General features: G+C 36.4%; 3 protein-coding genes across 11 annotated transcripts in view; 1 reads left to right on the forward strand and 2 right to left on the reverse strand.

The window, feature by feature from the left end:
- GABPB1 (GA binding protein transcription factor subunit beta 1) overlaps nt 1–15599 on the reverse strand; it is a gene marked incomplete at its 3' end in the record, with an annotated part of 61491 nt that extends 45892 nt beyond the window's left edge. For 2 of the 7 annotated variants that reach the window (XM_081049890.1, XM_081049887.1), the window contains exon 1: nt 15081–15132. In XM_081049890.1, the coding sequence (XP_080906016.1) occupies nt 15081–15104 (24 nt within the window). In that variant the 5' untranslated portion in view covers nt 15105–15132. The other 5 variants (XM_081049891.1, XM_081049888.1, XM_081049893.1 and 2 more) reach the window with 5 other exon arrangements.
- A 25059-nt stretch (nt 15600–40658) lies between these two features.
- USP8 (ubiquitin specific peptidase 8) lies at nt 40659–92245 on the forward strand. 3 transcript variants are annotated; one of them, XM_081049897.1, is made up of 21 exons: nt 41014–41152; nt 45017–45088; nt 51963–52131; nt 54169–54313; nt 58010–58095; nt 58901–59063; nt 65738–65780; nt 67557–67701; nt 71309–71471; nt 73668–73812; nt 74120–74346; nt 77328–77909; nt 80036–80113; nt 81809–81886; nt 82277–82539; nt 84586–84798; nt 85208–85418; nt 86697–86933; nt 87652–87794; nt 89197–89329; nt 89499–92245. In XM_081049897.1, the coding sequence occupies exons 3-21, from the start codon at nt 52028–52030 to the stop codon at nt 89682–89684; spliced, it is 3345 nt and encodes a 1114-aa protein (XP_080906023.1). In that variant the 5' UTR covers nt 41014–41152; nt 45017–45088; nt 51963–52027; the 3' UTR covers nt 89685–92245. The 3 variants fall into 3 exon arrangements, with proteins under 3 accessions (XP_080906021.1, XP_080906023.1, XP_080906022.1); XM_081049896.1 differs by lacking the exon at nt 45017–45088 and adding an exon at nt 48092–48174 and having other exon boundaries at nt 41019–41152; XM_081049895.1 differs by lacking the exon at nt 45017–45088 and having other exon boundaries at nt 40659–41152.
- USP50 (ubiquitin specific peptidase 50) lies at nt 91268–118445 on the reverse strand (the record flags this gene model as incomplete). Its single annotated transcript, XM_081049898.1, has 7 exons — nt 91268–91459; nt 109163–109295; nt 112730–112872; nt 114176–114385; nt 115977–116172; nt 116445–116639; nt 118393–118445. 7 exons carry the CDS (start codon nt 118443–118445, stop codon nt 91268–91270), a joined length of 1122 nt encoding a protein of 373 aa, XP_080906024.1.
- Between the last annotated feature and the right edge of the window lie 6999 nt (nt 118446–125444).

The raw sequence follows: 125444 nt of genomic DNA on the forward strand, positions 1-125444 counted from the left end.
ATAAATTTCTTCTGCATAGAGACAAGACTTTCTGTTAGTGTCATTTGCACTCATAAGTACTTGAGAACAGTGCTGCACATATAGGTGGCATTCAAGTAACCAAGGCTTTCTCTGCCTCAGCACTACTGACATTTGGAGCCTGACAGTTCTCTGTTGTGGGAGATTGTTCTATGCACTGTAGGATATTTAGCAGCATCCTTGCTCTCTACCCATTAGATGCCAGTGGCATCCACCTCTTTCACATTTCATAAAAGTCTCCAGATATTGCTGAATGTCCCCTGGGGGCAAAATCACCCCTGATTGAGACCATTAATTAAACGCTACTTGAAGTAAAGTTAATTTCTATACACTATGTTATTACCATCCTTTCACTCAACTGGACACATCAAAGATACATAAGAGGTGAGAGAGTTCATCCAAGCCCAAACTGTAGCCCAGCCCAATCCAGTATTTCTCAATTTGTTTCCCAAAGCTCCAGAGGATAGCAGTCCTGAGAAAGGAAGCGAATAAAGAAGTATGCACAGGTTGGAGATGACCTAACAGTTTCGCCCTCACTTAAATAAGATCATCTCAAATTGTTACAGGATTCTCTATATACCATTATTTATAATTTTTAAATCATTAAAAAAAAAAAACCTATTGACAGTAAAACCTCTTCTCTTCAAATATAAAATGATTAAAATTGTAAATCTCAAGCAAGAATTACTTAACAGCTCTTTTCTATTGCTATTCCACACCCAAATTGTGATTAACATAAACCTAGAAAAGAATTAAATTCACTTGCAAGTCCTGACATGTATGTGCTTTAACTGTGCTCTCCTTTTACTTTTTTGACTCTAGCCAAATATAATCAGGTAAAGTCATGTGGATAAATTAAGACTTCAAAAGTCAGATTCTGAAATATAACTTATTCAAACAAATTTTAAACTCCAAATTATAGAGCAAAGGCTTATTTTAGGCAGCATCCATAGTGTTGTGATTCCTTTCCTCCATTAGGGTAAACCTTTCTTACATACGTAAGGTTACTCCCAAATGCACTATATAAAAAATATTTTTATGCTCTACTATAAACTTCCTTAAACCAGTTTTAATATTCTTTTAAATATTGCAATACAATCTCATGTATCCTAAAGATCACTTTCTTATTCAAAGCTATTTTTATTTCTTTGAATTACAGATGTAATTAAATTGGAACCATGCTGATAAATCAAGTTCCTACTTCCCACATAAACTGTGTATTCATCAGATGTACAGTCTCTATTTCTCTATCTACATTCTATGTGTGCATACCAAGTCCCCTTTTGGCTGTAAAATTTGACATCATTACAAAGCTGTTCTCCATAAAGCCTAGAATATAAATGTCTGTAAGGGTAAATATATATTGATGACTATTTAATATTCATGTTTAAGATAGGCTCAAGTTCCATATCTAAAACACATAAATCACACACATACAAACTAAAAAGGAGTAAGAATTCATCAATTAGCATGTCCAGAACTTCCCACGCACATGGCAAAACCTAATCTTCCTCCTGTACTTCCTGACGATGCTACCACCCTGTTTACCTCCCAAGTAAGAAAGCTAAGAGTAATCTTCAACTCCTTCCTCTCCGTCCTATAAGGGTCTGCTTCACATCCTTTTCTCTTAATTTCTTTCTTCACTAGGCAATCCTTTTGTATAGCTCAAAAATCCAAACACAGAAATGTATACATTGAAAAGTCTCAAGGAAGCATTACACTATTTCCACCCTCCTCCCAGCCACAAGTAACCACCTTTACTAGTTTCATGAGTATCCTTCCATTATTTCTATAATTACCAAAAGACAGCATTACTACATATTGTTCTGCACTTGCTTTCCTTACTTAATACATCCTGAAGTTCTTTTCTTATTAGTTCCTAGAGAGCATCCTCATTTTTTGTACAGCTGCTTAGTATGTTATTGTATGGCTAAGCCTTAGTTTATTACTGACGGACATTACTGCTATTATAAACACTGCAATTAATAACTTTGTAGCTGTATCACTTCATTTCATATAACTGTAGGATAAATTCCTTGAGGCAGGATAATTGGGAGAAATGTAAATACAATTGTAATTTTGACAGATACTGCCAAACTATCCTCACATCATTTTTAAATTAGTCCTTTTCTCACTATTCTCTTTGCTACTGCATTCTCATGCCTATATTAATGAAGTACCCCTTAAGTGGTTTCCCACGTTCCCCAACTGTTAACAATCCTCTTGTCAAACCGATCATTATTTTTAATGAATTTTTAAATATACACTATAATAGTGTTATTTTAAAATGTTAAAGATTACTGAAATGCTAAAGATTACTAAAGTTCCCTCTGATCATCCCCCTATCTCTACTCCCAAAACCCAATCCTCTATCCACCACCCATGAGTTAAACACTATTATCCACTTAGTACAGGTATTTATCTTACCAGACCATTTGCATTTGCATATACCATGTTTCCCCGAAAATAAGATCTAGCTGGACCATCAGCTCTAATGCGTCTTTTGAAGCAAAAATTAATATGAGACTCAGTCTTATTTTAATATAAGACTGGGTCTTATATTTAATGTTATATTTAATATATTAATCTTTGCTTCAAAAGACGCATTAGAGCTGATGGTCCAGCTAGGTCTTTTATTTGGGGAAACACGGTATATACATACATATACATACACACACACATACATATATACATACATATAGATGGACATCCCCCCTCCAAAATACAGTATTGGTCTGGGTTTTCTCATTTATATAAATGCTATTATACTATACATACTACTCTAAAATTTATCATGCAATAGTATATGTAATTTTTTCATTTTTAAATTTATTACGTTATTCCATAATATGCATATACCAATTTACTTGGTCATTTTCTTGCTTGTGACTAATATTGCTTATTTTTCCAGTTTTTTTTTACTATTATAAACAATGTTGCAATGAACATACTTGTACGTGCCTCCTTATGTACATACAGAACTGTTCCTCTAGTGTAAAAAATGGACAGATTTGTTGGGAATAGCATTTTAAATTAATAGATACTAGCAAACTACCCTCATTAATGTATACCCTCAAACTGGCTATATGACTTAACACTCCCAACAACAGTTTCTAATACTTATTTCCTTACAATATAGCCAATCTTAATATTACCAAACTGTCTGAAGTTTTGACTACATAATGGATAAAAAAAATTATGTTTTAAGATGTCTCTCAAATTACTAATGAGATTGGATATCTTGTCAAATGTTTATTGGCCACTTATGTTTCCTTTTCTGAAACTGCCTGTTCATGTTCTTTATTATTTGTCTGTGTCATTGTTTCTTTTCTAAGAGTGAATTACCGTATATTTCTAATTTATTATATACTTATGTTGCAAATATGCCTCCTAGTCTGTTTTAAATTTACATATTTTGAATATTGTCATAAAGTCTTAAACTGTGGTCACATTTATCAAAATATCTTTCTAAAATATAGATATAATCATGTGTTCCAATCACCTATAGAATACAATAGGATTTAACCACATGTATATTTAACTTGAAGTGAAAAATAATTTAAGTAGTTGGCCACCTACCATTCTACTTCATAAACGTAAGTCCCAGAATTAGCCTGAATTGTGACTCTCCCATCTCATCAGTAGGTTTCAGTTCTCAAATGCTTCTTATAGAATGAACTTCACATTGCAATGGGTGAAAGTTTAATGTTTAGAAAGACTCTTTTTTGGGTACAATATTGCCCATAAATGTAGGCCAACTTCCTATAGGGCACAATTGAGAAAACAGCACTGTATTTCATCACTAGAGGAAAAACTGGTTATATTGGACTTACTGAGAGACGATATCTATTTCCCATGCGGCAACTTCCTACAAGTAATTTTGACTACATAATTTTCACCTAATTGCAAAATCATTGAAAAAATGATGACTCCAATGCATTTCAGACCTTTAAGGATCTGGCCCATTACAGCCTCATCAATTCACCACTTCCCCCTTGGATTTATACTCCAACAGTACGTTACCTATAATAACCCCTACGTACTACTCATAATATCACTCCTTTGCTATTCTGCCTAAGAAGTCTTTTCCTATCCCAATTTACTACCTAACCAAGTACTCATTCTTCGTCCAAAACCCAGTTCAGATGTTATCTCCTCCAACAAGCTCCCCTTGACCTTCTCAGCAAAAAGAAATAATCATTTCTTTACTCTCTGTGCCCTGAACCTGTTTCCATTAATATATAGATTCCACCACATTATGAATGATTTGTTTATAAGCTGTCCTCTCCCATGAGCCTTAGGAAGTCAGGCAGGGTTTATCTTAGTCTTATGTGTCTTTTAATATCTAACAGTTTCAAGCATCTCACGCAATAGCTATCTGCTTAATTAAATAAACCCACTCTATTCAACACTAAACACTAAAAAACTACACACACAAAAATTGAAGTCATGATCTTTAACTGAAAATATTTTACAACCTGAAAGAATATATGGATTGCTAAAAAAAAAAAAAAAAAAAAAAAAAAAAAAAAAGTCTGTGGTTTAAAAGTTTTTAAGTAGGTGTACACCATAGATCAATGGTTTTCAAACTGTGGGTCATGACCCATTGACAGACTGTGAAATCATTTTAGTGGGTTAAAGACAACATTTAAAAAATATATCAGCACATATCAAATGGGGTAAAGATAAGTCATGTTGCATGAATTTATTCCAGTTCCACTCATGTACACACACATATAACACTGTGTATATACGCTAATGATGTAAAATAATTTCTTACTGTGGATTCCAACAAAAAAATAATTTGAAAACTACTTCCATAGTTGTTATATGGGTTCAGAAAAGCTTTAAATTCGCAAACAAAATGATGTAGTCAAGGAAGGCTTCTTCAATGAAAGACTTACCCATGTGAACTGTGCACTACCTACCATGTTTCCCCAAAAATAAGCCGGGTCTTATATTAATTTTTGCTCCAAAAGATGCATTAAGGCTTATATTCAGGGGTGTCATCCTAAAATACCATGCTAGAGCTTATTTTCTGGTTAGGTCTTCTTTTCCGGGAAACACAGTATTTAATCTCATCTATCACTCCCCCTTATTTTTCTGCTCTAGTGACACAAGTCTTAGTAATTATTCGAACAAGCCAAACATGTTCCCACCTTAGGGTCATGTTTCCTCTATCTAGAAAGCTCTTCACTTAAGTAACTGTATGGTTTGCTTCTTCAATCCAGGACGATCAGAGCTTTCCCTAAGCACCTAAAATAGAAACCATCTCCCACCATTCTATCCCAATCCAGTTTGATTCTTTTCTATTGCATTCATTACCACCTGATATTTGTTTTCAGTGCCCCTCCTCCTCCTCACCCAGAATGTCAGCTCCACGAACACAGAGACTTTCTCTTCTGTTTTGTTCATTGCTATAACACCAGAGATTAGAACAGTGCCTGGCACAGGGCAAACATTTCTGAATAGGCTTTGACAGGCAAGGAAAAGGAAAAGAACACATGGAGTTGTGGCCGAACATGGTATATTACAGAGGAAACACTAGCTTGATAATGTTAAGGAGTAAAGAATAAAGTTGAAGAATCAGAATATAATATGAACAGGTTTGAAAGCCAGAAAGTAGAGTTTGGACTTTATCCTGCAGACAACTGGGAGTCATTCAACATTTTAAGCAACGGGTGATCCATTCAAACATTTATTCAGCACAAGTTAATTCATTTTGCTTGGCACAACAGAGAGTGTAAAGGTCAACACCGCATGTTCTCTCCTTGGGCTGTTTAGGTTTAGTAGCAATGAGTTCAATAAAAGTCTTAGGAAAATTATCCTGGCTGCCATATACAGGATGAAGTTGGAGGAAGGATATTAAAGTTTAAAAGGGCAAATAATAGGTAATGCAGAATCCCAGGACAAACAGATCCAGTAAAGAGTAATCTAAAGAACTGTGCTGACTGATGGATATAAAAAATAAAGGAGAAACAGGTACCACAGACAAATTTAAGATTTAAGCATGATGATGATAAAACAAAGAAAAATGGACAGGTTGGAAGTTGGGTAGTATTATAATAAATCTAAAAGTGATGGAAACTCCTTGAGCCTCCCAATGGGAGGCTGACATACAGAACTTATGATTGCCATAGAGGAGAGGCTTGGGGGGATGGGTGAAAAAAGTGAAGGGGAATAAGAGGTATAAATTTACAGTTATAAAATAAGTAAGTCACGGGGATGTAATGTACAACATAGGAAATATGATCAGTAGTGTCATTATAACTTTGTATAATAAAAAATGGTTACTAGATTTATCGTGATCACTCCGTAATGTATATAAATGTTGAGTCACTATGTTACTCATAATATTGTATGTCAACTATACTTTAACAAAAAAATTACAATTAAACATTCTCCTCTGTTTGGATACATGGTAATTGCTGTAGACACAAAGAAGCACAAGAGTCAGAGGAGCTGAAAATCCTACAACTTTATCATGAGAGGAAGTGACAATTCCAATGTCCACTGGAGATACAAATCTGGGGACTACACGTTTAGGAGTCATCACCATATAAAACATCTATTTGGCAGAAGACAAAAACAGGAGCAGAGGATTAGCTACTGAGAGGAATAATGATAGTGGTTAGAGGATAAGGTATCAACATCAACAAAGCAAACAGAGAAGTCAGAAGGGGAAAACCAGAATGGCATACTAACATGAAGGGCAAGGAAAGAAAGAATGTTAAGAAGCCTAAGTGGAAATCAATACATTCATGCACTGCATAATGACATTTCAAAGGTCAACGACAGACCTCACCTACAAGTGGTCCCCTAAGATTATAGTAGAGCTGAAAACACTCTATCACCTGGTGCCAGCATAGCAGCCCTAACGTCACAGCACAACGCATTACTCACGTGTTTGTGGTGATGCTGTACACAAATGCACTGCGCTGCCAGTCGTGTAAAAGTACAGCACAGACAATTACATACAGTGCATAATACTTGGTAATGATAACCCACTATGTTACTGGCTTACGTATTTACTATAGTATACTTTTATCGTTATTTTAAATGTACTCCCTCTACTTATATAAGTTTGCTGTGAAGCAGTAAGCCATCTTACAGCAGCAGCAGCCTCAGCGCGGCTTTACCGTGTCTCTTGATTGCATCATTTTCTCTTGTGCTTGATTTAATCTCGAGTTGTTTTGTTCAGTAACGTGTACAGGCTTGTAGCCCAGGAGCAATAGGCTAAACCATGTAGCCTAGGTGTGTAGTCAGCTGTACATCTAGGTCTGTATAAGTGCACTCTGTGATGTTCACACAATGATGAAATCACCTAACGAATGGATCTCCTCCATTAAGTGGCACACGACTGTAGTAATACATACATACTGGCTGAATAAAATCAGGATGAAGCCAAAACCATGGGCAAGGATGTCTCTCGAAGTAACAGTCTGAATATGACATTACAAAATTGCAGCAAGTTAGGGAAGAAGTAGTAAAATAACTGAGGGCAGCAATTTTAACCAAGATCTTTAAAAAAATTGAAAGAGAAACAAGGGAGATAACTGGAAAGAACAGTAGCAATGCTTAATCAAAGATTTTTTTTTTCCTCCCCAGATATAGAAGTCTGTAAACACATGAAGGCAGGAAGGAATAACCATTGCAAATAATGATCAAAGTAGTCAGAAAGAGGAAAAGCATGGCGGCAAGATTTCTAGAAAAGCAAGAGATTCCACTTTAGTCAGTTTACAAAATAAGAGATTTGTCTTGGTGACAATGAAAAAAAAATGTGCAAGCTTGTAATCTATTTTCTTTTTCAATTAAGGAGAATTCAATGGAGTCTTTTGAGAGAGAGGAATAAGATATATGAGACAACAGAAAAATATGCATTCTTAAAATAATTGCCAAGAAGTAGCAAGGGCCCATTGGAATGTTAAGCATAAATTTACAGTGGCCAAAAAAAAAACTTCGTAATTACCCACCTTCATCCACAAATACACTACAACCAGTGAGGAAAAACAGAAAATAGATGGTAGAAAGATTTGACAACAGCAACGTTGTAAAATATGCAAGACATGGCTCATGTCAAGTTCAGGTTATATCTAATACATACAGGAATAAGCCAAGGGGGGAATTTGAAGGTCCCTATGAACAGACTAGAAAGGAACGCAGATGGAGTAATCACACAGGCAAAGATCAAAGAGTTTACACAAGCCAATTAGGATGCAAGGGAAATTTTTTTAGATCATTCACTTATACACCTACCGTTTGCTGTGGTCTGAATATTTGTCTCTCCCGGCCGCCGCTCAAATTTGTATGTTGAATTCCTAATGCCCAAAGTGATGGTATTAGAAGGCGGTGCCTTTGGGAGGTGATTAGGTCATGAAGGCAGATCATGAATGAGGTTAATGAGCCTACAAAGAGAAACCAGAGGACAACTCCCTTGCTCTTTCCACTATATATAATACAACAGAGAAGTCTGCAACTCGGAAGAGTTCTCACCAGAACCCAACCGTGATGGTACCTTGATCTTGGACCTCCCAACCTCCAGAACTGTGAGAAATAATTTCTGTTGTTTATAAGCTACCCTGTTTCTGATATTTTCTAATAGCAGTTCAAACTGACTAAAACACTCTTTAAGTTTGAAAAGATACACGCATCCCTACATTCACTGCAGCATTATTCACAATAACCAAAATATGAAAGCAACCTAAATGTCCATCGATGGATGAAGGGATGAAGATGTGGTATATATATACACAATAGAATATTACTCAGCCATAGAAAGGAATGAAATATTGCCATTTGGTTGAACCTAGAAATATCATGCTAAGTGAAATAAGACAAAGACAAGTACCTACCATATGATATCATTTATATGTGTAATCTAAAAAAACAAATGAACAAAGGCTCATATATACAAAACAAACTTATGATTGCCATAGGGGAGAGAGTTGGGAGACGGGTGAAAAAAGTGAAGGGGAATAAGAGGTACAAGTTTACAGTTATAAAATAAATAAGTCATGGGGATGTAATGTACAGTATAGGGAATATGATCAGTAGTGGCATAACTTTGTACAGTAAAAAATGATTACTAGATTTATCGTGATCACTTTGTAAGGTATATAAACGTTGAGTAACTATGTTGTGCACCTAAAACTCATAATATTGTATGTCAACTATACCTTAATAAAAAAATTACAATTAAACGTTTTCCTGTTTGGCTGTATGATAATCGCTGTAGACGCTTTCCAAGAGTCAGAGAGGCTGTACATCCAATAATTTATCATGAAAGGAAGTGATCATTTCAATGTCCAGTTCTGTATTATGAGCTAGGATAAACATCCACCTCAGTTTCCAAAGCTGCAGAAGAGGAGGTGCCGTGGTGGTCTCCACTCACCTCCTTTAAAGAATCACTGCTGTAGTTAACCTCCATAGTAGAAATGTCTTATCCCTTGTGTAATGAGACAGAATTATCATGGATTACAGTTATATAAAATGAAAAGGTATGTTTTAATATCAAAATAAAATAGGACTCAACATTGAGTAAATGTTCTACAAGTTCCTTAACTGAAATTCCAAAATCCAAAAAAGCTCTGAAACCCAAAAGAACATATTTGGCAGTAAAAACCTTACCTGAACATGAAGCTATTTATAGTCTTTACTTACCCCCATTTAGTGTAAATGTTCATGTTTTGCTGCAGAAATAGTAACATGTTTGAAGAAGGATATAGTTCTGCACTCTGTTCAAAGGTTACATAACGTTAACTTGCCTATATTCAAAAAAAGTCTTAATTCCAAAACCTATCAGACCTGAAAGGTTTTAGTGGGCTATGAACCTATAATAATAATTGCTAACATTTATTGAGTTAACTAGTATCCTGTTTCCCCGAAAATAATACCATCAGCTCTAACGCCTTGATATAAGACCTGGCATTATATTACATTATATTGTATTATATAAGACCCGGTCTTATTTTATTATAAGACCGGGTCTTATATTAATTTTTGCTCCAAAAGACACATTAGAGCTGATGGTCCGACTAGGTCTTATTTTCGGGGAAACACGGTACGTATGTGTCAGACGTTGTTCTGACCACTTTATATGCAGTAATTCATTTAATCTTCCCAACTACCACAAGGGAGGTATAATTATCCCCATTTTACAAAGAAGGAAACAGAGGCACAGAGTGATTTTAGTAAGTTGCCTAAAGTGACATAGGTAAAGAATGACTAAACTAGGACAAATACATTTAAAATATTATACATAATGGGACAACATGGATAGACTTAGGCTAAGTGAAATAAGTCAGACAAATACCATACGATCTCATTTATATGTAGAATCTAAAGAACAAAATAAACAAACTGAAAAACCCAGAAACAGACTCATACAGAAAACAAACTGATGGTTGCCAGATGGGAGAGGTGTTGCGGACTGGGTGAAAAAGGTGAAGGGATAAAGAAGTACAAATTGGTAGTTATAAAAGAGTCACGGGGATGTAAAGTACAGTATAGGAAAATTAGTCAATAATATTGTAGTAACTACGTATAGCGCCAGGTGGGTACTAATCAGGGATCACTTCATAAAGTCTACAAATGTCTAACCACTATGCTGTACACCTGAAACTAAAATAATACTTAATGTCAACTGTAACTGAAAAATAAAATAATAATACTACACGTAAGTTGAAGAAAACAACAGAGAAATGATTATGGTAGGGTGGTAGGAGTCAGTGATATTTTTCTTTATTCAATTAATGTATTACTTTTAGAATGGTAAGGAATAAAACTTAAAAAAATACAAAACACTTCATGTACTTACAAATTCTCATTTATGTGTAATTCTTAACTTGGGCAAGCTACCTCATTTCTCTATTGCTCAGTCTTCTCTTCTGAAAAATGGGGATATTACCTACTTCTTCAAAAGATTAATGTGGGGATCACGTGTTAATACACAGCTTTTATTATCAACAATGCTGCAATTGCTATGCTCACAGCTACCAATTTAGTAATTATCTTTATTATATCAAGATAAATTCCCTTAAATGGAAATTTCCACGTCAGAAGGCTTTTGAGTCTGTCAAATTATAGCTGGATTTAAAGCCCTCATCAAATAGTTCTCTCACAGAATCCTCATTTCTTTATGCAAGAAAATAAAAACCATGACTGATTCTGTTCAGCTAACCAGCTAGTTTCTTCCACTCAATTAGCTTATGCTCTTCCACTTTTGTACCTGCAAACCTAACCATATTTCGTAAAATCTCAGTCTGTAGGAAATATAAGGACACCAGGCCCAAATCGTCACTCTGCACGTCAATTCCTCTACCCTAACTTTAACACTGTCAGTGAGAAAGGACAGCCTGCCACCCAAAACAACCCATTGTATTTTCCCTGTTTTGAAAAAAGTTTTTTTTGGAAGAATGCTTAAATCTGCCTCCTTCTAACTTCTACCCCATTGATCCTAGTTCTTTCGGGAAAGATCAAACCTGATCTTTTTGTGACAGGCATCTAAATAGTCAAAGACGACTATCATTTCTTAGATGAGCTTCTCTTTTTTGGGCCAAACATCACATTTTTTTCAACCTTTTCTCCTTTCCATTTCCCCCATTGATCAAGGTCCTCTTGATATGCTCTATCGTTCAGTGGTTTTTAAACTTGAGTGTCTACCACCTGAAGAACTTGAGAAAAAGTGGCCTAGGTCCTATCCAACTTAACCTTGGGCCTGTGTGGATTTTTTAAATTAGCTCTCCAGGTGATTCTGATATAAAGTCAGAGAACTGGTATAAGGTCCCACTTATAATATGCTACCTCAAAAGCTGACAATGCCCCAGGTATAATTCAACCAGTACAAAGTAAAGGGACCAACAGCCTGCTCTTTCTATACGCAGATGCTGTTCTACCAACTTCAGAACGGCACTTACTCTTTTTAAAAAAGTATGCTAGTGTTTTCGTATTAAATGTACAATGGTTAAAGTAATCAAGTCTTCAACTTAATTTGTGCATTAGCATCTTGGGCCCTAACTGCCAGCCCTTACAATTATTCCCATTAAAAGGTAACAGTACTAGCGCTAAGAGTTATAGATTTCTATTTCTAAATGTATCAATGGCCCTGCATATGGATTTACTTTCAGTGGAGAAATTACTTCATTCTTAAGCCTCTACACCTCTGTCATGGACATACTTAGTGCAAATAAAGATGTATTAGCCCACCAAAGCATCTTCTCTGTACAGAGTAGTGTTGTCAAAACTGCGAGGAAACACAGGCCCTAGTACTAACAGATTAAATAGATTTTTCTTCTACAGAACATGATGGAACATCTTCAGAAAATTTAAGTATAATACTAATTATAGCTGTAGACACATTAGTGCTACAGAAACACATGATTACTACTTGGAAAGCTATGGGGCCAAAGAAACGATACTCATTAGAAAATTAAGTTGCCCTGAACTCTACAGTTTTGCTTCGACTTGTTTTTTAATGTTTGCAAAGAGAGAAAAGCAATGGAACCCATCAGTGAGTTCACCCACACTTAGGCTATTTGCAAACCGACACTGCACCCTCAAAAACGCACCCTCAAAATGAACTCATGATTCAAAATTTCATGACTTCTGAATTCTTATGACCTCTTCGCTTTCTTTACCTGTTACCATGTCCAACTCATGAGGTATTCAAAGGCCAAAATAAAAATGTCCATTCAATGGGAGATGAGGCCCATTATAAATACTTCTTAGAGATGAGAGGGGTGGGGGCAAACCAAGATCCAATCTGAAATTTATTTTCATTTGAATAGCAAACATCAAAAATATACCTGGTATTTTCTAACAATTACATCAAGAAGGACCAGATGCTTCCTGTTGATGAACAGTAGAGAACTACAGACTGACAGAATCAGGCTAGAGTTCACAGAAACAACTGGAAATGAATTTAGCTTCATTTCAACACCATTAAATCAAAATATGTATGGCCTTAAATTTTCTCACATTCACACAGTAATTGTCCCCAATCTAGAAAACCCAGATGGATTCAAAGAGAGAACTGTACTCTAAGTAACAGAGTTAACTCTAAGGGTAAATATATGCATTACAAAAAAGTATTGTTTCGTCAAAGGTTACGCTACAGGATTCCTTTTAAATCTGGAGCTCCTACAGTGCTTTGAAAAGTGAGTGTCCTATCTTCAAAAACTATATTTACACACACGTTTTCACAAGAACATCAAATAGGTAGTTCACGTTTTACATGTGTACATTGAAAATAAGTTGTGGAATTAAAAGTTACATTTAAACACTCAAAATATTTGCAAATGTCCCTGAGTCTCCAGGATCATATGCGGATTATGCAGTCTTTATGCGTAATGTTTTTTATGCATCTAAATCCCAAACTGAAGAGTTAGAGCCTAAGAAAAATAGAAATCAACCTACTTATCTACATTTTTTAAATGTCTGGCAATAACATCCTGACTTGACTTGCATGGTGAAAAAAAGGATAGAAATAACACATTTCTTAGCTTTAAAAAAAGACATGAGTATACCGTGGAGTTTTCCAGAGGTTACATGGTGACACTGCAATAGATTGAATGCAGTAGATTTAAGAATCTGTCTTCTACTCAACCAGACTTTAAAAAAAGACTTGTAGAAATTCAAAACAATGTCACTCGTCTAATATGTCACTTATGTTAACATCTAATGAATTTTTTTGTTATTTTTGGAAAAATACTTAAGAGGAAAATAAAAAGAAAGCCTATTGGGTTTCCTTAAATTCAAAGTCTGAGCCTGAAAGTGGAAGTGTCAACGTTGATGGTTACGTCAGTGAGAAATATAAATCAAACTGGGTGGGTCGCTACGTGACATAAACTGTATTTGCAAAAATAATTTCTGACCACCAACTTCTGCATCTTTAATTCTGAGATGGCAACTTACAAGGATCCTTGACTGACTACATCAAACCACTTTCCAGATAAAACCACTTTCCAGATAAACATCGTACTTCGGAAAGTAACTTGCCTGAATCGCGACAGCAAGTCAGCGTCCGGAGAGCACTTAAAATATTTCCACATTACCAAGCCCCCTTCAGAAGCACCGTGCTCTCTGGCCCTCCTTTGAACATCTGTCTGCTTGCCACAGTCCAATCAGGTTCAAAGCAAGAGTGTGTGTATTGCAAACAAGCTTAAAATGGGAAAACACACACAAAGCGGGCCTATCATTCCTTCGGTTTCAGTTTTCACGATGCACCCTGGAGGGTAGGCACGCTGCTTCAACGCGACAGAACTTCAACGCAACACACACTCAGTAACTGTGCCCAGGCAGAAATGGCCTGGCAAAAGGCTCAACTTGTTTCCCAAAGCTTTGCACACGCAGATCCCGGCGGTCAAGTCCCAAAATCAGAAGTCCCCAGCATCCAGAGAGGCCGGCTTCGTCCCCTTCCAACTCCAGTCCCCTCGCCGAGGCAGTCGCCGTGGCAGCCCCGCGCGGGACCGGACGGGCTCCCCGGTTAAGGCTGTCCCGACCCGCTGCTTCCGCCACCGCCCGAGCGCCTCCCGTCCCCGGGGCCCCCAGCACCGCGCGCCCGGGGCCGGCCTTCCTCGCCGCCCCTTCACCGCTTCAGCGAGCCTGGTGGGGCCGTAAGGCCGCCCAGACAAAGAGACCCACGGGTCCCGGGGCAGCGGGCGCCGCGGCCCGGCCGTGCCCGCCCGGCTCCCTCCCGCCCTGGCTCGTTCGTTCACCGCTCGTCTCCCGCCGCCCGCAAAGTCCCCGCCGCCAGGGCCCGACCCCGTCCTCGCCCCGAGGCCGCCGCTCCGGACCGCCCCGGCAGGGAGCGGCGGGGAGGCCGCGGCCCGCCCGGGCCGAGGAGGGGGCGGCGGCCGCCACCATGTCTGCCCGCCCCTCCCAGAAGCTGGGTGCCCGCGGACAATGCGCGGCGGCGGCGCGGGCGGAGCGGGCGCCCAGGCCGACCCCGCCGACCCCCGCGGAATAAGCGGGGCCAGGAGCCCCGGAAACCCGGCGCCTTAATGCAATAAACAGGAAATCGCGGGGATGATCTGGGTTCCGGGGGAAGTGGAATTATTTTTTACCAGCGAAGAGATCAACTTCCACATCCGGTGGTAACAGGGCCCTACACAGACCCGCACTGACCTGGAAAAGCTTCGGGAGCGGCGACGGGGGAGCAGCAGGAGGTGGTGCGGGGACCCGAGGAGCTTCGTACCCGGCCGGGCTGACGCGGCCCCGCTACACACAAAGCGCTTCAGCTGCACAGGGCGCTATTTTCCGAAAATGCCGCGTCTGGTCGGCGCCCAAAATCCCCACCGAAAAGTCCCCCGTGCTGCGCGCGGAGGGACACATGGTGTGCGAGTGAGTCAAAGCTCCCAGCATCCCTTCCGAACCCGGCCCTCGGCAATCCGGCATCTGAGCCTTTCCGCCCCGGCCCTCGTCAGCACTTCCCTCGCCCACCCACACCCTGACTCCATTCCGGAGGGAAGAAGGGGGGCGAGAGGGTCTGCTTTTTCTTTTTAACGGAGCGGAGGGAAATAGGCCATTTCTTAGAGCTCCGCCACACAAAGAAAGCGGCGGACTGATCCGCGCTCGGCAACCGCAAGTCCCGGCTCGCCCGGCGCCTGCGCGGCACGGGCTGGGAGCTGCGGCCGGCCATGTGCGCCGCGCAGCAGCCCGGCCGGCCGCCCAGCTTTCCCGCCTCTTCTTCAGGGGGTTAAGAGTTGGGAAACTAAAGTGCGTGTGCTGATCTTCGTATCTCTCCGGCATGACTGCAGAGGCATGAGGGAATTCGGACTCCTGCAAGATTATGCTGAGCCGCCTAGGAGCGTCCTGGGACATTGAGGGGCAGCCAGAATTTAACTTAAAAGTAACCCTAGATTCAACTAGGCAGACTGGAACAGGAGTCGCTGTTGAGGTACAAGGGGAGGAACGAAAGGCGGTCAGGTTTATGACGGAGACGCACATATTTCTGTAGCCTTTTTTTTTTTTTTTTTTTAGCATTCTGATGCTGTGTCATACTTCATACATGCTAATAGCTGCTCACTGAATTCCCTTGGATTGTTGTCACCGCACAGGTAGAGATGTGCTTTTTCGTGGCTGGAATGTCAAGATTTTTTGTTGTACTTTAATAAGAACGATGCAGAAGTTTATTTGGAGATGATGATTTGCAATTGCAAGCCTTAACTTACGTGGGCTGATTTGCTAAGAAACCTAACACACTGGTAGGTGTTTAATAGAGGAGCCTGGGAATGACTTTCCCACCTGGCTTTTCCAGCCTGCTATAACTGCAACCTTTGGCATCCTATATTTAGGAGCTGAGAATAATCTGAGACAAATCCAGGATAGCTGACAAGTTTAGTGAAATCCATATTGCCCACTGATTTTTGTGGCCTCGGATAAGTAATCTTTCAGGCTTACCCTTTTGTAATGTTGATGTCATAAAGATTTGTAAAGTCTTTGTACCTTCGTGAAGTGAAGCATTGTGCCTAAAATAGAAGCAAAGTAAATGGCACAGGAGCCATATTCTTGTTTTCTTTGATCTAATATTTCATTGCTTCAGTTGGTAAAAATCTGTCAAATTTTTGATGGCATGCTTTTCTTTAACGTTGAGTTTATTTGAATTTATTCAGCTAATTATTTCTCTAGAATCTTTGCCCTCATCGATCTAATGCTGTAGAATGCAGACAAGTAAATAGGCAGCCCAGTTGTATAATGAGGGTAAACTGCTGAATACTGTGAAATCTTACACAGCAGGGATCTCTTACCTTGGAAGGGAGGAATGGAATGGTACTGGAAAAGCAGTTACCGTTAATAAGGGGTTTGGGGAAGGACCTACCAGACAGGAAGCAAGAAGTGCAAAGGCTACGAGGCAAGCTCTGAAGAGACTGTTGGGTGAAGAAAGATAATGGTGTTTCAGGAGTGCCTGAGATGTTCCTAAAGAGGTCAGTCATGAAGGCCTGCAATACCATGTGCCAGAATTAGTTTTTGACTAAGAGAAAGTAGTTGAAACGTTTTAAATAGAAGCATCATAAGATTGGATTTAGACAAACGACAATTATCAAGCAAAAGTCAGAGGCATGGAAAACAATTTGGAGAAAACAATAATCTGTGAGAGACTAATGACTTGGTCTGAGATAGTGGCAAACAGGAGTGAAGAATACAACCAGTGGTCATTGAGAGCTTGGGGATTTAGTTGGATAAGGGGATGACTGAGGAAGATAGCAAGGAACACTTGACTCCCAAGTTTGTTAGGAGAGCAGCTGAGAGGATGGTAACATCTTCACCGAGATTAGAAACAAGGGAAGAGGAATACATGTTAGGGAAGGAAGAAGGTTCTATTTTGACCATGTAGAATTTGAAGTGATTGTGAACCAACCAACCAGATATGTCAGTATGTAAATAGATATTAATTTACATTGTTTCAAAAGCACCCATCTGTAACTGGCACTGTTGTACACTGGAATAGATTAAGCAGCAACAAGACCAACAAAGGTTCCTCCTCCTATTTCTAGTGGAGGAAACAGACTCTAATGAACAAGTTTTACAAAAACAGAGGAAAGAATATCCCATAATATGTTCCATGAAGAAAATTTAAAAAGAGTATTTGGATAAAGAGGGGGAGAGAGCAGGCAAAATTTGGGTTGCTCGTCAGGTATAGTCACTGAGAAGGTATTCTCTGAACTAAGACCTGAATGGTAATAAGGGTAGTATTTGAGACCAAAGGGAATAGAGAAAAATCCTAAAGTGAGAAAGAGTTTGTTGTGTTTAGCAAGGAGGCTACTGTGGCTGAAGTCTAGAAAGCAAAGAAAGGGATGGTAGAAGACGAAGTTCTGCATCGTTGGTAAGTTTAAGTGCTCTAGAAGCCATTGAAGAGTTTTAAGAAATAGAGTAACCTGGAGAGTAGCAGGAGATAAAGTGGATGGGTTGAAGATACATTTTGTTGGTAATAAATCAAACATGAGTGAGGAAAAGGGAGGAATCAAGAGTGATTCCAAGGTTTGGGCCAAGGTTGTCTAGGCCAGCACTGTCCAATATAAATATAACACAAGCCACACACGAAATTTGGTGGTTGCCACGTTAAAAAAGTAAAAAGGAGCAATTGAAATTAATTTTAATGTATTTTATTTAATCGAATATATCCAAAACAAAATAATATTTCATACGTAATCAGTACTGAAAAATACTAAATATTTTTAAATGTTTCACGTTCTTATTACTAAGTTTGAAATCGTGTGTATTTTACACTGACAGCACATTTCAAGTTGATTGCATAAGATTTACAGTTGAAAAAGTAGATTCACATACCCAAGTCGTTCCTAACATGCTTAAAAGTTTTGCAGTAATTGACTTATATATCAGATTTTTAAACATAATTTTAAAATTAAGATTTAAATTTCACTTTCTATATTAGGCGCATTTCAAGTGCTCAGTAGCCACTTGTGTGACTAGTTGCTGCTGTATTGGACAGTGGATTCTAGTGGTATAGACAGTGGTGTAAAATCAGATTTAAAAAGTTGTGTAGAACCAGCCTAGCAGACCTTGGATGCCATGTTAAAGGATTGGGATTTTACCATAAAGACAAGGGAAGAGTGGATGTTTTTTGAGCTAGGGAGTGACGATGTTGTGTTTGAGGCTATAAAAAGGCCACTAGGTAGCCAACTGGTGACTCAGGACTAAGAGCAACCCTTCTGTAGAGTCCCCACATTTCAGCCCCTGACCTCAGCCCTTCAGATTTTTGTTGGTTTTCTTGAGTGGTACCACTAAAAGTATGGTTCTCAGGCCAGTGCCAATCTACAAATCTTTTTGTTATTGGTCCATTATCAGGCATTTATGGAAATTGAGAGTAAGAATTTATAAACTTTTATAGCAATAGAACACTAATTTTGTCTGTATCTATAATAAAAATTTTGGTCTTGTGTATGTCTTTGTTTTCTTTTTTATTTCCTTTTTCTAGTTATTTTTATATTTTAAAAAATTGTCTATGACCTTTCAGTACAGGTAATATTTGAAGCATTGCTGTAGAGGTACTCAAGACGAAGGTAGTCAGAAGGACCAGGTTTTCGGAATACTTATCTAAATTCAAATGCCGTTTTTTACTTGATAGAATATAACAGCTAAGAGAGGAATGGACATCTGCTTAGTTTCTCCTTCCATATAGAAGTGGAAGGCTACATGGAAATAACCAAATTTGTAGTAGCTACCATTTAATGAATGTTTCCTGTGTGCTAGCCACTGTGAAAAACCTGTTACATATATTGTCTCATTTAATCCTCACAACAACTCTATAAAATAGCTATTATTAGCTTCATTTTTCCAACAAGGAAACAGGCTGAAATAGGTAAATGAGTTACCTAAGTCACCAAGCTAGTGAATGTTAGAGACAAGATTCCAATATAGGTCTCATTCCAAAGCTATTGTTCCTATTCACTTTATTTTTTCTTTTGCCATTAGATCCCTAGTAGCTAGGAAATTTCCTGGCACAACGATATTACATTGTTTTAGAGAGAACACATGAAGTTAACTACAAGCATACCTCATTTTATTTTACTTGACAAGTGTTGTGTATTTTACAAATTAAAGGCAAGACCCTCCACCAGCAAAAAACATTACAACTGGCTTTATTGGAATTCTTGCTTTATTGCAGTGGTATGGAAATGAACGTGCAGGAGCCTGTACATTGCTCCCACAGGATTCATTGATGAATTTGGGACCAAAGTAAGGGGAGTTAGTGGTGTTCTAATAGCATCAGACAAATGCATTCATTTTTTACAATAGAAATATGTCTGCTTTGCTCCTATCTAGAATTTATAAACTCCCAAAAATAAAAACCCAATGTAAAATGGATAAGAGACTTCACAAAAGAGGATATCTGAATGGCCAATAAACATGTAAAGATGCTCAACTTTTTGAATCATTCGGGAAATGCAAATTAAAACCACAATTTGGTCTGTCTGGTGGCTCAGGTGATTAGAGCTCCGTGCTCCTAACACCAAAATCTGCTGGTTGGATTCCCACATGGGCCAGTGCCACATGGCTCAGTTGGTTGGAGTGCAGGCTCTCAACTACAGGTTGCCAGTTTGACTCCTCAACTCCTGCAGGGGATGGTGGGCTCCACCTCCTGCAACTAAGATTGAACAGGGCACCTTGAGCTAAGCTGCCGCTGAGCTCCCGGATGGCTCAGTTGGAGCACATCCTCTCAACCACAAGGTTGCCACATCGACTCCTCAACTCTGGCAAGAAATGGTGGGCTGCACCCCCTGCAACTAACAATGGCAACTGGACCTGGATCCAGGCTTAGCTGCACACTCCACAACTAAGATTGAAAAGACAAGTTGGAAAAAGTCCCAGAAGTACACACTGTTCCCGAGTAAAGTCCTGTTCACCTTCCTCACCCCTCCCCCCAAAAAAAACTACAATGAGATACTGCTGCACACTCATAAAAATGACTAAAATGGAAAACGAAATGCCAAGTGCTGGCCAAGAACTGGAACAATTGAAATTACATTGCTGGTGGAACACATACTGGTATAGCCACTTTGAAAAATTCAAAGTTCAGAAAACAAGCAAAACCAAACTAGATTTAGGAATATATGTTTAGCTAGTGAAAAATTAAAAAGAAATGGTTAGCTTGGGGCGGAGCACGGAGTAATGCTTGGGGCTTCTGGGGTACTCCAATGTTCTGTTTCTTGACCTGAGTGGGAGTTACGTGGGTTCTTGTGATTCACTGAGCTGTAGGTTTGGGTTGTGGGTGTACTTTTCAGTATCTATATTATATCAAGGTTTAAAAAAATTTGCTGGAGTTAAGTTAGAAAAAAGTTTCCTGGGCAAACGTGGATACATGCTACCAACTGTCAACTTGCTCACTGAGCCAGTCTTTCTATGTATGCACTACAAATGAGAAAGATAAGGTATAACCTGAATTCTAGGGGTGGTCGTGGTGAAGGAGAGGAGAGACTTGCAAAAATTGCTGAATTTGAGGTGGTATGGAAGGTGAAAGAGCACCGCAGTTGGAGTGAAGAGCCTTAAATTTAAGGCTTAACTGGTTTTTAGTCTAGGTTCTAACCACTCTAGGCATATGACCTGGGCGTGTCTCCTAATTTGCCTTAATTTCATTTTTTTCACCTGTGGTGGGGTATTTAATAAAACGGACATATTTTTTCATTTGTAACCTTTTTAAGCTATTAAAATGGTATATAAAATTTTATTCATGTCTGATGCAATGTGATAGGAAAGAAGGAAGGAGTTAAGGATGGTTGAGATTTTGAGCCTGAGCGATGGAGGTGATAGCGATAGCATGAATAAAATGAGAAAACAGAGAAGGAGAAGTATATTTGGAGAAAGATGACATTCTATTTTCTACATGTTGAGTTTAAGATCATTCCAGAACATGAAGGAGGAATTATTAAACAGATACAGAATGTAAGGTTTGGTACTCTGAAAAAAAGCAAAATCAGTGATAGAAAATTAGAAGTTATCCATAATACAGGCAATAAAAAAGCCATGGGAGTGAATGAGATCATTGGGAGAGAATATAGAAAAATAGAGTACTGAGGACAGAGAAAAATAAAGGAATAAGGGGAAGAAATCTGCATTAATTGAACACCTATTCAATTGTGTGCCAGCTGCTCTACTTTTGTCACCTCGTTTCTTCCCCTTAAATTCCAAGGCAGCTAATTTTTAGGCTTATTTGGCTGACTGACTTGGTAGACTCACAGCAACACAGAGCTAGCATTTAAAACCAGCTTGACTTTGTATCACACCATTCCTAGAGAACCAGGTATCTCTTGCAGAAGCCCAGGGGAAGAATTGGAGTCGAGGAAAGATAAGCCCTGAGAAAAAAACATTGGATTTTTGTGATTTGTGAGCAGGAGTTCCTGGAATACGTGCAGCAGAGCCTGCACTCCTATTTGTTGTGATTGGATGAGTGTGGGTAACCCACAATAAACGTGTGTTCTAGACCTCTGGCAATAAGAAGTAAGTCAAGATGGCAACTGTACAAAATAGTGTAATGAAAACAAAGGCAGTTGTTAAAGCCTAACTAGGTACTCTTGCCAGCCATGTGCTTTGAATCTTGAAAGCTTGAAGAAAGGATTAATTCACTATATGATTTGATGTTTGCTGCTTTATTCGTGTACTGCCTAGAACCATGCTGAGTATCACCAGTGGTATGGGTCCTTTACATTGGAAACACTGGAATGGTATATAGTAGTGTTCATTGTTTATCATGCAGTTTCAGTCACCTGAAATTCTGAGTGAAAAAAATCAAGATGGCTTTGCCAGCCAAGGTAATTAAAACATGGAATGAAAGATAACTGCTGCTGGTGATGAATACATGCCTTTTGGAAAACAGGCATATCGTCTCAAAATTTAGAATAACCCACTGTAACTGATAAGGAAGATTTTTCTCTACTAGGTTTATTAAAACTGTTTATTTACAATTAGAATAGCATTTTAACATTAAAGAGAAGTAAAAGAAAAATGTTCCACCACAATACAATTACTGGCTTCTTCTGGCATGTCTTTAGATTCACATGAGTAATGTGTGCATTTTTGGCAGATGTACCACTGAAGAATTTTAAATTGATTGCAGGAGCATGATGTTGTCTTTGTCTACCCCCTCTGAGTTCTAGAGAAGACCTCCAGGGAGCAAGTGAAATTCTTTGGCAAAGTTACTGATTTCAGAATTCCCCAGGGGCACTGAAAACTTTGATTTCCAAGAACTGGTTAGGCACAGCCACTTTACTCAACCTGTATTTTACAACCGACCATTAAGGTTGCATTTGGACAACCGTATTTTTCTTAGTCTGTTTTAAGACGCTGAACATTTAATAATTGTTGGTTGGTTATGGCTCCCAGCCAGATTTTTAAAAAATTATTTGCATAGGTAATCTATCCACAGGTACAAAAACTTTTTAAACATCATCAACTGTCTTCTATCCACACAGTTCCCACTCCCAAAGTAACCTCTGCTTTTACTTTTTTGTGTTTTTTCATGCCTGTACATGTAAATAAGAATAATAATTATTTTTCTCCATTTTTATATAACAGAAAGGGTGCCATATATTCTCTTCTGTACTTTGTACTTACGACATCTTGGGCTTTTCCATATAAATGCATAAAAAGCATTATTTTTTCTTACCTCTGCAGATTATTTAGCCAGTCATTATCCAATTGAGGGACAGTGAGTTGCTAATCTTTTGTAGTCTAATTACTGCTTGTGCATACATCTTTTAAATATATCTCATTTCAATTCCCAGAGTGGAATTGCTCTGCAAAAGGGCATATGTGTATTTTTAATTTTGATAGGTAATGCCATATTGCCCTCCATGTACCAAATGTTTCTCCATTGCATTGCTGATAGAGTTACCAAATTTTTTGATTTTTCCCTGCCAGCTTTTGAAGAGCAGATTATTTCAAGTCTTATCTAATATTTTTAGGACCAATAATAAAATAATTTGCTTAAATTGGGAGAAATGGGGTTCAGTTTACAGAATTTGTTCAAGATACAGAAATTCTTTGCTGCAGTTCCTGTAGCTACACACCCACAACTAGTAAAAACATGGTCACTTATACAGTGGAAGCAGCCAGCAAACCTGGAAAGGGGCCAAGGATGACTACAAACAGCTCCACTTTTTTGGCAAATTTGCAAGCTTAGCAAAATCTAAAAAGATCCTTCAGCCTTTGTTTCAATTGCAGAGAATCAACCTGGTAAGAGGGAAAAAATTATTCATTTCATGAAAAATTCCCCTAACATGATAGGAGCCGAAAATTATTTTTATGTAACTGTTTTGCTTTGGTGTTCAGGTAGCATGGAGAGAGGAAATAGGGATATTAGGTTATGAGTTCCATCTGCACGGGGTTTATATTAATGTGTGAAGAAAGATTTCCAGGAATGATTATCTCAGATTACTTGGAGCCAAAATAATTTAGGGACAGGTAAAGAATTAAATGTAGCATGCTAACTTACTGGCTTTTCAGACTTTTTAGTCATTTTGTAAATTTATAGGTTTGTTATGAACTGAATGTTTGTGTCCCCCTAAAACTCCTAATGTGATGGTATTTAGAGTGGAATCTTTGAGGGAGCAGGAGGGGTAATTCATCTTAAATTAGGTCATGAGGGTGGGGCCTAATCCCTCATGATGGTGTTAGCGGCCTTCTAAGAAGAGGAAGAGAGATTTCTCAACTTGAGCACAGAGGAAAAGCCATCTGAGGACACAGTGAGGAGGCCATCTGCAAGCCAAGAAGAGAGCTCTCACAAGGAACCGAATCTGCCAGCACCTTGATCTTGCACTTCCTAGCCCCTAGAACTGGGAGGTATAAATTTCTGTTGTTTAAACCACCCAGATTATGGTAGTTTGTTATGGCAGCCTGAATTGACTAAGACAGTGTATCTCTAGTTATCCACAGATTCATAAAGTTATTTCCAAAAAAATTGTCATAAATATTAATAATGTCCTGTCTTCAGATGAAATGCAACCACCATATTATCTGTATAGTTTCTACACAATTTGGAAACAATGACTTCTTTAGGCATGGCAGGTAACTATTGGGAAATCCATCAATTTGTTTAGTATCCCTGAATTTTAATTTGCATCTGGGGAGTGGCTTGGAATTTGGAATTCTGTCTCTTAAGTTGAAATAAGTGGTATATAAAAGCAGATGAATATTCATTCACTTAATTAGTGTTAGTGTTACACACTGGTGATTGATTGGATATTTAATGATACCAAGGAGTCACATTTTGTTGAGCTATGATATTTTGTTATGATAATAGTGTTATGACTAAGATTTTTAAAGAAGAATCTTTTAGAGAGACATTGAAATATTTAAGTGGAAATGATACGATATTTGAGATTAGTTTCAAAATAATATAGTCGCAACGGTATAAACTGTTGGCATTATCAAGGAAATAAGAGTAGTCGGTATCGTAATTGTAGAAACTGAATGATGCATACATAGGGGTTCTTTTTCTATTCTACTTTTGTATATGTGAAATTTTCAATACTAAAAGGATTGTTTAAATAATTTATATAACTAATGATTACAATTATGCTTTCTTTGTCTTATCTTATAATATATTCTTATCTTATAATAATTCTGGGTGATTCTGATACCTACAAAACTTAACATATAAAGAATCTTCAACTTGGCTGGATTCAGCCTGTAGGCCACATAGTTTGCCAATCTCTGGACTAAAGTTGTGTCCTAACCTTTGGATTCCTTTGGTTCTTATCAAAAAGCACTAGCCAATTCTTAAGAGTAGATTTTATAGGGATAAATATGCATCAGTGCAATTGGAACTCTGGAAGACAAAATGGGCAAGTCTGACATGAAATACATTCAATAGTCTGTTATTTGTCAAAAGCTTTCCGGTAAAAAAATGTATGATACTGTGTAATCTACTCTCACTGGGAAAGAATTATAATCCTTTGAGAAGGAGTGTTTTCCACGCCAAAATATGCCTTTTGGGATATTGATTATTTTAAGCTGATTATTTTCAGGAAATGAAAAACTCAGAAAAAACCTTCAATCTTTCCCCTAATTGCCTAAAAGAATTTAGATAGAGGACCTGCTCCAGGAAAGGAGCTTTTATCATAGATGACTATAGTTTAATATGAACTAGGTGATAGGGAAGAACTTCGCAAGACCCATTTGATCCAAGTCCTGTCTATATTTCATTTAAAGATGGCCCAGCAGACACTTAATTTACCAAACATTTGCTTTTCCATCTCCATGTGAATTGCCTTCCTGCCCTTTGAAGTCTCATATTCTTAGGGAGCCCCAGTATGTACATATGCAGTAAATTTGATTATTTTCTCCTGTTTAAAAAAAAAGAAAAGAATCTTCAACTTAAATGTGTTACCAACCATGAAAATTTAAATGCTGGGTATTAGTGCACATTGGACTTCACTTACTATGCATTTATTTAGCAGCTACTAAATGCTTTCACAAAGATTTTCTCATTTAATCTATGCAGAGGTAGGTGTTATCCCTATTTTACAAATAAAAAAATACAGATTTTAGCTAAGTAATACAGAGTTAGAAAACAGTTAAATTAGTATATATATTTTTATTTTTAGCCATTTGGTCTGCCTCTCAAAATTTATATTTTATTTCTACTGACTCCCTTTTCTTCCATGCTGTTTCCCTTTTAGGAGTGAAAGCCTGGCACAACAGGTAGAACAGACTCACATGAAAATGTGAAAGATTTCTGGGGTCTTTTTTCTCTCCTGTTTAGGCCGCTAGAGTCCCAAAGCAAGAGATAAAGGTATACTGCACCTTATGGAAACCATGGAACAGTGAACTGATAAAATTCTAGACCTAACTCACCAAGCTTCAGCTCTCCAATAATTCATTGGATTGTTACATATATTTGTGTCAGTTACTGTTCAAGATACTGAACTGATACTCTCACTTTCAGAACATAAATTAAGAGCTCAACCTTGAGTGCATTATGCTAAGTGAAATAAGTCAGAGAAAGACAAATATTGCCTGATATTACTTATATAGAGAACCTAAAAGCCAAACTTGTAGAAACAGGGTAGATCGATGGTTGCCAGGGGTGTAGTGAGGAGTTGTGGTGGTGATGAGAGAAATGGGTGAAGGTGTGAAAGGGTACAAACTTGCAGTTTAAGATGAGTAAGTTCTGGTGATCTAATGTACAGCATGGTGACTGTAGTTAACAATATTGTATAACTGAAACTTGCTAAGAGAGTAGATCTTAAAAGTTCTCACCACAAAAAGAAAGGTAACTGTGAGTGATCGATGTGTTAACTAAACTTATTGTGATAATCATTTCACAAGGTATACATAAATCAAATCATGTTGTACACCTTAAATGTACACAATGTTACATGTCAATTATAATTATCTGAATAAAGCTGGGGTGGGGGAGAGAGTCTCAGTCCTAACACACTTATTTCTATCATCTCCCTTTTACATCCCAACTTCACCCTGTTGACTTACATCCCCTCAGTTGAGCCATGCCAAAGCAGCTCTGGATGTAGAGTAAGAGCAAGGTAGAAACATCTCCCAACTAACACTGAGCAGCTGGCCCAACCAGTCATGCTTTCTCCTTTCTCTTCCTGAGGACATGTCAAGTTTGCAATTTAAGGGAACGTGGAACAACCCCCTACTTCCAAGCCAGTAACAATGGAGCTTTTAGAATACTTAGGTATAGTGTGGCAGAGCTTAGCAAAAGTTCCACCCTGGAGTGTGTGGACGGAAGAAACCAGATTTTATAAACACCTGTGATTAAAGCAAGACTTGAATCCAAGAAAGGGTCCACCCATTGAGGCCTTATGTGGGATCTGAGTATTTATACTCCTTTGTTGCCCCTCCCCCACCCAACCCCCCAAAATTAGGCAAATCTAGACTCAACAATGCTTAAAACAATCCCTTGCTGACAAGCCCACAGAGTGGGTCATATGAGACAGAGTTACAACTCCATGCTGCACTTGCCGTGCCCCTGGATTTCCACATCTCCAGGCCAGAGAAAGTTAACATGGCAGAGTTAATAAGAGCACAAACTTCAGTTTTATCCACAGAGATGTCATTTGATCAGGCAAAAACACTGAAGAAGCTATACCATTTTGGATGCTAGAAACTCTCAATTTAGAGTAAGAGAACAACTACAAATTATTTAAGGGCATAAATTTGAAAATGCCCCGCCCAACCTCTGGAGAAGGCTTTCAGTAGGATGGAAAGCTAAGGGCTTTCCCACCTCTTCCTGGCAGCAGGCAAACAACAGGTGGAGTACTGCATTATTTAGTAAAACATTAAGCCCAAAGTCTTAGTTTAAATTTAGATTTTTAGTTTTTCACGTATACTGAGAACTGATTTTTCTGCCATTTGCACACATGTGCATACAGGACCTAAAAAAAAGTACTTACGTTTCCCTCTTCCCCTTAAACTCTTCAAATGAAACACGTTTGGCTTTCCCTCTCCAAGGTACCACCCTTCTCCAATAGCCCAGGCTCAAAACTTTCTTCATTTTTCGTTTAGTTTTTATTTCATAATCATAAATTTAATTCTGCAATTCAGCTAGACTTGGAGCACTGCTTTGAGAGTACAATTAAAGGATATAGTGAAGGAGAACTGACTCTGGGTGGTGAACACACAATGGGATTTATAGATGATGTAATACAGAATTGTACACCTGAAATTATGTAATTTCATTAACAATTGTCACCCCAATAAGTAAATTAAAAACAAAAAATGGATATAGTGAACAGATGAGGCTGGTGGGGCACTCACCTGAGCTGCGGAAGGAATGATCTGTAGGTTAAGATAAAACACATGTCAAATTCATTGGAGTTGTCCACAGCCGGCAATAGTGAGTTTGGTCCTGCCATTCCTGGACCTACGTGCTCCATGGCTTCCACAATATTCATGCCCTCTCCCACCTTGCCAAAGACCACACATTTGCCATCCAACCGCTTGGTCGTGGCAATGTAGTATGTGTAGCATCTGAAGTAATGGCCCGTTTGTGTTTGGTGCAGCATTTGCCATGCATAAGATGTCAAATGCTGACATCACCTGGATTCTTCAGGATGAAAATCATCATTAAATTTCTCCCCAAAGTGGACTTGCTGGCAGGGCCATGACAGTGTGTGAAGTCACCACCCATTATGGTGTGTGAAGTTAAACCCTGGAATAATTCTATGAAAGTAGAAAGCGTTATAACCAAATCTTTTCTCCCCAGTGCTCAGAGCATGAACGTTTTCTGGCTGTCTTTGGAAATTTGTCTGCAAACAGCTGGAAGGGGATGTGGCCCAAGGGCTTGCCGTGGACAGCAGTGTGTCCGAGAAAAGGGTAGAGTTGACCTTGGCTGGTTGGTGGCAGCAACAGAGTCTCAAAGCCAGATTTTCTTCATTCTTTAGTCCAAATTGCTTGTCCTCCTTGGAAAGAAATCTTTTTTGTATTTACACATTTATTTCCACAAGCAAGGACTCTACCCTAAATAAGCTTTTATCAGTTTGCTTTCAGATCAGAGTCTTGTTGCCCTATTTGAATTTAACCTTTCCTTCCTGCCCCCAGACTATCCTGCCTGACTACCATTGTAATCTTCCTCAAATATTGCTTTCATTCTGAGACTCCTCTGAGCATCACCCTACAGGGTATCCAGGTAAGACCTCTAGGCTCATCCATGATCTGGCTCTTTCCAGCCCTGGGTTTGGGCGTCGTGCAGTCGAGGATGACAGCATTTGGAAACACGTAGCATAGTTCCTGACACATAGCAGGCATGGTTAGTTTCAGTGTCCTCTTATTGAGTTAGTTTCTTTACTGCCAAAGACTACCAATGGTCATATCCGCATCACAGATCATTCTCCCTTCAAAAATGTATTTACGTGTACTCCAATCTTCTGCCTCTCCACAAATCTATCAAACATGAACAAATTCAAATTCTACCTTCACATTTTAAAACAGTCTTGAAAGTCACAAAAGTAGGAACAAATAGAAAGCCATACCTTGTTCTTGGCTAAGAAATTCAACATCATAAAACTATCATTTATTTAACATGTCAAAAATACTAACAAGGTTTTTTGGAGAGTAAAGGAAATGAGAGAGGAGAGCTAGCCAAGCTAATTTTAATACTCATATGAAAAAATAAACAAGCAAAAATGGCCAGAAAACCCTGGCAAAGAGAGTGATAAAGAAAACCCAGCATCTGCTGGATATTAGATTGTAAAGCCTCAGTGAGGGCACTAACCTACCCTCTTGACCTAAACACCTCCAAATACCAGCACACTAGGATTAGGTTTCAACATGGGAATTTTGGGAGGACATAAACAGTCTATAACACCAAATATCCATCTATAGAGTAACATAGGAGTAAAAAAAAAAGGATTGTAAGTTCTGATAAGGAAACATCTACAGCTTAGTATAAACTTAATACATCAGTAAGTTTTAAAAGGAAGGTGCAGAAAGTGTATATGGTGTGCTACCTTTCAATAAGAGATGTATGTATTTCCTTATCTTGGTATAAGGATCCTTGAGATACTAATAAAAATGGTTACCCACAAAGGTAAGTCCATGGGGACAGTGATGGGAGAAGGACTTTTCAGCGTGCACGTTTTGTTATTCCTGTGTTATTCAAATCATATGAATTAAATGTGTTGCATATATATGTGTGTGTGTATACATACACGTGTCTGTATAGATGCACATATATAAAGGTTTTCCCCATCTATACATAGAAACAAAAATTAAGAGTTGGGAAAGACTTCAGAGATTACCTAAAACAGTTTTCTCATTTTAAAAGTGAGAAAATGAAGGAATATAAGGGAGAAATACTCTGCATGAGGTCACATAGCTAGTTTGTTACAGAACTAGAATCCAGGTCTTGATGAGTGGTCTTCTCTTCATTCTCTTCAGTCTCTAGCTGTTACTCTACTCCGTGCTGATCGCCCTTTGGACTAACTCACTGAGGTCTTACCTTGTTTGCTGTTTATTCACGTCTCTTAATTTCTTCTCATAAATATTTACATCTTCAAAGGTATTCCACTTCATAGCACTTTACACAATATTTGGCTTAAAACTGCTCTGTTCATTTATTGAATAGTTTATTGAATGTTCGTTAAATGCCAGGTATACTGTGAAGTCTCATGAATGCACTGCTGTCCATTGGAATACTGGAAGTGGAAGTAGAAGTTTCAATCCTCGTTCCAAGCATTGAAATAAAGGCCATAAAACCTCTAATTCATTCACCTACTTATGTGAAGCCATATTTAAAGTTAATTTCTTAATTATTAATTATTCTTCCTGGGAGCGATCCTAAGCAGTGTGTGACATGCATCCTTCTGCTCACATAAAGGTTGTAGGTGGACAAGACTACTGATTATTAAGCCCAGTGTCAGGTAAACAGAGAACTTTTGGCCTACCTGATGTTGATAACCCATAGATTTCCTTCTGTCCTACTTCTGGGGATGGGGTCACTCTGGGTCTTCAGGAACCTTTTAGAAAAGCCTCCCCTGGCACCATCTCTTATTTCTATCAACAGTGTGCCCCATGCCAGGTTGTCAGTGTTTCAAAGGCAGAAACCATTTGCTTCTCTCTATTCCTAGCACCTGTTACAGTGCCCAGCACCCTTGAAATGTTAGCTGCCTGAACTAAACATGTCTAGGGCCATGCACACACTATGCTTAAGATCCAAACATGTCCCCTCCAATGTGTTTCCCACTAGAGTGAGTTTCACTTGATTTACAATCTGTTTTAATGTTTCTGATTCCCAGCTATAAATCCCGTTGCCTCCATTCCCTTTTCCCATGACCATAACTATCGTCTTTCCTTTATCCTTTCTGAAAACATTCCCTAATCCTAAGCCTACTGGGAAGCAAGTGCTTCCCTGGTACTCAAGATAAAACTTGTCAAGTTTGTGTTTCTCAAAAGATTTCCTCAATACAAAGTTTCATAAAGCCTGACCCTTGGTCCTGGCAAGTTATGCTCCCCCTAGATTCAAGGGTCTCTCCAGTCATTTGTCAAGAAAACTTCTGAGTATTTATATTCCATGATGAGGTGGAAAAGAGCTTGTGCTTGAGAATCTCACATACCTACTTTTAAATCCTGGCTCCGTCACTCACCAGCTCCATGATATTGAATAAGTCACTAAAGCACTGAGCATTGTTATCCTTATTTGTAAATTTAGAATAATGTTTATCTCATAATGTTGTTATGGTGATTTAGAGATAAAGCATGTGAAAACCCCTGGCACATAGTAACTGCTCTAAACACATCCCCCTTATATTCCACAAAGTGGTTTACAAATTAACGAAGAAACAAATGAACAGTTTTCCCAAGAAGCAATACTTAACCTTATTTGAAGAAACCTGTACTACCACTTTCTGAAGACACAGGCAAACCAGATCTCTTAGTAGCTTGCCTTGGCCTGTCTCTAGCTTTGGAACATTGTGCTTTTGGGGTGTGTCATAGTATATTCTAATCAAAGGCCAAGTCTAGTTGTGCCAATAATGTTGGTATGTGAGTTTCCCTCTTACTAGGAGGCTCCATGAAGTCCTCGGATATGACAAGATGGAGTCTCTGGCCTCTATGTAATAACTATCAGAGAATATAAGATATTTATACAAATAACAATTACACATGGTAGAAAGTGATATAGCATAGAGAAAATATATACAGAAAATGTTATGGCAATTTAATAAGGAAAAATTGCTTCCAGCTGGAAAAGATCAAAAAATGGTTTCACTCATCCTGTCAACAGAGATTTATCACAGATGTGTTTGTGTAAGGTATTAGGTTAGGCACTGGGGATGAAAAGATTAAAATTATACTTGCTCTTGAGGAGCTTAGAAACTAAGGAGAAAGTTACAGGAAAAAATAATTGCAGTACTATGTAGTAGGGACTTTTATAGTGGTTATTTTCAATGGGCTTTGAAAGCAGAGATCAAGAATAATTAACTGAGGGAGCGGCCGGTTAGCTCAGTTGCTTAGAACGCGGTGCTCTTAACAACAAGGTTGCCGGTTCGATCCCCACATGGGCCAGTGAGCTGCGCCCTCCACAACTAGACTGAAACAACTTCTTGACTTGGAGTTGATGGATCCTGGAAAAACACACTTAAATACATAAAAGTGTTTGAGAAAAGAGTAATTAACTCACTTTACAGACAGTATGGAGAAGAAATGATGTTTGAGCTGATACTTGAAGGATGAAGAGGACTTTACCAGCTCGAGAAGATGGGAAAGGGTATTCCTTGGGAGTTGACCTTTTATCTTGAAAGAATGTAGACATTCAGATATAGAGAGAATCTAGAACTGCATCAACAAAGGTAGGAAATTGCATTATCCAAGGTAGATAAATCAAAAGAAAGCACAAAGTGAAGTAGTTCTTAGTGTAGTATGAGTGAGTAAAAATAATACATGAATTTGATCCACTTTGTGGTGGGGTTAATGACAATGGGAAAAACTTGAAGATCTTCAAACTTGGACATGATAAGGTTAGAACTTAGAATTAAGAGGATTAATATTCTATTTTTGTACAAAATAGGTTGGATAAAGGCATATTAGGAGCAAGGAGGGTAATTAAGATACCATTAAAATAGCTAGATAAGAGGTAATGAGATCGTGTAGAAAATGGCAGGAGGAATGGAAGGGAGAGACCAAATTGGAAGAAGTTTTACAGACATGGGTGTATAGTTATTAGCAATCTGAGAGTCTGAGAGAATGGTACACCATTAACAGAAATAAGCATTAAAGGATGAGGCTTTGGGGAAGTGAAAAAATTTAGTTTGGAAACATTAATTTTGAGAATCTTCAAGAGAGTAATTTCCATAGACTGGTAGAAACAACAAACATGATGAGGCAAGTGGTTAAGGAGAAATGGGAAGTGAGAAAGTAGAGGCAGCAAATGTAACTACATTTTTGTGAACTTTGGCAATGAAGGAAAAGAGTGTATGAGGAAAGAGGTTGAGGGTTTCCATTATATGATGAACTGGGGAGACCGAAATTATTTGTAGGTTGAAAAGGAAAATGAAGAGCAGACAAAAACTGAAAGTGAACGAGGAGAGGACATATTGATGGAACAAGGTCATGGTATCATGACCTTGAGGGAAAAGTAATACTTCCCAATACAATACAAGAACTTCCAGGCATAAAAGATAAAGAATCTCAGATTTTACTTCAGATGATCTGTGGTGGTTTTTTTTCACTGTGTGGAAAATCTCACCCTGGTTTTTGTTTTGTTTTGTTTTGTTTTCCAGTCCCTTGGCAGTTAAACCAATTTCTGACTGGCTTGCAACATGGCCTACTTAGTAAAAGAGACACTTTGCTGAAGTAGCGTGGAAGTTGTGTAATTGCTTTCCCTAGTATTCCTGCTGCAGAGAGTTGCCTGTTCAACTACTTCAGATTTGATATCACAGTACTCTGTGACTGGCTCTTTAAAATAGCTCTTCAATGTGTATAGATGTTGATTTTCAAAACTTTCCCAACTCAGACATTTTAAAAGTCAGAAGTAAAGCAAAAAAGCCTCTAGAAGAAAACAGACTACCTTTATGACCTTGGGATAGGCAAAGATTTCTTAAACAGGACACAGAAAACACTAAACCTGAAAGGGGGAAAATGTGATAAATTGGAGTTATTGGTTATAAATTTTTGTTCACCAAAAGATGCCAATAAGGCAGTAAAAAGACAAGATACAGAGTGCAAGAAGATATTCTCAACATGTAGATAAAAAGATGCATTCTCAGAACATATAAAGAATTTCTACAAATCAATTAAGAAAAAGACAGCCCAATCATAAAATGGGCAAATCATCTGAACAGGCATTTCATGAAAGAGACTCTCCAAAGGACCAATAAACATTTTTAAAGGTATTCAGCTTCTTCAGTCATCAAAGAAACATATATTAAAACCACAAAAGACATCATTTTAGTTATCAAAATGGCTAAAAAGAAAAGAACAGAAAATATCAAGTGTTTACAAGGATTTGGCACAACTAGAACTCTCACACACCACTGGTGGGAGTACAAATTTGTACAACCATCTTGGAAAACTGGTTGTATCTACTAAAGCTGAACAAATGTGCATTCTGTGACCCAGCAATTCCAATCCTAGGTATATACTTAACAAAAACAACTGGATTCAACACAAATATCCTACAGTAGAATGAATGAATAAATGTAGTATATTCATACATGTAATACTACTCTACAGTGAGAATGAACCACAACTACATACAATCTGAAATATACAACATAATCATGAGCAAAAGAAGCCAGAGACAAAAGAGTTAATACTGTATAATTCCATGTATATAGAGCTCAAAAACAAGCAAATATAATCTATTCCATGAAGAAAGAGGATAGTGGTTACCTTTGATATGTGAGAGAGGGGTGTAATGTAGCAACTAGAAGGGTGGAGCCGGGAAATTTCAGGGGTACAGGTAATGTTATCTTTCTTGACCTCACAGAAGTTACACAGTTACATTCAATTTGTGAAAGTTTCTTGGAGATGTACATTCATGATTTGTGCACTTTTCTGTATGCATGTTAAACTTCAAAAAAAATTTTTTTAAGTCAGAGGTCTCAAGCCTGTCACACTCATTCTCATCATAGGTTTCAGTTAAGACAAGATCAGGATTGTAATTTGTCATTTTCCCTCTGATTTATCTATTTATTAAAATTATCCATTCTTCTCATTAGTTTCTATCTCCCAAATCTCTTAACTGCCCAGTTCTCTACATCTCGAAACACTTCAGTGCTCTCCACATTAGAGAATATTACACTAAGTTCTGTGGTTTGTGGTCTGTGATTTTGTATTATACAACACAGGTCATCTCCCTTAAAATCCATAACACAAATGAAATTGCTCAAATAAACAGATGGATAACAGCATCCACTTAGTTCTGAGTTCACAACCATAAAGTCCAGCACTACCATAACTATGGACGTACTCAATTTGGTCAGTGCCTTAGTGCCTCTTGTTGCCGAATTCTGGTCTTCTGGTCCTCTTAAGGACATTTGGACATCAACATCAAGTTCAAGAGGAAAGAATTGGGATTCCTCATTTTTGGCAGCTTCCTTATTTGTAGGTTATTCACCGTTCCAGAGAGACAACTACCATGTTTCCGCTAAAATAAGACCTCGCCGGACAATCAGCTCTAATGCATCTTTTGGAGCAAAAATTAATATAAGACCCAGTCTTACTTTACTATAAGACCTGCTTTTATTTTACTATAATATAAGACCCGGTCTTATTTTACTATAATGTAAGACCGGGTCTTATATTAATTTTTGCTCCAAAAGATGCATTAGAGCTGATTGTCTGGCTAGATCTTATTTTCAGGGAAACACGGTGTACAAAAACACCTTCAATATGGACACCTGGGTCTTAGAGAGGTAAAAAAATGAAAGATGAACTAAGTTTTAAAGAGTAAAAATAAATTTTACATCATGGATTCCTGATTTTAAAAATAATACATTGCTGGTTCAGAGCACATGCAAATTTTGATTGCTACTACATTTCACCCCAAATATGATTTGAAGAGAAAAGACAGTTTCAATAATGTTCCATTTTCTAACCTAGGAACATGATGTGTCTCCTGTTCTTGTTATATAAAGTTTTAAAGATGTCTTCTTTAGGCCCTGCCCATTTCTTATTAGGTTAATTAATTCTAAGTAAATACAAGCGATGACTGTGATTCCTGGGATTCCATGCTCCCAAAGGAGCCCAACTGGGCAAGATGTGGATCTTTTTTCTCTTTCAATTGTGCATCTCCTAGTACAATTCAGGGAGAAACAGACTCTTCCCATTCATATGACCTCAGATCTATGTTTTTATTTTCACTGAGGCAAAAGAAAGAAGAGGAACACATGGTTATATTTTATCATTTTTGTTGTTGGGGTAAAAAATCTTAATATGTTATCTCTTAGCAGCTAATTTTCTCATTATTATTGCTCTTCTATAGTACTGCCATTAGGCCTAAGAAACAAGTCTCTTTTCTGTGGGCTCCATGCTGTAGAGGACCCCATATAATCCCAACCAAGAAAAACAAATTATTAAAGAACACAGAGGTGCCTGTGACACTTAGCATCAGATGAAACCTTTAACTACTCCCACTATTCATCTCATTTAGTTCCTAAAGAAGCACTTCACACCTCTTGCTATTTGAAACAAATGGCAACTATTTTCAAATGCCACAAAGCAGAGGTTCTCAAATTTTTCCACTCAAGACCCTTTTACACTCTTAAAAACTGAGGGCCCAAAAGACATTTTGTTTATGTAGTTATAGTATCTATTGATACTCACTTTAATCTAAATTAAAACTGAAAATAAATATCTATGAAATCATTTAGAAATAATAATAAACCCAGTATATGTTAACATAAAGAATACATTTTTATAAAAAATAACTATATTTTCTGAACCTCCCCCCCCCCCAAATAAGAATGATGTTGTTTTACACTTTTGCAAGTCTCTTCAGTGTCTGGTTTAATAGAATCTGCTTCTGCATTCAGTTTGTTAGACTATCACATGTCACAGAACCTCTAGAAAATTCCACAGTATGTTTGTAAGAGAATGGAAGTGAAAGAGCACAGGATTCCTTAGTATTATTATGAAAATAGTTTTGATCTTGTGGACCCCCAAAATGCAATGGGGAACCTCTTGGTATCTCCAGATCACAAGTTGAGAACCACTACCTTACAGGTTTGACAGTGGTACATGGTTCAACCTAATACACATCTCCCTAAAATATTCAGTACCAATAAATCAAATAAATACTTATATCTCTTTAAATATGGTATGCATTGCTTCTTAATAATTGACTTCTTATACTTTTAGTAATGTCTAAGTATTGTAACATGTATATTCAACTTTTATCCAAAAAAGTTCACAAATCAGAAAATACACCAGTAGAAAAGAGGGTACGAGCTAGTTCAACCTAATTCAAAGGTAGTTTAGTAACAGATATATAGAAGCTTGAAATTTTGCCATGCCATTTTTTTCCAGGAATGTCACTTCTGAAAATTTTATTCTAAGGAGTTTATCATGGATGTACCAGAATATTTATGTTACAAAGGCATGATGAATATGTATTTTTATACTCAATGCTTTTTATAATATTGTTAAATCAATAATCTAAGTGTCCATGATAGAATTAAATAAATTAGGGGATTATAAAAGAATATTATGCAGTCATTAAAAATGATGCTTTTAGAAGAATTCAATAATGACAAGGAAATGTGTTCATGAAACATTAAGTGAAAAGGAGTATGAAAAAACAGTACATATAGTCCAATACAATTACGTTAACATATGTGTGCCTCTGCAGAGAAAGGAGGCTAGAAGGAAGGACTACCATATTTACAATGCATGTTGAGCTCTCCAGAAGGGAGGTTAGCTGAAAGAGAGTAAGCAGAAGTCAAGTTCAGACTTCCCTAGCCTATCCCTGCACCTTGGGCACAGAGTGGCATTCATCCAAAGGGAAGGGAACCTTTTTCTAAATTGTTTAAAAGCGTCAATTGGACCACTGACAGCCCTGCTAGAAGGGCTGGGATTATGGCCAGTGCGCATTTTCTTCTCCTGGCTAATCTGTATTTTCTATGTTTTCATCAATGAGTAAGTATTACTTTTGCAGGAGGAAAAAAAAACCAATTATTTTTAAAATGTGTCTTTTTATAAGCAGACAATTGATGGTAGTTGTAGCTGGGGTATGGATACATGGGTGTTTATTGTACTATTCTACTTTTTTTGTGTGCTTGAGAAAGTATCTTTTGTGACACCCTCAAGGACACAATATTTTTCATAGTCCGCTCTTTGTTAAAACATAAATCTGTATCTTTCATCATAACTGGAGCTTTGTTTTCAAATCTCTAATAGAGTCCAATGCCCGAGAGTCTCTAAAAGATTGGCTTTAGAGCTACGTATATGTAGCAAATACAAACCTCTGCTCATTTAACATGGAATGTTTAAGCAAGATTAATAGAGACCTTTCAGACTCCAGAAAGCACTCGTACACTTACCTCAAGTACCCACTTAAAATCTAAGGCTGTGAGAGTTTTCAGTTTGCAAAAGATCAGTGGTTCTTGGTTGATAGTTCTGACCTGCAGCAGAAAAGTGTTTCAAAACTAGACACAGAAACTCTGTAATTTCCCCCCTTTCTTCCTTTCTTCAAGTAAATAAAAATATTCCTTAAATTGCTGAACTGTTTATTTGGCAATTATCAAACATTGCTTGAAATTCAGTCTTCCTAAGTTATCTAATTGTCCCTTATACTTCAATCAATAGCCACGGAAATTTTTCCTCTTACCAAATGTGCTTACTTGCTGATCACTGTTCCATCACTAACTTAAGTTGTCTACTTGAACTTGAATAAGAATTTCCTTTTTCACCTTACTCCGTGAATTTAAGACAGACCAAGTCGAATTTTATCTCTAAGCCCCAGACCCATATATCTAATCTTTCTAAATATCTAACCACTTGGAGGCCTCCTAACCACTTAAATTGTTCAATACTGAATCCTCTCCTCTCTTCCCCCAACTTGATCTTCTAGTGTCCCCATCTTAATGAATGACTCCATCATCAGACCAATGGCTCAAGTTAGACTCTTCAGCATCATCATGCTTTTCCCTCCCCCTTATTTTCCCACATTTCCTCCTGCCTGCCTTCAAAGTATTCTTTCCCACAGCAGCAGGAGTTATAATTCTAAAACAATGCCTGGCATAGAACATGCATTCAGGAAACAGTTGAATGAATGGAGGACAAACCAGATTCATTACGTTTTAGACTACTGCTTATGCTGGTCGGCATGAAAATTAAAGCTATGGTCAAATGCAGGCCATGCCTTCTACACAGCTAGTGACCATTAGATTCTAGGTACCATAGATACTACTGCCTGGTTTGTTACAACACATATATGAAAAAGAGCTAGGGTTTATGATGCCAATTCATAAACCAATTCAAGCATATGTTAATCTAGATAACCCTGCTCCTCAAAAACTCCCATTCCACTGATTTTGAAAAGTCTAAACCCGAATCCCAGATTTATTTTCATTTCCTAGGAACACTCTTGTTTTTTTTCTGCGTTCACCACCTCAGTGCAGTGTATCTTGTCATCTTGTGCCTGGTTTCTCTTCTGTACCTGTTGACTCATGTGTGGAACTTCTCCTTCATAAAACAAAACAAAACAAAAACCTCAAGCCAATACTTGTCTTTTAGCAAATGTGATGCTTTAGGGAAATGGGGGAAATTCACTTATTGGGGAGGGGGTGAATTGGGGCAATGACATCAGAGCCACAAAACTAACTTTAGGTGACAGAGAGTCCTATTTACTAAACCCTTTCTGCCACCCTCCTATTGGTGACGCTTTTCATTGGTTAACTCATTGCTGTGGCCTCTCTCTCTCTGCCCTACCTAACTTTGCTTGTGTCTTCTCTCTGAGATTGTCTTCAGGGGACTCCAAGTATTTCTTCCTGCATTCGTTTGGTTCCTACTCCCAAATTCAGCTCTGGGGTTTTCTTTGCATATTCACATTCATTGAGCTACTCGGCAGAAACAAATAACACACAACAACAACAACAACAAAAGCCCACCAACTTCCTTCTCTAAGATCCACCCTCAAAAGAGAGATGCATTTTTCTCCCTTCGTTATGAAAAGCTTCCTCCTCGTTCGTCGCTCCAGGCTGTACAACGTGTTTCCTATTATCAGTCATAAATCTTTTGGGAAACCGTGTGTATAACTCAGGCATGCAACGAGCTGCCATGTTTTTGCAGGAATTGTGGTAGAAAGGAACATTTGTGAAAAGACGGTTATACGTGAAATACTGCTGGACTGGCTGCTTTCGTTGATTCATTACCACTTGACTGACAACCCCTACGGCAGCCACAGTCACCTAAGGCGTTTACGGAGCCTCACTTCCCGGCGTTCGCATCCATGAGACACCTGGCCTGTCCCGGGTCACTCAGGGACTACGCGCAACTCCGCGCAAGCGACGTCCTGTGTACAGACGACTGCAGCCCCCAATCACCTTTCTTCACGACGGTGCAAAGATCAGCTTGTGAGAAAAGTTCGGACTTCTCGCTTTGTGTTTTCTAAGTTTGGGCCTTTGGCTGACATGTACGTGTGGATACCTCCTGTCCTTCCGGATCATGTCCTTTTTTTTTCTTTGACCAGAGGTTGGGCTTCGGAGAATGAGCAACTTTGCGCCAGAATTGAAGAGGATCCAAATTCTTTCTCTAGTCAGCCCTACTTCTCCGAGCTGAGGAGGAAGCTACGTAGCTAAGGGCAGCCTGGCTTCCGCCGCGGGGATGCGAGTAACACCAAGCTGCCAACGCTGCGCCGGAGAAACGAGGGGAGGGGAAGGGCCAGGCGGACGAGCCCGAAGCAGCTCAGCCCGGCTCGGGCCGCCGACCCAGAACGCCCTCAGCGCTCCCCGCCCTCCCGCGCGACCCCTAACGGCAGGGACAGGGCCGCGGTGGAACGCGCAGTCACGGGCGCGCGCGCGCAGCCCCGGGCGCGCGCGCGCAGCCCCACCCTCAGTGACGTTAGAGACGCGACGCGTCGCCACGCAGTGCAAATTGGGAAAGGGGGATGAGCTGGGCTGGCTTCCGTCGGGAGAGAGAAGCTAATTCTTCCTGGGGTTGGTGGGAGATGGGCCTTTGGCGAGGAGGTTGGCGTTAGTGCAGCGCGCCTGGCGCCAAGGTGAGTGCGGGTCTGGGTCCTGGCGTTTGTTCCCCGGAAAGCCGTCCGCAGCGAACCGCCCTTCCTTCCACCAGTTTCTGGTCACCCGGGAGACAAGCCCTGACCACGGAGAGGGGTGGAACGACCCCGAACATAGAATCGGCGTTTGGAGTAGGGGCCCAACCTCGAGTCTTTCCGCTGGCCACTTAGGGGCTGCCCAGCGAGTTTCGTGTGGAGTAAGGTTTTCCGGTCCTAGAAGATGACCATTCCTTTTTGGACACTCAGACCTGATTTTGACCTACTACTTCTTGCTTCCGTTTTCTCATTTTTTGCTAACAAGCTACAATCGCAGGCCTTTGTACAACCCCTGAGAGTGTTAACCAGTCCCTCCTGTGTCCCAGTCAAACTTGCTTTTAGTTAAGTCTCGGAAGTATGAGTTTAAGGACCTATAAGCTCATCAGAGTTAAAACTATGATTTCCCCAAATAAAAGCTTTCCTTTCTTAAAATGTGACCTCTTTCCTAGAGTTGTGGGACCAGTAATTTCACCTCCACTCCACCTTGGAAATGATCAGAACCCTGAATCGTTTATATATAAAACGGCAGACCACACTTCGGGGTTTGTCATGCCTCCAGTTCGTTCCGTGACCTTGAAGCAAGTCACTTAACCACTAACAAAACATTTACCTGAAGACAGAGGTGTTGCATAGCCTAAGGAATTTACTATTTGTTAAGAGCCTTGAGAATTTCAGATGAAAGGGACGCCGAACTAAAGGATGTTACTTTCTGAATCTGCAAGCATCCTTACTTTTGTATATTTTTTTGCTGCAACCATTTAAAATGTCAAATGGTATTTGTTAAGGATGTGTTCCTCTTCTAGGCTGGTGGCTCTGCGGTTTGCTATGTAAGCAGATTTTGCACTTCAACCGATTCAGTTTAAGATACATTGTTGTTGAATGTATTTCATGACGGATGTAGTTTCTCATAATCCACAGTACTGAACCAGTTTATGTGAAAGGTGATGTTGGTTCTGCTATGTCTTTATCCTATTGATATGGCTGCCTTGAAATGTGTATTCCTTTTCTTGTGACACGCTAGGTGCATCATTAAAATTAGATAGTAAAGACTTTATAATAATAAAAAATAACATGTCATTAATGACATAAAGGAAACTGAGAAAACAATGCAGGAGAAAAACTGACAAAAATATTTTAAAGCTGTCTTTTTAGCCTTTAATTCTTTATATATTTACTTGGACTTTATTAGTCATTAAGGTCATTTGTTAATGTGAACATAATGGGAAAGAACCAAAAAGGGTTTTTGTAAAGTAACACAGTTGGAAAATAAATCCAACACATCATTTTTTTTTCCGTAAAATTTCTAGCATATTTTATTATGAACTTTTATACATGAAAATATACATATTTTTGTAGAGATGAAAGGAAAAAGAGGTCCATTAAATATGAGTTGCTAATATTACAGATAATTAAGAAAGAATGTTTTTAAATCTTGGTTATTGTTCCAGTTACCTATTGCTCTATAACAAATCATTCCAACACTAAATGGCTTAAAACTACAATGTATTATCTCTTATGTTTCTCAGGGCTGCCTTGACTCAGCTGGTTGGTTCTCACTTAGGGTTTCATGCACGTGTAGTCAGATAAACAGCTAGTGTTGGAGTCATCTGAAAGCTCAACTAGACTGGACATCCAAGATGGCTCATTCACATGGATGGCAGTTGATGTTGGCTGGGAGTTCAGCTGGAGATGTCAACTGGAGTGCCTGCATGTAGACCCTTTGTGTGGCTTGGGCTTCTCACAACATGGAGGCTGAGTTCCAAGAGCAAGTGTTTGAAGAGACAGGAAGTGGAAGCTGTCTCTTAAAGTCTGTTAAAACCTAGACCCAGAAATTGGCACAGCATTACTTCCAAACTTCTCTATTGCCTAGAGGATTCAGAGCCCTCCCCCAAACTTGTGATGGAGCTCTACCTTTTGAAAGGAAGAATGTCAAAAGAATTTGTGGCTATTGTTAGCCTACCTTAATTTTGTTGACGAAGTTGTATTAGACTAATGTTTGGATTTAACAGTAGTTGCAGAATAAAATACATTTCCGATTTCTTTAACCAAAGTGCTTTATATCTTGGCATATTACAATTTTCAGAGCATTTTTCTGTATATGTTTTTTAAATTTGATACATATGAAAACTTTATGAAGCAGATGAATCATTCCCATTTTGCAGAGGAAAGTAAACTGAGGCATAGTGGCAGTGGTGGTGTTGGGAGGATTTAAGGAATTTGCTCAAAGTCATATGATCATAAATGGAAAATTAGACTAAGACCTACAGTATTTTTATAATATAATATTTTTATTAGTAAACAATGAAATGTTATATTAAACCTATTTGGAATTCCATATTTATAACCATACTAATTCAAGTAAAACAGTACTCATGTATAGTGAATAAAGTCACTTAAGATAGCTAAACCTTGTCTTTTGAAAGTTTCGTTTTTCATAACATTAAATTCTCTGAAACATACCAATAATGATGTGAACCTGCATGTCTTTCTAATACAGTGAAATGAAATTATATCTCAATTACAAAATTTTGAAAATGATTTCTCATAATTTTGGTAGATTGGAAATTATATGACTTTAGATGTTGATTTCAGGTGGAAACTAATTGTAATTTTCATATTATTTTATTGTTTCTAATAGCATGTTTGTATCTATTCATTACATCCATTGTTCTCTGTCTTCATTGCACATTAGAATTCACCTGAGGAGCTTGTGCAAGGTGGACTTGCCGATGTGCAAGTCCTGTCCTCAGGGATTCTGATTTAACTGTTTAGGAGTAGGTTCTGGGCATCAATATATGTATTTTAAAAGTTCTGTAGATGATTCTAGTGCTCAGCTAGGATTGAGAACCATATCTGTTTTTGTTACATACTAAATAGGATCTGATTCCCTACGTTAAAAATTGAGGAGATAAAGAGAGGAAATAGGAAATGGGTTAAGGTTATAAATATAGGTAGACACCTATTCTGGGAAACAGTTACCTTTCAGCTTTTTCTAGGAATAGTCCTTAGTAAAACCAACAGATTTTGGCATGGTTTATCAGTAACTGTTTTATGGTACTTTGCTTGGTATTACCATTGTGTACTTAACTTTCATCTTAGGAGACAGAAACTTTTTTGTTTTTTGTTTTTTGGGGGTATATTCTTTGTATCCCCTGTAGCTCCCAGCACAGAACCTTGAATAGAGGTAGGTATTCTAAATGTTTACCAAATTGAAGCCAGTTTATACACTTTTCACAACGAGGGCTGTTTACTCTTTTTTTTAAAGCATTTTAAGAACTTTGTAAAAGTTCCTGGAATTCTCATTTTCTTTGGTTTCCATGATATTACACTTGTCTAGTTTTCCTTCCTTCTATGTTTCTTTCCTTCTTTAGGAAACCTCTCCTCCGCACAAGTTCTGAGCTCTGTAGTATCTTAGCTGTAGAGAAACAAGCTCTCATTTCCTAGGTGATTCTAGTCCTTGATTTTAGTTACTAGTGTAAATAATGTCTATGTTTTAGAAACTATTATAGAAGTTTAAAAAATATACATAAAAGTGAAGAAAATGGGATTATTTTAAATCACATCCTAGATAACGTATCACGTCAGTGTCAATACTTTATCTCCTAAAACAATAGGGATTATCAAAATTAATTTTAATGCCTTAGTAGTTGATTTCATACCTGTCCAGGCTCTCTGCAGACCTGTAATTACATATTTATATCTCTACAAAGCATCTTTCTTTTGATTGTTGTTCCTTTTACATACACTCAACATGTTCTAAATTTCCTGTAACTTGATGGTTCTTAATTGGGGGTAATTTTGCTCCTCCAGGGGACGTCTGGCAATATCTGGAGACATTTTTGGTTGTAACAACTGGACGGGGGTGAATACTACCAGCATCTAGTGAGTAGAGAGGCCAGCGATGCTACTAAATATCCTATAATACACAGGGCAGCCTCCCAACAACAAAATTGTATTCAGTCCAAATGCTGCTGTAAACTGATCCGTTTTTTAAACTATTGCACTATATTCACTTTTTGTTAACAGTGCTACCATTCTTCACATTTCTCAGGGGTGGGAGAGAGAGAGAAAAGGTGCACACAAAAAATATTCTGTTTCAGTTAATCTGTTATCAAAGCACGTTTCTTCTTTTTTGTGTTCTTTTTTTTTTTTTTTGCAGTAGCCTGCTAGTTACTCTTTTCCAAAGTACCATTCCCTTGTTTCTGTTTCCTTCAAATCCGGCTTGTATTAGGTTGGTGCAAAAGGAATTGCGGTTAAAAATAATCGCAAAAACCGCAGTTCCTTTTGCACCAACCTAATATATCCTGACTTTGACCTGCCTGGAGATACCATGTTTCCCTTTAAGAACTGGCTTCTGATTGCCTGCTGAATTAAATAGAAACAATTCTGGACAGCTTCAAAAGTCCTCCATAATGCGTCTCTGTCTCCTTACCTAATACACTTGTTAGCCAACAAGAAATTAAGTGTTGACTCTAAGCACTGCTGAGATAGATGCTAGGGATCTATCGGTGACAGGTAAAGACAATCAATTGATAGAATTGATTATTTCCCAGTGATCCCCATAGTATTCCTTGTTTTTCTCATTGCCTTCCCACACTTCTTCCTCATTTTGTGTCTGTTCGTGTTGGTTTCCTCTTCTGGAATGCCCTCCTTTCTCACTATTCATAGCTATATCCTTTCCTTAGGGCCAGTTGCTGTCTCTGTCTTACCACATCGTCATGAGTGATAAGCATCATGCATGTTTACGAAGTATGAGGGTCTTAAAGCCTAGTCATGGTCATAATTATTATTTGGTCCAAATACTGTTCTAAGGGAACAATACTAATAACAAGTACTATAGCATTTGGACCAAGAAATGATCTCCAAGAACTAGGACAATCAGGGATGGAAGAGGTGGAACCTAAGTTGGTCCTTGAAGGAAGAGGGACCACAGAAGGGAGAAGGGAGGAGAGTGCGCTCTGGGCTGGAAGAAACTACCCCCCCACCCCCCAACTTCCTCCCCCTCCCCCAAGCTACACCGAATTTTCCCTTTCTTTTGATTTCCCAGCTTCTGGAATCACATATTAATATATAGTGTAATAATGAATTGTTGGCTTATTATTTAATGAGCATAAGTTTGTTCTTGGTAACTAAGCTATGTGTCAGAAGCCCTATGGTATTCTCTTCATCCCCTACAGCAGTGTTACTTCAAGTAGCCCGTCTCTGTTACAGGCTTGCAGCCTGTATTAGAATATAATCAGTGTACTGCTTTCTTCATAGAGAAAGGCTTGTTACTATTAAAAGTTTAGTGTGCTTAATTGATTTACATTCTGTCATAAACTTGTATTTTATCACAGAAAGGTAACAAACAATTCCTCAGTCTGCATTGGTCTGTGGACCATATGTGGAGGACTTGTACACTTTTTCAGTTGTAGCCTATAGTAGTGAGAAGTACATTTTACATGTCAACCCAGTGTTCTATGTAAGCATACATACATACACATAACCCAAACTACAGTTTCATGAAACGATGCTTACTTAACCTTAACCTTACTATATGTGACATGCTCTGATATTTTCAGTTTTATTTTTTTTCAAACTGATTGTGACCTTCCAAATGGATTTTAAAAACACTGCTCTCAAGCATTTGGCAGTGCTACATACATAGTAGATGCTCACAAAACACCAGCAGTTTTAACAGTGATTTTTTTCTTGAAAGGGTTGATCCCTCATCATTCTTTAGGATTGCTTTAAAACATTATTTTATCAATATGTACTTGTCTGTGGCATTTTGACTAGAATGAGTATAGAATGGATTATATGACATTTAAGACAAGATATAATGACTACTGTTACTGTCTAAAGGGCAGGGGTGACGTGAGATGGTGAGTGGCCAATGGAAGACGAATTTTGCTTTTCTTTCAGTGTTGCCAAGGACCTGGGCAGTGGCTCTGAAGCCCTGGTTAAGATATCGGGACCAATTTGAATGACCATAGACCTCAGTCTTCACTTTTTTACTCTTTAGTCTTCACTCTGTGATTCAAGTCATCTAATCTCTACTCTTTCTCTTTGGATGGATCAGAAAGATGTCGAAAAGAGAGGGATACATAGGTTTTCCATTTTCTCCCCATTAGTAACCTCATTTTCAGCATTGTCTGGATTTCACTTTCGGAGTATTGCTGTTTGACTAAAGCAGGAGTTCTTTATCAGGTTTACACATCTTTAAGAAAATTTATTTTTGTTTTAGAAGAACGTTACTTTTTGTTAAATATACTTAGTTTTGTTTTTTACTGTCCTTTTTGAAGCCTAACAGTTTGAATGGTTTGTATGTCATATTTAGTTCTAGCTGTTGTAATAACATCAACAAACCCTGCTGCTCTTTTCCTTCTTTTTCCTGTTTCAGCCAAAATAAGGAAACAATTCATTCAATCGTTCTGGCATAATGGCATAATGCAGTAGAATGACTTATCAAAAATTTAACACATTAAATTTCATATAACTTTAAGTTAAATATATATTCTTCTTTGCTTTGTCACGTGATTACGAAAAATACCCTTTACCTTGTGCTTTGACTTCTGCAAAACTATATGTAATTGTAGACGCTGAGATAGCAGTTAAGGCAATGTTGTAAGTATTTTTAACACCAGGCATCTTATTTGACAGTATAACTTACATAATTTTGTGAATGAAAATGGAAACAACTGTGGTCCTCTGACATTATCAGAGAAAGTTGTTACTAATTTCAGCTGTTCTCAAAAATCAAATAAGGATAGAAAAGACAACTTTTTAAAAAGCACAATCTTTCTCCTAGAAACCCTCACTAAAAACTTTGATGTCATCATAATCTTAACCCTGTACTTTCCCTCCATGTGTCATTGGCCAAGTCCTGTCATTCTACCTTTGCAGTGTCTCTTGGATCTGCCTCCTTCATTCCATCTCTGCTGCCCTAGTTCTGACCTCATCATCGTTCCTGAGGATCATTCCGATAGGTAACTAGTGTCTTCCTTATCCCTGTTCTTTGAAAGCCTTTGTATTGTCTTCATTTTGGATGTATAACTCCCTTCTTAGAACCCTGCTATGGCTCTCTGTTACTTTTTCATTTTTTAATTTTTCAGTTATAGTTGACATTCAATGCTATATTAGTTTCAGGTGTACAAACAGCATAGTGGTTAGACATGTATTTATATAACTCACAAAATGATTCCCCCAGGCCCTCTGTTAATGTTAGAAGACAAAAGAATAAGTGCTTTATTGTGATATTCAAGGTCTTCCATTATCTGTTCCTAGACTGTTTTTTCAGGTGTTAGTGTCTAGCGGATCCTGGTTCATTGTCTGTGCTGACTAGTACCTAAAGATGTTCTTTACTTTCTTAACTTTTTCCTCATACTGTTTCTCATCTCTGTCAAAAGTATTCTCCCACCAAAACTCAAATAAATGCTATCTTCCCATGATGTTTCCCCAGATCCCTCTTGTCATACTTAATCTTCCTTTTTAATTTTTCTTATTGTAAATTATTTGTAACTAGTTTGATATCATATTATGTTGTATTACCACTGCTTACAACTTTCTCTTTCACATTAGCTTTTTAAACTTCGTCAGGAAGTGGAGCACATCTAATCTTTGAGTACCCAGAAACACAATGTCTTCCATATAGCAGAATATCTGTGAAAGTTTGAATTGAATCTAACTTTGAAATAGCTAATGATTTACTATTTTAAGTTGCCTAGGAGGCGTATGTAGTTTTTATATCCTTTGTCTTTTAAAGAGCCAAGCTTCAAAGGTAATCATGAAAAACAGATTCAACTAGACCTTCATTTTATTATAGAAGGTTCAAATAGCTTTCTTTTTTTTCAGCCAAGAAACCTAATTGTCATGAATCAACAAAGCAAAGCAGTCTCTACCTGGCTTTTTGAACACACATTCTGTGGTTAGACCAGTAGAGGATAGAATTTTGACCCAGATAGAGGATAGAATCGGAAAACAAATACTATGACACTGACACGTGGTTACTCTGCACGTGTCTTTAATCCTTATCTTAGTACATTTAGGAGTGTCACCGATAAAAAAATGACTGGGCTTTTTGGGAATTACATTTCAAGAGCTGGCTTATATCAAGACAGCATATGTTGGCTTTCTGTGGTTGAGTTAGCTTAAGATCCTAGCTGAGCTTGTTGCGGGCAGAAAAGTCAGGGATAACTCTTGTTGTTATCTTATTGTCTTCTGGCCCTCATTAATAGTCCAAGCTCCAGTGTCCCCTGCCCTCTGTCACAGTGATGTCTCTTATGGTAGCACTGAGGTCTCAGGTTTCCTTAATCACCTTCCTGAACACTTAAGTTTCTTGATCTTAGTTTCTCTTAGTCAAAAGTATTATTCCTCAACTACTGCTGCTTATGTTTCAGTAGAAATCCTGTTTCTGGAACACCACTCCACTCTATTCCATCATTCTCTTTTATTGCCAATTTTTTAAGTTGTCCACAGTCTACTTCCATTTCTTTATTTCTTAATGCTTGTGTTATTCTACTCACACCACTGGCAGCTATATGACAGCTGTACGGGAGCTGTACTTCACAGGGTTGTATATGTATCTGGCTCTTCCAATATTCCAAATCTGTTTTGGTTTTTTGTATCGATATTTTAAAAACATATTTTGTGTTTCCTTGTTTTACCCATAACTTCCTAATTTTTATATCTGTCTGGGTATTCTTTTCATATTTATATACAATTTCATATTTTTATTCATACTTGCATTGTTATACTCATAATTGCTTTCTTTAAAAATGTTTTATGAAATATGTTAACTACATTATATATATTCTTTTATGTGCTAAGAAGCATGATTATAAAATGATCACCTGCCTTTCCTGATACCACCGACATTCCTCTGTGTGCCTCCCTGATTACATCCTTTGCTCCCCCAAAATAGAATTTTATCAGGTGCAAAAGTAATTGTGGTTTTTATCATTGTTTTTAACCTTTTAAACCACAATTACTTTTCCACCAACCTTACATGTTTAACATTTCCTGTTTTTCTTTACAGGCTTACCTCATTTGTATCCTTAAAGCAATATGTTGCTCCATGTGATTTGTTTTTAAACTTGATACAAACAGTGTTATGTTATGTATTCCTGCTTTTTCACTCAACGTTAGGGGGATAGGTAGCAGGTGAGGAGGTGGTGGGTGTGGGAGGGTAAGGTATGTTCTTTGTCTACATTGTTTATCCTGAGATGTAAGGACCGTATCTTATATACCCTTCGTATCTCTAACACGTAGATCATGTTTTTTGCAACATAAGACACTCAGATGATGCCCTTGTCTCTATAAGTATGAGGGAATCCAAGGGATCCCTGTCAGACTCTTTCCTTGATAGACGCTCTTAGCTGTTTTGGTGATGAATTGTTGATGAATTAGATACCTAACTAGAAGGACATACTTAACATTAATTGATCTATTTGGAAGTCATGGTGTGGTCCAGAGGCTTTCTCCTTTGTCGCTATAGCTTTAGATACAGAACGCAGGATGGAGGGAAAAGTGTCGAAAATGTTTATAGATGAGCTCATTGTTTTTAAAGGCATAGATCTGAAGCTACTATTATAAAGTGTTTGGTTAAATATGTGTTTATAGATATACGGACCAGGTATTAATGGACAAAATGGAAAATTATAAAAATGTGACTTTCAGAGGAAAAAGACAGTTAGGTTTAGTCACTAAGACAATGGATTAACGGCACAGGGCTACAAGGGATGCATATCAAGAAATCAGGAAGTATTAGTGTTTAATACAAAATGTGACTAGAATCAAAGCAGACTGGGTGCTTTTGGAGATTCACGTAGGTGAGCAGAAGAAGCCTTTTTCCCCTAAAGTTACACCTCAATCAGTGTTTTACAATTAGATGTTCATTAGTGATCATTTAATAATAGTGAACTGATAAGAAATAAGTGATAGAAAAAATGTTGTAATCTCTTAAATGTATTAAAATGGCTATTTATTCAAATTGTAATTCATTATAGCTAAAGACCTTCTATAAATTTGATTGGATTCCTGAAGTTTTCATTTGGTGACACTTATGATCTTGCCAAGACTCCTCACTTGGTGTGCTCCCCTGATCTCCCTCATCTATATGCATCCCTGCACATGTATGTGTACACACATACACACACACACACACCCCTACACCTTAATTGGGACATACATACCTAGCCTTTCTTGTTCCTGTCTTCATTTTGTTTACTACCTCCTCCACCTGGTAAAAGCAGAATTTACCAGATGAGATGAGGAAACAAAGAATGTCATGAAACATTAAAGACCTTTACAGAGTAAACCAAAGTACTTGGGTATATTCTGCCAGAAACGTGTTCATATGTCCCCAGCTCCATATAAAGTGGCCTGTCCTACCTGCTCCTGCCCCCCTTGTTTCCTTTTATAAACTGGTATCATCAGTGAAAAAGAGAAATATTTCTAAATGAAACTTTCTTCTATTATCTATATACATTAATGCAGGTTTAACAGAAAAAAATATAAAAGCTCTTATTTATTCTGTTAGTTCCTTGGACAGGAAAGATTCCTAATACTTAAGGCAAAATGGTACAAATAGTAATTCATTTAGTTAATGAAAATTAAAAAAAAAAAATTGTTTATTGATATCTTGTAGTCCCAAAATAGATATTCAAGGTAATTTACTCTGTTAGCAAAGGATATAGTTTAGGAGTTTTATTTTTTTAACTGCTCACTTGTTTTATTAATGAGGAAACCTACTGGACTTGTGTTCATTTTGTTTCAGAAAAGAACTACTTTTAATGAAGTATACCATCCATTTTGAAAGTGGAAAAGTAAAGATTATTCATCATGCCTGCCGTGGCTTCAGTTCCTAAAGAACTCTACCTCAGTTCTTCACTAAAAGACCTCAATAAGAAAACAGAAGTTAAACCAGAGAAAATAAGCACTAAGAAGTATGTATCCATTGCTAGTTTGACTGAGTCATATATTTCGAGTTTATTTCCATATTAGTAAATGAGTTGGGTGAATAGTCAATTTAAAGTTTACTTGAACAATGATATCATCGCACAAATAAAGTAAGACCTCCTTAGAGAAGTTCGTAATTTTATCTTGGAAGAATACATATATATTCTGCTAATGTGCATATTACCTGTTTTTCGACAATGTACCAGATCATTAGTTTAAAAGTAAAAACTACAAGGGTTCTATAAAACTCATTCAGCCACAGTTAATATATTTTCATAAAACAGTATAAAATTACTTCTTAATTAAAGATTATTTTTATCCTTGTGTATTTCACATATAAGAGATGGTCTTAGCATAGTCTTTCTTTGATTAAAAAAGGAGAGAGATGTGTTTTTTATCTAGTATTCAGCAAAGTATTAATTTGTGGCAATTTGACAAACTTTTTACCTATTGATTTGTTTGATGTATTATAGAGTTGGAAATACGAGTTTCAGAAAGAAAGGTGGGACTCTCCAGCCATATATCCATACTTGGGGCAAGCAGATTCTAGAAATCCGGGGGAAGATAGGTGTTCATGGCTGGAAATGAATGGGAGGCTCTTAAAAAAATGGTATGATTCTAAATGAACCTGTGATGAGGCATCTAAAGAAACTTAGGATTGCACAGGGACATCCTTATGAGTTGTTTTTTAAAGGAGCTAAACAGAAGATGGTAAGAAAACAAAACGTTAAGGATGAAGACAGGAAAATAACAGGAACTTTAAAGAAGGTCAAGAAAGAAAATCCCAGAATGAACTAATATCCCTAAACATTACTAAGATTAAACTGGGGAATCCTTTTAGGATGTTTGACTGGTTCCCTGGACTCACAGTGGCACTGTAGCCATCTCAGCTTGACCTGCGACACCTAGGCGTGAGGTGTACATGCATCAGAGTAAAAAGAAATTAGAGGAAAACCCAAGGACTGTTGCACCCACTCCTAAACTTTTCTAGAGAAACTCCTTACTAGCTTTGGTTTGATTTCCCTGTCCTAGGACAGTGATGCCACATGGGGCAGGGCATACACACTGACTGAAATGGTCCTTGAATAGGGCTATCTTTGGTCCTAAATATCACTTTGGCCTTGTTTCTTGTGTGGTGTTCTAGTTTCTTGGCCTGATCAACTTCATCATTAACCCATTTCTCAGTCTTGGGGCGCAGTTTGCAAAAATAAAACAAGATGGACTGCTCTGTGTAAATAAGCTATTGATAAAGCATATTGTATGTAAGCAATGGCATTATAACTTGGTTGCCAAAACTAAGTTTTGGTTGCCAAAACTAAGTGAATGAATTCCTCTGGCAGAAATGGCCTGTTTTATTAATTTGCTTTCCAAAAACTGTCAGATCAGGAAAATATCCTTAGAATGAATGCCACAGAATCTTCAAATTGTTTTACTGAAGTGGAATTTTAAGATGACATATTTTGGGCCTTTAAGTTTCTTTTTCTTCCAGGACCAGTGAATCAGAGTGCAGTTCAGCCATTTTGTAGAAAACTTGAACCAAGTAAAAAGATTGAACTCCTGTCCTCTTTCTTTTCCCTAGTTTCCTGGATTTTTAGGTGGGGAGAATTTTACATAATGGTTAGAAAGGAGTGAGGAGGATTGAAAGTATTTGTTTTAACATTAAAATAATAAAGGTTTTAGCTTTCCTACTTCAATACAAATGGTATGTTCTTTAATTATACAGTGGGACTGTAATGAGGCTGCCCGAGGACTACTTGCCTCAGAATTATCTGTTACAGCAAATCTTTTAAAACTGGTCTGCACTTTGAACAGTTTGTTATATAAGCAACTATTATGAAACAGAAGTGTTTACTTGTAGCTAAGGGAAATATTCAGGTTGTATCCAAACTTATATATAACTTTGTATCGATTCTGAAATAGAACAGCCTAAATTATGAAATTTATCGAGATTCTCTGTAGACTTTAGATATGACTTTTTTCTCCCAGATGTAAAGTATTTTAATTATTGTTTCTCTATTTTTAAGTTATGTACAGAGTGCCCTGAAGATCTTCAAGACAGCAGAAGAAAGCAGATTAGATCGTGATGAGGAAAGGGCCTATGTACTATACATGAAGTATGTGTCTGTTTATAACCTTATCAAAAAAAGGCCTGATTTCAAGCAACAGCAGGTACCTTTTATTTCTGCATTTTTATTTGCTAACTGTTTTTGTACAACAGTTATTGATCTCTAAAAGTTTTAACTAATACTGAAATGTAGATCATATTGTGTAACATAGCATCACGTTCAAACTTATGCAGATAGAAAAGGCACATTGAAGATTTAGTTTCATTACTTGCAAATATATATGTGTATACACACACACTGTATACACATTTTTAATTTGCATTAGACTAGTACAAGTTTATAGCAACATACAGACTCATAATCAGTTTTCTGTTACGATAAATCATTGCTAGGTCAAATGGAAGGATTCAGTTTACTCACACATTAAATAAGAAAAATATGACTGTACTTCAGGATTCAAGGTTTAGTCACTTGTTTTTATGTGACAGCTTTTTATCACTGACACTGTAACCATATTAAAAATCTTAATTTGCAAAATTAATGCTGATTGCTTCCATTTTAATAATTATTACATTTATTTATTTTTTGCTTTTAATCCTTTGAGCAGATGCCTTTCTTCACTTTGCTGAAGCCATAGATAGGGAGGGCAGGGGAGGTGTAAATGAAAAAAAAGAACTGATGACTAGGATAAGTGTTGCTACAGAAAACTGTTGCATTTCAATTGCACCAGAAACAGACAAAAGAACACAATGTCTAGATTAAAGAAATGGGAAGATTTTGGTCGGTGGTTCCATCTTTACTGAGGAACTACCCTGCTACCAGACAATAAATACATAGTAGCAAAATATTGCCTATAAATTTTATACCTAGTAGAGAAGCCATTCTTGAATTAAGAGATTTTTTATTTTGTTCACTGGTAGTAGAATTGCCTTGCCTCATTTAAATTGGCTTAGAGAAGTTAAAGTTCTCTTATTATTTTAAATAACCTTATTTTTCTCCACAATAATGAGACTGATGCAATTTCTTTTGGTGGTTGGTTAAGGGATCTAACTTCAGTTTTATTTAATGGTGATAAAACATTGCTGGTGTTTCTTCTAACCATCAAGGTTATGCTAATAGTAGTTATGGGGTTTTAGATCTAGCTTTGGGGGCTGGCTCCTTGCATTTGGAGGTTCATCCTGTCCACAAATAGCTAGACTGGTCATGTCCTTGGAACATTCTTGGGCATCCTTATCTGCAGATAGAGACAGAGGCCTGCTCAAATTCAAACAGGTTTTTGCATGCTCTTTGATGTTTTTCACAGTATCTATTAAAGTGGAATTTCTTAAAAAGAAGTGTGAAAATGTTTGCTAAAGTAAATATGTTTGAAAAATTTGCAAATTTGGGTAAGTTTTGTAGTTTTGGTGTTTGCTGTTTTGCCTATTATTGTGGGGCCAACTTTTTATGTACTTTTTAGTATTTTGCTTTATTTTTCAAAGTTAGTAGTTACTTTTCTCTGACAAGTTTGGTAGTGTTTTTGTAGCTACGTTATTTTTGTTTTTTTTTTTTTTTAACCTGAGAATATTGGGAGTCAACTTTAATCAATAAGAGATTTTTCTGCTTCCACAGAGTATCTATTGCATTTCCAAAAGGAGAATCTAGTTGAAGGTGACAGTTGTTCAGGTTAGGAAGCTCCCTGTTACTTCATATGCTACAGTTGTTCGGTTCCTGGTTTTCAGTAAAAGGACTATTTTCATTTGCTCTGTCCAGGGTACCACATTTGCTTCTGTTTTAGAACTGTTTTTGTTTTGTTTTATTTAGCCAGACTTCTCCAGTGTGCTTCAAGTATATGAAGTGTTGAATTTACTAACTAAATGTTTTTTGGTTTTCTGCCTTTTAAATCAGGTATGCTCAAAATGTAATGTCACCAGTCTTCTTCAGAAACTTAATCTTTTAGTCTTATTTTACACCAGGATATAGTTAAGATTTAGATAAAACTTGTTAATTTAGCAAGCTCACTAGTAGAGGACACATTACATTTATTGTTTGCTCATTAAAAAAAATCAGTTTATGAACAATTTTTTCAGGGTTAGTGAAAAGGGAAGAAGGCAAATATATTGAAAATATCAGTACAAGTGAAGTCTAGATAAAATTAGAGTGATATTTTTAAATCTTCATGGCATTCTTGATGATTCATTCTAAATATTATTGGTAAACCTTTTTATTTAGGAAATCATGACAGTTGTTTGAATTTGTATGTTCAGGAATAGGAAAGTTCTACTTCTTAAACCTAAGAAACAAACATTTTTGGTTGTATAAGAATTGAATGCTTCCTAATTCTGCCGAATGTGTGTACTATTGAAAATTTGAAAATATTTATACTTACTTTAACTGTGCTCCCTTAAGGGCACAGAGAGCATTTTTCACAAGAAACCTTACTAATAATAAGGGAGTGTCTCTGGGAGTTTGTAACAGGCATGACCAAATTCAAACCATTTTTCAGCATTTAAACAGAGTTAAGCTGAGCATACAGGCTAGCTTCTTAATAGTTTATGTCAAAATATTAATTTAAAAATCATAGCATTTTTTATCAGAGAAATCTTACAATAATGATTACATTGTTTACTATTTTAAAAGTATTATATCAGTAATCAGGACATTGTGCTAACTGAAATAATTACAGTTTCCATTGTAATTTTCAGTTGACACAATATTGAACAAATTGTATGCTATTATTGAAATTCATCGTGAATGGTCCTTTTTATTTATTTAGTCTTTAATCTAGAACAGTAAACTCAACCAAAACATGATCTACTTTTAGGCTACATCGATAGACATGTGATAGCTGTTACCAACAGATTTATTCCACCCAAAGTTCTTGGTGACTGCCTTTCCATGAGCCAGAGGTGGACATTTTTGACCGTTTGGCCTTTCATTCTTTTAATTTTGATTACTATATCATTTGTGATGAACTGTGCTAGTGGGTTCTGTTTGCAAAGTCATACTGACAAGTTGTGGCAAATTATGAGTAGATCCAATAATTAGGTAGCTGAGTCTCACTGCACTACTGTCATGTCTAACCAGTCTTGATTTGAAAATCTCTCTGATTGCAGGATTTAATGAGTGACCTTTTAGAGAAGTGATTAAGAACAAACAAAAAAACTTCATACTGCTTATTAGTAAATTATGTGCCAAACATTTTGTGTTTTTTTTAAGGTAGATTGTAGTATTGATGATTTATTTTCTATCATTTGATTTTTAGTTATTTAAGGTTTCCTCAAATGTGAAACTTGTTTTATGTCTGAAGTGTTTTGACTCCAGTTGGAAAGTGGGTAGCTATTGTAAAATACAGGTGGAAGCAAAAACATCTCAGTTTAAAACAAAGAAAAGAAAACAAACTCTATGCTGAAGATTGATACACAATTTATTGCTTCTGAGACTAGAGGGGGGGAAAAACTAGGTAACCTATTTACTATAGCAAAATATATTATGCTTTTGAAAGCTTTACTTTTTGGCACTTATTTATAAACAGTAAGAGTAGTATTTACACTTTTTAAAAGGTGCCTTATCAATAAGTAAATTTATTACCTACTGGAACTTTTTTCTTGTACTAATGGTGTGACGAGATACTTTTGAAACATTTGGAGAATAAGTTGCACATTTATGTAGGTTAAAAAATTTTTAAAAACTATGTCATTCAATCATAATAATGTATCTAAACTTTCCTTTACATAAGTACCATGATTTTAATGTTTTTAGCATTAGAGCTGTGTACAATGGCCAGTACTAACAGTAGAGGATGGTTTTCCTGTAATTGTAGGACTACTTTCATTCAATGCTCGGACCTGCAAACATCAAAAAGGCTATTGAAGAAGCTGAAAGACTCTCTGAAAGCCTTAAACTCAGGTACAGACATTATTATTATCAAGTGTTTAAAAGAATGTAAACTTAGAAGATAAAAATATTTAGAATTTGTCTATTTATATTAATCCATGTATATAAATCACAATTCCTAGTAATAAGTCCTATGTTAACTGGTACACAAAAATAAAAATCTTGTGCTATGTCATGTTATATTCATGTGTTGTTGACTTTATAAAATGTTTAGAATGATACATTGTTAAGGTATGGTGTATTAGGTTAGAGCCAAGGTCCAGTTTTTTCTAAGTTTCTGACAGGAGTCTTTAGAAAAATACAATTCCTCATATGCTCGTGTTGTAATGTGTTACTGGACACTGTTCTTGTGGGAATTAGTTTTGATCTTCCTGGTTGCAGAAGTTATATATGTTTTTTTAAAAAGTCTAAATTCTAGTATGTCTTTTGAGCTTTAGGTCCTTCACTGATTGGTTGTCTGTAGTTTTTAATATTTTGAACCACTTTATAAGTGAATGAGGCTTTATAGTGAATTTTAGGATTTTAGGATTGTTAAGTCCTTTTAAAAGGAAATTGCAGCAGATTTGAATCATTTAAAAAGTTGCAACAATGCATTAAATAACTTCAACTGGAGAGCATAGAGTTTATTTTCCAGATTTGTGGGCAATTTGAAATAAATCTACAAAGGGCAAATTTACAAGTTGTGGCTTGTAATGAACAATGGCAGCGTCCAATTTCAGTTGGAGGGAGGGTCCAAGGCAGGGTACTAAGTTTATGTAACCAGACTCCTTTACTTTCCCTGAACATGGCAATAAAAGATGGCTTCTTTTTTAACCAGATATGAAGAAGCTGAAGTTCGGAAAAAACTTGAAGAAAAGGACAGGCAAGAGGAAGAGCAGAGGCAGAAACAGAAAAGACAGGCAGCAGGAAGAGAGGATGGTGGCACATCAGCTAAAAGTTCTTCGGAAAATGTATTGGATTCCAAAGACAAAACCCAGAAGGTATTTCGAATTTATTCTGTGAGATAAAAAGACTCTTCTTTTCAGATGATTTGCTTAAGAAGAGTTGAGATAGCAAAACACTTTACCCCCTCAGAAACTATTCTTCCTAAAATATAATTTCTTCTGCACTGTTGAAATTCATGGAAAGATTTCTGCTTTAGTATTTCATAAGCATTTGTAGCTTTCAGCTACAATAATCCATGTTTGTATGTGAATCATCATCAATTTCATTAAGAAGTAATTGTTATTGAATTGCTGTGACATTGGGTTAGGCAATATGTAAAAAGCTGTGAAGAAATCTGGTCTTTTGATTTTTACGAATTCATGTAAGAAATAATATTGCCTTAGAGAGATGTTCATTTATAAGTCAAATGGCTGATTAAAAAAAATAAAAAGACTTCAAAAGACTATGTCTAAGGGCCTTTTTAAATCTCTTCATTTTGTTGCCATTTCAACAGCAGGGCGAACTGCTTTTTGTTATGTTTACTTTTGTTTAGCCTTTTTTATATTGAAAAGAGAATACAATTAAACCCTGTTATGCAGCTTCAATAATCAACTAACATTTGCCATATTTTTGATCTGCATCTCTCCCCTTTTGTTTGGTTAGATTATTTAAAAGCAAGTTCCAGATAACATCATTTTGCTTTAAAATTTCAGAATGCATGTCAAAGGGACTTTTTTTAAAAAGTAAACTCTAGTTTGTATACAATGTTATATTAGTTTCAGGTGTACAACATAGTGAGTTGACATTTATATATCTTAACAATGTGATCACCACCTAAGTCTAGTAACCATCTGTCACTGTGCAAACTTATCACACTATCATTGACTATATTCCCCTTCACCGTTTTCACCCATCCCTCCAACCCCTTTCCCTCTGGCAACCATCATTTGTTTGTTTTTTGTTTCCATGAATACAATTCATGAATCTGTTTTGTGTTTTGTTTGTTCGTTTCTTTTGATTTTTTTAAAAATTCCACATATAAGTGAAATTATGCACTATTTTCTTTCCCTGTCTGACTTATTTCATTTAGCATAATACCCTCTAGGTCCATCAATGTTGTTGCAAGTGGCAGGATTTCATTCTTTTTTGTTGCTGGGTAATATTTCATTGTAAATACATACTACATCTTTATCCATTCGTCTGTCAATGGAGAACTAGGTTGCTTGCATTATCTATTGTAAACAGTGCTGCAATGAACATAGGGGTGCATGTATCTTTTCAAATTAGTGTTTTTGTTTTCTTCAGATAAATAACCAGAAGGAGAATTGCTGGGTCCTATGGCAGTTCTATTTTTAGTTTTTTGAGGAATCTATGTCCTGTTTTCCATAGTGGCTGCACCAATTTACATTCTCCACAATAGTGCGTGAGGGTTCCCTTTTTTCCACATACTCGCCCACACTTGTTATTTATTGACTTTTTGATAACAGCCATCCTGACTGATGTTGAGGTGATATCTCATTGTAGTTTTGATTTGCATTTCCCTGATGGTAGTGATGTTGAGCATCTTTTTATGTTTCTTGGCCATCTGTATGTCTTCTTTGGAGAAATGTCTCTTCAGGTCCTCTGCCCATTTTTTGATCAGATTGTTTAGTTTTTTATTATTGAGTTATATGAGTTCCTTATACATTTCGGATATCAACCCTTATCAGATATGTCATTTGTGAATATCTTTTCCCATGTAGGTTGTCTTCATTTTGTTGATGGTTTCTTTTGCTGTGTAGAAACTCTTTAGTTTGAGAGGTCCCATTTGTTTATTTTTGCTTTCGTTTCCCTTACTCGAGGGGACATATCCAAAAAGATACCAGGAAGATAGATGTCAAATAGTTGTTTTTTGCCATTTGATTTATTTCTACTTTTTAAAATATGTATGTATTTAAGCGTAGTTGCTACACAATATTAGTTTCAGGTATACAATACAGTGATTCAACATTCAGGTACTTTAAATTTGATCACTGCACTAATTCTAGTAACTGATGTTAAATAAATAGTTTACTACCTGTGTTTTCTTTTAGGAGCTTTATGGTTTCAGGACTTACATTAAAGTCTTTAATCCATTTTGAGTTTATTTTTGTATATGGTGTTAAGAGAGTAGTCCAGTTTCATTTTTTGCATGTTATCTGTCTAGTTTTCCTACCACAACTTGTTGAAGAGACTGTTATTTCTTTATTGTATATTCCTGCCTCATTTGTGATAGAGTAATTGACCTTATAAGTGGAGGTTTATTTCTGGGCTCTCCAGTCTGTTCCATTGATCTCTGTGTCTTTTTTTGTGTGTGCCTGTACCATACCGTTTTGATTATTATAACTTTGTAGTATAATTTGAAATCTGGGTACTTGCTGTCTCCAACTTTGTTCTTCTTTCCCAAGATTGCTTTGACTATCTGTGGTCTTTTATGATTTCATATATATATGAGCACTATTCTTTTCCTGTAAAAAATGCCATTGGTGTTTTGATAGGGATTGCTTTGATCTGTGGATTGCTTTGAATAGTGTGGTCATTTTAATGCTATTAATTCTTCCAATCTATGAACATGGTATGTCCTTCCATTTATTTGTGTCCTCAATTTCTTTCTTCAATATCTTATAAAGTTTTCAAAGTATAGGTCTTTCACCTCCTTGGTTAAACTTATTCCTAGATATTTTATTCTTTTTGATGCAGCTGTAAATGGGATTGTTTTCTTAATTTCTCCTTCTGATTGTTATTACTGTGTTTCCCTGAAAATAAGACCTAGCAGGACAATCAGCTCTAATGTGTCTTTTGGAGCAAAAAATAATATAAGGTCTAATATTGTATTTATTGTATTATATTATATTATATAATATAATATTATAAAATTATATTTTACCCGGTTTTATATTACAGTAAAATAAGACCAGGTCTTATATTAAAATTTGCTCCTGATTGTCTTGCTAGGTCTTATTTTTGGGGAAACACGTAGTATATGCAACGGTTTCTATAAATTTTGTATCCTGCTATTTTACTGAATTCTTTTGTGAATTCTGTTATTTTTCTGGTGGATTCATTAGGGTTTTCTATGTATAGTATCATGTCATCTGCAAAGTGATGAGGGCTCTGTAAAGTGATGGCTTTACTTCTTCTTTCCAATTTGGATGCCTTTTCTATCTTTTTGTTGTCTGATTGCTGTGACTAGGAATTCCATTACTATATTGAATAACAGTGGTGAGAGTGGGCATCCTTGTCTTGTTCCTGATCTTAGAGAAAAAGCTTTCAGCTTTTCACCATTGCATATGATGTTAGCTCTGGGCTTGTCACATATGCACTATCATTTTGAGGTAAGTTGCTTCTATTCCCACTTTGTTGAGAGTTTTTTTTAATCATAAATGGATATTGAATTTTGTCAAATGCTTTTTCTGCATCTATTGAGATGATCATATGATTTTTATCCTTAGATTTGTTGATGTATCACATTGTTTTGTGGATATTGTACCATCCTTCATCTCGGATATAAATCCCACTTGATCGTGGTATAGAAACTTTTTAATGTATTGTTTAATTTAGTTTGCTAGTATTTTGTTAAGAATTTTTGCATCTGTATTCATCAGTGACATTGGTCTATAATTTTCTTTTTTTGTTGTCTTTGTCTTGTTTTGGTATCAGCGTAATGCTGGCCTTGTGAATATGTTTGGAAACATTACTTCCTTTTGATTTTTTTTGGAATAGTTTGAGAAGGAAAGGTATTAATTCTTCCTTAAATATTTGGTAGAATTCACCGATGAAACCATTGGTCCTGTGCTTTTGTTTTAGGGGAGGTTTTTTGATTACTGCTTCAATTTCATTGCTAGTAATCAGTCTGCTCAGATTTTCTGTGTCTTTCTAAGTCAGTTTGGGAAGATTATGTTTCTGGGAATTCATCCGTTTTGTCTAGGTTGTCCAGTTTGTTCACTTACAGTTGCTTATAGTATTCTCTTTTAATCCTTTCTATTTCTGTGGTATCAGTTGTTGCCTCTCATCTTTCGTTTTTGATTTTATTTATTTGGGCTTCTCGTTTTTGGTGATGAGTCTGGCTAAAGTTTTATCAATTTTGCTTATCTTTTCAAAGAACCAGCTCTTAGTTTCATTTTGTGTTTTATTTTTCTTCAGTCTCTATTTTGTTTATTTCGACTTTGCTATTTATTATTTCCTTCCTTCTACTCACTTTGGGCTTTGTTTATTCTTCTTTTTCTAGTTCTTTTAGGTGTAAGGTTAGACACCTAAGTTTATTTGAAATTTATCTTGTTTTTTGAGGTAGGCCTGTATCTGAATTTCCCTCTCAGAACTGCTTTGCCCATGTTCCATAGCTTTTGGATTATTGTGTTTCCATTTTCATTTGTCTAAGTAATTTTTTAATTTTCTTGTATTCTTTGTCAACCCATGATTATTTAGTAGCATGTTGTTAAGCCTCCACATGTTTTTGGTTTTCTCTAGTTTTCTTTTTGTAACTGATTTCTGTTTCATACTGTTGTGATCAGAGAAGATGCTTGATACGATTTCAATCTTAATTTTATTGAGACTTGTTTTGTGGCCTAACGTGGTCTATCCTGGAAAATGTTCCATGTGCCCTTGAAAAGAATGTGTATTCTGCTCCTTTGGAGTGGAATGTACTGAAAATTTCTATTAAGTCCATCTGGTCTAATGGGTCGTTTAAGGCCATTGTTTGCTTGTTAATTTCTGTCTGTATGTTCCATTTATTACTGCAAATGGAATATTAAAGCCCCCTACTATTATTGTATTACTTTCTATCTCTCCCTTTATGTTTGTTAATGTTTGTTTTATGTAATTAGATGGTCCTGTGTTGGGTGTGAAATGTTTACAAGTGTTATATCCTCATCTTGGATTGGTCCCTTTATTACTATGTAATGCCCTTCTTTGTCTCTTGTTATAGTCTTTGTTTCAAAATCTGCTTTGTATGATGTAAAATCCTGCTACTCCAGTTTTCATTTTGTTTCCATTAGTCTGAAATGTCTTTTTCTATCCCTTCACTTTCAGTCTGTGTATGTCTCTTTCAATTTGAAGTGAGTCTTTTGTAGGTATTACATGCTTGGGTCTTGTTTTTTATCCCATTAAGCCAACTTGTGTCTTTTGATTGGACCACTTAGTCTATTTATATTCAAAGTAATTATCACTAGCTGTATAGTTATTGCCATCTTATTAACTATTTTCTGGTTGTTTTTCATAGTTCCTTTCTTTGGTGCATTGATTACTTTCTTTAGTGTTTGTTCCTTTCTTTATTTTTTTGTATCTATTATTCTATTATACATTTTTGGTTTGTAGTTACCATGAGATTGATATATGAAAAGCAGTGTTTATTGTGGTCTCTTTTAAGTTTATGGTCACTTATAATCATATTCTAAAATCCCTTTTTTAAAAAAATTTTAAGGAAGACTATTGCAATATGGGAGAGAGATTGAGCTCAATAATTCTTAAACAATATATAGGAGGATTTTTAAATGCTGGTTAGCTAAAATGGAAAAGTATTTGAGTATCTTAGGAGGGGAGGTTGGTCAGTGTGAGAGGTCATCCATGTTTGGTAATTGTCACTTACGGAAGTTAGGCTCTTACCCTCCCACAGAGACTGGAAGACAGGGGCCCTACTTTTGTGTGTGTCTGTGTGGTAAAATACACAGAACAAAATTTAGCACCTTAACTATTTTTTAAGTACACAGTTCAGTGATATTAAGTACATTCACATTGTTGTGCAACCATCACTACTGTCCAACTACTGAACTCTTTTCATCTTGCAAAATAAAAACTATATCCATTAAACAATAACTCCCCAAGTCCCCTCCCCTCAGCTCCTGGGGGCCATCATTCTACCTTCTGTCTGCATGCATTTGACTATTACGGGTACCTCATGAGTAGAATCATATACTATTTGGAAAGCCCTACATTTTTTACTAAGCTCTCCCATGTTTATGTTTTTGACATATTTTACTCCTTTTGTGTGTGCATGTGTATGTATGTGTGTGTGCATGTGACCCTTAATTTATTATAGTTACACCTGATCTTACTACTTTGTTTTTTAACCTTCATTCTAGCTGTATAATTGGTTGATCCACTACTTTTACTGAACGTTTGCCTTTATCAACAAGATGTTTTTCTTTCTGATATCCTCTCATTTTTACTTTTAGCCGTTTTTTTTCCCCCCACTTAAAGAAGTCCATTTAACATTTCTTGTAGTGTTGGTTTAGTGGTGTGGAACTTTAGCTTTTGCTTGTGAATGAAGGAAATTATCTCCTTTCTGAATGATAACCTTGATGGAGGTAGAGTATTCTTTGTTGTAGGTTTTTCTCCGTTTCACCACTTTGAATATTTTGTGCCTGGGAATAACCCAATTTTTAGTTCAATATAAGAAGTACTCTCTCATTAAATTAAGTAAAATTTTCTGGAACAATCTGTGCTTTTAAATTATATTTGGACATTAACTGGAGAAAATTTTGAGGAAATGTTGTGATTCTAATATGCTGCTAGTTATTTTAGCTGTTAACTATTGCCAGAGTAACTTGGTAAGGCCATTACTGTTCATCTGCATTTTTATAAAATGCCAGTACTCTGCACCCTTTATTTCTTTCCTATAGCCTTTCAGTTTCAATGAAGTATTAAATTTGAACTTTTTGTTTCTATGAAAATTTTTGTTTCTATCAAAGTTGAAACTTTTTTTTCTCTGAAATAGATAAATGGTGAAAAGAATGAAAAAAATGAGTCCACAGAGAAAGGTAAGTGGGTACAGAAAGAGAGAGTTCTTTTAGATTACTATTCAGGACTTCTAATCAGAATAAGCTTCAGACTTTACAGAGTGAGACTCCTAATTTTGTGTCTAATCTGTATTTAAGCTTTAGTATTTTTCCTAGCCTGTACAAATATATTGAAAATGTATTCTGAATTTATATATCATAGGGAATATTTATGATAGTATGCACTTGAAAGCATCAAAACCACAGTTTCTATTTGTTTGCTTTTTTTTTTTTTTCCCACAAGATGTAGTTTAGCATAGTGGTCAAGAGCATGGACTCTTAGAAGTGAAACTGCCGAGGTTTGAACATTGGCTCCTTCTCTGAATTTCTGTGTGACCTTGAGCATGTTACTTAACCTCTGTAACTTAATTTCTCCATCTGTAAAGTGGGGATAATAATAGTACCAGTTTCATAGGGTTATTGTGAAGATTAAATGAGTTAATACATGTGAAACTCATAGAACATGTAGTAAACTTTATGTAAGTATTAACTATTACTATTTATGACTCTAGGTTGAAGACTTAATTATTAAAAAGCTTCTTTACTCTCGTCAAAAAAATCCAAACCAGTAATTTTGATGTTATCTACAGGTGGTATTGATACTCTAGTCACAAATGTGTCACCGAAAGAATAAGACTTACACAATTGCCTAAGTTTTTCTCTCAAAAAAGTTTTAACTTAAATGTATTAATTGTGTGTAACACTAAAATATTTAAAATATTGCCACACAATTTTAAAAATAAACTTAGTAAGGTACTTTCCTGAAATCTGTTATCAATTCTGAGACTTGTTTGTATCTGTATGTTCCTTTGTATGTCATTCTACTTAGATATTACCTTTCTCAGTGGTTTGTTCTGAACCTGTTTAGACTGTTTTGTTGTCAAAATGATCTTGATGGTTAGAAAGGGAAGTAGGATTGTTATTAGCAGCTGGATATTTTAGCTTAGGAGATACTATGACTGTTTTTCTCACAGCTCACGCAGAAGAAATAGTTTTTTACATAATTAAGCTCCCTTATGCGTTTTGATCTTTCACTTCAGGTAGTAGAAACTGGAAAAGGAAAATAGCAACATAGAGAATATTTGTTTTGGCTATATATTAAAGGGCTATATAGTAAATATTTTAGGCTTGGGGGCCCGGTGGTTCTGCTATTGTAGCATAAAAGCAGCCATAGATAATATGTAAACAAATTAGTGTAGCCCTATGCCAATAAAAATAGGTGGCCATAGTTTGCCAACTCCTGACATGGAACACAAATAACAAACTTTTGGCTTGTTACTCTGAGGATACTTGAAAATCTAAAATAGCCCCCTAAGACCCCATCAGAGACTCTTTAAGAAGAATATAGAACCTTTCAAGAATTTTTGAGCCATAGATATTTCTTGGTTGACATTTTTCAAATGGCTTAATTTTTAAATAGTATTTTCATGAAATACACATATTAATTTCCTTTATACCAGAACAATGCCAACACCAGATGTAATTGTAACCTCAACAGCAAGTTTTAGTACTTAAGTCTTTATAAACAGAGCATTGAACTAGTGTCTTGATAAATGTCAAAAACACACTATTTCATGTTAGTTTAAAAGGTAATAAATAGTATGATGTGATAGCAAGTATATGACACCCAGTACACTTCACATCTTAGAAAAAGCTATGCTTGTCCTGTGTTTAGTGATATGATAGCACACAGAACTGCGTGTTTCTTTTCACTTATATTATCTCACTTTTCTTTTCACTTATATTATCTGTTTCAAGGATTAATCACAGCAAAGGAACTATACACAATGATGATGGATGAGAAAATCAGCCTGATTATAATGGATGCCCGAAGAAGTCAGGATTATCAGGATTCCCATATTTTAAATTCTCTCAGTGTTCCTGAAGAAGCCGTCAGTCCAGGGTGGGTCATTGTGTTTTTAGATAAATGGTAAACTGTGGACAGCAGTAAATATTACTCCTTAGCATCTACGTGTGATAAAATAATGTTTCCTTGTCCTGTTGACCTTTCCATTTTTTGCTCTTTAATGGCATACCTTATCCTTTCCAAAGGGTAAAGGACCTTCCAGTCTGACTGTTTTCTCCTGTCTGTGACATTTGGAGTCTTACTAGAAAAGAAATGAAGCTGCCTTTGTGTGCCCTCTCTCTTCAGCTGTTTGTTGACGAAGTTCTCATACTAGTTTTTATTTATGAACTTCTGAAGCATATATACCAAATTGACTAAAATTGTGAACTAATTGAATTGTTTTTTTATTTTGAAATTTCCCATAGTTTTATCTGTGGTAAAAAGAGTACACAAATACTTTTGAAGGAGAAGCAGTATAGCTAAATAATTAAGAAAGAACAGAGGCACTGTAATCAGGTTATAACTGTCTCTTATTAGCTGCTTTACTACTAGCTAGTTACCTAACGTCTCTTCAGCCCATGTTTCCATCTGTAAAATTGGGGTAATAATAGTACCTATCTCAGAAGTTTGGGAAGTTAAAAGAGAAATTTTATACAAATACACAGTTAGCACAGTGCCTCACACTAGTATGGATTTACTAAAAAAAATTTTCTTTCTCTTTTTCGATAATAAGGCCTTTAACATATAAAATAATTTAAAGTTACTTCCATGGAAATATTGTACATTAGAAACTGTCACAACAGTGACAGATCTGAAATTCCAGATCTAGGCCTATTTTCACTATTTTGAGTATTGTATAAATTATGTAACCTCTCTGGGTCTCAGTTTATGGGACTGGATTCGTTGAAATCTATGGTCCATTCTAGGACTAACTTAACATTAAGAAGATACATTTTTTAAATTAGGTAATAAAACATAAAATAAATACTATATTAAATATTAAATTTAATAATAAATTTAATAAATTAAATTAAATATTAAAATATTATATAAAATAAAATATTATGTTTTATAATAATAAACTATTATTATTTTACTTAAATAAAATAAAATAAAAAGTAAAACTTTTTATTACCTAATAAAAAATTAGGTAATAAAACGTGCATAGTTTGGGGCACATTGCAGACGCTTGATAAATGTTTGACCTGAAGAATAGAGTGCTTTATAAATATGCCATTTGTTTGTTTGTTTATCTGATTTTTTAAAACTGAACAGTTCAGCTTGATGATTTAATTTTTTACAAAACAAGGTGGGCTCTGCCATTCCCTCTATCATTCTTCTACCCTGACCCACTAAGCTAGTAAGTATGCTAAATGTGGGATTAGCGTGCTTAGTCTAATCAAGTAGCTGTGAATACATTTATTCCTATGAATACTTCCTATCCTAAGTATTCAGCCTAGTAAATTTTCAAAAACTGAATGCACCCATTTAGGTAGCATCTGGACCAAGAAACAATATTATCATCACTCCAGAAGTCTCTCACGTGCCGCCTGTCAGTTACTACCCATATCCCTACTCACCCAAGGGAACCACCAACTTTTAACAGTATAGACTCATTTTTGTAGTTTGTATAAATGGAAACATACAGTCTATAGTCTTTTATGTCTGGCTTTTTGTATTTAACTTTATGTTTGTGACTCATCTATTTTATTGTGTGCAATTGTAATTCATTTACTCTTATTACTATACAGTGATCTGTTGTGTGAATATAGCATAGTTTATTGATCTGTTTTATTTTTAGGATTATCCTTTATTGGATGTGATGCTGTTTTTCCATGTATATAGAGATACATGTTTTCCTGTTAAATAAATTGTTTAAGTAAAGGATGACTTTCAATTAAATAAATTAACTCAATAAAATATTAAATAATTAACAAGGTCGAGCAAAGATGCAGCGGTGTGTGAAGATGATACATGAAAGAGTGAAGTTTGGGAAACTGTGGTTGATAACTATTGTTTTCCAAAGTGTTTTCTGCATGATACTAATCTTGACTTTTAAGACAAAGAGTATTTAGGCAAATACATCCTTAGAGCAGAAATAGTCCTTAAGAACATCGCATTTCAATTTTTCTCAGTCTTTGTTGACCAGGCATCCTTTTGATCTCAATATGTGAAGTGAGAATTAAACTATGTGACAATATTTTATATTTCTTCTTTTTTCTTTATATCCTAATAGATGCAATAACCAACATTATTATATAGGAACAGGATTTTTTTTCTTTTAAATAATCTAAACCATTTAGTTGTACTTATGAATAAAGGTTTTACCAGTCCTGCCAGCTTGCCTGGGTGCTTTGCTAGTAATAATGCGGAGTTACTTACCAGGAGAAGCAAATCTGTATTATTCATTCAATTATTCAGCAGATATTTACTGAGCACTTATGGCCTGGGTTACTATGGTTCTAAGCCATTTAGCTGGGGCTAAACCATTGGTCAGACAAAAATCTTTGCTTCATGGAGCTTATATTTTATTAACAGGGAGATGGGGTAGGTGAGACAGACAATAAACTTAAAATGTATGTCTGTTGTTGATTAGTGCTACGGAGATGGGTGTGTCAAGCATGTGTGTTGGAGTGGGTATTAAAATTTTAATCCAGGAAGGCTTCATGGAGAAGTTACTGCTGAGCATATCTTGAGATGAGGGAAATGACTGTTGGCAGTTATCTGAGGGCAGAGGGTTTTAGACCCAGGGGACAGTAAGAGCAGAGGCACCTAGGCAGGAGCATACATGGATAAACCAGATATTACAAGGAAGCCAGTGGCTGGAGTGGAGTGCAGTGGAATAATGGGACAAGTACATAGTGATGAGTATATTGAGATAACAGGATCTGGGGGAGAGGCCAGGAGGCAGGCCCATTGTAAGAACATTAGCTTTTCTGTGAGCAAAAGGGGAGGTGCATAGCATGCTTTAATATAGAGTTGATATAATTCACAGTTTATGATGTAAAAGGCAACACAGCATAGCAGCTAGGAGCGTGTCCATGAGCCAGATTGCCTGAGTGAATTCTGGCTTCACTTGGTAGCTATAACTTTGGAGAGGTTACTTAATCTCTTTGTGCCTCAGTTTCCCTACCTATTAAATGGGGATAACAACGCCTACTTTATAGCATTGTGAGGATTCAGTGAGGTTCAATGAGAATAAAGCATTTAGCATAGTATCTGGCACATAGTATATGCTGTGTTTGTTAAATAAATTTGGCTATTTGGTTAACTAATAATTATCTGCATAGGTATAAGAGAATGGAAATATAAATAATGTTATCCAGGTGATCTCCCAATTGTTCATACTTGTCTGAGATAGGTGCTCAGACGACTTCCTCTGTTTTCAGTTTTGGCCCCTGTTTTTGTAAAAGGTCATAATTGAGTCTACTTCTTTTAGTGTCTAATAAATACTAAAATATATTCCAAATTTATACAGTGGTGAAATTGTTAAACATTGTAGGGTATTTAATATCTTACCATACAGTCTGACCTTAGAAAGGAATCTGTCTTAAAAGTTTGCTATGGTGTGATACAGACTGTAGAACAAAACTCAGTGTCTTCTATGAGTATATTAGGACCTCTCATCTACTTTTGCCTCAATACAAATGTTAATACATTTCAGAGTCACTGCTAGTTGGATTGAAACAAACCTCCCAGATGACTCTAAAGACACATGGAAGAAGAGGGGGAATGTGGATTATGTGGTACTTCTTGACTGGTTTAGTACCACAAAAGATTTACAACTTGGAACAACTCTACGGAGTCTGAAAGATGCACTTTTCAAGGTTAGCAAGTTTCCTTGTTAGCTTACTGAAATTGTAAGCCTTCTCTGGTTGTAGAAAGGTATATTGACTAGTTTATGTTAAGGACAAGAAGATCCGTTATGCTTTAGTTGTAGATTTTTTGTAAATTTCAATTTAAAAAACTAGCTTTGAATTACCAAATAACAGTAAACTTTTCTATAGGATATAAGAATTTTCAGAAATATAAATTGTCTGAAAAAGTGTTATTTTTTGTTTTAAGAATTAGATTATGAAACAAAAAGGCAAAGGAAGAAGTCACTAAGGAAAAAACGATCGATAGATTTGACTTCATAAAATAAAAACTTAGGTGTGAAAAACTACCAAAAGATTAGAAGGCAGAAAACAAACAGAAAGATTTTGCAACAAATATGGCAGTGATTTAGAATACCTGAAATCCGAGGAGCTTTTACAAATAAGTAAGAAAATTACTTAAGATAAAATGGTAAAATAAGATAGACATAAGCAGAAGAGGTAATGCAAGTGACAGAAACATAAAAAATGGTCAACTTTACTAGTAATCAGAGAAATGCCTATTGAAACAGTGAGTGCCATTTTTACTGATCAAATTAGCAAAGTCAAAAAATAATAGTTTAATTTGTTACACGATTAAATAGTGATGGCACTGACTGCTGGTTAGGAGGGTCAATTGATAAAACACTGCCCTCCAGGAGAGCAATTTTAAAACAATTAGTGCTTTAAAATAAGGAATGATACCGAAATATAGGTTGAAATGTGAAACTGCCAATATTCAACTAGTTTTGACCTACAAAAGTGACGATTTCATACAGTTCAAACTAAGATACATGAAAGTTTAGTGTATGATGAAGATGACATAACAAATCAGTGAGGAAAAGGTGGATTGAAATGAATGGTTTGGGCACAGCTGGATAGCCAGTAAGTAAAAGAAAGGGGACCCCTGCCCTATTTCTTAGACCACACTAGATTCCAAGTGGGTCAAAGATAAAAAGATGTCTATTGAAACAATAAACTAGGAAAAAATACTAGGAAAAAATACTATCTTGATCCTAAATCAGGACATCGGTAAGGAACATCAGTATATTTGTGTTAAAAACATCATTAAAAAAAATTATAAATAAAGTAAAAATCAATCAGGACAGATGTTCGTAATATATATGACAAAGATATATTTTCTTAAATATTCAGAATACACTCACTGTTTACTAAGAAAATAGCAAACTCTATAGATTCGTTAAATCACAGAATATAAATGGCTAATAAACATATTAAAAGATGTTCAGTTTCACTAATGAATACTAAGTAAAACAAGATAACATTTAATGTCCACCAGTTTGGTAAGAATTACAAAGATTTATAATGGGCATTCTTATACACTATTGGTAAGTGTATAAATTGCTATCGTCTTTTTGAAGGGCAATTTGGCAGCATCTACCAGATTTTTAAACCAACAGTTTTACTCCTAGGAAATTATCTTATAGAAATAACAAATATATTTTTTTGAAGATCATTTCAAAGATTAGCAGTATATATTAAGAGCCTAAAAATGTTCATGTGTCTTGCAGCAACTCCACTTCTGGGGATTCTCTCTAATGGAGTTGATTGGGTGTGTGCATGTACAAGGAAGGGTCTTCAGTGTTATCTCAGCACTGTTTGTAAATTTGTAATTAAATGGGGAAAAATAACAATAAGTGTTCAAATGATTGATGTGTGTATGTGTGTGTGTGTGTGTGTGTGTATGTATGTAAATGTGTGTATGAAATAGAATATTATGTGGTCATAACAAATGATACATAGCTCTTTATTAATAAAAGACGTTCATATAATAGAAAAGCAGCATCATAAAAGTTTCATTGTTTTGTAAAAATGAAGTTTAAAAAGTATTTCTATGTAGAAAATGAAGAATAAACTCTGAAGTGTTAAAAGTGTTATCTCTGAGTTGTGAGGTTATGGATGATTTTTATTACATATTAACTTGTTTTTTTTCTCTTCTAAGATCATGGATTACTTGTATGGTTTTAAAAACCTGATCTAGCCATTTGTTTCATTTAATGTTGAATTTTTAATTTGGCTATCTTTTTTTTTAATTATTTAGAAAATGAATTGTGAAGAGAGTAATTTTAAAATTCAGATTTGTTGTATTTGTAGCTGTTGTATAAGAGACTGCTGCCATATTAAAAACACTCTTTCCTTATTTTATAGTGGGAAAGTAAAACTGTCCTGCGCAATGAGCCTTTGGTTTTAGAAGGAGGCTATGAAAACTGGCTCCTTTGTTTTCCCCAGTACACAACAAATGCTAAAGTCACTCCACCCTCACGAGGCAAGAATGAAGAGGTGTTTATCTCATGTATGTATGTGAAAATTTTTGTTTACAATTACTTCAGTAAAATAAACTTTAAAACAAATTATTTATGTTTTTAAGGTAATGTTCTTGGTTGTGTGTGCATTTGTCCTGTTAGATAGCAGTTTGTTTCCAGGCATAAAAAATACAAGATGTCTACAGCCTGGAAGTTACTGTTCAATTCTGTCAGACTGTTGTTGCTGCCTCATTTAGTTTACATTAACTATCACGTATAACATGCCTGAGGTATATCAGTACTGTTTATGGGGTTTGCTGTTCTCTCAATTTATCATTATTCTTTTGGGAATTTTAGTGGATTTTACTTATCCCTCACTGGAAGAATCAGTTCCTTCTAAACCTACTGCACAGATGCCACCTCCTCCTATAGAAGTAGATGAAAATATAGAATTGATAAATGATCAAGATGAGAGAATGGGACCACTGAATATATCAATGCCAGTTGAACAAATAGCTGCTTCTAGTAGATCTGATGTTTCACCCATAATTCAGCCAGTGCCTATTGTAAAGAACTTTCCACAGGTATGTTCTTGATTTTCTTTTAACTTTGTCTCTTTTTAAAAAAATATTACATTAAATATATAATATAGAAATGAAGTTTTATATATGTAATATTTTAAAAAGAAAAATATCAGTGAGAAGAATCTATATATTTTGGTACCTTTTTTACTATAAAAAATTTTCATTATAATTCAGTTCTATTGCCACAGCAACATTAAAACAGATAATTTGAAGGATTTTTAACCCAGCTGGCGGTCCATTTACTACAGGCAGTATCAATAAAAGATTGCATTACAACAGTGAACTTGAACACTTTCAAGTTGGTTTTTCTTTGTTTTTTGTGTTATTTAACCCATAGTATTTTCCCAAATAATTTGGCTTAGAGATGATAGATATATGATGTCAGTATTTTGGTTTTGAAACAGCACTTTAGTTTCATTTCCTTAGAATTTGACACGTAAATAACAGGCGTGTTTTATCTATTATTGAAAAGATTTTAAATTACCAAGATATTACAATTTAAAAAAAATTGCAACCTTTTCTTCTTCATTAGATTTTTATGTAAGGGAAGTTTGACTAATTCTCCCCTATACGTTTTCCAATGAGATTTTTTTAGCATTCATTTTTAATTTTTTTTCCCCTCAGATATATTTAAAAGAGTATTTCACATTTGAAGTGGATGACATTTGATTTGTGGGGCAGGCTAAGAATAGAAAATTTAGTCCTTTTTTGTTATAAAATGAGGTGGTTCATTCATGTTTTTAAAATCTTCTGCTTTCAATATTTCAGATTAAATTTTAAGAACTAAGTACTTGATTAAACAACTTTTCTTAAAATGTAAATTTAAGAATTTTTTTAAAAAGCTTATGTTATTGTACTTTCTTTCAATGTAAATCAGTATGTTATTTGAACCCTAATACCTTTGTGACTTTGAAATATGTGAAATTTGTCAAAGATATTTTGAGGATTTTCTATATGAAATACAACATGAAGATTTACAAGTATAATTAAGCCATGGATTCTGTCTGATGTTTACGAGGAGAGATTTGTACAAAATCAGCCATAGCATAAGGCAGAATATCATAATTGCTCTAATAATCACTGGAAAACAGAGCAAGGAGAGAAATTCTGACAGGGTATCAAGGAGTTCTTTATGGAGTTTTTATCTGGGCTTTGAGAGTATAGTAGGATTTGAGGATGGAAACGACAGTAGAAATTTGTATGACTAAAAGGACCCGAGAGTAGTTCTGACATGCTTGGACACAACTCTCTGTTAGAGAAAGGCAACTGATAGTAGATAAGATTGGAAAGATGGACAAGACAGACTTGCATCAAATTGGAATTTTATCCTATAGGCCCAAGGAAAGCACTAAAGAATTTTAAACCTCAAAATAAAATGATCATAGCTTGTATGCTTTTAAGATGAAGGAAAAATAGATTGGGTTACCAAAATGGGGATGTAAACATTTATTCTGGTTCCTATCCAACCTTTTATAGTTAACCTCATCTGTATAGTGGTTCTTCCTACTTTATTCTCAAATGTAGAAAACGAGTTGGGGGGGGATCCTTTTTTTTGAAGTGAAGGGGCTAAAAGAAGTGAAGAACCAAGGAGTGATTTCTCCTTCACTTTTCTTCCTATAGTATTATTTTCTAGTGGGAAAACATGGAATTCATTTTATAAGAACACTATGCATGTTGTTAATGGCAGATATTCTTATAAGTTCTCATTTTTGTTTCAGTAAACTGTATTCTTAAGAAATTATGTTAGGGTCATTTCTAACAATTTTGTAGGGTTAGTATGCTGTTAAATTCAAGTATAACTTTTGACTCATTAAATCAGGAATTTAGATAGTTTATAACTCAACTTGTAAGTAGCATCCTATCTCTTATAAAAGTTGTTATGGAATATTTTATTCATTTCCTCAGCAACATGTTTATTTACTACATGTTAGGTACAGTCTATACCCTCCTGGAACTTACTCCAGGAGGGAAGAAAGATTTTAAACAAATAATTAAAGTTGTTTAATCAGAATCCCAATAAGTAACATTAGGAAAAGTATACTATTAGGAGAGTATATATCAGGTGACTGGGCTCGTTTTAGGGATCAGCAGTCTTTTCTACGGGAGAGGTATTCACACCAAGATCTAATGTGGTGGTGGGTATTATCTAGATGAACAGCCTGAGTTGATAAGGAGCATGGCATCTTTGGAGAAATTTTAAAAAATAAAAGGAAAGTATGGCTGGTATCTAAAATGGTGTGAGCTAAGATTGAAGTAATAGGCAGAGGTAAAACCATACAGGGCACGGTAAGGATTTTAGATGTAATCTGAGTGGCTATTTAAAATAGGGTTTTAAGTAGGTGAGGAACATGGTCAGATTTGTGTTTTATAATGATTACTCTGGCTACAATGTGGAGAAATAGATTAGAAGGAAGGCAAGAGAAGAGATGGGGTGACTTGTTGGAAGCTATGTAGAGAATGTAGGCATGGACTTGGTGCTGATGGAGATGAAAGGACAGATACAGGAGGAAAATCATCAGACTGCAGAAGGGCAGGGAGAGAACACAGGAAATTCAGTTTTCTGGTTTGAGCAACTATTTGGATAGTGGTTACACCCATGAGATAAGGGGTGGAGGAAATCATGAATTTAATTTTGGCCATATTAGGTTTGTGGTATATGTGAAACACTCACATGGAGTAGGCAATTGAATATGTGGAAATGGCACTTAAGTCTAGGTATTCCCAGGGCTAGGTTTTATGCTTCAGAATGAACTCTTCCATACACAGAACACACCAGAGTATACTGACAGTGTGGAATCAAGAAGAAGTAAGTGCCAGTGCCTTATGAGAAATTTTGACATTGAGTAATTTACAAATAGATATTCTGGCAGATGTTGTCTCCACAAAACGGTGGTTCTTTTATCACAACTTGCTTTCAAGAACTGAGGTTGTGTTCCTGGATTTTGACAAAAGTATGTTTTGTTCTTTTTTTGTTGATATAGATTGATCGTACTAAAAAACCAGCAGTCAGATTGCCTGAAGATCATAGAATAGCATCTGAAAGTACAGATCATGAGCAACAGTCTCCTGAGAATGGAAAAGTTGTTCCTGATCGTTCCACAAAGCCAGTATTTCCCCCTCCAACTGCCATGTTAACAGATGAAGAAAAAGCTCGTATTCATGCAGAAACTGCTCTTCTAATGGAGAAAAACAAACAAGAAAAAGAACTTCGAGAAAGACAGCAAGAGGAACAGAAAGAGAAACTGAGAAGGGAAGAACAAGAACAAAAAGGCAGAAAGAAACAAGAAGCTGAAGAAAATGAAATCCCAGAGAAGCAACAAAAGGCAGAAGAAATGGAGAAGAGAGAAAGTGAACAGGCCAAGAAAGAAGATAAAGAAACCCCAGCAAAGAGGGGCAGAGAAATAACGGGAGTAAAAAGACAAAGTAAAAGTGATCATGAAACGACCGATGCCAAGAAGTCTGTGGAAGACAGGGGGGAAAGGTGTTCAACCCCTGAGGTGCAGAAAAGGTCAGCAGGAGATAGGCCCCACGCCTCTGTAGCAGGAGACTCAAGTTCAGCCAAGGTAAGCAGAAGCAAACAGTACAGATTGCCAACTAAATGAAATAGAATATACCCAACTAAATGAAAAACTAAATGCCAACTAAATGAAAAAGATGACCCAGTAGCACTGCATAAACAGGGCAGACATTTTAAGGCGTTTTTTTTATGTTTGATGTATGATCATCAAAAGACTAGAGTAAAATACACTATTCCTTTCAGTATGGAGGAATTAGGTGCAAATGCTTATATGATAGAGTTTGTATCTGCTTAGAGTATGTCCCAAATCAGTGACATCGAGATGGCCTAACATTTGTCTTTGTGTATAATGATTTTTTTTGTTTTTTGGTCAGGTCTGTCATTTTGTTTGTTGCTTCATGTAATCAATAATTTTGGCAATAACCCCATTAATGTTGCCTTTCTCTACCCTAGGCTATCCCCCAAAATTGATTCCCATAACTTTTGGGGACCTTTTTTGTCATTCTGTTTTAACCAAATAATACCATGCATGATTTTCTTTTTTTTCTTTATTATGCAATTAACAATGCCTTTGCCTTTTGAACAATAAATAAGTTTTTATAACAGCAGAGTCCTTTTTATGTACATGTAAATGAAAATACATTTTTGGTAGTGTAAAAATGACTTTTGATGGAAGGGGAAACACCGTAATTGCAGATTGTCAATTTTTATACTTCTCAAGGAGCAGTACAATTCATATTAATGCCTCACTTATCAGGGAACACTTATTTGGTAACCTTGACCATCAAAAATATAGCTGCCATACAAAAACCTTTCTAAACACCCAAAGTTAGGGAAATGAAGCCTATGTACTAAAACTTAATCATAGGAGAATCAAAACTTGATATACTGAAAGGCAGGTACCATATTTCCCCGAAAATAAGACCTGGCCACACCATCAGCTGTAATGTGTCTTTTGGAGCAAAAATTAATATAAGACCCGGTCTTATATTATACTATATTACATTATATAAGACCCGCTATTATTTTACTGTAAGAAGTTATAGTAAAATAAAACCGGATCTTATTACTAATTTTTGCTCCAAAAGATGCATTAGAGCTGATTGTCTGGTTAAGTCTTATTTTCAGGGAAACACGGTATTCAGAAGCATTCATATTTCTGGGGTCATTTAACATAGGTGCCAAATATCCTTACTGTTCTAAACCCCGAGATTGTGATAATTGTACAGTTTTTGATGTTTTACTTTATAACACATTGAAAAAAAGTTAAGATTGCATTCATTGTGTGATCCTTTTAAAAGTGGGCAAAATACGTAATTTATTCTGGAATAAATTACATTAAAATTATTACAAATTTTTAAAACTTTTTACTTTACTATAGTTACTTTTTAAATAAACCAAAAAATTAAATTGAATTTTTTAAAGAAACTGATAGATTCCAAGGATGTAAAAACACAACTTTGTACTTTTGAATATTGCTCTGTATAAAATTCTATAAGCTCTTCATTCTCTTTAATACATTAATTTTTTTGGAGCATGACCACTTTTCAAGGTAACCAAAATCATGTGAGATTTAAATTAAAGGATAGTGTTCAAGAGGTCATGGTGAGAACACACTGACGCAAGCATCTTCTACTTGCCCATGTATTATCAATCAGTGCACAACCCACTGTGGTTTGCATCTAGTTTTTCCCCTAGTGCAGGGGTGTCAAAACTGTGGCCCGTGGGCCAACTGCAGTCCGCAATCCGTTGTTAATTGGCCCGCAGCAAATTCCAAAAATATATTTGGTTTACTTAAATAAACCAGGTGAGGCAATACGTACTTCACCTCGAGTGAGTGGCCCGGTTGTTTGTGTATTTTACCACATGTGGCCCTTGGTGAAAAACGCTGAAAAAAGTTAGACACCCCTGCCTTAGTGAGTCATCATAGTTTCTTAGTTCTTTATCTTTAATATTAGGAAATCCCACATGGACTCTACTGCTTTTCATTTAAAAGTATATATTTCTCTAGTAAAATTGCATACACTTTTTAGAGGCTTCATTTTTTTTCTCCTTTTACGTTTTCAGTCTGATGGATTTGTTTGTATTAGCTAGTGATAGGTAGGTTTATATTGGGGGGAAATGAAAGTTTTCTTTCACATCTCAAATTTTAATAATTTTACACCTGTTAAGATTAAAGGACAACCAGACAGTGGAATTCTAAAGACTGGAACGTTTAGAGAGAATACTGAAGACACGGAAAGAAATAAAGTAAGTAGTAGTTAGTTCACTGGGTGGGGGACAAGCATGGGTTATGACCTTGGGGCTGTCATCACCAGGTGGTCACTCTCCATACTTAAGGCCTGCTCTCTGAGGGAATCCTTGATCTATTTAGTAGCCGTCTCTTGTTTGTTTTTACCTGATTATCTGCTGTTCTTATTTAAAGCACAACAGTATATTCTATTCATTTTATGAAATTAAAAAATACTGAGGCCTTACAAATGATCCAGCAATTCTACTTCTGGATATATACCCAAAAGAATTGAAAGAGAGATTTATATATTCATTTTCATAGCACTATTATTCACAATAGTTAAAAGATGGAAGCAACCCAAGTGTACATCAGCAGGTGAATGTATAATCAAATATGATGTGTACAAACAATGGAATATGATTTGCCCTAAAAAGGAAGAAAATTCTGATACGTGGTGCAACATGGATAAATCTTGAGGACATTATGTTAAGTGAAAATAAACCAGTCACTAAGGGACAAATCCTGTATGATTCATACATAGGGTACCTAGAGTAATCAAATTCATGGAGACAAGTGCTAGAGTAGTGATTTCCAGACGTCCAGGGATGGGGGCAGTGGGGAGTTGTTGTTTAAATGGGTATAGAGTTTCAGTATTGCAAGACGAAGAGTTCTGGAGATTGGTTGCACAACAATGTGAATGCCACTTACCTGTACACTTAAAAATGGTTAAGATGGTAAATTTTATCTTAAGTGAATTTCACCACAATTTTTAAAATACTTAGGCCTTTTATAAGACATCTTTGCCTTTGTTATAAGAGATTTATTTAAGTATAATATGCATACCATAAAATTCACCCATTTAGTGTACAGGTCAGTGATTTCAGTTATTCACTCAATCCAATTTTAGAACATTTCTATCACACCAAATAGATCTCTGTGCCCAATTGTAGTCACTACCTGCTCCTACCCTTAAGCCCTAGGCAATTCTGTACTCTTTCTCCATAGATTTGCCTCCTCTGAACATTTCATATAAATGAAATTCTGTAAATTTAGATAGATAGATAGGTAGGTAGGTAGGTAGGTAGGTAGGTAGGTAGGTAGATAGATAGATAGATAGATATGAAATTCTGTAAATTTAGATAGGTAGATATAGATGTAGATATATATATATATATATATGTGTGGATATATATATATATAATCTTTTGCATATGATTCTTTCACCTAGCCTAATTTTTTGAGATTCCTCTATGTTGTAGCATGTATCAGTAGTTTATTCCTTTGTATTGCTAAGCAATTTTTCCTTGTATGGATATACGTTTTACTCATTCACCAGTTGATGGACATTTGGATTGCTTCTACTTTGGGGCTATTATGAATAGTGCTGCTATTAAGATTTATGTACAGGTTTTTGTGTGCAAATATGTTTTCTTTTGGGTTGATAACTAGAAGTGGAATTGTCTGTTTTTTTAAAGAAATTTTTAAAAACCACTATATTATAGGTCTGTGCACACATTCTTCTTCTTGCTATGGTAATATATGGACTTTGAGAAAATATTTATAGTTCTTCATCTTTGAACTCGCTTTAAAAATATTAAAGGTGGCCAACACAAGGCTTTTGGTTCTTTGGTACTAGTGGCTTAAGTTTGTATATCACAAAATATAACTGAAAAATCAGTTTGTTGTTTTGTTTTGTTTTTTTAATAAACTAGGCTCGAGAGCCATTGACAAGAGCACGAAGTGAAGAAATGGGGAGGATCGTACCAGGACTGCCTTTAGGCTGGGCCAAGGTAAAGCTCAGAACTGACACAGAAACAACATGGTCACTGTGTTCTTTTTAAAAAATCTTTTTTTAACTGATTTATTCTACATCTTTTCTAATGCAAAATCAATTCTTCATTATAGAGGACATAGCTCATTTATCTAGTTAGATTTCTGTATATCCAGTCTGGGATGCTGGCTATAATATGTGAGCATTCCTGGCATTTTTCATTTAGAAACTGTATTACTTTAACACCTAAAGTTCTTTGGAAGTTTAATTATAGAAGTGGTTATCACTATTTCATTCAAATTATTTTAATCCAAAAGTAAATTTAGCAATGGAATAATTTTGAGTGATTTTGTTGTTGTTGTTCTTGTAATGGTCGTTTTTTGACTTTCTTTTTTCTTTTCCATCTAAGTTTCTTGACCCAATCACTGGAACTTTTCGTTATTATCATTCACCCACCAATACTGTTCATATGTATCCACCGGAAATGGCTCCTTCATCTGCACCGCCTTCCACCCCTCCAACTCATAAAGCCAAGCCACAGATTCCTGCTGAGCGGGATAGGGAACCATCCAAACTGAAGCGCTCCTACTCCTCCCCAGATATAACCCAGGCCATTCAGGAGGAAGAGAAGAGAAAGCCAACAGTAACTCCATCAGTTAATCGGGAAAACAAGTAAGTTTATCCTACCTAACTCCTAGAACTAGAACCTGCAATATTTGAGAACTACTCTGAACATATAAGCTTATTTATATCAGGGAGTCAAAAATTTCTGTGGATGGCTATACCAGCCATTATTATTTACCATAGAGGGAAAAGAATGAATGGATTAAAATATCCTTGGTTTTTCTCCCAAGGGCTAACTTAAATAATAGGTCAGAGAGGACTATGTAAGTATTAATGTGGATATAAAGATACACACATTATTATACTTTAAAGCAGCATGCCATAGACTACTTAGAAGTTTTCATAAACCCCCTAAATCTCCCTTTGAGGACCATAATTTATAGGATTGCTGAATTTGTCTTGTTGCAGCTCTCAAATTCTAAACTTTTTTAGACTCAGCCAGTAATGTGGTAGCAAACTTACATAGTATTAAAATAATAAGCACTGTAGTGTGTATCAGCTCCTAATCCTTGTTCTGTTACCTTTTCCTTCATTGTATTTCTGCTATTATGTTCACAACTAGTAATCAATAGGATCGTGTAATTTTCAAGTCTTCCTACCATTTCTAATCTTTACTTTTTGGGGTAGGGGGCTAGATGAAAGTATAAATAAATGGCTTTGTTTTCCTGTTTATAATATACACTCTCTTAAACTCTAAGGAATTCCAACTAGACTATCTCTTTGGTGCCTTTGGTAATATTTCCCAAAAATGTAGTTGATATATTTTCCTCCTGAGAACTTACCCTGCTAGGTGAGGGCTTACTTGGAGATTTTTTTTTTTAATCTAAATCTAGTTACAGATTTTAGGGCTCACTATTAAAACTGGTCAGATTAAATTTCTTCTTGAATCATCACTCTTAATAAACTTTTTTAATTTGACAGTTTTAAAGACTATCACATATGCAGTTCACACACACACACACACACACTGCCAAAAAAAATGTATGCACATTTTAGGAAAGGAAAAAACTATTAAAATTGTAATACTCAATATATACCGACAACAAAAGATGAATACAAATCACGTTTGACTTCTGCAATTACAAGAGGTGCTCAAAGTGGTTACCATCAGCTTCCAGACACTTCTGATTACAGCGAACTACTGCTTGGGCAACACTGACCAAAGAGTCTACTTGTATACATTTTTTTTGGCACCCCCAGTATAGTGAACAGAGCAGAATATATGTGTGCAAACACCTGAGCACATGGAAAGAAAAGCAAATGAAATATAGTTCAGTCTGTTCTGAATATTCCATTCAGGGGTAGAAATGTTAGTGATTAGGATCAGTAATGAAAGACATACCAGTTAAGATTTTTCTTAATGCTACATCAGTTCTAGGAGTTCCACATATAAATCAAATATAGTGAATAACAAAAGTCTTGGAGGCATTTTCTAGTCCAGTGCTATGCTGTAGACATGTTGATGGAAGCATTCTATATCTGTGACGATAGAAATATTCTGTATCTGTGCTGTCTGGTATGGTAGTGGCTATTTTGGATTGTGGCTAGTGTAACTGAGGAACTGAATTTTTAATTTTATTTGAATTCAAATAGCCACCTGTGGCTACCATGTTTGTCAGCACAGTTCTAGACTTTAGGTAATAGTACCCAAATAACCGTTGCCTCCTTTGATCTACTCCACAGTAATAAATAAATATATAAAATATAATTACTTTTTTGGCATTCTGTTGAGTTCAACATTTGGTAACGCTAAACTTCCCAGGAGCATTTAAAGGAGTTTGAAAGAGCCTATCTACCAGAAGACTCTAACCTGTTCAAAAGAAGCCAGAGATTATCTCAGGGTGTTTGTAAGAACCATGGACTCACATAAGAGGTTAAAGGTACTTGTTTCATGGGAAGGTCACAGAATATAACCAGGTATATAGATACTAACTGTCCTGTAAGACCCAATACCTTATGAGTTAACTTATTAACACTTCACAAGATTACTGTGTACTGTAGTACACACGCTGGAGTTTGCTGCCATTTGTTATTTGAACCTTATTTTCAGATGCTGTGCATTTTAAGACATCTTGTACGGTATTTCTTTCTCAGGCCAACATGCTACCCTAAAGCTGAGATCACACGGCTTTCTGCTTCTCAAATTCGGAACCTCAATCCTGTGTTTGGGGGATCTGGACCAGCTCTCACCGGACTTCGTAATTTAGGAAATACTTGTTACATGAACTCAATACTGCAGTGCCTATGTAATGCTCCACATTTGGCCGATTATTTCAATCGAAACTGTTATCAGGATGATATTAACAGGTAAAGAGATTTCTTACTTTTTGCAATGTAATATTAAAGGGGTGATCTAACCACACTTCCTTACCACCCAGCTCCTTCCAGAGAAGTCAGATTAGGAAAGGGGAGCGTGGCTCCTCTGGCTGGTAAAGGAGAGACAGGAAAGGAGCAGTACAAGTAGGCAAGAACCTCACTCATCAGCAGGGGCCTATGAACGAGGAGGAAGAGGCAGACAGGGCTGGTTGCCAAATCAAGCAAGTTGGAGGGTGTAATCAAAGTAAGATTCACATGAGTATTTGATAACAAACCTCTGAATAAGTGTGTTAGTGCAGGGGTATAGTATGTTAATAGTTCATTGTTGACATCAGAGACCCACTGTACCTTGACTTTTTACAATTCCCTTTATTGCTTTTTTGTAACTTTATTTGCCAAGGTCAAATTTGTTGGGGCATAAAGGTGAAGTGGCAGAAGAATTTGGCATAATCATGAAAGCCCTGTGGACAGGGCAGTACAGGTATATCAGTCCGAAAGACTTTAAAATCACCATTGGGAAGATCAATGACCAATTTGCAGGTTACAGCCAGCAAGATTCACAAGAACTGCTTCTGTTCCTAATGGATGGTCTCCATGAAGATCTAAATAAAGTAAGAGATTTGATTTTTCTAAGGTACAAAGGCTCTTCAGGGCTACTCAGCACTGTAATCATTTTTATAGTAATCTGCACTTCTAGTTGGTGATTGTGCAGTGCTAATTTATTCAAACCTGGTGATTCTGTAGTGAGGTGTGGAACTATCAAACAAGTATCTCATATAGGTCTAATATTTGAAAAGAAGTATATACCATTTGTATTTAGTCACTAAAATGTTAACAGGATATATTGTGAAAATTTTGTAAATGTTAAAATAGTTGTTAGAGATATTGTGTTTGAGACCCACATTCATGTGAAAGTAAAATTATAAACATGATTTTATAAAAGATTAGCTATAGACAGCCTGAACATCTTTATTATTATATTTATATGTTATATATTATTACACATCATACATATTTACTATAGAATGCATATATTTTTATACTGTATCCTTATTCTTATACTTTCATCTGAAATAAGAATTCCTCCATGTGAGGGTAAGAGGGATCAAATATATGGTGATGGAAGGAGAACTGACTCTGGGTGGTGAACACACAATGGGATTTATAGATGATGTAATACAGAATTGTACACCTGATTATGTAATTTCATTAACAATTGTCACCCCAATAAATAAATTAAAAAAAAAAAAGAAAAGAATTCCTCCATGTAACTACAAATGACTCATGTGAAAAGCTACTGAAGCATGTATCTCTACATAAATAACCAGTCTATTTGTATACTATGGCTTCTTTTTACCACCAAGCTATCCTCTTTCAGATATCTTTGGGATCACCCACTGAATGAATATATATCTACATATACACACACACACACACATATATACACACATATACATATACATACATGAATATCTTCATATATGTGTATATGTGTGTATATATATATATATATATAGTATAGATGTGTGAGTATATATATGTAGTGTGTGTAGCCATTCATAAGACAAGGACAACAAAATAACATCTGTCTAGTTGTAGCCCTAATTTCCAGCTTTATGTAATGTCTTCTTTTTTCAGAACCAGACTTTTCAGCTTATTAAGCAATTCCAACAAATCACATTCTATTGGTAAAGTGGGTTCTTGGTTTCTTGGGAGAGTCTTTTGACTAGATTTTTTTTGTAGTACTTAATGAGATTAGAACTCCTTTATGAAAAGAATCAGAAGTGTTTCTAAATTTGCAAAGTGTTTGTATTTAATATATTCTTTGAATTTTATATTTAAATGTTGACTTTAAGATATCAATAGAGTTTAAATAATCTTATTTCCAGGCCGATAATCGGAAGAGACACAAAGAAGAAAACAATGATCACCTTGATGACTTTAAAGCAGCAGAACATGCTTGGCAGAAACACAAGCAGCTCAATGAATCTATTATCGTTGCACTTTTTCAGGGTCAGTTTAAATCCACAGTACAGTGCCTCACATGTCACAAAAAGTCTAGGACATTTGAGGCCTTCATGTATTTGTCTCTACCACTAGCATCCACAAGTAAATGTACATTACAGGTAAGTTTGAGAGAGAATGATTTGTTGAATAAAAATGCTGTTTATATGCATATAGAAATGTACTTTATCCAGCAATTTATTTCTGTTCTTTACCCCATAGACATTTTACAGGCAAAACTCACACATAAATTGTTTTAATTAGGCCTGTGTAGGTTAGAAAAAAATTAAAAATTTTCCCCCAAAATAATTTCTTTTTTAAAAATACTTTCCCATTAAATATTCTTTCAGAATTGACAGATAGATTTTTTTTTAATTTATATTTTGAAGTTTTAAAAGTTAATTTGTATGTTGACTTTAATTTAGGTCTGCTTTTTATAAGAATTGCTCTACATGGGGATATAAAAGAAATCTCCTGTTTTCCACCCCACAGCAATGTGATGGAGGTAGCTTGTTGATCTCTGTAGTGTTAGTTAGCTTCCTTGAAAATGTCATTTCTTCCAGTGAGACTTCTCTGAGCCACTTCGTAGGAGGCCCTGTGTGCTTTCAGGAGAAGCAATACTTCTCACCACAGGTAGCACATGGCTCCACTGTTGTCATTGTAGCTCTCTGGTCTGCATTCCTCACTGGATCATAAACTTTGCAAGGGCCGGAACTGTTTTGTTCTTGTTTCCTGTTGTATCCTTCATGCCAGGCAGAGTGAATTACTGAATAGATATGCTCAGTGACACTGTTGAAGAAATGATTTAATGAGTATGGACTACTTCTTTTTGCCCTCCAGGATTGCCTTAGGTTATTTTCCAAAGAAGAAAAACTCACAGATAACAACAGGTTTTACTGTAGTCACTGCAGAGCTCGAAGGGATTCTCTAAAAAAGATAGAAATCTGGAAGTTGCCACCTGTTCTTTTAGTGCATCTGAAACGGTAAAGTGGAGAAAATTTTCTACCTGTATAGGGCAATTTAGATGAAAGAATTCTAAGTCACTTTGTTGTACTACCTGCTAATGACACGTAATCAAGGAAGGTTATCCAGTTAGGGTATCTCTAAGGCAATAAAGCAGAAATGATGAGACTCTTGTAAACATCAAGTAAAAATGTATAACTCTAACACAGATTATTAGCAGATAAAATATTATTCAAACAGAGTAAACGTGAAAAAGATTTACTCCTGCTGAAAATGAAATACATAATTTTTAAAGTGTTATTTTAACGGTGATACTGTTCACTGCAGACATAGTTTTGTTGAGATTTTTCCAGCCGATGAAAAATATCTGGCCAATAATGAGGGAGTTGTATTAGGTTGGTGCAAAAGTAATTGCATTTTAAAAGGTTAAAAATAACTGCAAAAACCCGCAATTACTTTTGCACCAACCTAATAAAATACGTCCCAGGTCTTACTCTGATTCTTTTGTCTTTATGTAATCCATCTGTGGAGTGATAACTGAGTCATTTTTCTGAAAAACATTTTTTAAAGGAAGGTTCATCTTTTTACTGAGAGCTGTAATTTTTGTTTCAAAGAAAGCATTTCTATTTTAATTTTTGTTTCATCTTGCATTACTGGAGCTTCTTACACAGTTTCTTATGTTAATTTAAACATTGACATGTTCAGATTCCTCTTGTGTAAATCTTCTAACAAAAGCTTGTTACATTAGTTGTCCTTTTCTTCTTGAGGATTATGGAGGTATAAACGTTCCACAAAGGATTATACATTTGTTCCGTTAAAATTTTAATGCTGCATATTATTCTTAGAGAATATCTAAAAAGATAAATTCTTCAGAATTCAGTTTTAAAACAATTCTGCAATAACCATGTTACACCAACCAAAATGCCAGTATTTTGGTGTTTAAAGGAGCAGAGTATGCCAGGATAATGGAATGACATTATCTCAGTCACTGGTCTACATGCTTGCAGTTTCTAGCTCTAGTTTCCCCAGAAGTGCAAGCTTAAATCTCAGGCAGCTCTCCTCAGTCTTTCCTCTGTACATTTGTAGTGATTAGCATAATAAATATCAGTTTCCAGAATTTTTTGCCTTTATTGAAGACACATCTAACAGCTGGCCTCGGGCTCAGAGACTCTAGTCCTTCTCTACCTCTCTAGCTGTTTAACCTTGGGCATGTCATTTAATATCTATATGCCTTAGTTTCCTCATTTGTAAAATGGAAATGAAACCAAAACTCTTGAACAGGTCCCTCCACTACTAACACTCAGGGTGTGTGATGAAAACAGATTTTGTTGTTCGAGCTAAAAATCTAGATTGTTAATACAGGAATTGTGTTCATTCTGATGCCTTTGATCTCTCATACAATTGCTATGTTTGGCTCTGCAGTTTTTCCTATGATGGCAGGTGGAAGCAAAAATTACAGACATCTGTGGACTTCCCATTAGAAAATCTTGACTTGTCACAGTATGTTATTGGTCCAAGGAACAATTTGAAGAAATATAACTTGTTTTCTGTTTCAGTAAGTATCTCATTGAACTAAATATTTTTCTTCCAAAGCAAACTGAAAAATAAAAAAAAGTTTCAAGTAGTTTCATACCTCATAGGAAATTAAGAACAACACAAAACTGAAATTATTGACATATTTAAGTAATTCAACTTGAATTGATTTTCTATTTTGTTTGGCACAGAATCACTACGGTGGGCTGGATGGAGGTCACTACACTGCCTATTGTAAAAATGCAGCAAGACAGCGGTGGTTTAAATTTGATGATCATGAAGTTTCCGATATCTCCGTTTCTTCTGTGAAATCTTCAGCAGCTTACATCCTCTTTTATACTTCCTTGGGATCACGAGTAACTGATGTAGCCACATAAGGAGAAGTAGTTTATGAGCTAGTTATCTTTTAAAAGGCTGAGCAACACAGCTCTTGAAATGCTTACAAAGATACTGGATAGTGGTAGCCAGCCATTTAGAGGAATTCTAGGACAGTGGAACTGTGTTACTTTCACCATATATTTCAGGTCAGTGCTATTATCAAAAAACTGACTAGTAACATGTAACAAGTATTGCAGTAAGCACTCCTTACAGGTACCACTTATTTCAAAACAACTTTCTTAGTTTGCTCCAAAGTTAAAATAATAACTAGCAAAGCATTGTTATTGTACTGGTCTAAAAATCATTGTATCCTTTATTTTCCTTTTCACTGTTAAGACCTTTTCACATTTCTAAATCCCAGCTTGATTTCTGCATACTCTAGAATGATATAAAGCAGATAGGAATGTATGTGTATATATTTATTGCACACTTGCACATCAATTCGATGTACATAGTATCATTTGTGGTCCTTTTGTGACGCCTAGCACTCAGAGTATTGCTTTTTTTTTCTTTTTTTTTTTTTTCTTTTGACCTATTCTGAGTAACTGCAGCGCTTTCTTAGCGAAATGACAGGACCAAGCTATTTTTCTGTTGGCTTTGGGCTGTATTTGTGCACTAAACCTGTACTCTAAGAAAATAAATGGAAACTTTTCTTTTAATTTTTTAAAATGAGAATTTTCATTTACACCTACATTAAAAACTTAATGAGAAAAATAATTTAAAATCCTGTAAGTGTTCTGTCTTTAATTTTATGTTATCAACTATAGGACAGTAGAACTATAGATTTTGCACACACTTTATCCCCCTACATTGACTTAAAACTTAGTTCACTTATCCTGGTGGCATCAGAACGTGATTCCACTCTTCCTTCAATTTGACCCAAATTGCATATAGCACTTAGGATTTTGAGTTGGGAAATCAAAGAAAGAAATAATGATACCCAGACAATTCTATCAAGAGTCGTAGAATTCTTAGGATTAAGATCAAAAAGGATAGGAGTCAGGCATGATTGCAAAGTGAACTGCATTATGAACCACATCTTTACAGAGTGACGTATTAAATGGGATAGAGGGGACTCAGGGACTCAGCTGCTATACACGAAGTCAATAAAAACACTCTATATAAAAATAAGGCTCTAAAGGTGCTTCTGAAAGATGTCACCATTAGTAGACTCCCAGGGACAAGATGAAAGGATGAGTTTTGAATTGTAAAGTTAACAACTTTTCATGTTTGGCAGTTAGTCTGAGAGACTTACAGTTTCTTGGCTAAATTACTGATCAATTAAATATTTTCAAATCACATTCTTAAGTTCAAAGAGCCACTTGAACAAAAATTATTTTGGTTTAACCCTATGAAATACCTTTGTAAAATAATTTGTTGCATTGCATTCTTTTCATGCTGCCTTTTACATTGTGCCAGGACCTATGTTCTTTGCTGTAGACTTACATATGGGTGTGTAATATGCCAGAGAGACTTTAAAATATCAGTGATGCAAGTAAGTTGCAAGAGTTTAATGACAAGGCAAAATGTAAGTACCAGTTTCTCATTGCTTGTTTGGTAACTTTCATCAAGCTTCATTTTCCTAGCTCTTGCGTTTCTGTATAGGTCTAGAGAAGGGCTGGCAGCTATAGAACAGGAGATAGGCTGTAGCAGTTTGAACTGAAGTATCTGGAATCTCACTAACTCGTGTGTCATCAAAGCTAAACCAGGCTTGGCTCACTGAGTTCTTGCAGAAAGCAGTGTAGTGGCCACCATCCAGGTCACCAAAGTGGTTCTAGGGGAGGAAGGAATGTCAGACTTAGTATTTACATGGGAATACATTTGACTACTAGAACAAAAAAGGTAGGGCCAAGAAATATTTTTCATAATTGTCCCTTATACTAAATTAAAAGGAAATGATAATTTTGTTAAATCATGTATATAGCCTGACTACTATATTGTTTCTCATTTCATTGAACTGTTTATATATCAGACCCTTTGACTATTTAATGAAATAGGATAGTATTTGACTAATATTAATCAGTTAATATTTACTGAGCACTTACTGTACATAGACTATTAAACATTAGAGGAAATTTAAAAGTAAGTAAGAAGATAGTCATCTTTCCTAAATGAGCCTATAGTTTAATTTTGAAAACAGGCTTCAATAGACTTGAAAAAAGACATTTAATATTGGAACAAGACATTTAAACAACTGCATATTGCTACCGTACAATTTGAGGGGCTTGTGAAGCAACAACCCCTCAATCACTTAGGGTCCAAAAAAGAACCTGTTCCATTCTCTTTTCCCTTGTCTTTCCTAACCCAGTAGAGGAACGTTTGAAACAAAGATACTGGAGAACCTCACTTCTTGGAGGTGGTATGGTGTAGAGCAGGGGTTGACAAACCATTTGTCCACAGGCCAAATCAGCCTGCTGCCTGTTTTTGTATGGGTTGTGAGATAAGAATGCGTTTTATATTTTTATATGGTTGAAAAAGATCAAAAGAATATTTTGTGACATGTGACAATTATATGAAATTCAAATTTCAATGTCCTTAAATAAAGTTGATTGGGAACACAGCCATGCTTATTTGTTTTTTTCACTGGCTGCTTTCATACTACAACAGTAAAGTTGAATAGTTGTATCAGAGACCATATGGCCTACAGAACATGAAATATTTACTATCTGGTCTTTTATAGAATAAGTTTGCTGTAGAAGGAAAAAATAGTTTTTTTTGTAGTCAATTCTGACTGTGAACTCAGCTCAAATACTAAGGAAATACCTTAAGGAACTTGCTTAACCTTTCTGAGTTTTAATTCCCTTATCTATTAAAATGGGGTAATAAGACCTGTCTTATATCGCTATTGTCAGGTATCTCATATGATAGCACATTGGACGTACTTATTAAATGTTCTCTAGGACTTTTATCTTCTTCTCTCCCCTGACATGTCAGAGAAACAACCAAAAGCTGACAATTAGAAGATCCAGGCTCTGGCGCTGGTCCTTCCCATGTGACCTTAAGTTGACATGCTTCAGATTCTTTATTTATAAAACAGTTTCCATAATAGTGTAATGTAATTTGAGAAAAACAAAGCATCTGCTAGATAAGTAGTACCCAAGTTATAATGTTCTGAAGTGATTAGACAGAACACAGCTGGAGTATTACGTTCAATTTTAATGACTTAATGTAAAAACAAAAATTGACATAGTTGAAGAGGGTGAAATATCTTTCTAGACTTCCATTGCCAGCAATTATGGGAGATAATTAGCTAGCCTGAAAGCCTTAGTTACAAAACTATAAGGAATGCTGGATGAAACATGGTAAATATTGTATAGATTGTATAGTGAGAGTAAAACCCCAGGAGTCAAAACCAGAGGAAATAAAAGAGTAATAGGTGTGTGGTTAATGCTGTGAGTGCCTCAGAATAAGGGTAGTTCCTGATATTTGTAACCAAGGTACTTGAGTTTTTAAGGTCACACAAGGACAAGAGGTAAGGACAAGTCTTAGGTCCCAGCAAAGTTGAAGCATTGAATTAAAATCCACACACATTCTTAAAGAGAGTCATCCTCAAAGGATAAACTGGAGGAGGGTGGGGAACGCATCCTCTAGTGTTTGTCTCAGCTTAGGTTCTGGGTGCAAAGAATAAAAGTCATTCCTGGAAGTTTTTTACCACAGACTTGCCTTCTCATTGGTTTGGGATTCAAATTTACACAGGTTTCAGAATCCTGTGAATTTAATGTGAAGTATTTTTGAGGTGGTAGGTAGAAGGAAGAGAATTACTTTTGGATTGATCCACCTTACTTCAGGCTTCACAGGATACCCACATATAAAACCCCAGCAATGTTGAGCTCACAATTCAAAATTACAGAACATGCAAGGAAACAATTCACCGTAAGTAAGTCAGAAGGCAGTAAATAGCAAGATACTTTGAGGACTTTAGATAATTGAATTATTAAATAGAGATTGCAAAGCATATTTAAAATTATAGACATATAAGAGAAGGAAGCTAACTTCAAAAAACAAAACTAGTACTTCCAGAAATGAAAATTCCTTGAAATTAAAAATGTTGTGTAGAGAGATGGGCCCAAGATAGCAGCATAGGATGCTGAGCTTGCCACCTCCCAAGAACACATAGAATGTACACCTATATTGAGAGAAATTCCCCTTGAGAGCCAACTGAAGAGCTTCTGCACAACAAATGCGAGAGAAACCACATAGAGAAGGTGGGAGAACTCCAGGACCAGAGGCACCAGTGAGCGCCATTGTTTGTTCCTCTGCACTTTGATAGTGGGCGGGAGTTCTATCCTGGTGCTCTGGCCAACCTGCAGGGCTGCTGTAATGCATCCCCACCCAGCCAGCCCTCCTGGAGGTACCCCTCCAGCAGGAAAAGTAGAGCACTGTAGCACACACATGAGACCCCTTCACCTGGAGGTTGATCCCTCAGGTTCAGCAGGGTACTGCTACACACACCCACTAAACTGTGCGAGCATATGGGGCTCCCCTGCCCAGAGACAGTGCAGAACTAGCAAAGTGCTGCAGTCCGCACACATGGGGATGCCCTTGCAGAGAAAGTGCGGAGATAAGGGAGCACTGCTGCGTGAGCACACAGGGATGCCCTGCCCAGAGAAAGTGTAGAACTAACAGTGCTGCAGCATGCACACGGGGAAAGTCCCCATCCAGAGAAAGTGCGCAACAAGTTGGGTGCTGCTACAAGTTCACGCAGGGCTGACCTGCCTGGTGAGAGGGCAGAAGTGGTAGGGCACTGCTGTGTGAGCACGCAGGGCTACCACACCCAGACAAAGTGCAGAGCCAGCAACGGATAGTGTATGCACACAGACTAGCCCTGTCCAGAGAGTGTCAAACTAGTAGGGTACTGAATCACACACACTCAGGGCAGCCCTGCCTAGACCTGGCTTGGGCAACAGACAGCAACAGGGCACGCCAAGCACAACAGGCAGCCCCTCCCACAACCGAAGGGCAAGGAAAGGTCTAAGCGGCTGCCCCACCTCCACTCAGATCTGGCCGTGGAGAGCCAGAACAATAAAAAGCTCCTGCACATTGTGTGTACATCAGGCTGCCCTGCTTGGAACCCATTCCTTCTGGCCAGGAGCCACGCCAGGTACCACACATGCCTGACCCGATTACAACTAGCCTGCCAAAACCATCCAGCACACAGGCTGGACAGAGGCCACTTTTTCATGATTGGGAGAGACAGCTGCTTCATCTAACTCATAGGAACAAACACAGAAAGTCAAACAACGGGGAGACAGAAGACTATGCCCCAAATCAGGAACAAGAAAAAATGACACAAAGATAAATAATTTGCCTAATAAAGAATTCAAAGAAATGGTCATAAGGATGCTCAACAAACTTGAGAGTAGAAGAATACAGACAGAACATCAACAAAGAGAAAATATAATAATGGATCAGAGATGAAGGATACAATAACCGTAAGGAAAAATAGAAGGAATCGACAGCAGATTAGTTAACACAGGACAGATTAGCAACCTGGAAGAGAAAAATTAGGTGGAAATCACCTAATCAGAACAGCAAGATAAGAAAAGTTTTAAAAATTGAGGATAGCATAAGAGACTTCTGGGACAACAAACACCTGGCCCATGCGACCACTGCACCACTGGGTCACACAGGACACCATCTACATAAGGCCATTCTGTCAAGACTGGGAGACATAGCAGATCTATCTAACACATAGAAACAAACAGGAGAAACTCAAAGATTCCACCAAAAAACTATTAGAACTAATGATTGAATTCAGTAAAGTATCAGGATACAAAGGTAATATTCAGAAATCAGTTGCATTTTTATATACCAATAATAAACTATCAGGAAGGGAAATTAAGAAAACAATCCCATTTAAAATTGCATCAAAAAATAATAAAATACCTAGGAATAAATTTAACCAAGGAGGTAAAAGACCTGCACTCAGAAAACAATAAAACACTGAAGAAAGACACTGGAGAACATACAAATAAATGGTAGCATATACAGTGCTCAAGAATAGGAAGAATTAATGTTAAAATATCCATTCTACCCAAAACAATCTATAGATTCAATGCAATTCCTAACAGAATACCAATGGCATTTTTCACAAAACTAGAACAAATAACTGTAAAATTTATATGGAACTACAAAAGACCGACCCTGAGAGAAATATCATGCTACCTGATATTAAACTACACCATAAGGCTAATCAAAACAGTATGGTACTGACATAAAAACAGACTCATAAATCAATGGACCAGAAATAAACTCACACCTATATGGTCATTTAATCTATGACAAAGGAGGGAAAAAGTATGTAATGGGGTAAAGACAGTGTGGGGACCGAGCCAGGAGTGCAGTTTCCAGGCTCTTGGCCTCACATAGAAAGGTGCTGGCTCAGGTAGTAAATGGCCATCAACTGCGATTGGATGGCCCTCAGCTGTGGCTAGTTGGCCGTCAGCTGTAACCAGTGAGCCATTGGCCACTAATATAACTGCCGTGGCTACGCTAGCAGAAGATGGGGGCTAGCAAGGAGATGGTGGCTGAGCTAGCAAGCGGCTGAGTGTGGATTGCGGATCGTGTGGCTCCTGCTTCCTCCAACCCAGCCACCAGCGAGACTATAGTGGTATGACTCCCCTATCTATGGCTCGTGGGTGTTCCTTTTTGGCCTCACCATGTCCTGCATTCTTATGTGGGGAGCGGGACCAGAGACCCCACATGAAACCCAGCATGACAGACAGTCTCTTATTAAAAGTTGTTGGGGAAACTGGACAGACAACTGGATGGTACTAAAAAATGAAAGTAGACCACTTTCTTACACCATATACAAAAATAAATTAAAAATGAATTAAAGACTTAAATGTAAGATCTGAAATCATAAAACTCCTAGAAGAAAACATAGGCAACAATCTATTTGACATCAGTTTTATTAATATCTTTTTGGATATGTCCCCTCGAGCAAGGAAAACAAAAGCAAAAATAAACAAAAGGGATCCATCAAACTAAAGAGCTTCTGCACAGAGAAGAAATCCAACAACAAAACAAAAAGATCACCTACTGAATGGGAGAAGATATTCACAAATGATATATCTGATAAGGGGTTGATATCCAAAATGTATAAAGAACTCATACAAACAAATACTTAAAAACTAAATAGTCTGACCAAAAAATGAGCAGGGGACACAAAGAAACATTTCTGCAAAGAAGACATTTAGGTGGCCAACAGATCTATGAGAAGATGCCCAACATCACTGATCACCAGGGAAGCGCAAATCAAAACCACAATGAAATGTCACCTCGTACCATTCAGGATGGTTGTTATCAAAATGTCAGCAAGTAACAAGTGTTGGTGAACATGTGGAGAAAAGGGAACCCTTGTGCACTGTCGGTGGGAGTGTAAATTGATGCGACTACTATGGAAAACAGCATGGCTAGTCCTCAGAAAACTAAGAATAGAAATGCCATACGACCCAGTAATTCCACTTCTGGGTATTTATCCAAAGAAAATGAAAACACTAATTTGAAAACATATATGCAACCCCATGTTCACTGCAGCATTATTTATAATAGCCAACCTAGTTGCAACCTAGTTACAATAGCAACCTAGTTGTCCATCAATAGATGAATGGATAAAGAAAATGTGATATCACACACACACACACTCTGGAACATTACTTACCAGTAACAAATAATGAAATCCTGCACTTAGTGACAGCATGGATGGACCTAGAGGGTATTGAGGGTATTGATGCTAAATGAAATAAATCAGACAGAGACAAATACCACATGATTTCACCTACATGTGGAATTTCAAAAATATATCAAAACAAATGTACAAACAAAACAAAAACATATCCATGGAAAAAAAGAACTGATGGTTGTCAGAGGGGAGGGGTTGGAGGGATGGATGGAAGAGGTAAAGGGGAATACATAATCAATAATGGTGTAATAACTTTGCATGATGACAAATGGTTACTAGATTTAGTGTGGTGATCACATGGTAAGATATATAAATGTCAAATCACTATGTTGTACACCTGAAACTAATATAACACTGTATGCCAGCTATACTTTAAAAAATAAAAAAAAAATTTAGTGTAGAGTTAAATGTACATAGAATTGGAGAATGAAATGGAGGAAATTACTCTAAATGCAGTAGTGTGGTAAACTGAATGAGAAGATTCAGTATATCCCTAGTAAACATTCCAGAAAACAAGAAGAGAGTATAGGACCAAGATAGTATTAAAAGTGATGATCACTGAAAATGATTAATGAAAAATATGAACCTTCAAATTTAGGAAACTCAACAAACCAAGGACAAATACAAATAATATTACAACAAAAGAGAAAAAATCTTAAAAGCAACCAGAAAGAAAAGGTTTCCCCAAAAGAATGACAACCTGATGGTACTTCTCCATTGCAGCCATAGAAACCAGAAATGATAAAACAGCTTCAAAATGATGATAGAAAATAACTGTTAATGAAAAATTTGGTTTCTAGCTAAATTGTTCAAGAATCAAAGTGAACTAAAGACTTTTTCAATCAAAGACTGTCAGATGTGCAGATAACAAATCCTCACTGAAAAGTCTACTGAAATAAGTCCCACACAAATAAATGAAATTGAATACAGACGAATGAAGTGATACATAAAACAGAATGGTTAACAAAAAAATTGGGTAATATGGCCATTTTAACTATGTTGATTCTTCCAATCCATGGAAGGCAGGTGGAGAGTCCTCGAAAAATTACCAATAGAATTACCATATGACCCAGCAATCCCTCTCCTGGGTATCTACCAAAAAAATCTGAAAACATCCATAAAGATATATGTGCTCCGTTGTTCATTGCAGCTTTATTTACGGTGGCCAAGACATGGAAACAACCAAAATGTCCTTCGATAGATGAATGGATAAAGTAGATGTGGTATATATACACAATGGAATACTATTCTGCCATAAGAAAAGATGAAACAGTGTCATTTGCGACAACATGGATGGATCTTGAGATCATTATGCTAAGCGAAATAAATCAGAAAAAATCGAGAAACATATAACTTCACTGATATATGGGATATAAAACTGAAAACAACAAAGGAACAAGACAAATAAAGAAAAACTCATAGGCACAGACAACAGTTTAGTGATTACCAGAGGGTAAGGGGGGAGGGAGATGGTAGATGAGGGTAAAGGTGGTTTACCCTCCTTTATATGGGGATGGAAGGAGCACTGACTCTGGATGGTGAGCACACAATGTGATATATAGATGATATAATACAGAATTGTACACCTGAAACATGTAACGTTACTAACCATTGTCACCCCAATAAACTTTAATTTAAAAAAATTGGTAAAGATCCTGATACATCTAAACCAACAAGAACTGTATAAAACCCTGCTAAATCATGTGTACTTTGGAGGTACCTGTATATATAAAAATGTTAAAACCAAAATGCTGAAAAATAATAATAGTAGTTAGGTCATCAAAATTACAGTGTCTAAGATCCTTCCATCTTTGAGAGGAGGGCGTTCCCGCTCCTTCCAATAAAGTATGGAAGCTGAGGTTTTAAGGGTAATTCCAAAAGAATCTAAATAAAACGTGTAACCTCAGAAATTGTAGAGGGAAAATAAAGAAAACTATCAATTTAGTAGTAGTCAAGACAAAAAGGGGAAAATGACTAGAGAACCAAATTAACATAAAGTACAGAAGATGACAACAGAAACAAATCCAAATTTATTACCAGTTGAAATATAGGGAACTAAAATAAATAAATAAATAAATAAATAAATAAATAAATAAATAAATAAATAAATAAGACGTGTACTAAACTTACTAGACAGAGATAGACAGAATTTTAAAAATCCAGTTCTATATTCTATACTGTCATTCAGAATTCAGAAAGGTTGAATTTAAAGGGATTGAAAAGATACAGAAGGTAGATACTACCAGAAGAAAGCTGGAGTAGATATATAAACAGTTAAAATGGATTTAAAGACAAAAAGCATTATAAATGATACAGAGTCACTTTATAATAAGAAGGGGTTTAAGACACCAAAAAGTTTATAATTGTGAAGTGCTATGCACCTAATAAAATAGATTTGCTTAAAAAATTGACAACTTCAGGGAAATTTTGACAAGTCTACCATCATAATGGTATATATTTATTACATGCCATTATATTAGATATACATTTTTATAATATATTTATCTAACATAATAGTGACCAAATTGTATTTATCCCAGCAATGCAAGAGTTGTAAAATTAGAATATCTATAAATGTAATTGAGCATATTAACAAATTAAAAAGTGTTCAGGAAGCCATAGCATCTCAATTATTGTGGAAAAAAAGATTTAATAAAATTCAGTACCTTCACAAACATGCACAAAACTGTTAGCAAGCTAAAATAGAGGGAAGTATCCATAACCTGATAAAGTATAGTTACTAAAAATTTATAGCAAGCATCATTATTATTCCCTTTAAAATAAAGAAAAAAATTTTCAAAATATTTCTATCAACTATCAATTAGTCAAATTAAAAAATTGTAGAGATAGCTTTAAGCAATACAAGCTTAATTTCCATGACATAAAGAACCTAGCTCCTAATATAGAAATACACCAGTCTCAGCAAATGTAAAAGAATTATTTGCATACAGATAATAATCTTTGAACACAATACGTACAATAAAATTGGCAGTCAATACAAAAAGATATTCCCCCAAATTCCCATACTTTTGGATATTTAAAAAAGAAAACACTTCTAAGTAATTTTTATAGCAAATAATATATCATAATGTAAATTATAAAAACAGAAATAACCAGTAATGAAAATAATATATCACAACATGGGATGCAGTCATGTCTGAGATTGTCTTTACAATAATATTGCAGGGAAGGGAGTGGGTTAGCATTACATGAGTTGGTAGCTCATCTGTAGAGCTGGGCTATGGACGCATGAAGTTCATTATACTGTCCTCTCTACTTTATACATGTTTGATATGCTTTATAATTCAAAGTGTGGTAGGCAGTGAAAGTGGTATATCTAGGGAGACATTTGTAGTTTTAAATGCTTATATTTGAAAAAGACTGAATGTTAATGCACTAAGCACCCAATTTAAAGCATAAGATAATAAATCTGAAGAAAGTAGAGGGAAAGAGACAATAAAAACGAATGAAGCAGCAATCAAAGAGGTAATAAGGTGGATTAAAAAGCCACAATGTTGTCCTTTGAAAAGACTTAAATAATACAGACGTTAATAATGACTGATCAGGAAAAACAGATTCAAGGCAATGGTGAGTAAATAAAATTAGATACGAAAATAAAGTGTTATAGCTACAGGTCCAGCATAAAGTTAAAATCATTTTTAATACACTGAAAAAGTTTTGCCAGCAAACTGAAAACTTCCACAATTGAGAAATACCCAGACCACCACAATAAAGCAAGTCATAATTGTTTTGCTGGTGGAGGGTCTTGCCTTCAATTTGTTAAAAAAAAAAAAAAGCAACACCTGTGAAGCGCACTAAAACGAAGTGCAATAAAATGAGGTATGCCTGTGGTTTAAAATCTTCCCCCAAAGGCAACAGCAGACTTAGATGGGTTTACAGGTGAGTTCTATCAATCCTTCAAGAAACTGTTCCTTAACAAATTACACAAATTTCTGTAGAAGAGGAAAACCTCCTTTTACTCATGAGTTTAGTAGATAAAGACAGTATGATGTAGAAAAGCACAGATCACTCTAATTCAAGAAGACCGCAAAAATGTTAAAATGTAGTAAACCAACTCCAACAAAATATATCTAAGATAATAAATAATAACCAAATCGTATTCTCCTAGCAATGCAAGGGTAATAAAATTAGAAAATCTATAAATATAATTGACCATATTAACAGATTAAAAGGGGTTCAAGGGAGCCATAAATCTCAATTATTGTGGGAAAAAAGATTTAATAAAATTTAACAGCTTTACGAAAACGCACAAAAACTGTTAGCAAAACCAGAATAGAAGTACTCATAACCTGATAACGTGTTGCTACTGAAAGCTTACAGCAAGCATCATGTGATTCTCAATTATTCCCTTTAAAATCAAGGGGGGGAAATGGTACTCACTCAAGACGGTGACTAGTCGAATCCTGGGTTCATGTCCTCCCAGGAAAACACGGAAAAACCCACTGGGCTCGTTTGCATTCACGCTCACGAGACCCACAAGGCTATGAGGCTCTTAAAGTGCTAGTGAGCTCCACTCACCTGGCTCAGCGTGAAGGCAACTGACATTATTTGAATGAGGTTCATTTCCTAATTTTACAGCATTGGCCTGAGTGACAGGCATCTAGTTTAGTGCACATCTAAGGGCCTGCTGGCTGGGGGGCTTCATCTTTACACTCTCTGTGCCTCGCTGTAGCCAGCAGGTACCTCCCAGCTCCCTACCTCTGCTTAGGCACCATTTACACACTCTCCCTGTGCTTTATTCCAGCCAATGTGTACCGTCTGCAGTGCTTTCCTTCTGCCACGCTCCAGAGTACCAGTTATCTCCCAAAGGGGAAGAAGGGAGTTTTTGTTTTTATTGCGGCAACGCTGGTTCATTACATTACATAAGTTTCAGGTGTGCAGCATTACCATTCGACATCTGTATGCTCTACCTGGTACGCACCACCAAGTCTGGGTCCAGTCTGTCACTATACAATTGACCCCCTTTACTCATTTTCCCGCCTCTCCACCCTCTTCCCCTCTGGTAACTACCAATCTGTTGTCTTCTTCTGTGATTCTGTTTTTGTTTCATTTGTTTTGTCTCATTGGTTTTTTATATTTTACATATGAGTGATGTGATATGTGGTATTTGTCTTTCTGTCTGACTTATTTCACTTAGTATTATACCCTCGAGGTTCATCCATGTTGTCACAAACATCAAGATTCACTCCTTTTTTTGGCTGAGTAGTGTACGTGTGTGTGTTTTTCACATTTCTTTAATCCATTCATCCATTGATGGACACTTAGGTTGGTTCCATATCTTGGCTATTATAAAGAATGCTGCAATGAACACAGGGGTGCATATATCTTTTTGAATTAGTGTTTCATATTCTTCAGATAAATACCCAAAAGTGAAATAGCTGGATCATATAGCAGTTCTAGTCTTAATTTTTTGAGGAATATCCACACTATTTTCTATTGTGGCTGTACTAATTTACATTCCCACCAACAATGCACAAGGGTTCCCTTTCCTCAGTATCCTATCCAACACTTATTTCTTGTCTGTTTGATGATAGCCATTTTAGCACATATGAGGTGATATCTCACTGTGGTTTTAATTTTCATTTCCCTAATAATTAGTGATGTTGAAAATCTTTTCATGTGTCCATTGGCCATTTGTAGGTCTTCTTTGGAGAAATGTCTATTTAAATCCTCAGCCCATTTTTAAATCAGGTTCCTTGTTTTGTTGTTGTTGTTGTTGAGTTGTATGAATTCTTTATATATTGTATATTAATCCCTATCAAATGTATGATTTATAAATATCTTTTCCCATTCAGTAGGTAGCCCTTTCCTTTTGCTGATGGTTTCCTTTGCTGTGCAGAAGCATTTTTTAGTTTGATGTAGTCTCATTTGTTTATTTTTGCTTTTGCTTCCCTTGCTGTTACTCAAACCCACAAAACATCACTACGACTAATGTCAAGCATCTTACTACTGCCTACGTTCTCTTCTATGTATTTTATGGTTTTAGGTCTTATGTTCAAGTCTTTAATCCATTTTGAGTTAATTCTTGTGTGTGGTGTAAGATAAACATCTAGTTTCAATCTTTCGCACGTGGCTGTCCAGTTTTCCCAACACCATTTATTGAAGAGACTTTCCTTTCTCCATTGTAAGTTTTTGGCTCCTTTGTTGTAAATTAGTTGTCCATATATATGTGGGTTTATTTCTGGGCTCTCATTTCTGTTCCATTGATCTGTGTGTCTGTCTGCCAGTATAACACTACTTTGGTTTGCTTTGTAATATAGTTTGAAATAAGGGAGTGTGATAGTTCCTGCTTTGTTCTCTTTTTCTCAGGATTGCTTTGGCTTTCAGGGTCTTTTGCGGTTGCATGGAAATTTTAGGACTTTTTGTTCTATTCCTGTAAAAAATGCCCTTGGGATTTTGATAGGGATTGCATTTAATCTGCAGATTGCTTTAAGTAACATGGACATTTTAACAATGTTATTTCTTCTAATCCATGAGCACAGAATATCTTAATATTTCTTTGTGTCTTCTTCAATTTCTTGCAACAATGTCTTAGTCTTCATTATATAGTTTTTACTTACTTAGTTAAATTTATTCCTAGGTATTTTATTCTTTTTGTTGCAGTTGTAAATGGGATGGTTTTCTTAATTTCTCTTTTTGATAGTTTGTTGTTAGTGTACAGAAACCACAACAGATTTTTGTATATTGATTTTGTACCCTTTAACTTTACTGTATGCATTTATCATTTCTAGTAGTTTTTTTATGGATTCTTTAGGGTTGTCTATATATAAAATCATGTCATCCACAATTATGACAGATTTACTTCTTTCTTTCCAATTTGGATGCCTTTTATTTCTTTTTATTGCCTGATTGCTTTGCCTAAGACTTCCAATACTATGTTGGATTAGATTAAAAGTTGCAAGAGTGGGCGTCCTTATCTTGTTCCTGATCTTAGAGAAAAAGCTTTCATTTTTCACTGTTGAGTATGTTAGCTGTGGGTTTTATGGCCTTTATTATGTTGAGGTATTTCTATATCCATTTTATTGAGAATTTTTATTATAAACGGATATTGAAACATTTCAAATGCTTTCTGTGCATCTGTTGAAATATTAAGATTTTTATCCTTTATTTTGTTAATGTGATATATCACGTTGATTGATTTGTGGATGTTGTACCATCCTTGCAGCCCTGGAATAAATACGATTTGATCATGGTTTATGATCCTTTTTTTTAAATTTATTAGGGTGACAATTGTTAGTGAAATTACATAGATTTCAGGTGTACAATTCTGTATTACATCATCTATAAATCCCACTGTGTGTTCACCACCCAGAGTCAGTTCTCCTTCCATCACCATATATTTGATCCCCCTTACTCTCATCTCCCTCCCCCCAACCCCTTACCCTCTGGTAATCATTAAACTATTGTCTGTGTCTATGAGTTTTTGTTTCTCATTTGTTTGTCTTGTTCTTTTGTTGTTTTTGGTTTATACACCACATATCAGTGAAATCATAGGGTTCTCTGCTTTTTTCTGTCTGACTTATTTCGCTTAGAATTATACTCTGAAGATCTCAAGTTTATGATCCTTTTAGTGTATTGTTGTATTCAGCTTGCTAATATTTTGTTGAGAATTTTTGCATCTGTGTTCATCAGAGATATTGGCCTATAGTTTTCTGTGTTTGTGTTGTCCTGTTTTTGGTATTAGGGTAATATTGGCCTTGTGAAATGAATTAGGAAGTGTTTCTCTTCCATTTTTTTGGAAGAGCTTGAGAAGGATAGGTATTAAATCTTCTTTGAATGCAGAGGGGAGCTTTTACATGGGTTTGGTGCCCTAATTTTAGTGGATGCCACCCAGAGGATACCCCTTGATAGTCTGGCTCTGGTGGCTATGAGGCCTTGCATTCTTGGGTCCCCCAAGACTGTCACAATTGGAGAGACAGCTCTTGGCAGACTACGGCCCCCCAGGGAAATGGCACATATACAGTCTGAAACACATCCCCAGTATTTCTATGAGAGAAGCCTGTTTGCTTGTCCAGAAGTTTCAGCCTGCGGGGCAGGCTTCCAGTTTGGCACACGACTGGGGGCCATTGGAGGTGCCCTCAGGGAACATTTGTGCTCTCCCTCTGCCTTGCTCCAGCTCAACAGTTTTTCCCAGAAAGGAGATGATACCTTTGTCTGGTGCCTCAATTTTAGCAGCTCCTGCCAGGGAAAACCTCTGCATTGCCTGGCTCTGGTGGCCAGGGTAGCTTGTGTTCTTGGGTCTCACATGATAGTGATGATTGGAGAGACAGTTCTTTGCAGGCTACCACCCCCAAGGCAGAGTGAAACACACCCTGCCTTTCTGTGAAAGAGGCCTATTTGCTGGTCTCGGATCTTCAGCTTAAGGGGCAGGTTTCAGGTTTGGCATACAACTAGGGGCCAGAGGTGCTCTCAGGAATGTAAGCTGGTGAACACCATCTTTGCTCTTTCCCTCTGCCTTATTACTGCTACTGGTATCTCTCATAAAGGACCTTATATACTTGTCTGGAGCCCCAATTCTTGTGACTGCCCCCCAGGGGACATCTCCAGATCACTGGCTGTGGTGGCCAGCAGGGCTTACGCTTGCAGTCTCACAGGAATGTGTATAATTGCATACTTTTAAGCTGCTGCCTGGTGGTCTGCCTTCCAATCAGATCAGCCTGAATCTAGGTGCTAACTGAGATCCTACCCTTTGGCACACTGACAGGTCTTGTAACACCTTCAACTACTGGGAGCCATTTAAAAAAATAACCTGCTTGGACAATCATAAAAGTTTGAAACACATCCAAGAACTAGGGCAGACTTGAACGATAAGGTTTATCTTCTACACAAGGCCACTCCTTCAAAATTATAAGAGATGACTGTTTTATCTAATGCATAGATACCATTACAGAGAGTCAAGCAAAAGAAGAAACAAAGGAATATGTTCCAAATGAAAAAATAAGATAAAACCTCAGGAAAAAACCTTACTGAAATGGAGATAAGAAATGTATCTGACAAAGAGTTCAAAGTAATGGTCATAAACATGTTCCCTGAGTCTATATTTGATACAGTAGAGAAGAGGATGTTACTCTAGATTTCCAAATAGGGGAGTGAGAGAAGGAAAACTATATTTGAGGGCCAGAAAAATTAGAAAGAAGAAGTAAGTCATTTTGAATAAGAAGGGAAAAGAAAAAGTAAAGAGGGATCATTTTAATTTTGAAGGTATGCTTCTGAGAGATGTTAAAGAGGAAGACCAACAGGATTAACATTTTATAATATATGAATTTAGCAATAAGCTGAATATGCAAATTAAACTCAGTGTATCAGAGACTCTAGTGAAATCATACTGGGCCCTGGTGGGATCCTTGTACATCTGACATAGACACAACTGGACCTCTAGGTTTGAGCTGAAGGTGTGTTCTGAAGGATCACTGATGTAGAACAGAAACTCAGAAAATGGCTTGGTGCTTTGGGATGATTGATGTTGTAGGAAGTTCTGGATGATTTGGTCTGAATTATACCCCAGGCTTTCCTTCAGGAATCCTCAATGATGACAGTTCACATAAAGCCAAAGGGAATCCCCAGAGTTTCCTTAGGACAGGCTGTCTACAGGCAGTGAGTCTGTGACTATTATGTACCTAGTGTTTGGGGGTTTTGGCCATAGAGTGGCTCATGATTATTTAACATAAAACTATTGGAACCAATTTCTGCTGCCCCTAGAAGACAATTTGCAAACAGCAAAGATAGTGGCAGAGTGAGCAAAGGCTGGAGTTCCAGCCATTCCTCTTAAGGAGCCCAAGCATGGACTTACTCACTGATGAACTCACTATCTCTGAGCTCCAGCCCTGGGGTCGCAGCTCAAAATGTACCAGGGACATATGGGGAGGAACTGAGTTGTCTGGCTTCATGGTGAGAGACGGAGGGCAGCTTTCTTCAAGACAGAAGTGCTGGCAGAATCCATTGTTTGTTGAGCCCTTCTCGCTGCCATTATGCAGATACAGGCAGGTGCCATATCTGAGCCTCCATCAACCTGGCTAACACCATTCACCCTGCCCTCGTGATTCCCTGAGACCCAGCCCCACTCAACTTTCAGGCCCACCCAAGTTGCTCCCAGAGGCCTTTCCATACAAATGGCTGGTCTTGGCTCATACTGCGTATTTTCCTAAAACCTCTCAAAGGTTCACACACTTCAAAATAGCAGCATCTTGCCTCAGACTTCCCTGAACCCCTTGCTAAGTAGCCCTAAGCCTGGCATTAGTGGCAGCCGACCTCAGTTAGCACCTTAGCCATTCCCAGTCACTTCCAAGCCCAGAACAAGTGGCAACCATCTGTAGGTCACTTTGTAGCTCATACCAAGTGCTCCCAGTCAGGGCACAGGCAGTGGTTGACCATGGTCTGCACCAGAGCACCTCCCAAGAGTCCCCAGGACTAATATACCCCATGGTCAGCTTCAAACCACACAAGACGTCAGAAGGGACTGGCAAAGAATATTTAAAGTGATGAAAAGTAAGGCTCTACAACCAAAATTACTCAGCAAAACTATCATTTAGAATTGAAGGAGAGATAAAGAGAGCTTCCCAAACAAGAAAAAGCTAAAGGAGTTCATCAACACTAAACGAATATTACAAGAAATGTTAAAGGGACATCTTTAAGAACAAGAAAAAGAAAAAAATAAAGATCAAACATATGAATAATAAAATGTAATAACTACTTATCTATGAACAATTACTTTCAGTGTAAGTTAATTAAATGCTCCAATCAAAAGACATAGGGTGGCTGAATGGATAAGAAAACAAGACTCATAGATATGCTGCCTACAAGAAAGAGACTCACTTCAGATTAAAAAATACACAGACTGAAACTAAAGGGATGGGAAAGATATTTCATGAAAATGGAAACAAGACAAAAAAATCCGGGGAGCAATACTTATACCAGATAAAATAGCCTTTAAACCAAAGGCTCTAACAAGAGACAAAGAAGGACCCAGTAATTTTACTTCTGGATATCTATCCAAAGCAATTGAAAACACTAATTCAAAAAGACATATGCATTCATATCTTCATTTCAGCATTATTTATAATAGCCAAGATAATGGAAGCAAACTAAGTGTCCATCAATAGATGACTAGATAAAGAAATTGTGGTGCCTATATACAATGGGACATTATTTAGCCAAAAAGAGAATAAAATCTTACCATTTGCAATGATATCTATGGACTTAGAGGGTATTATGCTAAGTGAAATAAGTCAGACAAAGAAAGACAAATACATGATTTCACTTACATGTGGAATTTTAAAAACAAAATAAACGAACAACCAAACAAACACATAGATACAAAGAACATTTTGATGGTTGCCACATGGGAGAGGGGTTGGAGAGATGGATGAAAAAGGGGAAGGGATGTAATAACTATGTATGGTGTCAGATGAATAATAAAATGAATAAGTGAGTGTTAGATGAGTACTAGATTTATCGGGGTGATCACTCCATAAGGTATATAAGTGTCTAATCACTATATTGTACATTTGAAACTAATATATTAGGTTGGTGCAAAAGTAATTGCAGTTTACAAGGTTAAAAAAATTGCAAAAAGTTCAATTACTTTTGCACCAACCTAATAATATTATATTTGAAAAATAATAAAATTGAAAAATAAAAAAAATTATTTGAAAACCACAACAGAAAAGGAATGTCTAAGAGAAGTCAGGGAAAGAGAAGGAGTAGATATTTAAACAGATAATTCTACAGTTTTCTTTAAATTTGTGTTATTTCAAATAGTTGTATTTTACTCACCACCACTGCACAGAGATTATATTTAGGATGTTTCCGAAAAATTGGACAAATATAAGGAGTAAGATCCAAGTTAGTGAGTGGGTAATGAATATCTGTTCTCAGTTTTCTTTTCATTACACCCCAAATGTCAAACCTGGAGAGATAATAAATGTGTGAAATATAAGGTAAGTTTGTGAACCACTCATGAATGAAGTCCATATACTTTAATTAATTAAAAGGAAAGTTTAAAATAACTTCTCGGAAAGATTATTTGGTGCAGACCTATACATGAAATTTTTTTTTTGTCATCTGCATATATTTAGAGTCTCCATATCCACCCGTCTCACCAAAACTGAGACTGGGGTGGGCCAGGAGCTTGAGTCAGGGTGTGAGACAGTGTAGAGTCAATCAGGTGGGAGACAAAGAAAGGGATATCACTGATATGTGGAGTCTAAAGAACAGAATAAACAAACAAAACAGGAACAGACTCAAAGATACAGAGAACAAACTGATACTTGTTAGAGGGAAGAGGTGTTGGAGGGATAGGTGAGAAAGGTGAAGGGATTGAGAAGTACAAATTAGTAGTTACAAAATAGTCATGGGGATGTGAAATACAGTATGGGGAATATAGTCAATAATGTTGTAAAAACTATGTCTGGTGTCAGATAGGTGCTAGATTTATTGGGGGATCACTTCTTAAGCTATATAAATGTCTAACCATTGCTGTGTACACCTGAAACTAATATAAAATATTAGGCTGGTGCAAAAGTAATTGCGGTTTTAAAGGTTAAAAAAATTGCAATAACTGTAATTACGTTTGCACCAACCTAATAACACTGAATATCAACTATAATACATATATCAATTATAGGATATAAAGTACAACAGAGAGGATATAATTAATGGTATTGTAATAGCTACGTATGGTGTTACATGGGTAGTAGACTTGTTGGGGTTATCACTTTGTGAGGTGTGTAAATGTCTAAATCAATATGCTGTTTTGTACACCTGAAACTAATAATAGAAAAAAGAAAAGAGAAAGGGATAAAGCCAGAAGCAGCATCAGAGGTATAAAAACCACATTGATACTTCCTGGAGACTTCACTCCAGCTAATCCTGTTCACTCTAACCCAGCTGCCTCTGTTTTCCCTATCTTGGTTTCAGCACACGTTGTCTCGGCAGTGTCCTGTTTTCTAGCTCTGAGGTTTTAATATATCTGTAATAAGATAAAGATTTGTGAAGCTCTTGTTACATTCTCTAGTTGTTATTAGATCAACTCAGCTCATATCAGTATCACCGTAGAGCTTCTTTAAAAATAAGTTATGTTCCTTTTGGAAAAAAATGGATAATTTAGATTTGGGGCAGGGAAATTATTGGCTGAGCTTGAGATATTCTTATGCCAGGAAGCAGGAAACCTGTTTGCAAAAACTAAGGGAATACCATATGACCCAGCAATCCCATGCCTAGGTATCATCTCAAAAGAAATGAAGACTTATATCCACATACAAACCTATATGCTAATGTTTATTGCAGCTATATTAGTATCTGCTCAAACTAGAAACAACCCAAAATGTTCACCAACTGGTGAATGGATAAACAATTATAGTACATTCATAAAATGGAACACTACACAACAATAAAAAGGAAGGAACCACTACGACATGCCACAACATGAATTAATCTCAGAAACATTATGCTAAGTGAAAGAAGCCAACCATTCCAGAAAAGGCCAAACTATAAGGATAGAAATCAGATCAGATGTTTCTAAAAGCTGTGTGTGGGCGAAAGGACTGATTTATAAAGGAGCATGAGAAAATTTTTTGGGGTGATGGAAACAGTCCTATGTTGGCTGTGATGGTTACATGACTGTGTGCCATTTGTCAAAATTCATCCAACTATTCACCTATAAAAAGGATAAATTTCATACAAGGATAAATGTATATACATGTATATAAAATATACATATACACATGTATATAACATATTCATGTATATAAAATATATACATTATATATATGAGTATATGTAATATACTTATATTAAAGTATAAATCATACTTTAATAAACTTAAACTAACTAATAGGGTCAGAGGAGCACGCTTGAAGGTGCTTCCACTGGCCAATTTTGAACAATTTGAACATCAAGAACAATGATGATAGTAATGAATATTAAATACACTATGTTTAAAAATATCCATGGGTCCAGAGAGATACTAATTACAGAAGGGAAACCATACCTTTAAATGCTGAGATCTTACATTCATTTTAACTATGGGATCAAGCTTAACGTCACCAACAGGGGGACAAACTTTTATTATGTGCCTCCAGATGTAACATGATGACAAGTACATAACATTACCGACGCTGGATTCTTGTTTAAAAAGTTTAGCTTCAATCTAACCACAGGGAAACAATTAGATAAATCCAGAACAGGTACATAATCTGAACAATGGACTCCTCCAAGGCTCAATATGAGAAAAAAAATGTTTAAATATATAAAAAGGGGGTAATTTTTTCTAGGTTAAAAGAGACTAAAGAGACAGCCAAATGCAATCCATGACCCTTGATTGGAAAAAAGTTATGAAAGATATTTTCGGGATAGGGGAATTTAGATATGGATTGTATTTTAAGTAATATAAAATTACTGTTAAATTTCTTAGGCATGGTAATGGTGTGATTTTGTAGGACAATGTTGTTATTCTCAGGTGATGCATGCTGAAGTATTTAAGCATGAAATGCCATGGTGTTTGCAGCTTACCTCAGATGGTTCCGGTAATAAAATGAAAGGGAGGAAGGAGGACAGGGAGGGAGGGAAGGAGGAAGACAGACCGAAAGAGAGAAAGGAAATGTGGGAAAGTCACCAACTAATTAAGATTTTAAGGTATGTGGGTCTTCAGTATATATCTTTTCAACTTTTTTATAGATTTGAAACTTTTTAAAATAAAAATTATGAGGGAGGGCTATAAAAACTAAAACAGTGAAGCTTAGGCTCCACCTCAGCCCCGTGGAATTAGAATCCCCAAGGACGGCTCAGCGAATTTATTTTTTTAAAGCACCCAAAGTGAGTAGATAAACAAAATGTGATCTACACACAATGGTATATTATCCAGCCATAAAAAGGAATGGACTTCTGGTACATGTCACAACATGGATGAATCTTGAAAACATTATGCCAAGTGAAATAGGCCAGCAAAAAGGACAAATACGTGATTCCACTTATATGAAGTACCTAGAATAGGCAAATTTATAGATACAGAAAGTAGATCAGAGGTTACCAGGGGCGAGGGGAGGAGGAATGGGGAGTTATTGCTTAATGGGTACAGAGTTTCTGTTTCGGGTGATGAAAAAGTTTTGGTGATTATTGCACAACATTGTGAATGTAATGAAAGCCAATGAAGTGTTACACTTAAAATGGCTAAAATGGCAAGTTTTATGTTACATATGTTTTACCACAAATTTTTAAAACTTAATGTAATATATTGAATACCATTGAATTATACACTTTAAATGAGTGAATTACATGGTATGTGAAGTATATCTTGATAAAGCTGTTCAAAAACATCTGCTCACAAAGTGTCAAAATCCATACCTTTTTAAGTGAAAGATCATTATTTTTGGTGCTTTGGAAATACTGGCCCTCACAGCTGTTTCTTGCTTGGTTTCACAAAAGGAACAGTGAATTTGGTTGTTCCACGTCAGTGTGTCTTGTTGGAAAAAACACTGGAGACAGTCCTGTTGGGTAAAAAGCATTTGGCGACCTGATTGGATCAACTGCAACTTGACCTCCTTGTTTATATTAGAAGTTTGGAAGATCTGTAGACATAGAATCCTTGGTGCTTTTTTTCAAAGTCAACCATCCAGGAGACACCAGTGTCTCAAGCGGCAGCCTGGAAGGGTGTACAATCCACCTGGCAAAGGAGGTGCTTCTTACTCACTTAGTTACTGAAATGATGCGAGTGCCCATCTCACATCTCAGCTCTTAACCAGTATTTTAACGTTTCTGGTTTATTTCAGAATAATATTGACTGTGCAGTTTCCACTAACCAAGTCAGGCAGCGGTTTTACATTATTCATCTCGTCACAAAAGTGATCTGGTGACGGAATAATGACTGTATCTCAGTGTTCTGCGGTAGCCCATAATAAAGACAGCAGAACAGAGAGAATTCGATCCCACACCCACAGAAGGTATCCTCAGCGTGGCCAGCATCCCCAACCCTTCCCCCACCCCGGCTCTGCAAACCATTCACCTAAAGCGGAAGAGGAGCACAGATACTGTTTGCAGTGGACATGCCAGCACCTCACTTAGAGTCTCTGGAATTCATAACCAGCAATCTTTAGTAGTTTGATCTCAGAACAAGTCCAGTTCTGAATAACTAGTAGGATTCTATTCTCCAATTCTGGTATGTGAAAACTTTTAGCAATACGTGTGCTTTCATAATATAGGAAGAAAAAATACAGATGTGTATTATTCTGCAAGGAAATGTATTTGCTCTCTGCCTCACTGTTCCCTGCTTTCTACCACCCCCATTGTTTACAGATTTCTTGGTATTATGGTGAAGAGAATTCCAGAGGGAAACTAAGGCACTAGATTTCACTCTATTAATAGCTTCTCAAAACATTTCACAGCTTTTGTCTAAAACATAAGTGCTCAAGACTGAGTCAGAATCTTTTATATCTAATTCCCAAACTGGACCTACTTACCCCTCTAGGGTAAGGAAGGACCATACATTTTTTTGCAAGAAAGTATAAATTCCCTATATGTACCAAGCCACTTCAGTACTAAATAAACCCCATTTATCTTTTCAATTTTACAATGAGGCTCTTTTATTGAGTGCATTTAGAAATGCAACTGAATTCACACTAACTTTTGGCTATATGTCACTTTTCTGTAAAACGTTGTCATCATGGGCTTCCAATGTTTTTAAAATAATAAAGCAACCACTTTCATACTAGAGAACATAGGAAACAGCCATGAGAAAACCCAAGGCTGGGGTAGAGCCAGACAAAAGAAGTATCCGAGAGTAAGAGTCCCTACCTGAAGAGAGCACTCGTATTCGGATGGAATGGGGAGGGAGAGGATAGTGAAGACTTCATTCTTGTAGGTGCGGTTCTCACACTTCAAACACAGGATGCTGGAACTGAGCTGCCCTTCAAACAGCCGGGTGATGATGGAGGACTCATTGGCAGTCACCTTCCTGCGGCATCTTGGAATAGATGTTTTCTCATGTGATCTTCTTTGGCGATACTGAATCAAGGAACAAATTTGCCCTTAATCAATTATTGGTTATCAAAAATTTTTTTAATAGAATAACTTGATTCTGTTCTATCAGAATGATACGTGGCTACCAGAAGCCATGTTGTGCATTCAAACGATAAATAAAGATCTTCTTAAGAGTCTATATTTTATGTGTGATCTCTGATAATTCAGTAGTTTCCCTCCTCAAGTGAAGCTAAGGAATGATGACACCCTAACCCGGGTAAAACACATGACCACGGCCCCCTCAGCTGACAGCCTACGAGAATGTGACACAGAGTCCCGTTGGCTGTTAAACCAGCTTTCGGTCACACAAGCTGATACAAAGGATAATCAAGAAACTTATCTCACCTCTGCCCCTTCAGGTTGTGTTCCCTAGCCTCTTCTCCTTTTATTGTTAGAAAACACTTTTTTAAAAAGAGCAAATCCTAAATTCTGAAGGCAGCCTAATTTAACTAGCTTTGTAGCCTGATCTGAATCCGGGGCCAGATTCAGGCATGGCCGGGCCGGGAGCACATCCTGCCTTTTCAGTGATTTTACAGCCTCGGTAGAATACACGTGTGGAAGACGCCTTAGCTCCACTGTCAGCAGGCACAGCGTTGCACGTTGGCTTCTTTCATCACAGCCTGCTGCCCAGGTCTTCTACCCTGACAGAAACTGAATGCCCCTAATTCCAAGTTTGGTCTTGGGAACCAGAATGCTATTTATTTCAGACTGGCTGACGATGAGTACCTGTGTGATTTTACTAAATGCCACCCTGCCCGCTGGTTCAAAAGTGCTGCCGTGGATATTTTATTGGTGGTAAAAATGAAAAATGGAGCTGAGGGTTGCCGATGAGAATGATTCACAGATATACTTTGTGGTCTTTTATGCTAAATATCCCCTGGATGTTAGCTATGAGGTAAGCAAACTGCACAAGGACACTGTATGAAGTCAAGGACACGTCTTTGGAAAATGAGGGTGTCCGACCATGGCTGAAGGAAGTGAGACTTGTAAACAAGGATAAAACTCTTCGTAATGGGCAATTTCATGTTTTATTAAACGTATGTTGTACTCAATGAAGAATTCAGGTTAGGCATGTTTGGTATGAAGGTGAAACTTTGTAGTATATAGATCTGTCCTTTAATCTAATACCAAGTGTAATAGTTTCTTGGATTTGTACTTACCAAGAACATTTATTTTAGGTTGTAAAGTTCTACGTGTTATATGTCATGAGGAATATATTTTACAAAACAGTGATTTTCACTTAAAAAAAAATCCATGCAGATGTTATGTGCAAAGGGAACTAGATTAACGGTCCCAACACCTGCTGGTCACCAGAAATACCAAGGGAGCTTTCCCAGAAGACAGCCCTTGACATTCTTAACTCAGTAACACCGGACCAAGGGCCTTAGAACCTGTGTCGTAAAAATCTTCCTACTTTGATGATCAGCAAAGTTTGGTAAATACTAACTGGAATGTTCCCCCACAGTATTCCCAGAACAAACGAAAAAAAGTGATTGAACAAACAAAAGAATGAAAAATGAAAGTTGCCCATAGAGCTGAAGGTCTATCCTATTTCAAGGCCATTAATTCTACTTACCTTTTTCAGAGATTCATGAAGTTCATTCAGGACATAAATCAAGAATTCCTGAGCATCTTGCTGTGTCTTCTTCATGAATGCTGGGTAGAGTTTGCCAAGAGCTGACCGAAATATTTCTGGTGAGACACAGTCTGAGTCTCCAAGCCACATGTCTGTCATCACATAGGCAAAAGCAGTGGCGACCTCACTGCAGTTCCTTGGAAGAAGGAAGGGCAATGTTTCTGGCTGATTTAATGAAAAGAAGGCACCTAAAAACTTAAGCATCTGGACATTAGACCCCAAATGAAGCTTCATTAATTTCTTGGTTGACCTCCTTGCTTTACTCACCCTAGAAATGGTGTCTGGGGCACTGCAGCCTCTACTGACTTGTTTAGCCTTTACTAGGGATTCCAGAATGTTCCTTCCCTAACCTCACCGCAGGGAAACAAGGGGGAGGGGCTGGACTGCAGGGAACGCAAATGGTCTTACTTTTGAAGAGCAGTGATGTACTTTCCGGAGAGAAAATAGTCCATCAGTGGTGAGATGCTGCAGAGACACTGTAAGATGGCATTCATGTAGCATGTGTTGCCCAAGTTCCGCAGGCCAGTCACACCCTGGAAATGGGGCTGGTTCTCATCATCCTCCTTAACTGGAAGGGTATCATAGTGATCTGTGCCGTCTGCGCTGTGTTGGTGCCATGTGGAAAGAAAGGACAGCATTTTGAGGGACCGAAATATGTACATATGACAATAAGGCTCTCTCAACCTCATGACACAAAGGAGAGTTTGTAGTAAGACCTCCCTCAAATAAATTCCCTACCAAGGACAGAAGTAGTCTAACTTGGAGTCTAAAATTACATTACTTAGTCCAGAACTCTTGGAACAGTGCCAGCAGTCAAATACAAAGAAATAAAAGCTTTTTCATAAAACCAAAGAAAGAGAACAGAAATATCGGCCTTTCAGAATCTTAGAATTGCTTGGCTACCAATGCAAACTTTCCCTCTGAATACCAAAGCATTTCCCTTTTTTGCTGGGCAAGTTATTTAATTATTATTAGTAGTAACAATATTAGATAGTAGTTAATAGTAACAATAGCTATCTTGTATTGAGCTTGGCACTATTTTAAGTACTTAACATGTATTCTCCCATTTAATTCTTTCAATAATTCTTGGGGGTAGGTACAATTATTTTTAAATCCTGTAATAGATGAGATATCATGTTTAAGTGGTTTAGTCATCTGCCTATGGCAATAAACTAAGGGATGTGCAGTGGTATGTTGAGAGAAGGAACATTTGTCTACATACCTACCTACCTTCTGGCCATCTGTCTGTCAAGTTATTTGGATTTATATATAATATATTAAGAATGTGTGTGTGTATAAATATATATGTAATATATATATTTATATAAAATATATGTATATTTTATATATATTATATATTATATAATATACAATATAACATATAACATATATTATATATTATAAATAATATATATTATATAATATAGAATATATATTATATATTATAAATAATATATAATATAATATGTAATATTATATATTATATAAATATATAATATTTATTATATATTATATTATATATATTTATATAAAATATATATAGAGAGAGAGCATAATATAGACACATATTGTATACTCATACATGTATTAAGAGCACATACATGTGCATATTATATATATATATATACAAATTTCACACACACACACACATACAAGAAAAGGAAGCATAAGAGCCTAGACTTCGTAAAAAATAGATCTTAGTTTAAATCCTGACTCTGCCATTATACTACTTAATGATCGGAGACTCTTAATTCTTGTTTCTCTTCTATAAAATAGGAGTACTGCTGCCTGCCATATCGGTTTGTTGTGAGGATTACATGATGCAAGGCACGTGGCACTGATTACATAGTTAAGGGGTAACCTCAAATCTTTTTAAAGAAGTGACTCATCTAGAATGTCCTTCACAGCAAGCTACAGAATTAAAGCATTCATGTGAATCAACCAGACCTGCGCAGAAGAGGGAACACTGTGGCCTCCCAAGGAGTCCTCGCTCCACACAGTGTCCTTTTGCAATTTGACTGTTCCACCAGGCAGCCCCAGCATCTTTGTCCTTTATTATTTGTCTTTCTATCTAAAGTATTTAAAATGGAGTCTCCATGAGATCACTACAATTCTGCCAATTTGAAAAGAGCTCACTGTTACATGAATGGCCATTTTCACTTGTGTTCACCTTTGCTAAGGGAGGACCTGGACTGCCAGTTGCCTAGGTATTAAATAATATCTTCGATTCCTTTTGGGGGACCTCCAATGGGTCAAATCTCCCAAATGTGGCATGTACCCCCCCCACCGACTCCTTTAGCATGGCTCCCCCCGCCCTCCTGAGCTTTTCTAGAAGCTGTAGTAGATGGAGGCTCACAGGACATAGTAGATACTGAAGTCATCTGCGGGGAGAGGCTGCTGAGAAGTCATTGCAGTGAAACCAGTCGGACTTTCCAATTCTATTCAGGGACTGCAGCTAATCCTTTTAACTTCATTCTCTGAGCCTGTTACTTTGGCTCTTTTTGTTTGTAACAATTTGTATGTCCCCCACCTCCCCTTTAGTAGCTGCAAACTGACTTTCATCTGTCCTTCAGGTACATTCCAACTTGGATTCTCCATGCATCATAATCCTTTCCTTTCACCTGCAATATTCTAGCTTGTTGCCATGAGATACGGTTAGTTGGTTGCTTAAAAACTTTTAGATTAGATTACAAAGAATGAACTAAATATATAAAATCTCTTCATCATTCATTTTCTCTTGCGTATATATATTACACACACACACACACACACACACACACAAACACACACGCACATCAGTGGACATTATGGTAACCCTGCCCACTTTGGGCACTCACCCACTGTCCTCATGATGGCGCCACTCCCAGGACCACGAAGGACTGTTTCTCACCCAGGGGAGGGAGGTAATTGGATTTTGCTGCTTCTAAAAATGCATGGCATTGGAATAGATTGAAACATTTCCCTTCATGGCCAATTGTAGTGCAAAGTGGGTGCATGTGCGCACACACACATAATCCCACTAGTGCCATGCAGGGCAAATATAAATAAAGGGTTTATCACAAAACAATTTATAAACTAAGAAGTAGTAGAGCACACACAATCTCCTGAGCTCTCATTTTCTTCATAGAGAACTGTGCTATAGAAAGCTCTTCAGTAGGGAGGAGACTACCCCCACCCCAACAATCCTCTGTCTAGATGAAAAGCAGTCAGAGAATACAGGCAACCATGTAGCATAAAAGCAACCTGGTCGAGGAAGTGGTTTTGTTAGAATGGGGAGCCTTCAGAGAGCCAAAGCTGGTACCAACCTGTGTTCTTCCTTTGTGCTAACAGAATCTGTAGGGAGCAGGTAAAAAAAGAGCTGTTAGGGCCAATCCAATTTATCTTTTCTCAACTCTGCATCAAGTGAAATGAATAAGGTAATAAAAGAAAAAAAAACTCTTAAAAATGTCAGTGTCAGGAAAGATAAAGTAGGCTGATAACCATTCCAGATTAAAAGAAACTAGAGAAACAAGACAATTAAATACTCTACCCGATCCTGGATGGGACCCTGGATCAGGAAAAAAAAAATGCCATAAAAGGACATTATTGGGACAATTGATGAAATCTGAATGTGGATTACATATGATTGGTTTTATACCAATGTTGATTCTTCTGAATTTTATAAAATGCACTGTTTATGAAAGAGAATGTTCTTGTTCTTCGGAAATACACACTGATGGATTTAGGGGCAAAGGGACCTGATATCTGCAACCTGCTCTCTAATGGTTCAGGAAAACACCCACAGACACATACAAATGAGGCAAGGAGGGAATGGGGAGTGAGGAAGCAAATATGAAACAAATATAGCCAAATGTTAGCAAACTGGTGAACCTGGGTGAAGGTTTACTGGAGTTCTTTATACTGACTATTCTGGCAATTCTTCTCAGAGAGAAAAAATTATCTCAACCTAAAAAATTTTTAAAAAGAGAATGTAGTACATATACTTGTAATATGGATTTATCTCCAACATATATTATTAGTAAGTCGAAAAAGCAAGGTGCTGGAGAGTCTGCCTATAGTGTGCACCCTATTTATGTCCAAATGGTTTTAAAAAAAGAACATATGGATATGCTCAGACTACATAACAACATTAAGAATAGTCTTTCTTAGACACCTGGATAAGGGATCCTGGAATCCAGAGGTACCAGCTCTTGCAGCTATTTGATATTTGGCAGCTTTTTCTTTTATTCTTTTATTTTAACCAGTGTGGACTCATAAATTCCTGCTTTATTCAATGGATTAGAATGTTATAACCATTCTTTATTTTTTTATGTACAAATTGTCTCAGGATTAGCCAGCAGGGGGCCCCTTCAAGATGTTTTCTGTATCCATTTAATATGTCTCCATCATTCTCTGAGCATTCCCTTACTTTTTAGCACAGCAAGACCTTCCAGGCGTACCTTGTACCTTCCCCACCCCTAGTCCTCAAGTCAGTCTTTCTCTAAAAGCCCTGGTCCCTTTCAGAGGAGAATAGTATTTAGAAAGGAAGATCTGAGAGGGAGGTGTATTCATGCTATTACAGTGTCAGTTACCCATTCCTCAGTGTTTCCCTATTTGATCAGCTCTGTTGCATGTAACTAATCATTTGCTGCCACCCCCTTCCCACCCCATTACACCACACATGCCTCTCTGACACCCCAGCCAAGTCACTGCTGCCCCATAGCAATCTGAGGCATACCCAGATTGGTCTCAATTAATGGCCTTTAAATTGTGAATGAATGAAGAAAGGAATCTGGCTCTCCCTGTTATATTTTGCTTCTCTCTTTGGTGGATTACTTTTTGAACCTCCCCTCTCCTCATTGTTTTTATATTTTTCTATTTACATTTCCTTTAAATGTTTTAACAAATATACAAATAGCCCTTGTTAATCTACTTGGGTCCAAGGTTTGAGTAGCAGGGTTATCATACTATCCCAGCCTGTTTGGTTTCTAAGCTCTGGATTGCTTGTAATAGTGTGAAACTTTTTATTTAGTTCCTGAGGTCACAAAGTGCAAGTCAGGATAGCAAGGGTCACTCATACTTAAAATTACTTTTCAAGTAATGTTAAGAATACTTATATCATTACCCAAATAGATGAGACCTTTAGTATGCTTTACTGCCACATCCTCCTGAATCCTCTTTTCATATTAAAAACTTTTAATTCTAATTTAAAAATTATAAAATGTATAAATATTTGTCAGCAACTATTTAAACTTGTGTATTTCATGACACTTTGCTCCTCTATTTTTCACCTGTCTTCTTGTTTGAATCTTATCTTTTTGCTTGGGTACATTTTTAACGTTTTCCAAGAAAATGGCAAGCTTTCTGAGAATGCCATCACATAGCATTCAAACTCCTCCTTTTTCTTAACAATATTGCTTTGCTGACCCTAGATACTATGACAGATGAGAAATCTTGTCGGTGTGATTTTTTTTCTTTGTAAACTTATTTTTTGCTTTATTTGCAGAGTCACCAAAATGTTGCATTAAGTAGGTCCTTTTATTTATTTCCTCCCTTCCAGGTCGTTCACTCTGGAACTCCTATTTAAGTTATTCTCTCTCATTCATTTATCCAGAAAATACTGTACATCTACTTTGTTCCAGGTGCTGTGCTAGGTGTTTAACAGTGAATAAAACACAAGACTTTACCTTCATATAGCTTACAATCTATTGATCACTTGGATTTATTGTCTTACCTCCCAACACTTTGCACATATTTTCCATTATTTTGACTTTCTAACACATGCACTTGTATATGATTGAGCACTTGTAGGGTCACTTTACCTGAATTCTCTTGATGTTTTAGTTTTACATTTGTGCTCATGGCTCCTTTTTCTTTTTTCAGTTTTCTAGTTTCACTCTTAAAGAGTAATCTAAAAGTGCCTTCAAATGTGAATATGAAGCAGACTTATGCATTTTCATGCACATTATATATGTCTACGTATCTCTTAGCATGTGCTCCTATTTTAATTATACTAATGGAAGATCACAAATTCCTTTGTAGAGAAAAATCACTCAGAACGTTCTCTGTTTTCTATCATGTCCTTCTCTCTTCATTGGAACTTCAAGGAAAGAAGGTAGCATAAAGAGACCTATGATTTGATACCTTTATTTGCAAAATAGTTAACTAACTGCACCTTCACAACAATATAAGTATTGTCAGAGAGGCTTGCTCAATTATCTCATCACTCATGAAATTAAGTGGCAGACAAGAATGAGAGTCCCAATCTATCCAGCTTTATTTTGCATTACAGCGTATATGCAATAAATAATAGAATTGAAAGGCACATAGAATGTTGTATAGAATATATCAGTACTTCCTTTTTATTGCCAGATAATATTCTATTGTATGGATATACCATATTTTATCCATTCATCTGTTGGACATTTGGGTTGTTTCCACTTTTGGGCTATTATCAATAATGCTGCTATGAACATTTGTGTAAAAGGTTTTGTGTAGACATCATTTCAATTCTCTAAGGTGTATACCAAGAAGTAAAATTGCTGTGCAATATATGGTAACTCTATGTTTAACCTTTTGAGGAACTGCCAGTCTGTTTTCCAAAATGGCTACACCATTTAAATTCCTGCTGGCAATGTATGACGGTTCCAATTTCTCCACATCTTTGTCAACACTTATATTTTGATCCTAGCTATTTGAGTGGGTATGAAGTGTTATTTCATAGTAGTAGTTTTGATTTGAATTTCTAGAACATCTTTTCATGTGTTTCTGGACCATCTGTTATGTCTTCTTTGGAGAAATATCTGTTCAGATCCTTTGCCCAGTTTTAAATTGACTTGTCTTTTTACTGATGATTTGTAGTTCTTTATAAAATTTATCAGCTACATTACTTGAAATTTTTTTTCTCTCACTCTGAGTTGTCTTTTCACTGTTGATGATATACTTTGAAAAACAAAATTTAAAAATTTTAATGAATTTCAATTTGTCGATTTTTTCCTTTGTTGCTTTTGTTGTTGGTGTCTTAGCTAAGAAACGATTGCCTAATCCAAGGTCACAGATTTACCCCTATATAGTCTCCATTTGGCTCTTAAAGTTTTCGATCCATTTTGAGTTAATTTTTATATACAGTGTGAGTAGCGGTTCAACTTCATTCTTTGCATGTGGCTATCTAGTTGTCTCAGCACAATTTATTGAAGACTATTTGTCCCCATTGAGTTGTTTTGGCATCCCTGTCAAAAATCAATTAACCATAAGTTTCTGGATTCAATTTTATTTTATTGATCTATATGCTGTAAAACACTGTCTTGATTACTGCAGCTTTGTATGGGGAGGAGTATCTTTATAGCCTTTTTAGGTAATTGTGGATATTCTTATTTGAGACAACACCAACACTAGGCAAGTAGTAGTTTTCCAAAGGTCAACTAACTGCTGTGTAGAATCTGGAAGCCTTCTCTATTCTGCTAGATCTTTCACTCATGCATCATTTTAAATACCAGGCATAAGTCATTTGGCAAATATTGGTTGTTACATGGATCTCCAAACATTGACACATTTCTTTATACACTATCAAAAACAACCATTATTAAATCAACACTGATTTCATTAGAAAAGTATTGAGAATCTGTCATGCTACTGGTGTTAAGAGGCAAGTTTTCCAAAATTCCAATTTTCTCAACGAAGTTCAAACTTTAGCATTAACAAGTAGTTATTCTTTAGCCAAATACTGAGGTCTGAATAACCCTGGTTTGTCTGCCAGTCGTGAAATCTTTCAAGCAGAAATGATGTTAAATGAAAAAAGTGACTAGTTCAGTTTGCAACTCACACAATTGTTTAAGTGCTTTTCTTTGAGACAATCATCTCATTTCATTATGTAGCCGAAGTGTTTTATGCCTATTTCTCATTTTATTCCACATAATATTAAAGACATGTATACAAGAGTCAAGGTTAAAAATTAACTTATTATTTCATCAAATACTTTTTTAAAATTAAAACTTATTGGGGTGACAATGGTTAGTAAAATTACATAGGTTTACAATTACATAGGTTACAATTACATAGGTGTACAATTCTGTAATGCATCTACATATCACCTTGTGTGTAAGCCACCCAGTCAGTTCTCCTTCCATGACCATTTTTTGACCCCCTTTACCCTTTTCTATTATCCCCTCTCCTCCTACCCTCTGGTAAACATTGACTGTGTCTCTGAATTTTTGTTTCTTCATTTGTCTGTCTTGTTCCTTTGTTGTTTTCAGTTTTATATGCCACATATCAGTGAAGTCATATGGTTCTCAACTTTTGCTGTCTGATTTATTTCACTTAGCATAATAATCTCAAACTCCATCCATGTTGTCCCAAATGGCACTATTTCATCTTTTCTTATGGCTGAGTAGTATTCTATTGTGTGTGTGTGTGTGTATATCTATATCTATCTATCTATCTATCTATCTATCTATCTATCTATCATCTATCTATCTATCTATCTATCTATATCTATATCTATATATCTTTTTTATCCAATCATCTATCAAAGGACACTTTTGTTTCCATGTCTTGGCCATCGTAAAAAAAAGCTGCAAAGAAAAAGCAGAGAACCCTATGATTTCACTGATATGTGTTATATAAACCAAAAAGAACAAGACAAACAAATGAGAAACAAAAACTCATAGACACAGACAATAATTTAGTGGTTACCAGAGGGTAAGGGGGTGGGGGGTGGGTGATGAGGGTAAAGGGGATCAAATATATGGTGATGGAAGGAGAACTGACTCTGGGTGGTGAACACACAATGGGATTTATAGACGATGTAATACAGAATTGTACACCTGAAATCTATGTAAATTTACTAACAATTGTCACCCCAATAAAATTAATAAAAAAAAAAAAGCTGCAATGATCATCGGAGCATATATCTTTACAGATAAATGTTTTCAGGTTTTGGGGGTATATACCCAAGAGAGGGATTGCTGGATCATGTGGTAATTCTTAGTTTTTTGAGGAACCTCCACACTGCCTTCCATAGCGGCTGCACCAGTCTGCATTCCCACCAACAGTGTATGAAGGTTCCTTTTTCTCCACAGTCTCTCCAACACTTATTACTATTTGTCTTGCTGATGATAGCCATTCTGACTGGGGTGAGGTGATACTTCATTGTGGTTTTTATTTGCATTTCTCTAATGATTAGTGATGTTGAGCATCTGTTCATGTCTGTTGGCCATCTCTATGTCCTCTTTGGAGAAATGTCTGTTCAAGTCCTCTGCCCATTTTTTAATTGGGATGTTTGTTTTCTTGTTGTTGAGTTGTATGAGTTCCTTATATATTTTGGATATTAGCCTCTTATCGGAGGCGTTTGCAAAAATCTCCCATTCTGTTGGTTGCCTCTTTATTTTGTTGGTTTCTTTTGCTGTGCAAAACCTTTTCAGACATTTTAAA

This window comes from Rhinolophus hipposideros (genome assembly GCF_964194185.1).
Source record: "Rhinolophus hipposideros genome assembly, chromosome: 5".
Classification (NCBI taxonomy): Eukaryota; Metazoa; Chordata; class Mammalia; order Chiroptera; family Rhinolophidae; genus Rhinolophus; species Rhinolophus hipposideros.

Excerpts from the sequence above, each read along its gene's own strand:
- USP8 (XM_081049895.1), top strand. The coding sequence starts at position 52,028 with ATGCCTGCCGTGGCTTCAGTTCCTAAAGAACTCTACCTCAGTTCTTCA. Across the intron at positions 74,347-77,327 it reads TTGTAAAGAACTTTCCACAG|ATTGATCGTACTAAAAAACC; the intron begins GTATGTTCTTGA and ends TTGTTGATATAG. Across the intron at positions 82,540-84,585 it reads TCAGTTAATCGGGAAAACAA|GCCAACATGCTACCCTAAAG; the intron begins GTAAGTTTATCC and ends TTTCTTTCTCAG.